Below are 144,179 nucleotides of genomic sequence, written 5' to 3' on the forward strand. Positions count from 1 at the left end.
GTTGCGCCACTGTGGTCTCCTTAGGTGAACTAAGCATCTGTCTCTGATCCTTTCCAGTACAATCACTGTCTGCCCATTGAGCTCCCTAGAATAGTTTTGAACATAAAGTAGGAATTTACTTGCTTATTTATTTCTTAACCTGTCAAAAACAGTGGTCAGGAAGAGTCTTTCTCTCGCAAGAGCTTTTCACATTGGAACATGTCTGTGCATTTTTTGCAAGACACGGAGAATCTGCACTCAGAAAGTGATGGGAGTGGAAAGTGAACTAGCCATTGCTCTGGAGATGCTGATGATTTGTTTGGGTTTTTTAAATAGCTAGTTTTAATATGATGTCTTTTATGCCTCTCTCCACTGAAGTAACACTGAGATTTTCACTACAGTCTGAGAGTAACAGGAATAAGAGTAAAGCAATAGTGCAGAATAGATGGGAAATAACTTGAATGGATTTTGCATATTGAGCAAAGATAGTGATAGAGATGCACAAAGTTGCATTGTTCTTATCCTCAGTCATCCTACTGTGTTTCTTGAGAATTGTTTTGTAACATAAAATCTCTTCTCTTTGAATATGAATCTCTATAGCAGGGACCCTGTAAGGGTTGTAAAAAGACCTTATAAGAAATCAGGCATTGGATTTTAAAAGAATTCATTTCAGGATTTGTTGTTTCCTTAACCTGGGCTATAAACAAATTAATTATGCTAAATTCACATAAATGCATTTTTTAATCAGAAATGTTAATTTTAAAATAATTTCATTGCATTAGTGATGCTTGCTTAATTATCTTGAAGGAATCTCATTTGAGACTAAGCCTTTGCCAACATTTTAAATGTACTGTTACCAAACATTTATATACACTCCTTTTTATTTAATTTTTTTTCTACAGTAGAATTTTCCTACAGTAGAATCTGTAATCACAAGATGTCATTTCTTTCCTAATCTATGCATTTATTTGAAGTACAACACAGCTGAAGGGTTAATTCTTCAATGGAGCATCTTTGCATATTTTTGCATTTCTCTGTCTTGAGTTCGATAAAAATTATGTCTTATGGTTGCACATGGAGACCTGACCAAGTCTAATATTTCATAGTCTTGATTCTGAGTGCTTGCTTAAGGACAATAGTTTTAAGTAACTTAGTCACATAATGAGTAGAAGAAAAGAAGCTGTGTTATCTGCTCTTTGCTTGGGGAAGCACTGAGAAGTTATGTGATCTATACAGAAGATTACAGGCAATGCATGAAGCTGGAATCATTATTTCAGGGGCTATTTTCTTAATGGAATGTAAGTTATTTGTCTTCATCTGCATTTTTTTGTGTAGTCTGTTATTGCAGTTACCTCTCAGCAATAGGTAGTTCACCTGGATTTCACATCATCTGTGCCATGACCAGAAATATTTCTGATACAACTCCATGCAGAATCAATTATCAGCTATGTAGTCTGTCTGCATTTAAACCCAGGCACAGTGCTATACAGATAAGGTCTTTTTAGAGGGGATTAGCAGAGATCTAAACCTATGCAAAGTCAGGCTGACCCAGCCAATTCTGTGTTACTCTTATTGGGAATGTAGTAGCGCTCTCACTCTGGAGCTTGAGGAAAACATGTTTAACTGGACCAAGGCTGGCTTCTGCAGAGGCATGTGAATATCTTTGCATCATACTTCAGATATAAGCAGGACCCTGATGTTTGGTGTTGTGGCAAGTAAGCTTCCACTAACCTGGCAGGAGTGATACAAAGATGTCCAGACAGCACAACAGAGGTGCACACACTTCTATTAGCTCTACCTGTGTCTTGGCCATGCCATTCATGGACAGGCTATGAGTGGAGATACACAGCAGTCTCTGTACACAAGTCTTCATTTTATTGAATAAACACAGGGGAGGAGAACAATATAACCCCAACTTCCTGTTGAAGATGATGGAAAATTAATTCCATTGTGATAAATGCTTTATATGCTTTTATGGCAGCTGCCAATTTTTGCACTTTTTAAATGTAGAACTTTTTATGTATGATGGATAAAAAGGTAAACTGCATGGAATGAATATGTGAAACAAGTTCAGGAGAATGAACAGTAGCAAATCACCAGGACCACATCAAGTTAATCTAAGGGTCCTCACTTCTCTGTCTTTTCTGAATAAATGAAGTAAAAGAAAAAAAAATTATGTGCCATGTTAAAAAAAAAAAAACCTGAAGGAGCTGATTCTTCACAGAGTAAGGTAGTCAGCCAGTGGAACTTCCTGCTTCAAGGGAAAATTTGACAACTTCATGGAAGAGAAATCTCTTGAGAGTTAATAAATACATAAAAACTATTATGAAGAAGGTCTGGGAATTTATTAAAGGATGTATCATGAATGCCTCCTGTTTTCTTGTACTCTTCCCAGACACCATATTTTGGCATCTGTTTGACCAAAAAATCCATCCTCCTGTCACTGGCCCAGTATAGCTGCCTTGTATATAATGCAATAAAGTATTGGCTTTTTCAGCTATTGAAATTTGGAAGCTCAAATATTCTGTTTGAAAGCCTGTATTTTTCTAATCATATTTAATTCATAGTCTGCTCTAAACCAAATGTCCACAGCCTTTGTCCTCTACTTCATTAACTGCTTTATTCTACTGCTCCACCAAAAATTTCAGGCTTGCAAAATGTACAGTTCCAGATGATAAAAAGGGCTTTAAGTTAAAATGTTGCTATTTATTCGTGTCTTTCCTTGAAACTCAGAGTCTCTTCCATGACTGGAGGTGCCTGGGTTTATTGATACCTATTGAAACTGTCTTTTGTGAAATCCAATGGGATTTCTCATCGGACTAAATTCTGTCTTCCAGTAAAGTTAATAGAAATCCCTGATTGGTTGTAATAAGTGCATGGTTAGAGCTTAAATTTCAGAGGTTTAAAATGAGGGAGGGGTTAACTTTTCTATGTTTTCTAATAGGTGGTCCTACTTTTGTATTTTACCTGCTGTTGTCAAATTCTATTGCCAGGATGTCATAAAATGTTATTTTGGGGTGGAGTGGATTGTTTTTTTTTTTGCTCACATTCATTTTCACTGAAAGAGGTGAGTGCACCACATTGGCTTGGTGGTCAGTACCAAACTATATACAAGATTATCAGGTTTTTTCAGTCCTCTGCTTGACATGACCAAAGGGACCTAAATTGCTGCCTGTTTTTCAGTACAGCCTGGCTAAACTTTATTAACTAGGAAGAATGTGAATCCAGTTACTGTTTCAGAGCCAAAGCTGCCCGGTAAACAGAAAACCTTAGTGAACAAGATTAGACAATGTCAAGTAAAGCTTCTTCTGCATGCTATTTTTAGTACAGAGTTAGACATCAGAATCCTTGTAAACTCCATAAAACATTAAGCTATACCTGTGACAAGAAAACATGTTCATCTTTATATTTTTCTGGGTCAAGAACCTTAGTATTAAACACCATGTGGAATTTGTTGGTCAGAATTTCTTGTGCCATGGAAAAGGTGAGGAAACTGTGTGTCAGGAATGAATGATGCATATGGTATACAAAACTGTTCATCCTGCAATAAATGTTTAGGTTTTTTTGGTTTTTGTTTTTTTTCAGCAGGACATAAGCAGAGGAATGGCAGATGGATGGTAGTCATCTGTGTGCTCAAATTTATGGTGCTAAAATGACTTCAGTAACTAAGAGCAGCTACTGCAGCAGTCTTGTAGAGTTTTGTGTTCCAGTCAATACCAGCTTCTCTAGTGTCACTTTGTTTCCTATCTTTGATGCAAAGAAAGCTGTACTTCATGATTTTATGCTAGCTGACAATTTCATGCATTTTGCTGCTGGTATGATGTATACAGTATAAGAATTTTTGGTATCAATAGCCTTTTTTCTTATTGCTTCATCTGTTTAAGCTATCTCTACCCAATAATAATGAAGTTTGTGGTTAAGCTGTTAAAAATTACAGTTAGTGTTCCCTGAGACCACTTATAGTAGTTCATTAGTTGAATAGTATTTTTTCCTTAAAACCATCTGACGGTTTATTTATTCTAGGAAGCCACTGAAACAGGCCATCATAGCACTCTTCAGGGAAAAATAAATGGACCTGCCTTTGCAGCAGTACAGTCTGGGGACTGACTGGCTGTAGAGCAAAGGACCTGGAGTCTTGTTAGACAGCAAGCTGAACATGAGCCAGCAGTGTGTCCCGGTAGAAAACAAGGACAACAACTTCCTGGGCTGTATTAACAGGAGCACAGATAACACACCCAGGGAAGCAAGTATCTCCCTTTATTCAGCACTCATTGGACTGTATTTGTTACCTACATCCAGACTGGGGATCTCCAGTACAGGAAGACATTGATAAACTAGAGTGAGTTCAGCAGAGGCCCCACTGAGATAGCAGGTGGCTTGAGTACATACCCCATGAGAAGAAGCTGCAGGAACTGGACTTGTCCAGCCTGGAGGAGAGATGACTTCAGAGGAAGCTAATAGCTTTCCAGTACCTATGCTGAGGTTATGAGGCAGATAGAGCCAGGCTCTTAATGTGATGCATGGCAAGAGGATAAGACACAACGGGCAATCGAAACATGAAAGGTTCAGACTGGACATGAGGGAAACTTTTCACCGTGAGGACAGACAGGCATTGGAAAAGGTTGCCCAGAGAGGTTGTGCAGTCTCCATCCTTGGGGAATTCAAGACCAAACTGAGTAACCTGATCAGACATCGTAACTGGCCCTGCTTTGATTAGTTCCTTCCAACTTGAATTATCCTCTGATCCTATAAATCCTCTCCAAAAGAAAAGTTATCGATCTGTTCAAAGTACAGATGCAACCTCTTTGCTTGCTGTAATACCAGCATGCTTAAAAGATCTATTGTGTGGTCAAGTACTTAATTGAGCAGGTATGACCTGTGTGACATACTTATTTGTCGTGGCATTAGCTTTATAAACTTCAGCCAGTTTATAAATGTTACCACATTGTTGTAGACATACAAATTCAGTCACTATTAGAAACTGTGACATCATCAAGCTACGAAGGGCTGTATTATTGAAAGATCCCAAAAGGTATAATTGTTTGTAAAGTGTTTTTCCTGGTGTGATATCCTGACAGTGCACAAGAATGATGATTTACATCAGTACGTACTGATAGATCTTTGTTGCAACACGTTGCATGGCTCTTCTCACATTGGTTCCCACGTGGCTTTTCTCATTGTTTGCTTAAATCTTGTCCCCACTTCCTGCAGGAGAATGTAGGAGAAATGGAAGAAAACTACTGGCCATTACTGCAGTGCTCCCAATTATCTGAAAGCTTTTGAAAGCCCACATGTTATGTGGAGTTGTAAACAGATAAATTATGTGTGTGTGCAGATCAATGCTGTATCACAGGCTCAGTGAAAGAGTTATTGTACTGTCCTTAAGATGGAGTTGTTCTTCAAGGGCAAGTGTTGTGTTTTTTCCTAGGTGTTTGGATTTCCAGGAAACCATTTTCCAAGGAAAATATAGGAGAAGCTGTGTCCCATTGGCTTTTTAAATGGGCAATGGAATTTGACTATGGAATGTTTGGGAACGCTGTGAACAAATAATGGCTCTGTGGTAGCTTGGGGTCTGTGAACCCACACCATGGAGTATCACTGCCTTCCCATTCCTGGAATGGCAAAAAGCAGTTCCCCATGCTATAGTTACTGTGACTTTGTAATTTTTAAAGAACATGGAAAAGGTTATATAAAATTATGTCCAGCATCTGGCCCTGCTATAACTTTCTTCAAAGTATCTTCAGATCCATTAAGAATACTTTTATACATGTCTCCATCTCCTCTTAACATAAATTGGGGGGTTTTCCCACATCACTAGATATGATTGTCTTTTCTCATTCATCACATACTTCCTTAACTTCCTTTGAACTTTCCATGCCTCAGTATTGTAATTCTTCCTAGTGTTCCTATGCCATTTGAGAAAATGAAATCTAGCTGCTGTAGCATCAGTTATAGAAGATGATGTATGGGTTCTTTAGCCTAAAACTTTCAGTCTTCATATTTATTTTTTTCTAGAACTATATAAAAAATTATTTTTCCTTTTTTTCTCTTTTGCTGTTTGTTCATTGTTTTTATCTGCTTCCCTGGATTCTTATCTACTATGATGTATACAGATTCCACAGTAGAAGAGTATAGAATGTGTTTCATGATCTGTCCTAGGACTATACGTATATTCCCCACACCACCTGCCAGAAGCACAAAGCGTGGAAGAAGGGTTAGGATTAAGGAAGTTACCAACACCTAAAGCAGAAAAACCTTCTCAATTCAAAGGTTGAAAGAAGGGGATATGTAAGATCTGCAGATGATGGCGAGAGAGGAGTTTTGCTGGGATAGAATAATTCCTTTTTTAGACAATGTTTTGAACCCACTGAGCAGAAGAGGCTTAGTCGGGATCCCTGAGGTACCACGCAAGCCTGGAGTTGTATTGAAGCTCTGGCCATAGGTTTACTATTCAAAGTCACAGTTGAAACTAAAGAAAGAGAACAATGCCTTCAAAGCTGTTTTTCTGTGTTTTTTTAATCCAGCTAGTATAACTTTTTGAGGCTAAACTGTTGTCAGCTGCATATGCCCACTTCATGCTTAATCACCTGGTGTCTCTGTAGACTGGCTCTGTACCCATCCCTGTCATTGTCTAGTAGAGTAGCTCCTAGCTTACCTAATGTCCAAATGCACAACCTCACCCTGTTTAGGTCCCATTTTGTAAATAAAACAGATGTTCTTGGAAGAGCACATATTTCCTTCTTTCCTCTTCACCTTCCCCTACCTGTCTACAGACTATACGTACAAATGGGGGGATGAGAGACTGCAGAGCAGTCCCACAGAAAGAAATCGGGGGGTTTGGGTTGATGGCAAGTTGAATACCAACAGTGTCCTGGGGTGCATAGCTAGCTGGTCGAGGGAGGTGATTGTCCCACTCTACACTGCACTGGTGCGGCCCCACCTCGAGTACTGTGTGCAGTTTTGGGCACCTCAATATAAGGACATCAAACTATTAGACTGTGTCCAGAGGACAGCAACCAAGATGGTGAAAGGCTTTGAGGGCAAGACTTACAAGGAGTAGCTGAGGTCACTTGGTTTATTCAGCTTGAAGAAGAGAGGGCTGAGGGGTGACCTCATCACAATCTACAATTTTATCAAGGGGGGCAGCGAAGGTGGAGGTCCTGGTCTCGTCTCTCTGGTGACCAGCGGTAGGACACAAGGAGATGGAATGAAGCTGCATCACGGGAAGCTCAGACTGGACATTAGGAAAAGGTTCTTTATGGAGAGGGTGGACAGTCACGGGAACAGACTCCCCAGGGGAGTGGTTACAGCACTAAGCCTCTCAGAGTTCAAGGAGCATCTGGATGATGCTCTCTGTCATATGGTTTAGTGTTAGGTCGTCCTGCAAGTTGGACCCAATGATCCTTATGGGTCCCTTCTAACTTCAGATGTTCTATGATTCTATTCTTGGGTCTGCTCAAAAATTAAGGTAGCTGCAGAATATCACTTTCTTCAAATTTGTTTAAGATTTATTGAAATGAATGAAATATTATTTTATATATTATACATACAATATATTGTACATAAAATGTTAATGTAAATGATTCAGTAAGTGAACCAAGAGAGTGTCTTTTTTTTTATAAACATTAATATGACACTTATAAATTCAGAACATACAGTTGTTTTGAGTAGTTACCTATGATGAGTTGCATCTATGTGTAGTGGTAGAAGGTCTTTATTACCAGTTTAAATTAATAATGTAATAAATAAGACTGACCCTTACTTATGTTGCAGAAGCTTATTTTAGCTTATTCCAGACTGACATAATAGTGATATTCCACAAGCCTCAATTCTATTAATTGTACCGGTGTTTCTAAAATTATTTTTTAGGAACAGTTAGAAAGTGAGAGCATGAAGTTGAAGCAACTTGAGGACAAAAACAATCAAAAGGAAAGGAAGCTTATATCTATTATTTCCAACCAAGAAGATAAAATAAGAACTCTGAAAAGCAAATTGAAAGAATTAAATGAAGCACAAAAGGGTATACAGATGCCAACGTATAAAAAGGAGGTAAGATAAGCATCAAGTAGAGATAAAATGAAAAAAACAAACATTTGTAAATTATTACTTCTTTCAAAGATGTTTATACTAATTATTCTAAGAAACTGATTTTAAATTTCAGCATTATATAATTACTAGGAAATCGTTGAAGTACATAAAGCACATAGAGAACACCGAACTATTAAATACATACTGGTTAGTTTGTGTGTTAATTATTTCATGTTTTGTTGTTAAAATTGCAGTATTTGTGCAAACTCCAGATTAGCATTTCTTTTTTATAATTTTCAGTTGGAAGTTTTCACCAAGATTTAGTTGATTTTTTTCACTTTTATGCTACCCTATTTTTGTTATAGAGTAGCATCCAGAGTGCTGTTCTGTCATTGTGGGATAGCTAGAGTGCAGTCATCGATGTGAATCTAACCACGTAAACATATTTTAGCTATCTAATTTAAAGTGAATGTAGGTAAGGGTAGGAGCACAGCAACACATAACTTGTTGCTATTAGACTTCCCAAGAACTGCTTAATTTACTGTGGCAAGCATTTGTAAGCCATGTTGCTAGGTATAAGGCGTCTCAAATGCATCTACAGGAGCTGCAATTGCACTTTAGTGTAAGATAAGACAAACCTGTAGGCTATGGGTGTGTGATTATAAACAATGTATCATTGAAATCAGCTGATTTGGCAGACATATGATCAAGTTCTGTGTCTGATTTGGAGCACATATGAACTACCCAGGCCATCTGGTAATGTACATCTAGTGGAACTGCAGCTTAATGACTGATTATTATGAAAACTTCCCTTAATGCTTGGCAGATTTAAAACTATGTAATACTAAAGTGAACCACAAGGTGGTAGTCAAAGTTAATAACTTATTTAAAAACCTGCTAGAACTCCTGACATACTAGCTTGTGATGTGTTCATTGAAAATTTTAGTGAATAAATTGATTTTTAAGAGCTAAAATAGCTGGCTACCTCATTAACAAGCTTATACATGATACATAATCTTACCTTATACATAACTGAAACAGAACTACAGTCAAGTAGTATTCTTAGAACCAGTTTCCTTTCAAGGGAATATGAGCAAAGGAATGCCATATTGAGTTGCTAAGTTAAACTAAAAACAGGAATTCACACAAACAGTAAAAAACTGCTTTTGTCATTTTGTGAATGTTTTGAGAGCTTCCAGAAGGATCAGGTGAAGGTTCCCATGACCTTTTTATTCATATCAGGGTAAAGAGCAAAATTAATATGCTAACCTGTGATAAATATTTTCATATTTTACTTCAAGGTGAAAAGTAAGAAAGTTATTCCAGATAAGCCTGAATTATCTCTAGGGATCTCTGGTATTTCTCCTATGCCTGAAAGGTAAATACTTTTGCAGCTTTATTAAAATTGCTTTTAATTGTCTTTTCTGCTACTCAATAAGACCAGCTATTTCCCTTTTTTCTACACAGTACCTTAAAAAGTGGATGGGGGGTGGAGCAGCAGAGGTCAAAGAGCTGGTATAAGAAGGTAATAAAGCCAGCAACTATCTGGAATCATAGCTGGGGCTTTGCAAGTATGTAGGGATAAGTTGGGAAGAAGAAAAATAGCCACTTGATTCAGCAGGAGGTTAAACTCTGTGGGAAACTGCAGTGGATGTTAATGCTGGGTTTTGGGTAAGCATTAACTCCCTAGCATTAACTCTCTTCAGAACAGGAATGTACAACCATAATGGATTAACTGATGGCAGCACAGCAGAGGAGCCTGCTGCGCTGCCAGGAGGAGGTCTGATAGTCAGCATGAAGAAATAATTCTTGGCCTGATCCATCCTAAATGAGAGAGTTTGAAAGCAAGTTTATCTGTAAGCTGAAGCCAGACAGCCCTTGCATTAACCAAGGGACTAAAAGCAGTATATTTCCTAAGAAAGTATTCCCTCTTCTGCCAGTGTTTTGAGAAAAATATTGACCAAAGTCTTAGGTTTGCATTTTTCACAGGATAGGCAGTAATATCACTTTTAACAATTTTGCTGAGGTCAAGTAAAAGATTCTCTAAGGTGAAGCTAGGAGAGTATTAGGGAAAATCATAATATCATAAATTCTTGCTGTCTTATACTCTTGCCTAGGCATCTGCTTTTGACCACTCTCAGGCATAGGCTAGGTAAACTACATGGATCTTTAGTCTGACTCACTACTGCTTTATGACAAGAAAGAGAGGAAATAAGACTGTGCTGTGATAAAGACTTGTTTGTCTTTACTGATTTATCTCAAAGAAATTAAAAACCTTTACCTGTCTTCTGTCTCCCTCCTTTCAAATAGCTCCCTTACTTTACTGTTTTCTTGGAAAGAGGTATGTGACTGGTAAGATTACTGGTAATCTTACACTAGTAAGATTATAGTATCACAAATGTCTAGCAAGTTAAGATTACTCATCTAATCATATGTATATTTTAAAGGTCCAATTAGAAACTTGTCTTAAGAGTCATTTTTAATTTCTTCTTTTTCAAAACACCTGAAAAATGGTCAGAATGTGTTAACAGTAGCAACTTCACCTCCTTCTGCAGGGTTTTTTTTTTCAAATGAGATACAAATAGACATTTCTGTCGTCAAAAAGAGAAGCACAACCAAAGTAGGAACACAGCTCGTGACACTCCTGATTGCTATATGAATAAGCAGTGAAAAGGAAAATAATTCACTGGGTTGAAGAAAAATCCCTTTTGAGCTGTCTTGATACAAAAATGCAAAAGAGAACACAAATCCAGTTTGTAACCAACTTCACTTTTTCATTCTTGAAGTTCATTTTATAAAATCCATGATACTGTGCTTAGAAATATAAATTAATCAGCAAGTTCATCAAAATTTCACAGTGGAATTTTATGGATGCATCACCAACTGAATAACATAGTGCTTTTGGGCAAATAAAACTTACACCATCACAAAGAAATATTTTTACAATTCTTGGTGCAGATCACTAAATATCAGATGTCCACTCTAGAAAAGATATAATTTTTAAAAATCCCTCAAAATAAAATGAAGAGTCATGTGATATTGGATAAAACAGAGAAAGAATGAGTTCATGAGCCCCTCCCCAAAACATCAGGTAGACAGAGGAGGAAGGAGCAGTAACGAATGCTTATGCTGCAAAGTCTGAAGCATACAGAAAACAATGGAAAACAATTAGTGTTCACAGCGGCAGCATCTTATTTTCCCTAGAATGAGATGGAAACATTACTCTTGTGAAAGATAAGCTGTTCCACAAAATACCTGAAGGAACTGAAAAAAATGTAAAGGCAGGATTGGCGAGGGAGGGTGATGTTATGCAGGGTCAGGCCCTAAGATCTAATGTATGTGTGTATGATAGGACTAAACAGTTCTTTGACAACATTTTCTTTTCTCTTTCTGCTTGCTTTTACTGAGGAGAACAAAAATATGTACGCATATGTGGAGGAACAAGGTATCCAAGAAAAGTAGCTTACACTATTGTTTTTTTCTGGTTTGTGGGTGTGATTCAAGGTCACAACAAGCTGAACTGGTTGACTCTTTAATTTACAATTTTGATCTTCCAGGGAGAATCTGGAGACTATCTTTCAGGACATGAAAGAAGAGTGTCATCGAATATGTATGCTAGCCAGAGAACAAACAGACCAACTGAGTAAATTTAAGATAAAGCCAGAACCTGAAACTGGTAATATCATACTTAAGCTCTTATTGTGATTCAACTGTTTGAAAGCTTTGCTTTCTATTTGAAAATACTGTAAATTACACATACATAGAAGTACTTCCACTGTTTACCATCTGCCTTTTTCAAGTCTGTTCACATGGTGCTCAGTATTTCACCAAGAAAACGCACCGCCAGTTTTGGCATTCTATGACGAATGCTCCAAATCACATGCTATAAAAGACAGTCATCACATCAATGGCTCTTGTAATTGTTTTGTCCCTTGGAGTGAGAGGCAGGCACTTACTACATGTGATATCCCATCATGCTGGGTGAATGACAGCACTTGCGTTTAATTTAGCTGTCAGTTCAAAAGATGTCTGTTATGAATGTCTCTAGCCCCATATCTGTTAGAGGCAAACCGCCGGACTAAGGAGAGTCAGAGGACTTGTTTTCTGGACTTCCTTGTTCAGACTTTTTAATACTGTTTTGTTATGTGGGGACAAGAGCTTAATCCAACACTTCCTGAAAGCAAAAGAAAGGCTTGATTTTTGTTGCAACTGGAAGAGATCCTGAATGCCCAATTCTGCTAATGCTTACATTTAATATAATGTAAGTTTCTCTGGGTATTCCCTACTAGCTTTTCTTAATAGTAGGATCAGACTCTTGAGTGATTTCAAAAAGCACCTGCCAAACTTACTCGGTTGAAGCAAAAGACTGATTTCAGCACTTGCTTCTAATTTAGGTTACACCATTACTGAAGTTTTGTTACATGAATTGGTAAAGTGTAGCTTGTGGCTTCAATTTGCTATGTCTGAACTGTATTGTTATATTCTGATTGTACACTACTAAACTTTATTATTAGGGGGTGGGAATTTTGGGGGATGAGTGCTTGGCAACTTATTTTAGCATGGATTTGTTTTCCTTAAGTAAGTGCCTAACTCAACTCTGTGGAAAGCTATACATGATACAGATTTAATCTGCTTGATTTGTTACTTCTGTGGCCCACGTTACTACAACATCTGAGTAACGTCAGAAGGCTGCTGTACAGTAAATGTGTACTGAAGTTATTTCACCTGATCAGGAGTAACTATGTATGTTATTACTATTTTTGTTATTAAAGTACCAAAAATTAAGGGGAAATTCTCAAAACAAAGGGAAAATATGGTCTCACTTCTGAAGAATTATTCAATTTAAATATCTACTGAATTTAGAAACCAATGCGAGTTTGGTACCTGAATACCTTCTAAAATTGTGCTTATGGTGCCGAGTGTGTTCTTGGCACCATGTGAAATGGGTTTGGTTCCAGCTTCTATTTCTGCCAGAACACTTCAGTAAATATATGCGAGTATGTGTTAAGAGTATGGGACAACATAATTTTAAATAAAATGAAAATGTTTATAGCCATAAATCAGAGAGATACAGACTTATTAGAACAGAATTATTTCCTTTTATTTCTGTTCTGATAGTTTTTGTGTCAGAGCTAATGTTTCTGAAAGAGAACTACACCTCAAACTGATTTCAAAGAGAAAAAATAAAGGTTAAAAAGACAAGAACGAAGATCAAAAACCTCTCAGGAAAAATATCCCAACACCACACCTTTAATAACTATACTTCAGTGGACTATTTAATGTTTTCTTTATTCTTTCTTCACAGAAATACAGTTTTCCATGCCAATACAGTGTACTGATAAAACTGATGAACAAGCAGAAGAGCTTTTTAAGCCTCGGGTTATAAAGGATATAAATAGAGGTGCATCATGCATCACATCTATCACACCAAGAGGAGTGGGCCAAGATGAGGACAACAACTCTGTAGAATCACTTTCTAAATTTAATGTCAAGTTTCCACCTACAGACAATGACTCTGCTTTCTTGCAGAGCACTCAGGAAAATCCAACAGTCCCTTGTACTGATATAGCTGAAAACATGCTTCAAGATCATAATTTTAACCTGGAGCACAGAGACCGTGCTGTTAACCTCTGTAAATTGGAACCTAACTCGTTTGAAGCTCATGGAGTTGATCTCATGACCTCAGCTTTACAAAGCTTAACTACTGTTGACAAAACAAGCCCCCCAAATCATGCAAACATGCTCATAGAAAATACCCGTGACAAAACACGTTTAAAAACAGACACTGGTTTCACATTTGTACCTAAGCACACAAACCAGAGTGTACCTGAAGTAATTTTTTCTTCTTTAGAAGCTGCTGGGACAACCGTCAGAGGTCCTCATCAGGTATCTTTCTATAAATACTGTACATTTCAAAAAACGGTAATGATTCAGACAACCACTTTGCAAAGATCTTTGAGACAGAACGAATATATTCATGAGGCATCTTATCAGTCTTTTTTTTTTTTAAGACAATATTTCTTGTCAGTTCTTCTTCCTTGTACTGAAGTATGTGTGAAAGGGAAGGAATTTAAGCAGATGTAAGCACTGGGTATGCTTGCATAAATTTCAGTTCATTTAGGTATTAATTGCTTCTATATCTATTTCAAAGCTGTTATTAATCATAAGTTGCTCCCTAGATTGCTTGCTTTCTACCCCTGATCTCAGTTGAATAGGGCACATAATTGTTTTAATTGTTTTTAATGTACAGCAGAGAATATGACAAGTGTACTAATTAAAAAGATGAACAGGTAAATACTTCACGTGGAAAAATTATCTACTTTTTATCTCAATGTGAGATGTAAACAGCACCCTATTCGTCCCCGCTAAGAAGACTTAAAATCTTTTATTCGTAGTTTAAGCAGTCAAGAAGGGGAAAGCTTTTTTTTTTTTAAATCAGGGTAGTTCACTAATATATTTTAGGTTTATATAGGTACTTTGGGCTTGAATTTCAGTTATAACTACTTGAAGTCCATGGGAGCTTCTGAAAGCAGGGCCCGGTTGCTGTAATGCAGAAAAACATTTCAGCAGGTTCTGACAATCACATCTCTGAATACTTTGCTGCTTTTGTGTAACATCCTGTCTCAACTGAAATGGCTGGCAAAATTATTATGGACCTTTATAGACTGATTTTATTACATTTCTGTGGGTTTTCTCACACTTTGTGAGAGGACAGCTTTTCAAGAATAAGCGAATAGTAATATTTAGGAATTCTGTGACAGTGGATTTGGCATATTTTTACTGTTTATATTGATGTGGGTTTGTGTTCTTTGCTAATGACAAGGTACGTGCAGCAGAAGAGCTTTACCTTTCAATTTGGCCACTGCATGACATGCAAAACTAGCATTTGGAAAGCATTTGTAGGACATGATAGCTTTGATGTTTTCTTCTCCTAAAACTAAGACTAAAGACTAAGTTTAATTTTCTACTGCAAACCAGTCTTGGATGAAAAGTTTGAAGCATGGAAAGTTTGCTGTTCTTCATTGTATTTTAAACTATAAGCCTGATTTTTCAAAATGTATTTTAAATATCTATTTGTAATGTAGAAGACCTCAATTCTATACCAACTTACTAATCACAGTTTTTATAGTGCTTTATTTTTCATTGGACCCTCAGTTAGAGTTGTGACTGAGTTAAACAAATTAAACCATTTATTTTATCACTGGTAGAATTCCTGTGGAGCTGTGAAGCATTCACTCCATTGCCTGTAACTATCCTCTTTTTCTGTATTCCCTCTCCAGCTTGTTCTTTTACTAGTTAGTCTGTGATTTCATTTTTCAATAGATGGCACCCTGCATTGTATATTACAGCAAGTTAAACAGCTGGTATGTGATTATAAATTGATAGGGGAGTATGCAGCTTAAAAAGTAGAGAAGAATTGCAGATGAACAGCAATAAGCCTTTGGTTTGATCATTGGTATTTCTGCAAAATAAGGAAATTAATTTGGAGCCATCATTTAAAATGTAAATTACCTACTTTGTGGAGAAAATGTAATAATGCTAACATTTGGAGAAAAGAAAGGTAATGGTGGACTCTTTCAGTATTTGTAAGTCATATCTACAATAGCACTGTAGAACATACAGGACATTGATTAAAATGTTATCTCTTATCCAGAAGCTTGTTTGAAACAATCCAGTATTACTTTATAATCCATTAAATACACATCTGTGTATAGCAGTATATTTAAACATCCATCACCTTTATTCAGCTGCCTTCAAAAGAGGTTTTTAAGTATTTTTCCCAGTTAATGGGATTCAGCTGTAGAGTTTTTTTCTGACTATTAATTATGCTAAAGATTTGATTCACAATAATATATATGTTGATTAAAATGTTAATGTTTTTAATAGTTACTTGCGTACGTGCCCTTTCAACTGTGTTAACCTTAGCAAAATTTATGCATAAACTTGTTCTTAGTATTTTTACCACCCTTATAAGGGGTAGTTACACTGCTAATGGCTTCCATCACCACCTACCACTGGTGAAGCTCCAAGAGGGAGGAATTATATACCTGATTTTTTTTCCTAGTGTAGATAAAACTTTCAAGTATTTACTACATATGTTAACTTATAAAATGGAAAACCCCATAAATGCAAGAGATTTGGCAACAGTAGGTTCTTGGAACTGCTCTCAGTTGCTGTAATAAATTTAGCTCATCCCTTCTATGTGGATACTATATGTGAAAACTCAGTACTGTTTTCTTAGGATGTAACTTTTTAAAAAAACATGTGACTGAAAAGAGCAGCAGATTAAAATAAACATGGGTATTAGTGGACCTAGGATTTTACAGACTGCAGTTAACTGACATTTACATATAGATGCATGTGTTTATTGGTATTCACAGTTTGAGGGGGTTGTTTCCACCAAAAATATTTCCAAGAATGTTTATGATTTTAAAATCAAATCGATAGTCTATTGATCTTAATCTGAATATTAATGTTTTTTTAAATGGAACATCTGCTTCAATATAGCCCTATTCTGAAAAGCATCTTCAGCACACGCTTAATACTCAAAGAACGAAATGGAAGTTAAGTGCCTGCCTCAGTGGGTTGCTGGATCAGTACCTCCCCCTGTTGCGCTTCCAAGATTAGAAATCTTACTAGGTCCTTCTTGAGGTTTTTACAATACTGTTTTATCCTTTTTAAAATGGTGTCTTACATCATAAGATACTAGAAACAAGTAATTCTAAACACATTTCTGTAAGGACGTTTAAGTGTGTCAGTGTCTAGATAGATTTAATATGCAATTTACACCAGCAACATACAATAAGTAGACCCTTTGAGATGAAAAAGTGGTGTGATTGCACTTAATTACTAATTAGTCAATTTAATTCTATGGATTGCTGACCATAATGAAAGACAGTAAATCTGCTATTGCTATCTGATAAGCTAAACACTGCTTAAATAGGGAATGGACAGGAAATGGAATCCAAGAAGTTTAGCTGGTTTGAAAACAAGGTTTAACCACTATGAAAGCCAGGTTAGTTGTACAGTGAGTTACCATGGGAGGAATAAACAATAGATTCTGACTCCTTGGCATGATGAAATCTGAATAAGGGCTGAAAATTAAAACTCTTGGGTAAGTATCCATAGCAAGAAATTCAAAACTTCTAAAGAAACTATTTTCTAAAGTATTCTTGCTTGCCTTTCCATGTGTGAGTGAAGCAAGAGAGAAGAAAACTGAGCCAAAAAAACTGTAGGGTGCTTTCCTCTTCTAGGTTCCATCCCCACATAAAGCTCATACTAGCTTGCTGCCATTCTGTCTACTTTGCAGTCACAGCAATACGCATTTAGTTTTCAATTTACGCAAAACCTAATTGTCCTGGCCATATAAAATAACTATGTATTTTATTTTGTTTTGCTAATAATATAGCAATGAAGCTTAATTTTTAACTTTACTTTGAAAACTGATAGAAGACTTTTTGATTCCTAGTTGGTATGACACTAAATAATTAGTGTACACTCTGACTTAAGGTATGTATCAGGCTGAAGTCCCTTGAACTCCAGTGTTGGGTAGACAGACTTGCTGGCTTTAAACTAACTAGCTCAGGGACAAAGAGCAGTACAGCTGCTGAACCAAATTTAGCATAGTTTACAGAACTGCTTGAACACATGGATAGATGTTCGGATGGTCCCATTAAGTTTGATACAGTCATGGCAGAAGGAATCCCAAAACAGATTATTTGAGACACATTTACACTAAAAGGCAGGCAGAGCAAATAAGTAACTTAAGCCATATGATATTGCTCTAGTCATTTTGTAAGTAAACTGAAAACTAGTTTTGTGTCAATAATAATAGAAATAAAATATAACTCATATTAACTCTGTACAGGAAACATTTTATTCTAAGGTTAAAATGTGTTTTCTCAGTTCTGTTAAATGGCTATGATGTACTGTGGCTTCTGCAGTAAAATACTGAAATGCAAAGTTAGAGAAAAGCCTTCATATTTGTCAAACTGATATTACAGACTTTTGCTCATAGGAGTATTTATTGTGAATAGACACCAAGGCATTCGTAAGTGTTTGCAAGGATAATATGTTTATAGAACTTTACAAAAATCAAAGTCCTATTTGGCTTTTCTTAAATGAGAACTCTGTAGTTAATGTATCTGGCCAGGCACATGTAAGGGACACCTGGTTTAAAGAGGCAAGTATTCTTTTTAAATAAATATAAACCACAGCATAATGTAAACCACATTATAAACTATAGCAATAATAATTTTCTGTTTCTTTTAGCTTGTTTGGCAGCCTCAAGACAATGATTTGCTGGCACAGGCTTATACAGACTCTGAACTGAATCAGTGTGGAATATGTGAATTCTGTCGAGAAGTTTTCCCACCATCTATAACGTCTAAGGAAGATTTTCTTCGGCATCTGAATTCCCACTTTAAAGTACAGTCTTAATGTATGAGAATTCAATGGATCACTGTTTTTGCATACCTTTGATTTTTTTTTTATTCAATAGATATGCTAAGAATTAAGACTTCTTGTAACAAGAACTCCTGACTAAAATTGTTTGTCAGGTAAGAACATCTTTAATTGTCCTCTGACAAGGTAAAATGAAACTGTAAGTCACTCAGTACTGTAATGCACATTATTGCTTGTTACACTTCAGTATTACCTTTGAGAGTGATGTTAAACACCCTTTTTTTTTCCTTCCTTTTTTTTTTTTTTTATTTGCCATTAATCATTGGCTGAATAGGCCCAAAGTCATGATTGTGAGTGTAGACTTGCAGGATTAATGCCTTAATCTGGCTCGGGAAATTGGTGTAATGCTAGGATTTTTTTCTCAATATCCTGTGATGTGATTATGTTCTCCTTGAAGTAAACAAGAGGAGAAGTAACCTCTCGTTTTTCATTTCTATGATAAAATTTTCAAATTTAATTTACAATAGTGAATCTCTTAGTTCAGATTCTTGTAAAATCATCAGAGTAACTGAATTCCAGGTGTGCCAAAATTAGGGTAAGCTTCTTCACTAGCAACATAAATGAATGGTTGGCTTTCCCAGATCAATTGTTTACTAGAGAGAGTAATTAAAGCACATAAATGACCCTTTCACCAAAATGTAACAGTAGCAATTTTATGGATATCTGTTACATGTTACAAAAAAAAAAAAAAATTTTGTTCATGTACCTTCCTAGCAATAATTAGTAAAAATACTTTCATGGGAAAAGGTTATATTAGTATGAAGAATAGAGTGAGAAAAGGTTAAACTTTCTCTAAAACTAAGACTACCAAAGATGACTTAACTATCATTCTGGTCTGCTCTGAAGGATTGCTCAAGCCTGTGATAGCTTAGAAAGGAAAGGGGAAAACCTAATTACTCAAATCTCAGTGACTTTATTTTTAACCTGAATATGCTTAGTGGCTTTCTCAATGCAATTTAAATTTGTGTTTAGTTGAAACATTGCATTCTGATAAAGTTTGCACATTTTCTGGATTTATTGGGATCAATTTAAAACGTGGGATTTTTTTTTTACTAAGTAATTTAAATTAAATGATAAAGGGTGACTTGGAGCTTTTTGCATTTGAACTGAATATAGGGTCTAGTCCAGATATTTGATAATTAGCATTAAAGTTTTCATAGCAGCAAAGCGCAACAGTTTGTCTTTTTAAAGATTTGTTTGCAGAGGTAACCAATTTCTGGGAGAATTAATACCTGCGCAGTTTTTCGAAATGGATTTTTCTGCAGTTATTTTCTCTATTTTAAACATCTCATGTTTGTGACTGGCTGTCAACAGAGGGTACTGAGTGTACTGTAATAAACAGCAGTGTACAGTGCATGTCTGCTACATGACCTGGAGAAAGAGTTTGTTACTATTATGAGCTCCAAACCCCCGCCGGGACGCGGCGCTCAAGGAGATGCGTTCATCCCTGGACTCGGCGTGTGAAGTACCTCCCCAGAGAGCAGGGCTGGGGGTGGTTCCTTGGAGAGGCAGAAGTTCCAGGGTTGGGAGGAGAGAAGGGAATTCGCACCTCTCCAACCAGCCCGACACAAAACCGACTTGTCCTCTCAACCGTGAAATTCGAGCTCAGGAGCTCATGTTATTAAGAGCTGAACAAACCGCCATTCACCTTTAAAGAAAATAAAGTCATCTGTGTGTGTGTGTCCCCATGCAGGGACGCGTTTTCCCCGTGAGCGCTTCCGCTGGTGGAGAAGGGAACCCCGCGCGGGGCCGGGGTCGCTGTGGCCGGGGGCAGCCCGGTCCCCCGCTCCGCCTGCTGCCGCCCCCGCAGCCGGGGCGGGGGGGGGCAGGAGAAAGTTTGGGGGCACGCGGTTGTCCAAAGCCTCGTTGACCAGCAGAACCCACCCCGTCTCCCGCTATGAGAGCTCCTGCCTACTGCGGCGTCTTGGGAAGCTGTTTCATTCTGTAGGGTTAAAGATATTGCTGCCTGAGGGAGTCCAGATAGGCTCACCGATCGGACCGCTGCCAGGGGCACCGGCCTGGTTTAAAAATAAATACATAAGTAAATCTCAAGCTAAGCAGTTGTGAGCGACTTGACGTGGGAGGTGAGTGCGGTCCCTGAGTGGGCCCCACTCATACAGCTTTCGTGGAGGAGGCTGCTGCTGCCAGCAGGGACATCTGCTTTATTGCACTCACCAGAGGAGGCTCAGCGTTCATCCCTGCCGCTCCCCCACGCACAAGCTCAACTCAGCAGAGGAGGTTGGATCCCAATGGGAAGCGGGATTTCATTTAAAATAATACTACTAATAATAAATCTGGGGGAAGGAAGTGGAACTTGAGAGGACAGAAAGAGCAGCAGGCTCGTGCCAAGGTGTACTACCGATTCCCTCCACTTCCAGGGCCAGCCGAGTCCCTCCCGGGGTAGCCCCGGGCTGAAGCGGCTTTCCAGGCTCCTGTTCACTTGCCCCGGACTGGCGGTACGCCATGGTGAGCCCCCCATGCCTACGGTCAGGGCTGGCGGGAGCTCCAGCACTGACTGGAAAGCGAGAGAGCAAACCGCTCCCCGTTCCGTTTGGGAGGTGTCGGGGGCTGTGCTGTGGCATTACGGCTGCCTCAGCCTGGTGCGAGGGCTCGGTGGCGGCGGCCGGGTAGAACACATGTAGCTCCTCTGCCTCTCCGGCTAGCTCGACAGCTGCTCGTAGCTCCAGTAATTAGACTGTCAGTGCTCGTTAGAGGAAAGGAAAACGCTCCTATGACAGATTCCACGAGTCCTCTGTTTTTTAAGATCTCACAGAAATCACCAGAGCATTAACTGAGATCTCTTACTACTCTGGAATCAGAGGGGAAGAAGTTCCCTCCGCCATCTCGCACTCCAATCGGAACTCTGTTCCGACTCCCTTGAAACACAGTGAATTCACTCGAATAGGCTCAGGAGAAGTTACCTTCCTGCCTACCCGGGGGTAAGAGAGAGCTTCCTGGCCGTGTGAACTTACTTTTAAAATCCCCTTCTCACATTGCTGAATTTAACTAAACAGGTAACAGAAATGCAGCCTTTTCTCCGTTAACTGAGCGGAGGCGTCGCTCCACACACGATCCTTCCTCACCCGAGATAATGCTAATTCAGAGGATGCTCAGGAGAGGCTGTTCTCCCTTACGAACAAAAGCACTGGAAGATCAAGCCGAGATGCTCCTACCCCCACCCATGGTGCACTCAGCAGGTGAGACTCAGAGAAGGCGATTTCTTTTCCTCCCTACCGTACATTCCCCTTTCCCCTGCAATCATACAAGGTTAACTCAACAGAGGAGACTCAATCCAAATGGCAACCGGGACTGCATTTAAAAAAAAAAAAAAAAAAAAGGAAGGGGGAAAAAAAATCAGAAATAGGGAAAGAAAAGAGAAAAAGCAGCAGGCTGATTACGAGGTGTCAAAACTGCCAGGAGCAAGAAGGTGATAGCAATCAGGGGTGAGAAGAGTGCGCCATTCGTGCGGGGCAGCTAATTATCCGTCTCATTTGAGAAGAGCAGCATTCGAGGCAGCAGCGTTCGCCTGCTGAACGGTGACAGATTGGCGCGGAGGAGAGGGGAGGTGTTAAAACAATGGAGCCGGGCTTGCGAGCGCTGCTGCATGCTAATCAGCCCGGCCTCCTTCCTTCCTTCCTTCCTTCTTTCTTTCTCTCCCTCCCTCTGCCTGCCTGCCTGCCGCGATCCCTCCTTCTCACTGGCCGCATGGCAAGCCCAACACAATCAGGCCCCTCGGCAGCAGACAGCACCGCACCTGCCATAGGTGCTAACCCAGAGAGAGTCCCGCTGGGGCCGCGCGGCGGGGCAGGCAGCACGCGGGGGATCTGGCAGGCTGGTGGATATCAGTGGTAGATTTCAGACCTCACCCTTGGTGCCCAGGCTTCCAGGAGCCCGTCAGTATGCGTCCCCGCAAGGGGCAGAGGCGAGGAGCTCTTCGTACAAGTCCTGTGGGTTCTTTATGCTGGCATCCCGGCTCCCTCTTCCCGCCAGAGGACAGACGATAGCCCCGTAAGAGACAGCCTGCCGCCGAAGCCCCAGACCAGGCCCGCAAAGGTGAGGGAAATGCAGAGCGGTGCCAATTACTGATGGACTCCGGGGGCTCCGTCGCCCTCTTAGCTCTGCACAGTCACTAGAGTCCGGAATGCCAAACATGTTGTAAGCAAGTTGTATGGCCTCTCTTCCGCCGCTGCCTTCTGCTTCTTGGATTGCTTGGCCTCGCAAACCCGAATGACCACACGCACCCAGTTCGCACCCTGTGAGGAGGTACAAAAAGGGCTCCCCCCCCCCGGAGCGGAAACAACCGTTCCCGTTTACAAACGGTGCGGCAGGGTCTGCAGAGAAGGGAGAAGTGCTTGGCGCGGGATCGCTTGGGCCCCAGCTGCCCCAGGAAGGCCAGGCTCTGCGCGGCCGCGGGCAAGCCCCAGCGCGGCGGCGCTAGCAGCGCGGCAGCACTGGCCGCCCGGCTCCAGCGAGCTGCCAGGGAGGAGCAGAGGAATGAGCGTTGGAATGTTTACTCTCCAATATTTCTCAGTTTCCATTCCATCCTGCCCTGAAAGATTTCTGATTACTATACACTTCAAAATAGTATTTATTACAGATTTACATAATCTGTATGTTTTATGTTAAGGGAATAACACATTGATGCTGTACTACTGAAAGGAGTTAATCTAAACTATGTAGTGCCTGCTGTAACAGAGTTCCAACTAAAACAACATATCCTTGTTTCCTGGCACTGACAAGTAACACATATCCAGAAGGACACTGCCCGGCACATTAGGTAAGCTGCCAGGTGAAGCCGTTGCTCGACTCCTGAACCTTCACTGGGTTACGGATCAGCACTCGTCAAAATTAAATGATATGCATCTCTGTGGAACCTCCATTTAATTTAACAAGTGTTATTTCAAATCGCATGTGCCTGTTTTATGACAGGACTTATGCGGGTAAGCAAACATTGAAAGGGATTAAGCTGGTTTAGGCCTGAGGTAAGCAGCGTGATAACTCAGGTTGAATGCTATTTTAAATAGATTTGAGTGCATATATGGCTAGGCGGTAGTAATAGCGTTTAAATTTTGTTATTCCAAGTCTGTCGTTGAGTGTACTTGATGAGATTGTCCATGAGCATACAGATGGTGAGATTTTCATGCTTCTGTGGCATACTGACATCTCGGGCTGTAAAAATAAATTCCCAGATCGCTGCAATACCTAAGAAGTAGAAAAATGCAGTCCACCTTAATGCTCAACTTTTACGTTTTAAGAGATTTTATAACGCTAGATACACAAGTTTGTGCAAATTTGGAATACTCATTTAATGGGTTTACAATATAAAGCAAAATTCAAGATAACCTCCGTGCCCTTTTTTAAGGAGATTTTTTCCCCTGTGCTTCTGAATTTAGAGATGTGGGGGGTGGAGATAAAAAATTGCTATTCTTTGCTATTATCTGTAATATTTTTTTTAAACTGTACATAAGGATGAAAGCAGGAACTGACTTTTCATTAGGTAACGTTTATTTGTCATTAAAAGATTCTTGGCTTGTTTCTTGATTTCACATAATTTTCCACACTAGTAACAAATTATTGTATCTATTTTGATGATTTTGCTTGCACTAAAAAGGTATTTGATTCAAAGCGAATGCTGAGATATCTTCTCGAATATCATAATCACCTTTTTTCCTGCCTAGGAAGCTATAGCATGGACTGATCCGTGCATCAGCCGGTTCAGCCTGGAAACCAACGCTGATATTGCTGATAAATAGCTGGGCTAGGGCACCCCTATTGGTTCATGCCTGGCCGCAGACAGGGTGCTGTGCTCCTCAAGGTCTCTGAGCTGACCGAATTAAAAATTTTAAATAGGTGTATATATAGCGGGGTGATGTGGTGAAAATGAGCTAAAAGAAAAACATTTTGCAGAGACAAGTACATACTTTTAAAAGGTTTAAAATATTCAATTGGTGAAAAAATAACTACTTGTAAAAACGTGTGTATTTTCATTATGCTTAATTTGCCATTCAAAACAAGTTTTTCTTAATAAGCTCTATTGTTTCTATCTGTTTTGTGAAATGTAATACGTGTGAGACAGAAAGCAGACTCGGAATGTGAATGAGTCTTGTTTTCTCTTTCTATCTTTCTTTCTATCGTTTTTTAAATACAACTTTATTCATAATCAGGGACATCTTTAAGTCGAGAAAATGATTAATGGAAGTGGCATGGCATTCCTGAGGTCATGATCTGAAAAGGTGAAACATGAAATCTTATCTGCTAGTCTTTTCCTGTATCTTATTTCTGCGCAATATAAAAGTCTCCATAAGCAAAGCACTCTATGGTTAATAGTTATGTTTTCGCTCTCAGCAGTGACACAAGCTTTGTCAGGTTTTCGCTGTTTGCATAGTTCATTAAAATACTTTAATAAATGGCTCGTTGTTTTAAAAAATCACCACACTATCACCCGCGTAAAAACATCTATATCCTCCCAATCCTGCAGTGTCAAAAAGTACAGTCTCTCAGGGCAAAAGGTTACGGAGCCTTCATAAAGGTTTCCCATCTGTCATCAAGCGCGACATCAAGCCCTCTAGGTGCTGTGAAAATGATTTTCTCCGGAATTCTCCAGCCCAAAGATGCCATCCTCTTAATTACAAGCATTTGAGATCAGGAACGCCACTGAATTCCCTGGAGATTCACAGAAGATATGCAAAAATAATCTCTTCTCTTGCTTGCCTGCCAGAGCTTCTGTACCTGCCCACAATTCAGTCGGCTCATGTGCTAGGTAGTGATGGATGAGCCAAGGCAGCTCGTACAGCTGCACTGCCCCCCCCGGCCCGACATTACTGATGTGCTGCCGCTGAAAGTTTCTTCTTTACAATTGACCGCCAGCAAAGGAGTGACCAACAACTATTTATTTTTTTATTGATTAAGTGCCCTTCTCTTCTTCACCAGGCTCCTGTACACGGGTTACTCACGTGCACGGGATAACGGAACGAAACGAGCCGTTGAGATCACGGACTGGCAGAACGCCTGCTTACAACAGGTGCCCCGAGAAACCGCCTGAACTACCCCGGGGGTCAGCGGCCATGCAAAGAGTGCGCGTACAGAAGGGGCGCGGAGTCGAGCCTTTGTGTGACAAGACCGCGCCCGCACAGCAGAAACCGAGCCTCCGGCCGGGCGAAACTCCTATCTACAAATGTCCATTAGCGCTTTTTCCAGCGGTGACGGCCAGGTGAGAAGCCACCCGACCCGTCAATTTATCAACAGCCGAGCGCTGGAGGTTTCTGTTGGGTCAAAGGGATTACAGTAGTTATAGAGGCAGGTACAGAATGTGAACTGAGCAAGAGAAAAACATCATGGTAGTCTTATGCAAGTTCTCTCCAAGTACAGAACCAGACCAACGGAACTAGCTGGCTTGAGTGATACCGTTCAAAGCGCACATAGACCTGGTGATGGATACGTCTGGAGAGGCTCTGATAGTGTTGTCAATCCGAGCAGTGCAGACTACATTTTTCATATGTGGAAACATGTACATAACTCTGGACATAAGGGTGGGGGCGTAAAAAAGCCACGTCCAAGCTCAATAGGAGCACGGGAGAGAAACCTCGGGCTCCATGCCATCCGAGATGTGAAAGCCCACGGAGGCTCAGCCGCCAAAATCACATACACTGATTTTTTAATAGAGTTCTCATCCATGTGTCCATTTAACCGCAGTTGATACAGATCAAATAAGCTTGTTACTTATAGATTCCCAGTTGCCTCAAGTGATACAAGACAGTAGCAACAGGAATATCCCTAATTAGAACGGATTCATCTGATTTCTTTACTCAGGGAGTTTAGTGTCCCTAAGTATTCAAAGAATTATAAAAGTCTTCCAGCACAAAGCCGCCAGGTTTAGCCCTCCTTCTGCCTAGGCAACAGGAACAGCACGTTTCCTTCTACCATTAAAACTTCCTTTAATTCTTTTGTACCATTTCTGAAACCTCCTTCAGCATACTGCTCCCTGCATTTCTCCAAAGTTTTTATTCCATATAATTTTGTGTATATACGCGCACACATGCATTTCAGGCAAGATAAATCTGAGAAGAATACGTAGCTGGAAAGTAATACGAAATATCCTATCAGTTGGTCATGAAATAGCTTCCTTGTCAAGGTTTTAAGAATCGCCATTTTTAAATTTACTTTGTGTAATGATAACATGGCATTATATGCCGTGATTGCAATTGCAGCTATTGGAAGACACCTGTAGTAATATATGAATCCCCCTTCTAAGAGAACAAAATGCTGTATGCTTTACAATTTCTTTTAAAGTTAGTTTAGTTTTACATGGGGTTTTTTTAGTTATTTAAACGCGTGCGTGTTGCTCCTTTATATATAAGCCTTACCGACCTGCTCACGAAAGGGGCAAGACAAGGGACGCCCGCACAGAGGACCCGATACCGTACACCTTCTGCGCCCCAGGTTTTACGCAAAGCTCTTTCATGGCGGGCGCGTACGGGGATCGACGGCCAAGTGTGAAAAAAGACCAATACAGATGTTATTAGCAGAGAGCCTGTAGCCCTGAATTGAAGCTCACAAGGTCATTAAAACGTAATGGGCGTAACTGCAGTAAGCATTTAAAAGCTAGCCTCGCTTTTTATTTCATGTAGCGTATCAGGCCGGAAGGCATTGCAAACACGGAAAGAAAAGGCAGTCCCTGCAGCCTTTTCCGACCCACCATGCGGCGGAAAATGGATGCAAGACCTGGAACGTGATGCGATTCTCAGAACTGTCAAATCTCTTATGGGCTTCAAGGGAACCGCAAGGCCAACAAATCCAGCTTCACGTTGATTTTAGGCAGTCTATCAAGGAGGGGAGATTACCAGAATGGCAGAACGGCAATTACCTAGCCCCTTGCGTGAGGGTAAGAAGACGATAAGGATGATAAGACTCCCATGGCATTTCAGAATGTCCGTATTTCCCACTGGGCCTAAGTGACTTTTCCATTAAAGGGTGAAGAAAATGGCTATTATAAGAAAATGCCAGTGAAAAAAATGTTACTATATAACAGGCTGGTTGTGTCTTTTGATAAAGAGTTTGTAAGAAATAACACAGAGAGCGGACTTACTGGCTTGCTGTCCTCAAAACCATTCCCTTTCCTTTTGTGATGCTTCCAAGACGAAGCTAAGAAGGCATTAGCTTTCTTTTAAACAAAAAGTTCGTGGCGTGCGTGGGTGTGTTTGTGTTGGGAGGGGAAGTTTATTTCTTTAAAAAGAAAACTGTTCCTTGGACTTCTTTGTTACCAAGGCTAAAGGGACACGTCCCCTTCTTTGTCTTCAGAAGAAATGGCAGAAAGTTCGAATCTTCTTACTTTCTCTTCCCAAAATAAACGCCTTGTTACGATGTGTGGTGCCCTAAAAAAATGAGCAACAGCTTCCAGGTCCAAGCATGCACAAATAAACCAATTCAAAATCTTTTTGAAGAAACAGACTAATCTCAACCTTTATATTTAGAGTCGCAAAGCTGCAGTAAAATACCGTTAAACTGGGTTCTCAAAGTTTTCTTTGGTGGCATTTTCTTAGGTTATCTGTGTTAGCGATGATGAGATGCTGTGAGCAATAAGGCAACTCCCACAGGGGCCCGTGCCTGAGAGCGCGGGTGATTAGCTGAGCTGCCATGTCTACTATATCAGAGACTGGGATGTACACTGGACTGACTTAACCGTCTGATTTAAATGTGATGGTTTTCTCATTTGTTGCATTGTTTGTATTAATACGAATATCTTGTTATGTTTGTTTTGTCTCCTGGGAGCCAATAAAGCTGTGAAGTTTTTCTTTACACCAAATGCAGCTCTACGGGCGATCAATCAATGGGTAGTTTTTGGATAATCTGCGAGAGTGAGAAATCTAATAAAGCAAGCAACTAAAAAAGGAAAACAAAGTCTATTTTTTGTTAGGTTAGCTACGTCAGGAGTCAGGCTTTCCACCATGCCTTTATAAGATACTTCAACAGCTACATTTAACTATCAGGGCAGCACCTCGTTAGATTAATTTGCTGGCATATAAAGGAAAAAGTTTAGGCATCGTGACCTCGGCAGCAATGTGGATGACTTACTCTTACAATTAAATTTACTTTGACACTTGCATTTCTCCCAACTTCCTCCGCAGTGGTGTATGAAAACACACTAAGGCGAAATAGGGACCAATTATGCAGTGAGAGAACAAATAAGCGACATTTTAAAGTTACTATTGCTTTGCTTACCAGGTATAATGTTAAGAAATAGGTACACAACGACGATATAGCTAGCTTCTAGGTCGCAACAAGGTCCATAGGAAATCGTGCCATTTAATTTCAAGGCAGCAGTTCTCTTATCACAACAAAATGAGTTATAAACAGATCAAAATAACAATCTGAATTATCTAGCATTAGTGGCTGAACCGAACAGCCCCAGATTACGTGATGAATTGTTAAATTGCAGTAGCATTGTTTTGGAATTGCTAATTAAAAAATAAGTAAACCCCCATGACTCTGGATATGACAACTGAAAATACCCACAAATTATTTAATAAATGAAGCGTCTAACAACTCTAACACTTCCTGCTCGCCTTGTTAATAAATGTAATTTGAGGTAGATTTAAAAAATCTCCCATCTAAACAGTGAATTCATTACGCGACGTTCAGATCTCCAGATGCCTATGGACTCCTCGGAATTAGGTGTTAAATAGACAAAAGTGAACCAAACTGCCTTTAAAAGCACAGCATGACCATGTAATTCTTTTTCCAGTTTGTGGTAAAAAATGATGAAACTTCTTTCCAAGTAGCTATCACCCAGATTTAGTGTGAAAAGTAGTGTAATTGTAATTCACGCCATCAGGGTCTATCACTGATAGACTATCAGCTGTTCTGTAGTTAGGAAGGCTTTCTTTTCAAATAGGAAAGCTGCCAAGTGCTCTGTGATACCTCCAGCAAGCTTATCGGATGGTAGATCGGAGCCAAAACAGCAGCTGCACACATATGCAAATTGGCAATTAATAGTATAACATTCTGGGGAGGATTTTTTTTTTTAATATGGGAAAGTATAGCGGAGCTACCTTAATATTAACGTTAACAGTGACAGGGAACTTCTTGCCTGAGCGGCCAAAGAATAATTACCCTCTGGAGAGACTTTCACTCTATTACTTTCTTCCTTCACACAAAGATCAAAGCTTTGTTGTCCTGCCGAGTTTGTCTCCATCATGAAAGTTAACTTCGGGCGATAAAAAAAAAAGGGGATACCTTGTAGCTTCATCTCTCGAAAGTAGGGAATCGTGGCAATTCCCGCTTTCCTCCGCCTCCGCCCCCTCCAAATGACAAAAAGAAAAAAAATTGGTCATTTTGTTTTAGTTTAGGATGCTTATCCTGTTCCCTGAAAAAATGTTCCGTGCTACACGTAACTCTTAGGACCGTGCATTTGTTATGGATACTCTAATCAACGACAAAGCAATTGAAAGGATTAGTTTTATATATTTTCCCTAGCCTGCTGCAGCAAACTAGCTTGCTTTATTTAGCCCAGCATGTATGAATACAAGACTCCCAATTAATGCAGTTGGTTGCTTTAGTCAGAACATTGCCTTTCAAAGGATCCTCACATGATCCTTTTCTTGTAATAGCAGGCTGGAGCTGGAAAGGCTTTGCAAGGCTGCTGCATTTCACACCAGCCCGTCCCCAGCGCTTTCCCCAGTGTCTGTCTGTCTCTTACAGGACAGGCGTGGGGTGATTAGCTAATGTTTTCGATAATCTGTGAATTCTAAACAGTCTTATTTTCACGAATAAAGACCTCGGCGTGTTTAGGGTTAGGGAGAAGAAGCGGATTCTCCACGAAGGCAGGCCGGGAAGTTCGCTCCTCTCCAGGGGCAGGTGCCTCAGGAAGGGACTCGCGTGGCGCTGCTGGCGCCGCAGCCGGCCGTTCGCGGGAGCCTGCCTCGGACCACCGCCACTTCTGCCGTCTTTTCCCGATGCCTCTCACACTCCCGTCCTAATCCTTTTCCATTTTATTACTCATCGACTGCATTTTTAGTTGAAGCACCTTGGTGTTCCTAGGCTTCGGTTACGTTTCGGTTACAAACCGGGTCTGTTTTGGGAACGTGACGCAGACGAGTAGCCAGGCGTCGCCGCCAGCCGCCGCTCGCGCCCGCCGGCGGCGCGGAGCCGCGCAGCCTCGCCGCGCAGCCTCGCCCCGCAGCGGCGGGCGCGCCGGGTCGCGAGCCAGCCCGGCGCTCCCCGGCGGCACCGGCTTCGGAGGGACCAGGGGGGTCTCTGCGTTGCTACGCCTTCAGCCGGGCAGCAGCCTCGAACCTGAGTGCCCCCTCCCTTTGCCGCCTGAACAGGCCTTCCCGACCCGGGTCCAGCGGCGGCTTTCCCAACTGCATCCCGTCATTCAGTCAGGCACAGATACCTAGATTCGGAGCATAACTCTTCACCGTTCTGTTCCACCGTCAAATCAATACCGCACACCAGTTAGAGAAAAGTGGGGATATAAACTGATCCATACGTTCTGGTTTTCAGCTGGAACTGGAGTGCGTACACATCGATCTTCACAAACCCTTAAAAAGTCAGCACTTTTAAAGGGACAATTTCTCTTGAACTACTAGGGTCCCGAAGGCAGAATGATACAAATCCTCACCTAAAGTCGACTACAGCAAGAGGAAGGAGAGCTTGACTAAAGTATTAATTCCACCGGACAGACACAGGAGGATCTGTATGTAAGATATTCAACAAGCAGTATTTACAGTCAGAAGAGTTTCCCTTCTCCCTGCTTGTCTGCATTATTATCTGTGATGCCTTTTTCCAGATTGCAAACGCTTCTTCGACACCTTTGTTGATCCACTCTTTTATTTTTTCCAGTGTCTCATAAACACCTAGAACATAACAGTTCTTTAAGAGTGCTGCAGTTTAGGTATGTTTTAAAGTTTTGTATTATTTACCCACATCACTATCCCAATGTTTATTTAAAATATCGTAGGATCTGATAATTTCTCCCATTAAAGAATTTGCTTTTCAAGTTTTAATTTGGACAAAGAATGGCCTTCAAGTCTTCTCGTGAATATATATATATATACACAAAATATTTTGCATTTGCACAACTCCTTTGGTTCTTCTGTTCTAATGATAACATAAATCTGCTTAATCAGCTAAGCTTAAAGAACAGGCTTGGATAATATTTGACATATAATATCCAACAATGTAAGACACAGACTAATAAAAATAATTCTGATGTTTACAGTTTCATGTAAATCACCTGTATACAGGAAATTCAGAACAAAAATTATGGGATTATTTCCATGATTAAGGAGAACAGGGTTTGGGCCTTCATCCTCAGTTCACTTAATTAAAACTGCGTCCTGGAGAACATGTGGTGCTATATAACTGCACGCACTGCTTGGAGAGTTCTGTGACAGCTGAAGTTGTAGAACATAACCTCTGCCTCTCAACTTTGGGTATGGTTTCCATATAATTGCTATCTAGGAACCTTTGATTCAGATATAGGTATGCAAACAATTGTGCAAACAGTATAATTTTTTTTTTTTTTTTCTGAGTACTATGCTACTCAGACAGTTTTAGGTGTTAATTTATCCTGCTTTAGGAGATAATGTGGTGTTGTTTTTTTTAATTCTGGTTTCCAGATAAAATAAGGAAAAAGGGGGGTTTAGGCCTATCTCCTCATAATTTTTAAATCTGTTGGCAAAGTTCAACCAAGTTTGACTGAGAAATATATATTAAGATATCGATTTAAAAAAATTGTTATGAATAAGAATAAGGCTGTCAATAGTATGGAAAAGGTACAAAGCAGCCAACCATTATTTGCTCTATTTGGCAGCAGCTGCTTGACCCAAAAGCCTACATGAGCTCCTGGACCAGTCTCACCATGTGATATCTCTTACCTAGCTGGCAGGCTAGAACTCAAAACTAGAGGTTATGGGAATATTCTGGGGATGTCCCATTAAAGGAACAGAGAATGTCTTGGAGGTTTTAAGATACAGAGGTAATCAAAGGATTACTTGGGATACTGAGGGGGTAGGAGTAGAGACGAGTAAAGTATATAGGGGGATCACAGAATCACAGAATCACTAGGTTGGAAAGGACCTTTAAGATCATCAAGTCTAACCATTAATCCAGTGCCACCATGTCCCCTAAACCATGTCCTGAAGAAATGTGGGAAACAGAACTATAATAAATCAATTTTAATGTTAATTGAACAGCTTTTCATTTGCGTATTCTAGTATTTCATTATTGGACCCTTCTCCATGGTCCTGCGACAACAGATAAGAATGACAAATCACCCACAGTGAATTTCAGAACTTTGTCCACCAATCCAGTACCAATTTTTGTGTTGTAGAAAGCAATCCTTCAACTTTTACAGCAGTACATTGGGGCAGAAGACAATTGGATATAGTTTTACAAGACATTACTAAAAAGAAGCTGTGAACAGCAAATGTTGAAGAAGAAAACAAGTCAGTTAAATGGGATGGTGATAGAAGAGTCATATTGCCAGTAGGCTACCTATGTTGTTTATTTACATTTGATTAATGAGAAAAATGCAAAAGGCTTTGTTTTCTTCCGTTTGTTTTCCTTACAGTATTTAAGCATTTTAGTGATATGGCATCTTGGTCTTCCAACATTAAAAGGTGATGCTATATTGTTGCATTTGAAGGATGTGATCTGAACATTGTAGACCAAACTGCTTATGAAAGTGAAAAATAAATAAAAGGCAGAATACCAGAAAAGAAGAGCCACAAGAAGATTCTCTAGAATATTGCCTCCTTGGAAGACAGAGCTGTTCCTCAGTGAGAGAGAGTCAACTTCAGAATTGGATTTTTCTTGAGAAAGAAAGGAAGAACTATACAGGAAAGTAGCATAAGCTGGGACCGAACCAACATTTCTAGATAATATTTGCAAAACCTTGATAACCATGGCTAATTCATGCCTATTCCAGCAACTTTAGCCATTCCACTCCAAACATTTTTATCAAAAGTGAAAAGATCACAATGGAGATTGATGATGTCCATATTTGAGAGCTGGAGAAAGCAATGTGCCAGTGGATATAAACTACTACAGAGAAAAAAGCCTTGTTCTGAATAGTACACAAATCAGAAAAGATTAAAACATATTAAAATTAAGTCACTTGGTTTAGATAGGCAATTTAAAACGTTATTCACTTATCCAGAATATTTTCAGCAATAATTCTAAGAAAAATTTGAATGGATAATTCAATATATAAACCCACATCATCCATACGTAACTGACAATGAACCATCTCTTGAATAGTAAGAAATGGAAAAGTAGGTAAAAGCATAATAGTGCATACAATATTTAGTAAGTGAAAGGCAGAGACAATATTGTATTAGTTTTAGGACTGCTACTGTATGTCTCTGTCAGATTTAAAGGGACAGTTCCCTAGATGATATGAGAAAAAAAAGTCTTATAAACATTTAATCTCAGGGACACCTGAACTGACCGGGAAACGTCACAACAGGAAAAAACACACTGTTGTATGATCTGCAATACTGGGGCTGGTCAGATGTTCACAATCTATTGCTCACCAAGAAACTGAGCCCAAGAATTATTAAGTTTTTGGTGAATAACTTTGAATAATTAATCCTTCTGAGAAAATCACAATCTGTTCACCAAGAGTTCATGAAAAAAACAAGGTGAATAATTCATTATGAATTATTTGACCGGTTTTAGCAATGAGATTCTAAATCTGTCTTCTTATGGATATTAACCTAATTAATACTATTTAGATACAATGCTTCAAGATAATTAAAACGATGCAATACTGCACATCTAATATGACACAATTTAAGCTACTGAGTTTCTTTTTGTGAATTCTTTGGAAATAAGTCTTTATTTATTAAATTTTTAAAAGGCTCTGTGCATCACTTTAGAAGTACTGATAGTCTTGGAACAATTAATGCAATAACAGAACATTCTTAAGTAAGAAGAAAGCCTTGACAGCACACCAATCTAAATGTTTAAAATCTGCTGGGGTCTACCGCTATTAATACATAGCTGAACAACCAATTTTGTAGTAAGATGCGGCCACTTGTGAGTTTTAGGGAATTTCGGAGTATGTCTAACCCTGCACTGAGAATCGGAAATTCCATGGATGTGAAAGAAATCAGGTTCAGATTCCCATTCTTAAGTATTTACAAAACATTAATTATAATAATTATACAATTACTGTACAATAATTTAATAACTGAATAATATTACAAGACTGATTTCAAACTGCTCCAATGTGCCATCCTAAAACAACACATTTAACCCATTACTACACTATTTCTGTTTAAATATAAACCTGATATTGTTCTAAATTAAAAGCAAACATATTCTGACAATTTCTAAGCAACACATAGCCAACTATCCAATTTCATTAGGCAAAGCTGCAGTTTCATGACACTTTGAACTGCTCTACATCAGAGTTGCTAGTGTGCTTTCTGCCAAGTGTTTCTGCCCACTCCCTTGCATCAGCAGTAGTGTTTGGATGACGCTGTCCCCGCTGCCTTCCCACAGAAGTGAGTTGTTTTATGGCAGAACACTATTCAGGGTGCAGCCTGAACATACAGCTAGGCTGGTCTAAAAACAAGCTCCTATCAAAAGTTATTATCCTGCTTCTTTTTTTATTCCTGAACCTAGCTGCATGCCTCCCTGGCATAGGTATTGATCTGACACCATAGGGAAGCCAAAGAGACAGAAATCCAATCTTATAAAATATACTTCTCTGGGTTAGTAGTAGACCATTGAGCTACAAGAGATTTAGTTTAAAGTCAGATGAATGAAGGTGCCAGTGAAAATGCTGGAGGAGAGCACAGCAAAGAGAGCTCAAGGGAAAGTGGTGGTAACATATGGCCAAAAGTAGGGTTTGCAGCAATCAACATTTAGATTGGCTTCAGCTTCAGTGGAACCACAGCCTTGGATTTACTGTAAATAAGATCTAATTCTGAAGGAACTTCCTCAAAACAAACATAAGGCAAGTCATGCCAACAAGCACATCAATTACAGTGGTAGTAATAGTAAGTTACTTCGTTTAATGTATTTTCAGCCACTTGGCATACCACGTGTGAGTCTATGAGTTGATTATACTTGATGCTGAACTGAGTTTTACTTATGCAAGATTGAATTTGTCTTTTCAAAGAATATTTCAAAAGCATTTAATTGTGACTGTAATGCAATGCATTTTAAAAAGTGTTTTACTGTTTACTGTATGCAAATATACATCACATTACTTTGAAATGTCAGTAAAAGCCTTTTAAAGAAATAGCTCTTGTGGAAGAAATAGTTCTGAAAGTAATCCTCTATTGGGTGCTATGCTGTTGAAATCAATTTATACATTATGAAGCTATTTCCTATATATTGTTTATATATTTTGTGAATATTTTCAGTGCTACTGAAAATCTGAAATTATGTAAAGAGATATAAATTCAAAACAGTTTTCTTCTATGTACTGCATTAAAACATATGCAATATATACATAGTAAACATGAAAGACAATCCACAGTTTGACAGTTAAAAATTATGCTAATAATTATTCCTATTAATAAATAAAACGAAATTGTCATAGCAGTGTGTTGGCAGGAGGCAAAATTATGTACAGGTGGGATTTGGCTACCTGGTTCCTATTCACACCAATTGCACACCAGCTCTAGGAATTTTCTTATTATTACTTTAGTATTAGTTTTTTTAATCTTCGGTGCATTTTAAACTGGAATTAAAGAGTGACTGAGCTCTGCCAATTTCCTTAGCTGGGGCATTCAGAAATACAGTCTTCTCAAAATTTTTTTTTTCTACTCTGTATTAGAGAAGGAATTTATATTAAAAACCAGGGCTGTAGCTTTATATTGGTAATAGCTATACAGCTGTTGTTATTGCTGCAGCTATACTATTTTTACTGGTTAGTCTAATGTTCATTAGACCATAACAATTCTGTAAGAATTCTGTAAGAAAAAATTATGAATCCATAAATCAGAAGATTATGGTTTGGATGGACAAGATTTCATAGAAACACAACATTTTTGAGTAAAATGTAGTAAAAAAGCTACTAGTAGAAAACATGCATATGGGAGAAACATTAGCAATATTCACATTCATCACTTCTTCCTAACTAGTCTTCTCTTAAGGTGTAGGAAAAACACTGAGCAGATCTCTTATAGCTACATCTCTTTGCAGTACTGATGGGTTGCCTGGTGGATCTCTCTTGCTCTGCCCTATCAGAGAAGAAACTTTTTATCTTAAAGCTAGGTAAGTCTTTGAAAGGTAAGTTCTTTTTTGCTGTCAGATGTGTTCCTTGGCCATGAATAGAGAGATCAGAATGAGATGAAAGGTCCATGGAAATAAGCAGCAAGACTAGATGGATGGAAGTCACTCCCAAAACGGGGCATGTCTTGTTGCCTATTAGCATGAAAGCAAGGGTATCTAAATTTCAAAAAAATAACAGACAAGAAACTTGCTAAAACAAGACTATCAACCATTTATTTAGATGAGAGTATGAGATGGGACCTCTCACCAACTACCAACTCATTCTACCACAGCTTTAGTTCACTAAGCTTTCAGCAGTTTGCTAACTCTCATGATTTTACTGAAAATTTCCCAATATTGTGTGATGGATTACACTGAGAATCTCAGCTTCCATTAAATCAAATCAAAACATGATTTTTCACAAAAATAACTTGAAGCTTACCTGTAAAAAATATCAGTGATTTAATAGCACAAATGTGACAGCAGTAAGAAGGAAAATGTACCCCTTTTTAGTGCTTTCTCTAATCTCTCTCTGATATTCTGTAAACTATCTAATGGTGTGGATGAAAATATCTTGGTTTCAGACATACTTAATTATATTAAGCAGTCTGATCTTGATTTTTTTAAAGCTTTGAGGTATCTTTTCAGATCTTGTGGCTGAATTACAGTCTTCTGAGTATTATTGTTCCAAAAGGATCACAATAATTGTAAGGATAACCAATTACTATATTTAGTTTGTTCCAGTTAGTAATTTCAAATGCTCAAAATTTATACATATCAAAATTCACAAGTTCTTTAAGTGCAGGTTAACAGCCTTTTTCACTCTATTTAACCAGACATGTACTAAGAAATAATATGTTATGTAATTTCCATAAAGGGTAGACAGTTCACAACAAAGCCTATGTTTTTTTTTTTTTGAGTCCTGTGCTCCCTCTAGCATATACATTTTTTTAAAAAGGAACAGATAAATACAGGCATTGTGGGCTAAGTAATCGAACTTGCAACTAATAAAAGGCATTTGCAGTTTTTGAGAAAGAAAGATTATGCCTGCATTTTATTATTTTAAATGTTACTTATTTTTTAATTAATTTATAAAGCAGCTATTTTAGTATCTATAATCTGAATTATTTTGCAGTGCTTTAAAATGTCTACTGTGGAACTAAGAACAACATATAGTGTTTAAAGCAGTGAGCTCAGAAATGCTGCTGTTAATACAACATGCTAACTTGATAGCAGAACTGAAAATTAGGACATACTGCTCTCACTCTAGGAGAAGCTATCAGACTAGTTAGATTTTAGAGGGACACTATTCTCCTTCTGAAGATAACAGCCTCCTTTTTGTTCATGCCTCTATTTTGTTCCTTAAAGCCATGGTTTGATCCTACATTCCAGTGTTCTGTTCTCTCAAAATAGCAATATACCTCTTCTTCCAGCAATACTCCTCTTTCTTCTTCTTCTTGGAGAAGGCAGGACAAAATGTCTTCAAATGGCCAGTAAGGAAGACTTATCAACTTCAGATAGCCACAAATATGAGATTTCCATAAAGATTAATGGCAACAGCTGATCTGTAAGCAGCAAAACCAAGTATTCTCCAGATAGAAGCTTTGTTCAGGCACTCTAGCTTTAGTTAAATCATACTATTTCATTAATAAAAAAAAAGAATAGAGACTTGCAGGCATATTTAAATCAAGCAATAGATAACATGGAGAAGTTCTTAGAGATATCTAATTAAATGCATTTCACCTGTTGTATACCCATCAAGTGCTTTACACCTTAAGAGTTTATATTCAAATAGAATACAAATAGATTCTATTAGAATACAAACAGATCCTATTATGATTCAAATACATTCTCCAAATTTAAAGATAGCCACTTTATTATTTTTAATATTATTTTTAATGATTTCTTTAGCGTTTAGGTTAATTTTAAGCAAGATTATTCACTAGATAGTTCAGCAAAGAATTCCATAAATGGTAAAAATGGTGTGATCATTCTTGCCCACCCTTTACTCATGTAAGCAGAACTCCCTGTAATATAGTTTATAATTAATTGTCTAGTTTAAGTATGTCAACTATTAGTGCTTTCATCCACTTTCTTTCAAGTCTGAATACATAGTTTAAAATCAGTGAAACTAGGCCCTACACTTTTAAAACAACTAAACATTTCAGTTTGAAAGGCAGCTACTGTGCAAGCAGCCTGACTTAGAAAAATTCAAGGAAATTCTGGATCCATAATTCACCCTCCACCTTCCGACCCCACCAACCGCCATATTAGTGTGCCCCCACCAAAATACCAGCTTGTGTTTACAGTTTCGTTTCTCCTGATGGTGGATGGGCGCGTGTACACGCACTCGCTCTATGTGCACTCAATAGGATCATGATCTGGAGAGCTGAAAATGTAAACACAAGCTGGTATTGTGGTGTGACTAGCGGTTTGTGGTTTCTTTGTTTGAATATTTCAAAAATGGCACACTGGCCAGAACTAAAGAGGAGAAAAGCAGAGTTGCTACTTATGCAAAAATGTGATGGTTCCAATACTCACATTTCAGGTAGATAAAAAAGGCTATACAATTGGAAGCTATTTTTCAATACTTTATTTTTTACATAGTTGACTACACTTCAGTGCAGGAATTTTGTATTCAGGGGTAGATAAAATATAATTTGCCCTTAGTTTCACACAATGAGGAATACCCTGTTTGTTTAAGTGCCCATCAAGCAATTTTTTACAGATTAGGAATGCTCTACTCATCCAAAGGTGTCTGTAACCATGTGACTAAAGTAGAGAGTATGGTTAAGCATTCACAGGATTAGCTCATTTTAGGTCACTACAGCTCATACTCTTTTCATAAAGAATTTACTGGATCATGGAGCTGGCCATTTTCCTTATTCAAGCTCAAACATGGATTCATATATACGTCAAACATCCCAAGCAGAGCTCCGAAATGGTATATCCATACAGTTACAAGAGCATAAGCTTAAATAGATGTAATTTCAGAAATAACATTTTTATTTTTGCCTCACCGGAAGTAAATGAAGCAGAATGACTGTATGAAAAGACCATGAGTCCAAAACCTCATCTGTTTTTTTTCTAAGTGTATCAGCCAATCTTAATAAAACCTTTTAATATAAGCTTGTTTGGCTACTGTTCTGAACATGGCAGGGAGGAGGGGAGAAGAATGACATTCAGCTTATAAAGTACTGCATTATATCCAGTTATATTATCATATTATACTTTAAAACTTCTTTTTAATAAGCTTATCAAAAGTAGGTATTTGAAGTAAGGTATTTTATTTTTTTCAATAATTTATTTTAATCAGAGCTGAAGACTGGTTCTAACACCTATTACACATACTATACATGCTCATCACTGCAAATTTAAACAACAGCTGAAAGTACAATTTAAGAAAAGATTGAAAAAAGCAGAGCAGTCTTCTCAAAACAGTGAAAAAAGTCCAGAAATTCTATTGGTATTAATGCAACAATCCTTTATTCAAGAGAGAGGGACGCTTCTGCAACTAATATCAGCGTTCCATATAATAACAGCAGTGTTATTCTTATAGTAACTCACAGCTCATGAAAAGAGCATCTGGTTTATAAATACATATCAGTTCCATCTGATTGAAACATACCTGTCACATAAAAAGCTGGAAATTCTTTCTTAAAGTATATAGTATTACCTTAACACAAAATAATACAATAATAATGCTAAATTTTCCTCTTCAAAATCTTTTCATGTGTATTTTAGAAACATTTGATCACTTGACACAAACTGCACAACTGCAATGCCATCATAAGGTAGAACATCTTGTTTCTTTTTAATACATTACTCTATATAAGCACCCTCACGAAGACAGCTTGTGAGCATTTCACAAATTATAATAATGGAACCACCTACATGTATATCAGTGCTGACAGATCTGGATCATCTTATTTTCACCTGCAGTAAGTTCAGACTCAGCTGAAAACTAAATTATACAATGAACAGCTTTGTTGTAGGAATATGTATGGCCTTATTTTCCACCAACATTTGCAGAACAAACACATGCAGCTAGCATAGATATTTAGTATCAATGGTAATAAACACTAATGATCTTGCAATCTAACTTTTTTCATCCAAATCAAAGATAAAGTTCATCACTTTATTTTTTTACATACTGTGCTATAGAGGAATGGTTTTGTCTATACTGAGGCACACCTGTTCAATAGCCATTATCTGCAATAGTTTAATGTATGAAAAGGAAAATGTATCCAAAGAGATTTCTTGCTGTTAGTTGATACTAGTAATAGCATTCCCATTGACTGCAACATCATGAATTAGATGAAGAATTAACTAAAGAATTTAGTATTCAGCTATTACACAAAATACCATAGAATTCTGATGACCATTTGTAGACAGGACCTTTACTATATGCTGTTCTTCAAGGTAGTGGCAGTTCTGGTCTAAAATAAGAGGACTGCTAACTGAGCTGAAAAAGCCACTCTGGAATTTCTGAACTTTAAAGACCAATATTGACCAAATATAGACCAATAAGACCAAATACTAGTCTTACTCCTCTGGCATCATAGAATGGGTTATGCCACGATGGCTTAAGTCATACAGAACATGTCTGTAACTCTTAAAAAGGGAAGACAGCATTATTCACAGTATTTCCTTGTGTTTGAAGATCTATCTTAACCATTTTTTTTCTAAAGAAATATAAATATATACTCCATGCAAACATGAAATAAATTTGTGTGCAATACTACATAATAATACATGCCTTCCCCTCCTACTGACATCAGTCAACATAAAATAAAATAAAACCAGCGTTCTTTAGTAAGCTTTATGAAACAGCATATTTAGCACTCTTAGCTTCTTCTATAAAAAAGCACCTTACTTACTCAACTGGAAGGATGACAAAGACCTCAAGAGGCAATAGATCTGTATGCCCAAATTTAGGCAGAGTAGATTCTTCCTCCTTAAAACACCCACTTCATTCAAATATATAAGGGATAGCTGCTTTCTCTGTCCTAAGTCTTAATATTATTTAAGGTTGTTTTCTATTTGTGCAGTAAAATATAATGCTAGAAGCAACAAGGAACAAAACCTACCTATGTTATAACAGCACCTAATTGTTACAACACGTAAGCAGAGTAAGAAAAACCTCACTCTGCTTCATTCATGATACGAATATAATCCACATCAGTCAAGTATATGTGAAGCCAATTTTAAATTACAAGTATCAAAACTAGCTAGAATTTTACTGGGAAGCAGTGAAGAAAATTGAACAAATGTTCAGGAAATGAAGAAGAGCTGAAAGAAGTAACATGAAGTTAAAAGGCCTACACCATGTTAATACAGTAAATAGTTGACCAACTTTAAGTTTAATGGTTGGTTGAGAACTAACTGCAATATCAAAGGTATTTTCAAATAATTAGAAGCATGACTACTTTTCACACAGCAGGCAGCCTTTTCTTATGCTTCAAGACAGTAAGGGTGGTTTGCATTTACAAAATTCTTTATTACTTAAGTATATGTGTATAACAATATCAGTCACATGAAAGTACGGTTCTAGATTAGACAACGTCCATACTGTCAGCAGGATAAAAAGTTACAATAGCTTCAAATTGTTTTCTCAAAAATTAAAACTAGAAAACATTTCTTTAAAAATTGTGTCCTGTGCAGAGGGTCAGAAGATGTGCTTTAAAAAACCTGGGCTCTATACCCATTTTTTATGATTATTTGAATAAATTATTTGTTAGTCTGCATGTGGTGATCATTACTGGGGATCATTTTTCTCTTTCTTACTTAAGAAAGAAAAACATAAAAGATTGTATGGAGAAAATCTGAATGAACTGATCTTGGAAGTTTTTCAGCGGGATGGAGATCCTTAAGGTTATTGCTGATGTATACCATTAAGAATACATTTTGCTGTCTTCCACTACAAAAGAACAGAGCTAGTTTACCTACTACTTGTTTAAAGAATATTAACTATCTGTGTATTACTAATATTAGAAAATCTTAGATCTATTACCAAGAACAAAGTCAATAGGTAAAGCAGAGCACAAAATTTGACCTTTAAAAACATTTGTAAAATCTTCCTGTTTTTTAGAGAGACAGACACATTTTGCTGAGTGCTTAATGAATTCAGATGGTGACTGTTTGACCTGGGTTTTTGAAAGTAATTAGCAGCTCCAGTTACCTGAAAGATGGAGCTAAGATGAGCAGGCAGTTTTAAATCAGCGCATTTCTAATTAAAAATGATGTTATTTACAGTCACTCAATAGAAGTTGTAAGCATCTGTGCTCATAAAGAAATATGAAACAAAGGATTGATGATTTTTTAGAGGCTACCCACAGTTGCTGAAAACAGGAAGTAAAGGATGCAGAATACAAAAGGTAATTGTTAGTTAGATGAGATTATGACTTTTGCTTAAATTTATTTTTCAGGTAATTTGGAAATATGTCATTTAATTAATTTATATATCCAAGTTTTGTGGAGAAGGAAAACTTCTTCCCAATACTGAGCATAAACCTAAGCTGAAAGGAGAAAATAATTATATTAACTTGTTGGACAAATGCTGAGAATGGTACCACAGAAAGGCCAATGCAGTGGGAGTTTTAAATATACAAACACTAGTCAAAAACACCAGGCTCCTAAAATACACAAAAATACTATTATAAGGCTCTGAGGCCATGAGGAAGTTTCTAGGGAGTATAATTACTGTAAGAAAAAGATTCTTGAGACTAACAATTCTATTTATTGCACACATGCCATATGAATCATCAAACTATATTTCACATATTTTAAACATTGTAATTTCATGACCTATATATGAAAACTACTCAAAGACTCCAAAGCATTTTTAAAGCACTGACATTAACCTTGTGATCTGCAGACTATGGAAAAAAGTGTCTGTGGACTAATTCTTAGTTCTCAAACTGTGCTTCTAAAGCAATCTGTGAAAAGCAATTAAGAACAACAAGTTTATATATGTCAGTATAATCAAAATGTACGACGTATCTAAAGGATTCCACTGAAATTTTTTATGACTTCACAATTCAAAAGAGATTGAAGACTATTGCCCTATACTGACATAAAAGTTTGCTGAAATAAAACAAGAGACAAAGCAAACTTTAAGGTTTGGGCTAATATCAACCAGTTACATTGGTTTAATCAGGTAGATAGATAGAAAAATCTGTGGTCTCAACACAAGTTAAGATGTTTCTCTACTATATTAATACATTTCCATTATCTTAAAAAGGCTCCAAAACACAATTATAGATTGTGTATTGTATTACATTGTAACAATGCAGCAACTTAGATACCAGCAATACAATCATTTAAAAAACTTAATTAATATCAATTTTTCATTACCCAGTTTTAATATTTTTACTTAGTTACTTTTATAATTATTTTTGCCTCAAACATGCTACTTATCTGTGTGATATTCTGCTTATGTGGATTTACACTAATTTTTATCAGTGAAACAAAATATAATCATTTAGACAGCGCTGTGATGACTGAGACTTTAACAGCAAGAATAAACAAGGAAGTCCTATTTACTCTTTTTAGCTGAGTAACTAAATCTGAAATAAAATCATAAAATAACATTTACATTTAAGTAAAATTAATTAAATTTAAATTAAAATTAACATAAACTATTTACAGAACAGATCAATGATGCCCTAAGTACCTGATACTGAAAGTTTGTTTCATCAGTTCTCAGGAACTCAAAAGACAAATATGCAAATATTTTCATAAAAAATAGTATGTGCAAGTGTAATATTTGCATCTACCTTCTCTGCAAGGGATAAAAATGTCTTAGTGTTTGATCATCTTAGCAAAAAATATCTGAAATTGATCACATTTTCCACATCCTACCTTAGCAGAGAAAAGCCTTAGGTTCAATTAGTGCTTGGACTGAACTCTGGACCTGGAATAAGACAGAAAAAATAAAAGTGTTTAGTACTTCAAGCTAAAAGAATCAGGACTCCCTAAATTAAGAAAAAAATCTGGAGGCATGTGAATTAAAAAAAAAAAGGCTGAAATTAGAAATCTGGGCGGTATGAGGAGTGTCTTCAGATCATTTCTACAAGAGAGATTCAAACTGCTACCACATGGTCCCAAATATTTAGGTCTCCAAATACCAACTGTTACAACATATAATTAAAGTCAGTTTATAGCCTTTAATCAACTGAATCAAGATAGCTAATGACATGAGATAAATTGCTACTGTACTTACTTATGGCACATAGCCAATATAACTAAAATAAGGATCTTGCCTTACCTCAATAGTTTATTGCCAGCTGCAAGTACTCTGCCTATCCAAATTACATTTCTATCCATGTTTGTAAGGAGCTTGCCTATTTAGCAGAATAAAATCCTGAAAAAATTTATTTCTGACAATTCAGGTACTACAAGAAAGAAACAAATCTTTTCTATGTACTTCTATATTTTTACTGTGATCAACACAGAGAACAAGACATGATCACAACTGTACAAATTGTACATAGTCAATTATGCTACATTTTATTCTCCTTTTCCTTCTAACAGTGCTTCATATTACAAAAAGCTGAACTGACTGAAGTATGATGTATATGCTTAATCAATAGCTATTTTCTAAACCAACTGAGAAGGAGAAATACCTAAGTTTATCAGCTAGCTGTTTATAATTTGTATTATTTCAGAAAATTTCCAAACACAATAAAGATCCATCATGCTTTAATGTTTATAAGCACAGCAGAGAACTGAAACCATCCTAAAGAGAAGAGTCAACATGATCTGATCAATATCTTGCATAACACTAAAGAGAAAGACTATGTAGAAGTCACAAATTTCATGTGTAAGTTAGATACGTTATTTTGTATTTAGCCCAGTTTCTATTCAAATAGAATATACAGGTTCTTCTACTTCCTAAGGAACAGCGATGAACGGAACGTTGTTCTGTAGAGGCACCAAGACTGCAAATACCTTATTCTTTGCTGCATCACTATGATCATTAGAATAATTTAATCTCTACAGATTTATTTCATTTATGGAAAGCACTGTAGAATGAAGGTATGTAGCAATTCTTCATTACTTTTGTGTCATCAGAGGATTTCCAAAATCTACAAATTGCATCCCTGTTTGTGAAGCAATTTCAAAGGAAAAGTTCTAGCTGACCACAAAATCTGTTTTTATAGAATATGATCATCCCTACCATCCCTTTAATAAGTCATTATAATTACTTTCATTGTTGTCACCATCATTATGTCCTCCAGCAGCATAGTCGTGGATAGCTTTTCTTTAGCGTATCTTTACAATTTGAGTTGAAAGCAATCTATTTTCTGCAAAATGGCTGCTTTCACTGTATACAGGACACTGAACCTCTTGTGCAGGACCTTTTCACCATGTTGTGATTAATTTTACATCTATTGAAAACAAGTCTGGTCTCTGCCATTTGTTTACCCTTGTATTCTCTCTTTATGCTTTGGTATGCATTTTTAATTAGATACACTCCAGTTCTTTCACCACTAGCTAACACTTTTATTTGGGAAGCAGTCTTTACTAGCCCTGCAAATATCCGCCGTTCTTTGCAATGTCAAGTCCTTTTCTCACCTTGCTTTGACTTGGTTATCACTTATATCACAAGTAATTCATCCATCTGTTAACTGCTCCAATTCACATTACTTGGCTTTATTTTAAAGATCTTAACAATGGTCAATGGTCTCATCTGGCAGCTGGTTTCTTGCAAAAAATGTGCCTTTCCCAAGTGACATTCTTGTGAGGATCAAAATATTCATTGAATCGGTTTTATCTAGCAGTTTACAGGGCCCTCAGGCTCTGCGTAGAACATATTGTATATACCCAGTGCTTTGGGCATGCCATGTGTAGCAATGTGGAGGACTTCACCTTCTTCAATTTTATTTCACTCTTCTCCAGCTTTCTGCCATGTTTTCTTTCCATACTGCGGCTTAATTCTTGCCACAAAAAAAAAAGAAAAAAGAAAAAAAAAAGATGACACATATGCATCTATATGAATGTTTAAGTTTGGATCCGGTGTGCCTTTAAAGCAAAACTCTCTGTTCTGGTGCACTTTGGTGCTTTGGTTTGTCCTGTGAAGCTGTTGGGGAGCCCTAGAAGTAGATTCTTTCATACGAAAAACTGCAGACCAGGAACACGCTTAATACACTTTGGTTGCAAATGGGCATTCACTCTATGGGACTGAATTAGAGCTATCCAAAGTAAAAAATGCTGAAAGAGATATAGTGTGGTTGCCTGTTTGGCCCTACAGATTTTTTTCTACTAGTCTGTACTACTTCCTAACACAGACATAGTCTTGATGAAAAGCATTATACCAGTTACACAGCACTTTTGTAAATGAATGTTTCAGTGCAATAACATAAATATCTCAAGTACCCAAGGAAGTGTAATATTTAGTTTTATTGTGTCACAAATAAGGGGAAAAACTCCCACTGAATAAAGAAACAAGTAAGAATTGGGTGGAACATTGTTCCATCCCACAGTAATCCAGAAAAAACCCACAGTATGTCCACTTTACATACCACCTTTCTGTTAATTTACAGTCTTCAATTTACAATCTTCTACACAGTTATTTAAATAATCTGTCTCTCACGGAGTAGCACCTTTGCAATTGCCAGGGACACAAACCCACTTCTGTTTCCTCATAAAAATTTTCCATAGACACCCCCAACACAAGCATTTCCAGCAAGACTGATTTTTTTCTTGGCCTTATCTTCTCCAGATGGTTTGTAGATAGTTCTCACAACTCAGCCATCACTTTAAATAGACATAAAAAGACAAAGTCCAGTTTTGTTCAGGACTGTATATGAAACTTGTATTGGCTGGTGAATACTGAAACTTTCAATATAAACAAGATCTTTTGGCACCAGCTGGGGGGGGTGTGTATTATTATGGCTCACTGTAGGGAATGTTTGCTTTCTTAATATTCTCTTCCTTCTAAACTGGGATGGATTATATCCAAATACACTGTTACCATTCTTCTCACCCAAATTAATCTTGGTTTATACTTGTCATACTCTAATGGGCAGGTCTATGTTCTGGAAGAGATGAAAATAGGTTTTTTTGCAGGTTTTCAATAATCATATGCTTCATGATTAATGAAGCCTCTTTCAAACCTCTAACAGCCTTCTGCAGCTTATTGTAGAATTGTTGAGAAGACTAAAAAAAGTAATCTCACTCTTATATGCTATATTTAACTAATCTTGTAAAATTTTATTCATTATCTCTGACAAGACCTGTTATTGGTCTGTATGCAGCAAAGAGTTGATCAGGCATTTTACAAGCTGCTGGGGATGTCACAGAGGTCATCGTCAGCACTTCAAACTGTTTTGAGTGCTTGCCAAGTACAACAGAAGAAACCATTTTCCCATATACAGGTCTGCCAAGACAGAGCTCCAGTCCATTTCCAGGGTAAAAGGCTGCAGTTTAAGAAGCCACTATTCCTCTATTACTTTTTCAGTGTTTGACTACCAAACATGGTTCTAAGCAAAAAAAAAAAAAAAAAAAAGTGCTTCTTTTGACTCTATTATCCCCTCACAAGGATGTCGTCAGCTCTTGTATTCCCCAATGTGTATTCATTCCCTATGCTCTGTTCTACATGCTTAAGCATAGAAAAGATAACTGTCCACAACTCTAATGGCTTGTCCAAACCACAGTGCATCATGTATTCTAATCCCAGGCTTTCTAAAACTGTACCTTCTGTTGTTTTTTGTGGGGTTTTTTTCATATTATAACAAAGTCCTGGAGACTTTCTCCTGTCCTAGCATAAACAGTATTCTGTTTGTCTATATAGATTTACGAGAAAATTGTGACCAATCTCTCAGTGTATTTCTCGTGTTCTACATACAACTCTTCAATTTTGTCATTCAACTCTGTAAAACTAAACTCACTAATTACAGAGCTGCAGGAATATTGCTGGTTTAACACAATCACAAACAGACTTGATGGAAAATCATACACCAGAGAAGCCAGGAGTTAGGAAAAAATGGTGTGATCTCTTAGCAAGTTTGATCCCTGTTGAACGCTTACTACAAGCAAGGCTAGGTCAGTACAGGGAAAACCGGTATAAGGGTCCAATCAAAAGTCATTTTTATCACTTATGACAGCCATCCAAATAATAAAAAAGGGAACAAATCTTGAACATTTTCATTCAGCACTGCATTACATCAAAACAATAAATAAAAATCTTCTATGGATTAGCGCTGGTTAGACCAAAACAATGAGGGATTCAGTAGCATGCAAGAGAGTGCCCTTCAGATTAAATGACAATTTGGAAGTGTTTAACAACATATGGTCTCTTTTCTTTGACATATACGATTAAGACTATATCTTTTTTATATCAAAATATAAAATACCATCTGTCATAAGTACCAACTATGATACTGCCTCTATATATCCAATTAATTCGCTATACTTTCTAATGTAAATATTTCTCCGATTTTCTCCTTTTTTCTTCTTCTGTAACTGTATTTATTTATAAATTTTCAATGAATGTATATATTAAAAAAGTCAATACTATGACTTGAAATGTAATTAGGAATAACAATTAAAGTCTGTTTCACTTTGTATTTCAAGGGAGAAGGGCCAAATCTTCACATGGTTTGAAATGACATAGCTCATTTAAGTCAGTGGGTATAGGTAAATTACAAAGATCTAACTTTGTTGCTTTTCCTTATTATACACATTAACCCAGAGGAATGCTCACTTTTCATAAATATTTTTGTTTCTTTCTTTCTTCAGAGGTGCAGAGTTCCTTAAGGACACATGGCTGCAGAGTGAGAATCAAAATACAATGAGTATTTCTCATTAAGGTGTCAGGATTCTAGTGAACATGGAGGAATAAAAGGCTCTCAAAAACACAGTACAAATCTGGAAAATATATAACGTATTTCAGTTCACCGAATTAATACTTTACCTCATTAATGTAATCTCAAAAAACCCCCCAAACCTTTGACCACACAATTATTTTAATGACTTTTGAGATCATTAAAATATACAAAAGTCTCAAAATACACTCTCAAGACTGTAGGAGCTAGTTTTGCCAGGTTAAAACAGGAAAGAACGTAACAGCTTGCTTGAAGCAGGGTGCAAATTTTCTTTTGTATGAGACAAACATAGATAAACATACACACACAGACAAACACACATATCTTCACCAGTTTTTCTGAGTAATTTGGCTGTGGGTGCAGCAAAAAACTGCACTAATAGGTTTTGCATTAGTAACATGAAAAAGAAATGACTGGCCCACAGTATAAATTACATTTTAAGCCTTTAGCTTTTTAAGAATCTTTTGGAAATTTTAACTCATCCTGTGATTCCCTCAACCTAATAAAGATCTGAAAAGGGATGGAAGAGACAATTACAGGAATACTGTTTTTCAAAAAGATTGTCCCTCTTAAAAAGCAAAATAGCAGGTATCATGGTAATTTGCTTTCTCTTTCTTTTGATACATTTTACACATCACAGTATAAAAATCTAAGACTTCTGAGTCTGCTAAAGTGTCATGGAAGGGGTGCTATATCTGTTGGCGGTTATTTCAGTATAATTTATAACATAGTACCTTTTCACCTGCTTCCATGTAGTTGTCTGTGAGCAGAAAATGCTGACCATCTTCTAATATTACATTCTCAGTCCTTAAAGGAGCTTTCAAAAACAAACCATAATGCTCTTCTTGGTCTTTCATGGTGGAAACTTTATACACAGTCCTAATAAATTGCTTTTATAGGTTCTTAAGTTGTCCAATACTTTCTAAAATATTTGTAGTATTTCAGTAACTAGGTATAAATGAACTCCTAAAAAATTGTATTGTTTTAGCCATAGTAAAATCCTGAGGCACTGAGTTCCACAACATGTTCACATATTGCCTGAAAAAGTATTTCCTTGGCCTTGTGTTTTCCTCTTTTAATTTACAAGAGTTTTTGCTCCTGTGTTAACATCAGGATAATAGAAATTCCAGTTTGCTTCTCTGCATCATTCATCAGCATGCATGCTTTTATCTGATTATCCCCTATATGTCTTTTTTGTATGGCAAAAATTCTCTTTTCCATTTCTGCTTATGCCATTTTTATACATGACCATTCTTATTACTCTTCTGTAAATCCTCTTATTTCCTGTAATACTGTTTTTGAGAGAAGTACATGTGGTTCCTATTACAGTAATCATTCTTTTAGTGATTTGACGACACATTTGTTGGTGCTTCTGCCATCCTATCGTCTAGTTACGTAAGCACAGGTGCCATTCAGCTGCAATTTGATTCTGAGATACAAAGTTAACCTACAGCACTGTACAGCAAAGGAGTTCAAGCGTTTCAGTTCAGCATGTGCCTGTTTCCACTCAGTGTCAGAGACCACATCCCTCTGAAAGTCTTTGCTCCCACAATCTCCAAGTAACTGTGACAGCTATGGATTTCTAAGCGCACAATCCAGCGAGCACGATGGACAATGCGGGTGTGACCGTGGCATCCCGCTGCCTCAGGGGCTTCTCGGGCCCCTTCTCACTACTCTCGCCAGGCTCTCAGTGGCCTGAGGCCCACGCCGGCCACAACTCGCCCGCTAGTCTCGCCGTCCCTGGGGATGGCCTGCACGCGAGTGCCGGTCACCGCCGCGGCCTACGCGCCCCCCTGACACTCCGGGAGAGGCCTCACATTCCGCTCCGCCTCCCACAAGAAAGCCGACGGCTGCAGCAGCGGCCGCCCACGGCAGAGGCAGGGGCAGGGGCAGAGGACGGTTTAACGGCCGGGGCAGGGAACGGTTTAACGGCTGCAGCTGTTCCCGGGCGCGAGCGCCAAGCGCGGGCCCGCCGGCGGCACGCGCCGTTGCCAGGCGGGCCGCGTTGCCATGGCTCACAGCACCCCTCCCCCCACTCCCTTCCCGGGCTGCGGTACCGGAAGCCTCTGCCGCGTGCCCTTTGAACCGGGAAGTCCTCGCAGAGGCCTGGGCGGACTCGGTTTGAATGAAATCCGGCTGATTCACGGCGGCCCGGGCCAAGGCGGCGCAGTTGGGGAGGGCTCCGCGAGGAGGTGAGGGCCCGGCGGGACGGGTGCTCTCGACATAGGGATACCGCGGGGGCCTGGCGCGGCCTGTGGGGGCCTCGCCGCGGCGTGGGCGGTCTCTGCGTGGCGGCGGCGGGAGTTGGGCCCGCAGGGAGTGGGCCTGAGCGCCGCGCAGGGAGATGGGTGGCGGTGCCGGCGCCGTCCACTCCCCGGGAGGGGGGACGGGGCAGGTCTGGTAGCCCCGTGGGGCACCGGTCCGGGCGGGGAGCTCGCTGGGCCCCGTGGGGTCGGCGGTGGCTGTCCGCGTTTGTGCTGGTTGCACCCGAAGAAGGTTGGGGCGCTTTCGGGTAGCGGCGTGGCTGTAAACGGGCGGGGCGAGGCGACTGAGCGCTGGGGAGCGGCGCGGGCGGGTGCCCGCCGCCGGAGCGGGCCACCTGGGCCTCAGCGCCGTACGGCCCCGGGGCGGCCCTGCCTCCCTCCCGGCCGCGAGCCGCCGTGTTTTGCTCGGCAGCGCCCGGGCTGCAGCTGGCGGCGTCGGGGCGCCAAGTGTCGCAGGCGGCGCCTCCGAGGGCGAGTTCATTCCGCGGGCAGCAGCGGCCCGTGTCCCGTCAGAGGGGCTTCGGGCGCCGAAGCGCTGCCGCTTCTGGCCCCCAGCAGCGCGCGGCTCGAGGTTTGGAGGGAGGGGGAAGCGAGGGCAAAGCGCTGGCTGGGATAGGTGGAGGAGAAGGAAGTTTTTAATTCGTGCCAGGAAAGATGAAGCAGAATTAAGTAGGAAAGGAGCTATAATCAAAATTAACAGTGTTGTTGATCGTATGCAGCAGACTTATGTATCGTTTTCAGAACAAATCTATGTGGTGTAGTTGGATACTTGTAAACAGTTGACAAATCTGAATGTGTGCTGATGTCATCTCTTAAAGTTGTACGTGTTTCCGGTGTGCTGTAGCAAACCAGGAAAACAGAAGGGTTGAGGTTGACTTTTTGAAGTTTTATGCGAATGTATTTGGAAGCTGAAAAGGTTCTAGGCAAGCTGCAAAGTCTGACAGGTTTGTATTCGTCTTGAAGCTTTCACTCCCTGCGAGTCCACGGTGTACTGTATGCTTTGGATATAGGGAGTACACCTGGAAGAAGATTCAGCTGAGAAGAGCACTGTTCGTGAGCTTGTGTTATGGAAACAAGGAAAAGAACTGTGTTTGTGAAGAAATCCGGAAATTGGCTTGCAAATGAGTTGCTTCTGAATCACTTAGTGTGACTTTGAGCCAACTAGATTTTGCCCATAGCTTAATGGGGAATTTGTGTTCCATTAGCTGTTATAACATGCCGTATCAGGGATATTCGTTTGATGTCTATGGTTAAGAAAATTAGAAGTTAGAGCATACTTAAAATAACATTAAATAATACCAAAATAGGAAATAGTTTGTAAACTTTTTTGGAAGTGACAATTATTATGGAGTGTATGCTAATAGTAGCTACAATTATCTACTAACATTTAGGATGATGGGAAACAACAGGTAGCTAGGATACCTTGGATAATAGAAAACTTGTGTAAGGAGTAGTTGCTGGAGTTGGTGGGGAGGGGCAATTCCACAATGATTATGTGTCTACCTCCTCTCTTCTGCTGATTTCAGAGAAGCTTGTTATTTATATATAGTATAAAATTAAAATTAATTTTGTGGGGTTCTGTGGTGATGTGATTTATTAATGAATCTTCCCTTATCTATAAGTTTGTGGATATACTTAAGTAGCTTTAGAGTGGTCTGCTTGGGTCTGGGTTACTTCAGTAACTCCAGCTCAACAATGAATGCCATAGAACTAGGTTTGCTGTGCTTCTGGAAATCAGAGTCTGAGAAACTAACCTGCTTACCTTCTAGTCCAGCTCAGGTCTGTTGAGATTCAGGTCTATACAGTCCAGAAACAACTGGTTTACAGAGCTGAGCACATTCAGGAAGCAAAATAGTCGTGTAGCTCTGGACTTGCACTACTGAGACTGCATTAATGCATGGCATGGTTAATCTTTAGCTTTAATTAACAGATTACAGAGAATTGATGGTAGTTGGGTTGGGTTTTTTTGTTTGTTGTTTTTCTCTTTTCATACAAAATATATAGGAAGATAGACTTTCCAGCCCCCATTGTCACATGTGAAGTCTCTGTTCTGGTTCAAGTTTCTTTCGCTCAGTGTTTGGTGGCTTTACCTGAAATGAGTTTTTTGTTGTTTTCTCAGTGAAATGATGTTTCTCTGCAAGATGCAGTTCCTCAGCTAATTTACCTTTGTAGCAGTTTATCATCCCTAGTGAAGTTGAAATTGTTACAGTTGCAGTAAAAACCCTAAGCCACTTTTTCAGTTGCTGTTAATAAAATTGTTAATCTGTCTGCTATGTAGAGCTTCTCAACAGGAGATCTGTAAGTGATTATACGAAGCTTAGTATGTAGTCTTGGGTGGAAAAACTGAAAGGTAAAATGATTTGCATGAAGTTGCCTGGTGTACAGATTGCAAAGTGTGAGTAAATTGTTGTCACCTGAGTCTAGCCTGGTATTTCTCTATGGATAGGGAGGTTTAGTAGCCAGTGTTTTCTCTTCCATGTATGTTAAAGCTAATTTTGATCTTTTTCACTAATTCAAAAGTTGTCAGCCCAGGAGAACTAACCCTCTTTTGTTGAGGGATCGCATCAGACTGTTAATGCTAGATAAAAATAGTGCGCTTAGTGTGAAACTCATGTGTCTCATGCAAAGAGAAACAATAATTTAAGACTGTGTTTCAAGTTGATTTCAAAACACATGCTGAAACATGCCAGGTATAAGCACAGTAACTGTTGGTTTATACCTGCATGCATATATACATTTGTGCATAATGCATTTATGTAATTTCATCCTCATGTTACCTAAAGAAAAACACTTTAATTATTAAAAGTCAGCATTTAAGTGACTTGAAAGTTGTAACCACCAACTGAATAGTGAACCAGAGCTCTCCAGATGGACAGCTCTTACCAATTATTCCAGTTATCTAACAGTAGTACTATGAACAAATATAAGAAATAGGTTTTAAAATTTTTCTATTTTCAGCTGCTCTGTGTATACTTCAAGTGCATTATTAATAACCACAGACCTTTCCCTTTTGAGGCCAGGACAATTAAAAAAAATTGCAGTGATGGAGTGTTGTTTTTTTTAAATACCATCCTATGACCAAGATCTTTTAGCTGAGGTGTTTCAATCATGGACATAGACAAGCAGAGAAGCTGCTTAACTTAATCAGCGACCACATTGATCTCGGTCATGAGTGCCTGTCATCCAAATCCTGCAGTGCACCAAAATGCAAGTTTATTATTATTATAACTGGCCTTCTGCAATTTTCTGATATGGAACCATTTGATATGTGTACTCATTCCTTAAAGCTTCACTTTAAACAGAGACTCTTAACTCTTCCTTGCAGACAGAAGGAAATATTGGCAAAATACTTTTTGCTGACTTTGGAAGGAAAGGAGTTGAGATTTACTCTGAACTGTTTACTTTTCTGTGTTTTTTTTATAATATATATATATCTGTACATATATGTGTGTGTGTGTATATGTAAAAAACCCAACAGGTAAGTGTGTAATCAGAACAATCCTTTTGCACTTTACAGCAGAGAGGGGGAAAATTCTGAACTGTAGGTTACCATGTTGTGTATCTGCCCCAGGGAACAGGTCAAGCACACAGAGATCTGTTTAATATCCTTGTGGGAAGTGGGGAAAGGAGAAGGGAATGCAAGACCCCTGGGTGGCCATCTGGTTAAAAGTGAATTGGGTTGTAACTCTGAAGCCTGCTTGTGAACTGGTTGCAGTCTGTGCTAGTACAACTGCTGGCTGTTGTGGTCCAGTCTAAGCTGATCTCTCCTGTATCATTTCCTTGTGTGAAGCTGGCAGACACATAGCAACTTTTCTTTTGACTTGTTAGTGGAATTCCACCCCAGCCTGTCAGCACTGAGAAACTCTGACTTGTTCTTTCTCTTCCAACTTTCCAGGAAGATTAGCACACGTTCCTTTGCACTTGTACTTCTTTGAGATGATGTTCAAAACTGTCTGTTAAATGACCTCAATTACTGAGGGGCAAAAAACCCCACCCAAACCCCAAAGACATTCTTTGGGCGTCTTTAGCTTAGAGAATGATTTGACATAAATTTCTTCTGGAATCTGGATTAGCTTTAGAAGCAATCAGCTCTTCCAAGACCTCTTTTTCTGTTATGCCAAGACAACTTTTTCTGGGATGCAGAAGTGAACAGTGGTTAAACCCAACATTTTTGTTAACCTATCAGTTTACTGCAAGGCTGCACAAATGGCTGTCCTGGCAGTACTGAGAAAGCAGCATCAAGTTGGTAAGCAGCAGCAGCAGCTTCCCCACTGCTCCGTATGTTAAAATTGACATTGAAAAAAAACTGGCTATCAAATCATGGCCACAGATAATTTCACAGATCTGTTTTAAAATGCTGCACCACAAATGATTGAGTGGATGCAATTAGTGGGCAGTGTCCTCTGGGAGGAGGATAACATGACTTTTAACTCCTAAACTGAATGTGAAGCAGCCGTTCTGAACTTGAATTCAGGCAAACCTAAAGACCTCTGTGTCTTTCTCAGTCACACCAACTGCTCTTGCAGAAAGAAACAGGAAGACTCTCCATACCTGCAGACTGCTTTTAACCTTTGTGCTTAGGTCATCTTAGCTATGGCAGAAGTCTCCTAAAATAGTAATAAAGGACCATAGTTTTGGTTACTAACAGCATTTTAAATTATTGGTTAGCTTTAAATTGCTTAAATGGGTTATTGAAATACTTTACTCTTCCACTTAATTTTGAGAAACTTGGAGACTTGTAGGTCATCAAAGTAACATTTCTTTTTACATGTGCTACTGTTTCTAATTTTACTGGTTTTCTGCCCTTCCCCATCTTTTTATTTCCTGCTATAGGAAAGAGACCTACTGGCATCATCTTCATAGACAAAAAGTGGGAGCTGCTGCTGAGTTTGTTCTAAGATCACCTCTTGCTGAGCACCAGGTTAGAAATTTGATTTATTTGTAAATCCTGAAGTTATCTTAATTAAGGTCTAAAAATTTTGCTCAAGCTGTTTTAAGGTTTACAAAATCATTATTTCATAAACAGAATTTATGGCTGAAATAATATTTGGGCACAGTGGATTAAGAAAAATGAAAATTGTTTTTAATTTAAATCACTAACCTAAATTCTTCAGATGTTTTTACTGAGTAAACAAATACGTTTAGGTCTAAATATACTATAACCTACTAAAACAACTTCAGTTACAGATAAGGAAGTAAAGTATTAGTTGCCAAAACTCTAACCAAAGTCAGGCCACGGAGCTAGTGAAATAATTTGCAGTGCATCTTGGACTGGTTTGTGGAGATTTTCTTCTGTGCTGCTGTCTTGAGAATCTGAACATCTTCAGTTCAGTGGCTAGTCTGTGATAGTTAGATGGGAAATTTTACATACGTCCAGTTATATAAGATAATGAGGTTTTGTTGTTCCAAAATCTGGAAAGATATGCTGAGAACTACTCAGTTTGTGTAACTAATTAGTCTAATCCAAGTTTAATACAGCAAAATATGCTTCTATAAATGATGTACTATTCTATTGGGTTAGAAACTGGAATAAATTATGTAAATATATTAATGAACTGAAAATAACTATTGCTTCTCACTAGCTAAAATGAAATGTAAATAGTGTAAGATCTGTTATTCAATGTTATTTCTTAATGTATGTAGGTAATACACCTCACCAGCTTACGGAAGTTGCTGTTATTGTAGGAAAGGCCAGTTTTATGGTTACCAGTTGTAGAGACCAAGGGTTTCTTACAATAAATGTACAACCATGATTGGTTAAAATCATTATTTTAAGTAGCCTAAATCTACTTCTTAACTACTCTTCAACTCTTGTTAGTGTCATGAGAGATGAATCATAGTGGGTTTCAATGGAGGAGTATCTACCCCAGAGGGGTAAAACGAAATGTAGTTGGTGTTAATTTGTACTTGTGACTGTTTTATTGAAGCGATTTACCATGTGCTTACATAATAGCTTTAAACAGCAACTTAACCTTTCTATGGAAATCCTACAACTTGATTTGGAATTTATGGTCGTTCAGGATAGAAAAGTATGTATACTTTCTGTGCAGCTTTTGCCTGTAATAAAGAAGCTTAGTTTCGATGACTGTCTGAAAAAAGAAGCATAGTCATTGACCCTTTAAACTCCTTTTTAATTCATATAGTGCCAAGGGTAGCTTGAAGTAAGTACTTATTGTTAGATGAGGCTGCAATTGTTGGGTTTGCATGTGTTAGAAACATGTTCTACAAAATCAGGAGAGTGAATCAAATGAAGCTAATAGCTTGCCTAGTGCATTAAACTAGGAAAGGGAAATTAGCAAGCAGAGCAAGTGTTACTGATTCATGTGTCTTCGTGTTTTTTGAAATTGGTGAAATTCCATACATGATTAAAGTAAGAGTTAGATAATCTTGCTTAGTGGTAAATTCAAATGCTGCCTCTGTGTGTGCTAACAAGAAGCTTAAAATACTTGTTTTAAACTGAAATAAAGCCTTTTAGTATCTAGCCAGTAAAAATATTACCAAATTTCAGAAGGAGTAATGAGATGACATTCACCTTCAACATAAAGACTTTTTTATTTTTAATATACAAAGCAGATATATTTTTCATTATAAGGTCAAGGTTCTTTTGCATAATTAATTTTAAAAGGAAGTTCTTGAATTAGTATTGTTGGCACAGTCTGTTGAAATGATGTATATAATTCTCTTATGTGTAATGTGACATACATTTGGAGGATAAATGGAAATACCTTTACTTGCTGTTTTTAGTTTTTCTTACATCACCTGAACAGGCTTTGTTGTGTTGTATTAAAACTTGTGCAATTAAGATCATAGTTTCTGATGCTTTACTATTATCTTGTATTTCACAAATCCAATAAGGCAGTAAAATTTATTAACTTCTGTAAGCCTTGGAAATGGCTTGATTTGCTGAAAGCAGCTGTTTAAAAAGTAATATTCAGTAGCTCTTGTTTATTTTATCACTGAGTTTTACTGAATAAAGCTAAGAAGTTGAAAAAGCCAAGTAAGCAAGTTAAAGGTCTATTACAGCTGGGAGAGTACCCTTACTTAGATATCAATAATTAAATCAATTAAATAGTAGATTATTTTTCAACAATAAAAAGTGAATAAACTGCAGAGAAATAAACATCAGTTTAATTTTTTTAATTGGGCACCTTAACAATTCTTATTCTTAGAGATAATCCTTTCGAAAGTTGCAAGATGGAAAAGCGGTTTTGGGTTTTTTTTTTAGGTAATGAGTTAGTAGCATTGATTGGAATAATCTTGCACTAAAGCAATGCAAACTGGAAATGTATTAAATGACTGTACTGTCACTACTGTTCTAACTATATACACATTAAATGTTTACTTTACAGTATTTCTTCTAGTATAATGAGTTCATTAAAAAAAAGCTTTTGATGCTAATTCAGAGATCCCTAATCTGCTCAGTGTCTTTCACATGTAGTTTTGATGATAACTGACAAGCTGTAAGTTAATTAGCACAGAACTTACTAATGAGGATGCTAAAATTCTTACTTTTGCATTTTTATTGATGCTTTCTGAACAAATTTGAGTAAACTTGATTGTATATCTAATAAGTTTTAGGCACTTTCTGTACGTAGGTGCTGTTCTTAAGCAACAAAAAGCCCCCAATTAATTGAAAGATAGGAAAGTTTTGGAAAGTTTGACAAGAGTGCTCATCTTCAGAAATGGGGATAACCCCAAACCAAAGCAATAAAACAAGGTCTGTTAATTAGCATGGAAGACAGCTTCTTGAATTAATATGTGGTGTTAATTAACAGGAAGTCTGATGTTGTGTTGTAATTACCAGCAATATTTTTGACATACTGAGTGACTGAAGGTGAATTATATAGATAGCAATTTAGTAAACACTTCAGAACTTGGGAACATTTTTCCTTTGTTTCTGTTTTTCTAGAGATATGGATAGACTTCTGCGACTTGGCGGAGGTATGCCTGGGCTGGGACAGGTTAGTATATAGCTTGTCTATATCTTCTCTTTAATATTAATCAGTTTTGGAGTATTCCTTTTATTATATTTTAAAACATTATTGGAAAAAAACACAGAGTTCATAGTAATAATCTCTGACTCTAGAGATGCTATGTAAGTGTATGTAAATCATTGTTATAGCCCGATTGGGGTTTTTTTGCCAGTATGAACACTTGTGTTAGCACTGGGTTTATGGAATGTTTATAAGGCTTTCATTTGTTGTTTGAACATTTTAAAGTTTGGACTAAAAAGCATTGGAAACACTGAATAAAACTAAAAAATCAATTCCCAGCAATATGTATTTTCAAACATGAAGACTGTTCTAAATATCTGAGCATACCCTCTTGTTCCTTCATAAATGATATATTTCAGTCCTTAGATCCCATTGTGATGGACATTAAAAAATACTGAAGTATATCTAAATTTCAGGAGGTAATCTGAGTTGATTTTGTCACTTGCAGGTAGTTGTAGCCACCTATATGTGTCTTTTATTGTGTCTTCTCTTGTTCACAGTTGTCCTCACTTCTGTAACTACTCACAGCAAAAAGGCCTCCCTGGCAGCTGTCCTGTTCCAGCGGGAGACCTACACACATTGTGTGGCTCCTCCTACCACTAGAGCAAGTCCTAGTGCTTTTTTCCTTGTCCAAGTGATGTAGGTCAGCAGTCTTCAAAAATAAACCCAAGCTGATCATATTACATTGTGCTGACTACCATTGATACAGGGTAAAAATTAGGAGCTTCTTTGAGGCTTGTAGGAAGAATTATTTCCTTAAGGAAAGGATTCCAGTGTGATTTCCTTCATAGTTGTCTGGCTGCAGTAGCTGGCCTTTCTCTTGCTTTCCTCATCTGCCTCTGGGGCGCTGTTCTAAATCGAGAAGCCAGACTTGTACTTCTGGAGGAATCAGTTCTGTTTGTCTTAGGCGTCATGATCTGTGTGTTATTTTGCTTCTGGGATGATTGGAATTGCTAAACCCACAGCTTCTTTTGGTTGTCTGTAGTGTGTTTGTGTCCAGTATAACTAGAAAAAGGAGTGGTTTAATACTAAAGCATTTGGTGAAATGTTGTAAGCTGATTTACAGCCTTTAGGTGTTTTGCCAAATAAGCTGTAACTTTTGGTGCATAATTTTTTTCCCTTTTTATAGCTAAAATTCTATTCACGCTGTCTTAGTGAATCTTCAAGCAGCCCTCAGTTATTTTTAGTTTCACTTTCTTAAGCAGTTATTTCTCTTGTTCCTCTGAGCTGCCAGCCTGCTTCATGACTCTTCATTTTTTTTTAACATCTGCGCAGTCTAATCACTCAAGCTTTCACTCTTTAGTCCTCTCTGAACTTGACGTATATCAAAGCTGTTTTTCCAAATTTACAGTTAACTCTCTGCTGTTTTCTGAATTTCTCAGCTTTAAGTTAAAGCTTGCTAGAAAATTGTGGCAGACACTAGAACATAACATTCAGAACAAGCCTGCTGAACTCCTCTGGCAGCTTTGGCCTGCAAAGCTGCTCTGTGTTTGTTTAAATATGGAATTGTCTCTTAAATGAATTGATGAGTATGTGTTGGATTAAAAAAAAGGCAGAAAACAGAATTGCTCTATATGCAAGTTGCTGCTTGTACTGGATATCTTGACTACTTTTGTAATCTTTCGGTTTATTGAATCAGCAGGAAGGCTTTTCAAAAAGAATAATTTTACATCGCTAAAATACAGTGTGTTTCAGTGGACCTTCAAAGGTCACTTCTGTTTTGAATATTGATTGATTGATAATACAGATCAAGAGATAATCCAGAGTGAAACAGATGGCTTTGAGGTGGAAGAGAGAAGTGGGCATTTCGGGACATACTTTGTCCCGCTAGAAAGTAAATGAAGTTATTACCATTTGTTTGCACTAGAGTGTTTTAAACAACTGTACAAAGCTTTTTGTTTTTCTTATTGCTGTGTCACAGTTGCTCTGTCTTTGGAGGTTTTGCTTTTAAGGTTGGACATAGCAAGAATGACTCACTCAATGGATGTTTTCACTAACATAAGAATCATCTGTATAGTCTCGTAGAAAGAGAAGCATTTTCAAAATAATTTTATAACACAATTAGGGGATTTTTTTTTTTATTCTAGCTAGGGGTTTGCTTAGCAAGAGGACTGTATCACATAAGGTCTGCTAACGGTCTGATTTGCTCTGTAACTAATGTTCAAGTAACAGCAAATGCTTGGTCATCACAGTTCCTATTTGGTCTCTGCTAAGGCATTCTTTCTCATTGACTTGCCTTAGCTTCTTCAACAGCAGTTACTCGGCTCTTTCCCCTTGGTAAAACCACCTCTTCTGATTCTTACCTTGTTTGAGTTTTTTATTTGGGTTTTTTTCTTCATTTACAAACTCAAATGTGTTGTCCCAAGTGCTCTTCGGATTCATGTTTTTACAACTTTCTTATCAAGTCTTTTGCTGTCTTGTATTCTACTTGAAAACTGCTTTCAGTGACTTCATGGTTCTTCTCTCTTCTTTCTACTTGCTCCTTCAGAATGCTATTGAGTGTCTGATTGGCCTTCAATGTTGAATTGTCCAGAGGTAGTTGGTACTAAATTCCATCAACTGTAAGCCTGTCTTCGTACAGCTAATAAGCAAATCTTTAAGAAAGTGATCTTAGAGTGATATTTTAACAATGAACATTCCCTCCAGTGTCTTGTGGCTTAGAAATTTTGAGCCATTTACTCTCTTAGTCTTAGACAGAGGACTGTCTTCATGGGGCTGCAGGTGGACAAGAGAGGAAGGAAGAGAATCTGATAGCTTTTGGCTTCATATAAATCATCCACAGTGTTTTCTGGCAGTGAACTTGGTCATTACATCTGTGTCTTTGTACGGGAAGGTACCTGTGTTTAGTTTTGAATAGTATACCATAAATAAGACCTTATTTACAACACTACTTCATGCAGAATTTGTTTGTCTTACATGCCTTATATTGTAGGCATTTGAATTTCTGCTCACATGATATATGCATAATAAGAATGAGTGATGAGGCTTTTTAAAAAAGATGGGGGGAGTGGTTAAAGTTTGAAAGTGTTGTGATGTCCCAAACAAAATGCTTACTGCTTTAATTTCCCTTCTGTAGTTCATGGGAGTTCAGATTTTAGCAATGCCCTGTTTTCCTTCTTTTGTATGGTCTCTTCTCTTCTTCCTCCGGTCCCTTGTCATGTTGGGTTTTTTAGTTATTATCTTCCCTTCCCTCATTCATTCTTTTCTGTCTGTCCCTGTTCATCCGTCTGGAATACTGCCTACCACAGTTTCACTAGCGATTTCATACTTCACTTTGCATTGTACGTTTGCTGCAAGACAAGTTAACAGGCTTTGTGGGGTACATAAAAGCATTCTACTTATGTAGCAGGCAGGAATTTAGAGCAACACTCCTCTTCATTTTGTACGCTCAACTATTGTTTGCTAGTGAAATCAGTTCCACATATGCCTCTATTAGGTAACCCTACTGGATGCCATCTTAAGAGTGTGAGCAAATTAAATACATTTTTATCAGAGCTCTCTCTCCGCAACACTTTCAGATACACAAGTTCTTGTCCGTGCTAACACATCCTGTCTGTTTTTCTGAATCCAGATGTGTTAGGAAGCAGTGAAATAATAAATGACACTTTTTAAAAAATGCTGTTGAAATAATTTTTCTTTACTTGATCGATTTTTGAAAATGTTAATTTACATTGCTCTCTTGGTGCAGACAACTGTTCTGGTGCAGTAAGTGGAAAATAAAACTGATTCTGTATTTCTAAGTAACATATTTGATGACAGAGGGGAAGGGAAAAAATCCAAATGGGAAGGGAGGGAGAGACAGAGAAGTGACCTGTCTCTTATAAGGAGTGTTTACACCTTGACTTGGAATATAGAAAATAGAAATGCAGATAGCTGCTTTATTTGAATAATGGACTTGCCAATTAGCCATCAAGTGCTTCCATCTGTGAAATAGTTGATCAGATGGGTTAGCTGGGATGTTTCCAGATTAGGGCATTGTAAATGGCACTTGAAAACTGTCACTTTGATTATGAGGTTTCAAGCATTGCACTGCTTGATGCTGTGGAACCTTTCTCCCTCATAATATCATGTTTTTTTAGAACATGCTGATCCCATTTAGTAAATGTATGGCACCGTGGGAACTTGGGAGACCTGCCACTGATCTAAAGTTCTGTTTCATCTGCTGATCTAGCCAGGGTGGTTATTAGAGAAGAGTACTACTGGCTCAGTATTCTGCAGGGCTTCAGAACAAGAGTTAGTGATCTGGCAGGCAGAGGAGGGTCAGACTCAGTGTAGATCATTCCCAATTAACAATTAAATGCATGTTTCCTTGAGTTACTTCATTAAGCTGATGTGTCTCTTGAAAACCACCTTAGGTATAGTAAACTGTGCTGGTTTACTTTCATTGACTGGGATGAGTATTTTACTGCACTGGTTGGTGTAACACAGGGCTGTGCAGCTGAAAGCTTCATGTCAAATTTAGGGTACTGGTGTGACCTGGGTCTGCTTACAGTGGAGATGACAGCTCTGTGGGTAGCACAGGCTTATTTGAAAGTTGTTGGGGATTGCTAAAGGTATGGTTTTCCTAAATTTGAAACACAATTGAGTGATTGTAACATGATTTATATCTAAAAGTGCTAATGGGAGAGGGAGGGAGAAATGTGCTAGAATTAGTTTAGGAACAGTTGTGTGATTGTATTTACAACACAGTGTGTACTTTGTGTTATAAAAGCTGCCTTAAAGTGTGATAAGCTGCACTACAGTTGTACCTTACATATTAATCATAAACAAACATAAAACTAAAATTAACAAAGCTAGTGGGTTTTGCCTGAGCATTGTCAGTTTCCTCTGATCTACTGTTTTCCTATGAACTCTGGAGAACATTTTTAGCTGCTGCCTCTTGGCCTCAGATCTTAAACTTCCTGATTTCTAACAATTAGGCAATTAGCTTCTCTTTCCTCAATTTAATTGTCAGTGTAGTCCAGCCGACTTTCCCCACAAGAGACAAAGGAGCTTGGACAAGGAATGAGTACAGCCATAATGAGAAAGGACAGGAAAAAAAGACTAAACAAGAGCAGACATCTTTGTGCCTTTTGCACTACACCTGTTCACTTAAAATGTTCCTTCCTCTAAGTAGGAAACAGCCTTTTTACAGTGACTGATTTAATTTATTTCTCTTAAAAATTGTTTCTTCTATCTGAAAGCCTGTGCTATTGAGTATTAAGTTGCTTCTGTTTTCTACCTGTAGTGTAGAAGAGTCCTTCAGTTTTTCCTGGAAGTTTGAAGTATTCTTCTTACATTAACAGCGGTGTGTTTTTGGCTTTTGTTTTTAAAAAGTGTTGCAAAAAACTAATTGTCTAAGACTAAAAGTCTTCCTACCTATTGCCACTGAGTCTCCCAGTTCACCTGCTTGAGTTCAGAGAACCAGGTCCTCACAACAGAGAGCCTGTAGGTGTGTAGAACCCAGTGCATTCTTCTACATACTGAGTAAATCCCTTTTCACTGCTCTGCTGCACAAAGTGTAGGGTCACCACAGACAGCACCTGCTGAGGACTACCTTGCTTTCTTGGTAGAACTGTGTCTAGAATAAGGTAATTAAAAATCGGCATTGGAGCAAGACTTCTGGAGGCACACAAAATCTACAAATGCTGACTTTTTCTGCCTTCAGGCTCTCATTTCTGAATCCCAATACTGTTGGTAATGGTGATAGGGGTAGATAAGAAGTTAGTCCTGGTTTTATTCTGGAGTGAAACTGACCTTTGTATTTTCTGGATTTTCTCTTTTCCCCGTGGCTTGAGGTTGTGAAAAATAGTAGTTTTTTTCAAAAACGTATACAACATCACTGAGGATTTGTCTTTCGTCCCTGATCTTATGGCTTTTCGCTAACCATAGCATTGTTATAGAATTGGTTTTGGAAGGGACCTTCAAAGGTCGTCTAGTCCAAATTGTCCTTATGCTTGACAATAAGGAATATTAACTGCAGTGATGCAGCATACCTTCCCTTGCTTTTTTGTGTGTCTCAATGAATTTGTAGATTGTATGGAGTAAAGAGAGAGGAAACACTAGAACCAGGGAAGATTACACTTAAGTGGCCATTTCATGCAACAGTTGTCGGGAGCACTGCAGAAAGTCTGACTACTGCAAATTGCATCAAGGTGTTATAGGTAAATAACTTTATATCATGAATATATGTTCATATTGGGTAATAGGTATTTTTTCTAATAAAAATTACACTACACTAAGTTGAATAACTTTCTGTAAAGTATATTGTTGTAAAATTAACCATATCTGACCTCAAAATAAATTCAACTAGCATAATTTGATGCCAAATTCTGGTAAATACAGGTTTTTTTCTTAGTAACCTTTAAGCCTGAGTCTTCAAGAATGTTTTCAATGCGAGTATTGGAAAACAGGAGTGATGTTTTTTGTCAAAATTTTAAAAGGTCTTTTACAATTCTGGGCATTTAGATGATCAAAACACATGACATTCTACAGGTATATGGGAAATCCTGCGTGTGCCCACGTTGGTGGTTTACTGTACCTCTTCTGTGAAACTGTTAGTGCAAGAGAGATTACTGATAGATGGATAGGATAGAAACATAAGCCAAACTTCGGCTTCTGTTCTTTTTTCTTTCTTTAACTAAAATTCTGGCCAGGTTCTCTGCGGAGTGTCCCAATGAGCTAGAGATTATTTTTGTTTGAATTTGTGCTTAATGTAAAAAACAAAAAAAAAAAAAAAAACAAAAAAACCCTCAAACAGAAAAGGTAAGTAGTAAAGTTTTGGCTCTGCTCTGAAGAGATGTTTGCAAACTGGTGATAACAACCCATTGAACCAACTGCTCAAAGCTATACGAAGTTCTGTGTTCTGTATTTTCAGCTTTTGAAGAGGAGGGGACATGGGAAATGTTATATATTTCAAGTCTGTCTATATTGCAGTTTGTGGAGTTCTGTTGTAAATGTGAACCTGGATAAACTTTATTTAGGAGATGGGATTTTGTAAAACATACTGAGGCAGTTTTTTTATCTAGCTTGTTAAGGTGGTTTTTTCCCCCAGATATTTTTAATTTAAAGTAGCAACTGATGCCATAATATTTTCCTAGTATAACTAGTCCATTTTGGAGTCTATGAGACTAAACATTTTACTACAATTTTTATTTCATCTGACATATGGTGTAACAAGACAATGTGATCCTTTCAGGAATCTAGGCTGTTTGTTGAGACTTATGGTATTTTGTGGTCTGTTATGTATGCTTGATTATAATTGGTATAAAAATGGGCCTAAACATACAAACTGTTTAGACATAATGCTAGCTTTAAAATATAATCCTGTCGATGTGGAACTAACTGAAAAATTGTGTGTGTACTAGCTTGAAAACAACAATAAAATTTCAAATTGCTACTAATTAGTGTGTGATTCTCAGTGCAAAGTAATATATTTTTCCCTTTTTATGAACTATCATTTTTTATGAACCGGTTCATTTTCTCTGTCATGACAGATCATGTTAACTTTCTGTACTGTGGAAAATGCAATACATAGCTTCTGGTGCTTGTCATGACGGTGTTGCTAGAACCATTGAGATCAGGGAATATGGCTTACTCCCTTTGCCACTTCCACTGATGGAATACGAGTTGATATTTTCTGTGAGTGTATTGTCTCAGTACAGGAAAAATTGCTCCCCAGTCACAATTTTATTTAGACTTTTAGGCTTATCAATGTGTAAAAAGCACATGCTGATCTAAGAAATCTTTTATTCTTTATGTCAGTATATCATCAGGTTATATTGCTTACAGACAAAGGATGAGTAGAGAAGAGCAGTGGTACTCTGAACTTTTAAGTTCTTTTTATTATTACTAATACCTCTGCCTCTTCTGCACTCTTACTTGAATTTGTGTCCTCTCTGCAGGTGTTATTCTGTAATGTTTTTTTTTTCCCCCCTCATACCAAGCTGTACGCCCACCACTGGATTTACCTCCACAGAACGGTGGTTTTAAGCTCACTTTTAGTGCCTGATCTTTCCACACATCCTTTAATATGATAAATTATTATTTTACAATGGTTGTCATTGCATTTATATCCCACTTGCCTTCCCCCGCCCCGCTACATAATAAATGTTGTGATTACCTGAAACTATTGCTTTGGAGGAGGTAGAGAAGGAAAGGGAAGAAAAAGGTGAATGGGTAAATACTTTTTAAAATTCAAAAGTAATGCAAGTTTTTTCAGTCTTGCTTTTTTTGTTAATCTTTCTCAATTGTCTTTAGGTATAACAGCTGAAAATATGTACCTAAAGGGTTAAGTCGGCATGAAAGAATTCATTTCCACTTTAATGACCTAGCCTTGCTGGGTTAGGACGATGGGGAACATGCTTCTGACTTGTACTCCTATTGCCAATTAACACCTCCTATAACAGGTTGCCTCAGCTAGTCATTGAAGCAGAGGCAGTAGAAATAGTTTACATGCAGCTTGTTTTTCACGCTAGTTGTTTAATACTCACAAAATTAAACTATTAAAAGATTCTTTTTTACCTTACTGGGAAAGAAATAAACACTATAGTGGTCAGCGTTCGCTTGTGTCCTATGTTCACGTTTAAATTGTTCCAATTGCAAAAAAAAAAAGTAGTAATGATTGTAGCAGTTATATTTTAAACAGAAATATGTTGTTTGGTGCAATAAAGCTGAGATTTCCTCTATAACACTTTAGTTCACTACATTTCTTTATTACAGTTGCCCTTGCAAAACTGAATTTCTTTGAAACAGCTATGATGTATTTCAAAATCATCTTTTGCGCTATTAGCGTGACACCAGAGCAATGTTTAAGATCCATTTAAACAACAGAAGGTATCTCCATTTGTGGAATATTTCTCAGCTGCTCATGTAATTAACTGAGTCCACTTTCTATACTTATTTGAGTAAATGTAAAATATTACAAATAAAGAGCAGTGCTCTAAAATGACACTTTAGTTCACATTTAATCAGCAAGTATTTTAATAACATAATAAAATTGGCTAAATAATTGATACCAGTTCACACTAAGAGAAAGGTGGAGTAATATACCTAAAAGTGTTAACAAATTTGCTAAAAGGCCTGAGTAGCTAACACTTCGCAGCGTTAGTTTTTATCCTGTTAGAATGGCAAATGCCTTTAACACTTAGTCAACAAGGGCTGCCCAAGTAAAGGGCTGCTTTTTATATTGGATCATCTCTCTAACTGTTTGAAACAAAAATAGTATCATGCATAATTTAATATTACAATGTAATCTTCTGTTTATAACTAGAATGTGATTTTTTTTCTTCCCCCATTACAGGTCTTACTGAAAAAATTAAGCAAAAATAAAATGTATTTTAGTAGTGGTAACTTAATTTTATCAGTTGTTATTGAAATTGCGATTCAGCCATTCTAAACCAAAACAAAATCAGAGTTTGGTTAGGTTTTAAGAGATGGCTGGCCATCAGGCGTCTCACTTCATTGACTGACAGCATGTGTAGTTGATTCGGAAGAAACTTCAATTTTCAGTAAGTAGCACAATAATGGTGTGTTTTTAGAACAGTTTTTGAGTTTTAATAATTACTGCGTCCAGCTTATACAGGAATGCTTGAGAAAAAATGTTCAATGTTCCTTGCAGTTTCAAAATCCCATTTGTCTCCAGCTCCCCAAGAAATTATCTGATAAAGCTGTGGGCAGGCAGGATGAAGGCAGTATTCGCTGTTTTGCAGCGAGATGGGCAGTCTTACAAAACTATGCAGCAGGACAACTGTCTGACCACCTTTGAATACCATAATGCAACCAAAAATACCAGTGTATCTTTTGCATTGCAGATACAAATGCTTTCTTTTTTGGTTTTCTGACATCAGTTAATTTAATTTAGTACCCTGGATGGTGCTCCTTTGTTAAAGTTGGCAGGCAGTGAAGTTTATGAACAGTGATAATAGCACATGCTGTGGAGGGTCAGTGTAAAATACCTTGCCTCCATGTAGAGATTAGCTAATAAAGTCTTTCTTCCTCTTTGCTTCATGAAAGAAATGCATAAACTTCTGTGGAAAACTAGCAGGAACAGGCCAAAGAAGTCTCAAAACATGTAACCTGTGGCTAGCTCCCTCGTACTATGTAACTAGCACGCAGAAGCTGCAGCTGTCACTCCAAGGCTGTGTTGGATCGTGAGCCATTTAGGAAAAGGAAGCAGGCAGAGATGGAAGTAAATTGGTTCCAGTTTCCAAATGCCTGATTTGTGCTGGTTTTTTCTATTTTTTTTTTTTCCAAATGACATCATCTAAAGCCAAGTACCCTACTTGGAAGACCCAAGATCTATTCTGTTGGTTTTATCCATTAAATCTTAAAGTTTTTAGGTTAAGAATTTGAACTTTGGGCTTATAGCTTTCTGTAGAAAGACAAGTGTGTGCCTGTAGTATTTTATGTGCCAATTGATCTTTGGTAGAAAAATAATATGAAACTAAATTTGTTGCAAAGGTAGACTCTGGGCAGGTTTTGACATATGGATCCTTTCCTCCTCAAAATTCCTGAATTGCTACATCAGAATCATTTCAGAACTCTTTTGAGCAGTTCATTCTAATCTAGATTCAAAACAAAGGAAGGAATATTAACATGAACATTAATACACGTAATTGGTACAGTGCAATGAGTTACTTCCTTTTCTCATCATTTAGCTAGTAATTATAATCTGTAAGGAGAACAGAGCAGACTGAAAGGAGATAGTGAGGTCTTCACAAAAGAAGCATTTGTGACCGAGGAAATACTTAGTATGTGCTGTATTTTATAAGACTGAGAATTAATAAACCTACATTATATTTGCATTGTATACTACCATTACCTCATTTTTAAGAGTTCAGGTAAATTGTTGAACTACGTGATAAGAGTGGAACCTAATATTTTTACTGTCTCGGGCATGTGCTTAAAGCAAAACAGTGAAGTTTACAGTTAATAGCTCCTAACGCTTAGTGTAGTCATTTTTATATATATTTAAACTCAGATTTAGTGTGCCAAGTCATTCACAGTGAATACTGTGGTTTAAAAAAAAAAAAGACAAAATATGCTGTGCAAGTTGATTTACAGAGTAAAGCATTGCTTTATGAATTAACAATATTTCCTATGCTGAAAATGAACTGTTGGCTATGGGTGCTGGCAGAAGAACTTTTAACGTAAGTTTTGAAAATGGAAACTACTTGATATTATAGAATGCTTAAAGGATTGAGAAAGTATAATATTAAATATCCCTTCTTCTGGACCATCACCAAGGTGAAGAAGCATCTGAAAGCTCCAAGGAGTATAGAAATAATAAAAAAAAGATTAGGAATGAATACAGCAGGGTAACACCTGCTTTAGTTCCTACCTTTGCTTGAATAAAGGTAATTTAGTTGCCTTGTTACAGAAACAAAATGTAATAATGTTTGTCTCCTCCCTATAAGTGGTGAATCTACTGACTGATTTTAAATAGATTTTAAAGTGGGAAAAGTTATGAAGAATAATTAAACTCTTACAAGTTGTGAACACAGGTGTCTATATAGGAGACAGAGACATGATTAATGCCACAGCTGCAGGAAGCGTGTTGGTGTGATCTGCCATCTTAACTGATGTTAGAGATTCCATATAGGAGAGCTTATTCAAGAGCCATAGTCTGTGGAAAAAAACCCTCAGTTCAAGCTCCTGATTTTTGAGAAGCTTGTCTCAATCAGACATCAACATTAGCCTTCCAGAAGTCATAGAACTACTTATGCTAGTTTGTGGGAGATTTTTTAATGCTATTCTTTATTTTAAAAAAATACTGAATAGTGTAATGGGATGGTTGCTTATTGTGAAGTGTTAAACAATATCTGGGACAAATGTAAAATATGTATGGTGATCACAGCATGGATGTTATGGTTCTTCCTAAAGCAGAAGGTTACCCTGATTGTACTTTTACCCTCACTTCAGACTCTGTCTGGTCTAGAACCGCGAGAAAATTGGAAGAGTTTTATGTATGAAGGAAGGAGTTGTTATCAAACTACTAAGTTTTTTTTAATTAAAACCCAACTCATCTGTACTTTATTCTTAGCAGTGATTAAGTGAAAATATGAGTCTTTGTGCTTTCCAGAATATTAAGACTTCTAAGTGAAAAGAAGATCACTTACAACAGACTTAAAGCAGGAAAGATACAGTTCAGAAAGTAAACTTACATGTTTATGGAGGAAAAAAAATGTGTAACAGTATCAGAAAATGATCGGGCATTTGAAGTTTCGCCAGTCAAACAATTTAGTTGTAGTATATCTGGAATAAATGGTTCAGGTGCCCTGTGTATCTGGTTCTGTGAAATGTTCTGAAGAACTGCTCTGTGTTTTTCATCATCTAAGTGTTCCTTAGAGGAACACTACTCCATTGGAGCATCTCACTGTTGGGCTATGGATAGTCAGGGAAATACTTGATGAAGAGGTGGAATTGACTAAAAATGGACCTTTGGTGAGGATAGTATAGAAGGTGAAAAGTTACACCTCATGGAAGATTGCTGATGGAAAGGCCAAATTGGCAGAAGAATTAGCAATGAGTGGTAAGAAGTGAGGGAGAGCAAATATCAAGAGGTGATGGTCAGCAGTATCAAAGTTGGAAACAAAGGTTTGAAGGTGTAGGAAGCAGTTGTGGCTGACACAGATCCATGCATCTATGAGTTTCAAAATCTAAAGATTGGATCCAAAAATCTAAAGGTTGGATCTGGAGCTAATAGAGAAGGTATTCATTGACATTGGGGGAAAATAAAAACCCCACCACCTGAATTTTCTTACTGTCTTTCAAATGTTCTGAAGACTAGAGGATGTCTTTTTTGTGTTTATAAAAGTGTAAGTGTGCAGAAAGGACAGTTGCTATATAAATTTAATATGATGATTACTTAAGTTCCTGGATTTATCTTCAGCAGGTGATGGCTGGTTGATCGCTATGTCTTCTGTTTGATGTCATGTGGGCGCATGTTGTACTGAATTCTTCCACTTTAAGTGAAAAATCAAGAATTTACTAAAAAAATTTTTTGCCCAATTTTGCTTGTAACTATGGAATCAAAGTTGTAAATCTCTAAAATGTTTCTGTAAAGGCACCATTTTTCTCCTCCTTTAGGTTAATGTGGAGTATCTCTTTTACCGTACTCCATAGTTGCTTTGTTGCCCTTCTAAGTTTACATTCCTTAGTGCAGAAGTAACCTTTTGTTTCCAGTGGAAATCTGTTGTACACAAGTGGGTAATAAAGTAATGAATGTTAATTTGCTATAATGAGGTACACTGATACGGTATTCTGTATAGAAGAGCAATATGTCTCTTGCTTCTCGAGAAAGGGACATTTAAAGTGCTGCCTCCTGTGTTTTTCATTTTCAACAGTACACGGAACCTGTTTCAACCAATCATTCACACCTGGGACAGTTGTGCTAATTTTTGAATAACTACTCATAAGGCAAAGAGCAAAGTATTTTGTTCACAGCTTTTCCGCCTAGGGATCCGAGGTCCGTTTTTTCTCTCACTGTACCGGTGTATCTGCAAAGTACTCCCATAGCCTTTATCTGCAAGTCCTCTTTAGCTGAAAGCTGATGAAGCAAAGGGAAATTGCTGTTTGTGTTGGTGCCAGTTAATCATGCTAGCCCAGCAGCATTTACATTCACACCACTGTAAGAAACACATAGTTAATTGGAGAACTGGCCGTATTTTACAGCTGATGAAGGTTAGCATTGCAGCAAAGCTGACTAATGGAAACTTAGCTGACTCTTAGCCTGTATGTCTTGTAACAGGTCTGTAGCCAGTGCAATACTTGCCAGTTTTTCGTTTTGACTGATTCTACTGATCGCTCTTTAGACTGGTATTGTTTTGGGGTGGCGGGAGACAGGGGATGATGGCTATGTGACTTGTATTACAAAATAGGTTAGCGGAGGAAGGTGCTGTAAAGAAGTGTTTGGCTGTGCTGGTTTTGTTTGGTTTAGTTTTGTTTGTAAAAAACACAACCAATGTGCGAAGTCACAATTTTAGATGCATTTTTGGGTAAGTTTTGCAATACAGAAAACAAAAGAAAATGTTTAGAAACTGCAGGATAACAATGGTGGAGAAAATAGTTATTTATTCTTTTCACAGGGGCCACCAACAGATGCTCCTGCGGTCGATACAGCGGAACAGGTTTATATCTCTTCCCTTGCACTGCTGAAAGTAAGTGTTCTGTGTGTACTGCACCTGTGTATAGTGCTGGAGATAGAGCACCTTGCACCTATCCAAAGTTTATGGACTTGTGCTCCCTAGGTGCTGGTCAGACTAATTTTTAAAACAAATCTAATACTGTTTGGAATACTTGGACTAAGAAACTTATTTTAATTATTTCTCGTTTGTTGGCTTCACTTCTACTATTTTATAGTTCCTTACGGTTCCCAAAAGTGCTACAAGTTGCAAATTATCTATAGATCAAAAAAGGCTGAAAGAACTATCCCAAGTCAAACTTGAACTTCTGTTAAACATACAGTGTCATTTGATCTTAATTCCAGATGTTGAAGCACGGTCGTGCGGGTGTCCCTATGGAAGTTATGGGTCTGATGCTTGGGGAATTTGTTGATGATTACACTGTGAGAGTGATTGATGTTTTTGCAATGCCACAGTCGGGAACGGTGAGTTCTTTGCAACTAGACCTTGATAATTTTGTTTGCTTTTTTTTTTCCTTATTGTATATATTTTATAAAAGCTTTTCCTGCTTTGCCTCATTTATGCCATCTTAAGGTATAACCCACTAGATAAATTTGTTAGACATGTTCGAATTATAAGTGCTGCAGAAAAAAAAATTAGATAAAACATGAGTTTTTTTGAGCAAAGACTAATATGTAAGTGTGTATATCAGTATATGGAGATGTTTATATGTATGTATAAATATATTGGTATAACATCACTTATAAGATTTATAAATTGATAACTGTAAGAACTCATACACTGTAAGCCAGGGGAAGGATTAAACATGTAAAAGGTTTGATTAGAAGTGTATCATGCCCTTAATTGTGGTGGTGCTATAGATGCACTTCAAACTTGCACTCTTGGACAGATCTTAGTGGCATATCTCTTAAATGATACTTTTGTGATATGAAAAAAATGATGTGTATTCATTTTGAGTAAGAATATTCATGTTATGAAGAGGTATTTAAAAGAGATGATGAGCCAATGAGTATAGTTGGAATTTATGATGCTTTTTTGTATAACTTGAATGCAATATTGTTCTTAAAAGAAGCACAGATCCCTTTGTAACTCAGAGCTGCACATAAATGAAATTTTTGAATTCTTTTGTCCCGGGTTTATTCTATGCATGTGTGTCGTGGTCATAATATAAGTAGAATCTGCAAAAAGCCAGTATGTGATATTTAGCTATAGAGTGGAACTTGTGAGAAACAACAGGCCAGAGTTTGCAGAACAAAAAGAGGAGGAAAAGGGGAATTCCTGTGCCTACTGTTTACTCATAGTAGAGATGACTTAAATAGCAATTCAAAACCTTCTTTCAGCATTTTAAAAATCACATTGAAATACATTAATAAAAATCGTATTTTCCATTTAAGGGTGTTCTGTCAAGTAGTTCTAAAGTAGTCGGGTTGCTCTTTTAAACGGATGCCTATAAGTGGTGTTTAAATTTTCATTTGTGGAAAGTAACAAGTTAAAAAACATTGCTTTATGTACAAGTGCTATGATTTTTGCCTTGTCTTCTGCATCAGGGTGTCAGTGTGGAAGCAGTGGATCCCGTATTTCAAGCAAAAATGCTGGATATGCTGAAACAGACAGGAAGGTAAGTCACCCTGAAGAGCGCTGATGGTAACAAGTAGTCCCTGCATGTTGTTTAGAAGAAACAGCTGGCTTTCTGCAAAACTAGTGATCTAGGGTCTACTAATAATGTTTAAAAAGAAATAATTGGCGCAGAAATCAGGTGGGTAGCATAGAATGTAATTCAGTCCACCTCATGATTGTCAGGAGATTGTCAGTCATGTTAAACCTCCAACTTTGATTATTGCACAGAAAGATTAGAATGCTGCTCAATTTCGTATAGGCAGTTCCTAGACAGTACTTGCTTAAGATTGTAGTTTTTTATCTTAATTAAAAAAAAAAATCAAAGTTTTAGCTTATTTATGAGCAATTTTAATGAGAAGAAAGGGAAAAAAATTTTGTAAAAGATCCTAGTATTTAAACAAATTTTTATTTCAGTCTTACCTCTCAACAGTTGTCGTCTGCTTGCTCAAATTCTTTTACTGTGGGAAAAACTTCAAAATTAGTGTTAGCAAAAGGCTCAGCAGCTGAACAGAACAGTGCAAATTGCTTTTTGACCGAGTTCCTAGTTCTACTGCTGGTTTAATTGATATTTAATCCTTTCCCACCGTTGGTTCCCCTTGTCCATGTCTGAAATGGACTTTCTGCCGTGAAAATTCAACCCTCAACGCCAAGGAGTTAAAGAGTAGATATTTACTCAAGTGCTGAAAGGGTAGAAACTGGTTCAGGGAAGGTGTGGTAACAGGGTGAAAAACTGAAAGCATGATCTACCACTGTTAATGTGCATCCCCTAATCGTAGCCCTCTTGTCACATTTATTCAAATCCGTGTTTTCACCATACTATAGTGAGTAATTTAAATATTTCTAATGGTGTTTTTTTCACAGCTCATCCTAAGTTATGCCCTGATACATTACTATTTCTTTTTGTGTTATGTGTTTCTATTTTTAAGAATCTCAATGTCCTCTTTGTTTCAGACCTGAGATGGTAGTTGGTTGGTATCATAGTCATCCTGGCTTTGGCTGTTGGTTGTCTGGTGTAGATATCAATACTCAGCAGAGCTTTGAAGCCTTATCAGAAAGAGCTGTTGCTGTGGTGGTGGATCCCATTCAGAGTGTAAAAGGAAAGGTATAGTAGGCTTGCTTTTTCTTTTTTAAGGTACTTCGGTAAGATTTAATACAGAAGTGCTGCAAATATGTGTAAGTTCTGGATTTTTTTTTTTGGAGGCCCATTCTGCATTAAAAAATAAAAATAAAAAATATTTCTCATTGTAAACAAAAAGATCATTTTTAGTTTATTCTGCATCTTACATCAGTAGTACTTAAACCGGTTGGAAGTCTTTGATATTGCTGGTACACATAACCAATCATAATCCTCCTGTAATATTTTACTATTCAGGTCTCACTGAATGTGTTTGCAAGTAATAATCCAAGTATATGTTTCAGATATTAACATTTTAGCCACAAAACCTAAGATCAGTTACGAACAGGTTGGAATAGGTTCAGCCTCTTAATGTGGATACTAACTAAGACGACATCGATTTATAGTGTTGCATATGATGGCTTTTATTATCATTTCTATTCCAAATATTTTGGGCAATAAAACTTTATAGAAGACTTGGTATCAAGCATTTGAGTTTTTGAGAAGTGTGCAGATAAATGATTAAGTATGTTAAATGATTATGAAAAGAGATTAACTTGCAAAGCATATTGGGTTATAGTTGTCCTTTGTTGAAATCTCTTTTGTTCTTGTTTAGTTCTCTTTTTATTTCTTTCTAGCCCCATATGCCATTTTCCTATTTCCTGCCTCATGACAGCAGGGAGCAGCTCTATTATCACCTTCACAGAGCTGTCTGCAAATGTGAGAGGCAATTCGATTTTGCTCAACCACAGGGAGAGTGGATTAGAAAAACCACAGAACGTACAGAAATTGGCTAGGTGGTTTACTGCTTTAAAATACTGCTGAGGTGTTTTGTTTGAGCATGCACTCCCATTGTATGGTAGAATAATTATTGAAATGCGTCATGGTATATATGGATGATATTAATGTGAATTTATAAATATTTAAAAAGTAAATATTCATCTTCTGTAAAGCTGTAGCATCATATTTCCTGTGAGACAGATCATATTAAAGGTACCAAACAATTCCACTAAGGGTTTCCTTAATTTCATAGCAGAATATTCTGAAGCTACAGTTGCATTTTCAGTTGGCATTTGTTTAATTCTGATTTTTATAGAAATTTGTTTATGTAACAGACAATTGAAAAATTAATAGCTTCTGGTTGTTTGGAAGCTATTAGACATCTGAATCAATTTTGCTCCTTTTTAAATTGCATGAAGAGTAGAAGAAAATTTAGTTAGCTTTTGTGAAAGGAAAAAAAAAAGATGCAGTAGAACATTTAATTACTCCTGACTTATTTTTTCTAGAACTCTTTCCTTTTGCTTTTTTATTTTCCCACTCCAATAGAAATGTTGAAATAGGACTCTCTTTATTTTGTCAAAATGTATTTTTTGGGGCTATGCTAGCAATTAATTTAGAATGCACTAGATATTAAATTTGTTAAGGAGAAAAGCCTCCCAGTAAGCCACGCTACTGTTATACCACACTTGCTCACTAAGTGCTTTTTTTAATTATTTTTTGCCACTGTTGTTTGACACAGATGTCATGTTTGAGGGTCTTTGTTCTCTTCAAGAAAATAATCTTTGGCATACTTATTTTGAATGTGAATAAATTTTTGTCCATCTAAACATTTCTCAATTACAGCTCTTCTGACGGTGTTACTTGAGATCTGGAAGTCTTGTAATGTTTGTTTTTCATACATGTCTAGCTGCTACAGTCAGATTAAATTACATTCTCAGGTTTCACATTAAAAAAAAAGTTTACATCTGTCATGTTTCTGGCAAGTGCATCCTTAAAAGCTTAGAACAAGAAAGAATCCTCCAAATTATGAATACCACTTCTAATTGATTTCTTGGTTTTTGGGGATGAGATTTGGCTATGGAATGTGTATGACTTTTATGATCCTGGTTGGCAAGATCACTTATATAAAAATGTATTTTGATTTTAGATGAACTGAGAGAAGAAGATGTATTAGAGGGAGCTTTCTTAGGTCAGGTTTGACTGCTTCATGTGCATGGCTGCCTTAGTATGGCATCCAGTGCCTCTTCATGTGTTCCACAACTTGAGCTAAGCTTATTTCAGGGAAGTATCTGCTTTTTCTCAGCACCAGCAAAAGAACTTCTTGCAGAGGTAATTCTGCTGGCGTAGTAGCCACTACGCTGGTGGACTTTTGCTCGTGTATGTAGCTATGCGAATCCCAAGATCATTACTCATTATACCTTTTGCTAACATAACTGTCTGGCAAAAAATTACAGTGAACATGTGGCATGGAAGATTTTAATATGGTGTGTTTTGACTGAGATTAGATGTATTTAAAAACAAAGTCCAAAATAACACATTAGCTAATTTTAAACCTGCCTCAGGGCAGGTCCATGCCCATATAAATTGCTATGGCTTATAGTCAGTGAAGCAGTTATGGTTGTGCTAGTGAAGAATAACCAGGGCAGAGGTTATTTTCATGTGTCAGGCAGTTGAAATGAATTCTGATGAGGAGCTTCAGGTTCACCTTGGCTAGCTAAAGCACTAAAAAGCAGTTTGCCCTGTCACTGGTAGGAAGCGAAAACTTGTTAACTTCTTTGTTAGCTGTCCTCATCTGGATACATGTGTTCCAAACACGTAGTAGGACAGGGGTGTATGATTGCAATTTAAAGGTAAGAATACATATAATCCTCATTGGTTTAAAAAAAAAAAAAAAAAAAAAAACCAAAGTAATTTTATGTCTTCTTAAAGCCAATGAGCAAAAATAAGTCGTATAAAATCCTTATATAAAAATAGAACCTTCATATAGTTCTGTGGATTAAAAGCCAACTGCTTTAATGACCATTTTAGGACTAGGATGTTACTACATGAATATAGTAGGACACATGACGCACAAGTAATTCTAAATACTGATCTTACTACTTTACTGTGTGTGCAAGAATATGTATGTATACTTTTTCATGGCTGTACCATATACTGCAGTTTTTAAGCTAATAATGTTCTAGCTGTCTGTAAAATAAACTTGCAACAGATCAGTGAATTTTAACTGAAAGTCGGCTTATCAGAATGCAGAGAGAAAAAGCTTTATGTTTTGGCTTTTTTTTTTTAATTCATTTCTATGAATAAGTCAAAGTAAACGTGCTAAAATATGGCCAGTGGGGCATCCTGGCTAGCTGTTGCTTCATCTTGTACGTACTAATAAACCTTTCTTTTACCCTCTCCAGTTTTCCAGTCTGTGCAATAGAAGTTGTAATACATATTTAGAATATTCCACAGAAGCAGTAATTTCATTAAAGATCTGGAATAAAGCTAAATATTGACACTTCATATTTATTTCCAACATACATTTTGAAATGCCTGTACAGAGAACTATATACTTTTGCCAAATGTTAAATATTTTTTGGACCTTAACTTAGCAGCTGTTCCTTACCTCTGAAGGAAAATATAACCACTAAACCCACTGTAGCATAGTATCTTTAACTCCACAAGCACTAGCTTACTGAGTGTGCTCATATTTGTTAAATAAAGAAAAACGTGGTATTTCTTTTTTGAACTGTTTTAAACTTTAAATCTTTATTATTAAAAAAAAGTCACCATGTAAAATGGTTAGTTTTTCTGAGGCAGTTCATTGGTTTCCTGTGATTAATAATTGTTGGCAAAGGGATTGGTAAAATCTCAAAAATTTTCAGAAGTCCATAGGAATATCTGTTGGTTTATGGCAAAAATCTTTTCTTTAATTGTTTGCTGAGGAAAAGACTTGTCTTTGCGATAGCTTTTAATGAATTCTACTTTGCATGTTAATCACCTCCTGACAGATAAAACCAAATATGCTATGCATCTTAATCTTGTGCTTAAACCATATCCTGCCACTTTCATAAAAGGGGTTTTTGCTCTGCTATCTTATCCTAATCTGAATCTCATTCAAAGGATAAACAATGACAAAAAACTGTGTGTTTGGGTAGCCAGGTAAATCAAAAAAGTTCCCATGGTAAATGATCTCAGGAGATCATCTAGTCTGACTTTGTGCAGAGCACAGTGTCAACGCAGAGTTCAGATCAGCTTGCTTAGAGTTTTGTCCGCTCGAGTCTTGAGATGCAACAGCCTCATGGGAATAACTGTTCCAATACTTTATTATTCTTGCGGTTGTTTATTTTTCCCCTTGTGTACAGTCAGCAGCTCCCCATTTCAGTTTATTACTACTGTTTCCTGCCACACACATCAGTGAAGAACCTTGTTCTGTGGTATGAGTAACCTCTTGTGCCATTGGAAGGTTTGATACTTCAAAGGGTAGCCAGAGTGTGGGCTGTAGTCTAAAACCATTTTGTTCAAGCAGCTTCTTTTCAGTGGAAGTCGTAAATTGCTTTCTTTTGTTCAATTTATGAGATCTTTCGAATTTTATTCTAAAAGGAGGAACAAATGTGATTAACTTTAAAAATGAGTAAAAGAACAAATGATAAAGTGTGAAAAAAATTTATTCCTATCATGCTCTTAGAAATCCCAAAGAGAGACAGTTATACTGTATGTTTAAAAAAAAAAGTATTATTTGTCCTAACAGCCATTATCTAGAGAGAGAAGGAGAGATGCTGGTTTATCCTCCTTGTACAAATGAAGAGCTGAGGAGAAGAGAGCTTAGCTGAGTTGCTGCTGGAGGTTCATAGCAAAGTTGTGTCTGTCCAAAGCCAAGGTCATCTTGAGCAAGGTGAAGGTCTCAAAGTCCTTTTGAGCTGTTAACAAAGAAAAATAATATCTTTAAATATTCAGATTTCTATTTAGAATGACAAAGCATTCTGTGCCTATTGTAAAATTGTGATGGCTCAAATACTGTACTTCGAAATTTTGTAGTATTACAGCATGTTTTAAATTCTTATTGTGCTAATGAGATTTTGTCTGGTTTTCAACATGGACAAAAACTTATGTGGGCATAGGATAAAATGACACTGTGAAACCGATAGATCATATGGCTGATCATTTGTTCTTCATTTGCTGGATGACTGTTAGGGTGACCTCTTCCATAAAACACTCCTCTTCCTCTTTTTTTGCCCATTGGTATTTCTAAATCTAGGTGACAACCTGTGTGTAACTACTTGTGTATGAGACATATGGTTTTATTAATATCGGATTTCAGTTTTTAACTCTTCAGAGTAATAGGTGGTCATTTTGAGCACTGACCATAAGAATAGTAATTTGCAAATAGTTTTGATCTCTTCTAAGCTGGAATGTAAAAATAGCAGATTAAATTTTCTATACAGTACACTATCAGCTTGGTGGCATATGTGGGGAAAGGCAGCTGAACTCCTTTTCTGAGACAGTTTCTGTGCTGCAAATCCTCCCAATTTATCAAGACAAATATGAATGAACGAAAAGAGTGAAACCAAAAGCAGATAGAGATTTAATAATTACTTTCTGAATGTTGGAAATACCTTCTATCCTCAGGAGTTTTCTTCAGCTGAACGTAAGTCTAACACTAGTTTTCTGAAAGACTGCATGTTTTCAGACCTCCAGTCGTTTATCAGAGTGCCGTTATTTTTCCTTTGAACCTGTCCTTTTCCCTTGTTTGTTTGAATTAACCACAGGATTGGGGGAGATGGTGACTGTTTTCTAAGGCAGCAGAAAAATGCAATTCTTAAGATGACATGTGTGGAGAGATGAGTATAATGCCTGAAATTTTAAATAGCCCATTTAAGAATTAAGTTTGTGAGAACTTTTAAGTAGACTGGAGCCACCTAACAAGATTTTCTTTATATACCAAGCTCCCTGTCCCCACTTCATGCATTTGTCTTAATAACCTTTACTTTAATAAATATTCCCCAGACACAAGTGAATTCAACAGTCATTAGGGAACAGCTTGAAAGTATTAATTAAAAACAAATAAACAAAACAGTAAATTAACTATATTGTCGCTACTGCTTTGGAGACATGTTTGCTTATTGTGAATTATTATGCAGATAATATTTTACCAGAAAATATATTTTAAATATTTTATTGATACCTACAATTTTATGTCAGAATCTTTTATGCCTGGAACGACTTTCATTATTAGAACTGGACTTGCTAACACCTTTCTATTGTAAAGGGAAAAATTCTAAAATAGAGAAAATAACTTTACAATGTGTAATTTTGGTTGAAATGTCAAGGGTACACTTCTGTATGTTTTGTACAATACCTAATACATTTAGATATTCTTATAGTACTGTGGTATTTCTTAACATTGACTGAATGGAGCATTTGGTGCAGTAACCTGTATATTGGAGATGGAAACATCCTACTTTGATCTAGGCAAGAACTGAGTTTGGATAGAGCCTGATTTGGAGAAAAAGGCAGTAAATATGTTTGTGCTGGGTTTAATTACTGTTGATTTGATGAAGACTGTTCTTTCCTAAAGAATCACATTAGTAAGAGATGAATTGCATCTGTACTACAGTGTAGGCCACTCAGTGTTATCCAGCCCAGGATGTGTTTTTCTAAACCTAGGCGTAAACTACAAAGTATTGAATTGTTTTATTACTGCCACTATACCACTGGTTTGTGTTTTTTGAAAACCAGCATTTTTTATAGTAGTTGCACATACTCAGAATAACATTCTGCCTGTTTTCCTTCCTTATTTTTTTAATGAGGTGCCAAAACTGTTAATATCAATGCTAAAATTTGTTATGCAATGTCCTTTGGGCTTGCTGTGATTTAACTAAGCAATGTATGTTTACATGCTAAACCACTTACATAGGTTACTTCAGTTCATGCCTTCCCTTAAAACAAAAAAAGTTCCAAGAAGACTTTTTGTTGGAAAGTATTAAATGTTTAATTTCCTTTTGCCATGGTGGATGTAGAATAGTCCATTTATCTTCATTAAGGCATATAGCTTTAAAACTTGTAGCTTTGCTACTTGGGAGTAATGGATGCATGCCCTCACTTGTCAAGATAAATGTATTATACTGTAGTTCTCTCCCCTCCCAGTATGGATATTCAAGTTGTACTGCGGATTTGACCACAAGTAAGCAATTCTCTAAGGGTAGAGAAGGAAAATGCACGTACTCCTAGGAATATATTTTCCAGAGCTAAAATTGACATTTTATAAATAATTTCCATGTTGCAAACTTCAAACTCACAATCACAGCAATTCAGTGATATGTACTTGGCATGAGTCAGTTTCAGTTCTTAGTGCTTTTCATTGGAAATGGCATAAAAAGTAAAATTTCTTTGAATTTTTTATGTTGTGGGCTTACAGGGGACAGAAGATGTTCTTTACTTGTAGTTGTCTAACAGTGCATGGCAGCATAAATAACGAAATGGTCATAAACCCAAGCTGCACTTCTTGGGTCACATGTTCCATTTCATTTTTAAAGAATCTAGAAGGAAACTAAGCAGTTGTTAACAGGTCAGTTGCAGGTGATAAAAGAGATTTTAGATGGGACATTACTTCTTTTTCCGCACCTGGCATAACCACATTACATCCTTCCCAGAGTTGTCTTTAAGCACTGGTATGTTTGTTCATAAACATATGGCATAAACCATGCATTGCTATTTGAATTCCAAGGATACAATAAATTTTTTAAAGATAGTCACCGTATGTCATAGATTCTTCACTGGAAAAAATATTGATGTTAGAAATGTTTTTAATTTAAACAAAAAAGGCTAACTTATTTCTAACTGATGTTTACAACTAAAATATAGTAGGTCTTGCAAAACAAGCCTGTTTCTTTCAATATTGTTTGTAAATTTTGTATTGGAGGGATTTAACACAAACAAGAATGAGTGTAAAGTACTCTCGAAATTAGCCTTTTTTTTTTTTTTTGGTAAAAAATACCCCACAAGGTTATGAAGACTGTTTTAGAAGTGGTAATATATATGGATGGCATTCACACTCTCAGAAGCTAAAATAAGTTTTGCTATTAAGCATCCTAAATTTTAATTAAGCCATTATTTTTAATAATTATGTGCAGACTATAGAAAGCCAGATTTTTATCTAGTTAGCAATTGAGTCCAGCGCTTGTCTTAGCTTGTGAATAACTATGAATCATATTAATTATAGCTATCCTCAAATTTATTAAGTACAGTGAAGATAATTGTAAATTGTTTCGAAAGATACATTATGCGGGCTCTACTGTGGGTTGTTGACCCAGGGGAAATGCTTAAAAAATGCCATATATTTATTGTTTTCTAGATTATTATGCTTTTTGAGGCTAAGACAGATGTACAAAAAGATGCAGTTTTTATTTTGTATTGGCAGCTTCCAAATATTTAGTATCTATTTCCAAGAGCTGCAATTAGTAAAGCATCCATGGTACTGAAATCCACACATCCCACAAGCTAATTATATTTGCAAGGTCAGATTGAATACATATTTTCAGAAAAATAAAGGGTTATATAAATGTGTCTTCTACTTGGCTGTTATATCACAGTTTGTTGATCTGGAGTATAATGTGTACAATTCACAAATTTGTCTGATAACAGAAAGTGGTGTGTGATTGTGTTTATTTTACTAACCAGTATATTCACAGCAATCACTTCCAAATATCTCTCCAGTAAAGATGTGTTAATTACAAAACAGACAAGGTCTTCTATTATATTAAAGCTACTAACAAGAAGACAGCAGGAATCACACATGTAAATAGCATCATCAACCCCTATTTTAGTCCTCTGTTTTGATCTGTGAGTTGCGCATAGACCAAAGGTGCTATTAAAGACTCAGTATATGAAATAGGCAGCATTATATGAACAAAATTTATTCAACAAGAAAACAGACCTTTAACATGAATTTAACAAGCCTGAGAAATTATAAACTCTCATATGCTGCAGATTCATGCAGTGATAATAAACAAAAAAAGGAAAGTAAGAGGTTTCCTTAAGCTAGCCAAACTGCTAATGGTTTTGTTATAAGCTGTCTGCTGTTGAAATGACCTCTGAAAAGTCTGAAGACACTTGTACTAGGAAAAATTAAATGGTCAGAGTGGTGAAAGAGTTATACTATGGAAGTGCATTTAAAAAAAAATCTACCTTCATATTTCTGGAAAATATCCCAGTGGCATAGACTTTGGTTTAACTTTTATGTCTTTTCAAAAAGGAAATTTAGCGTGAAGCTTGGAAACTGTGGTTTTTACTAAAACCGTGCACGCTGCATTAGATAATACAAGTACAACGAAAGCTTAACATTTTTGGATGAGAAATACTGACTTCTTGCAACAAAAATCTAAGTAACCGAGTGGTTTTTTGTGCTGCTTTTAATTAATCCTTAGAGGTTCTTTGTTTAAAATACTGTGTCTAAAGTTTCCATCATAGAATACGGGGTGACCATGTTGCTGTCATCTGGTTGCGTCATGCTGTACTTCAAAATACACAAATGTAGAGAGGAGACTTCAGCTTGTGCACACCTCCAAGTGCTCACTAGGGCTTTTTTCTTGAATCTTACTGTGGCATAATTAACACCTACTTCACCCATTGCTCATTAGCACACTGGACATTAATGAGTCTATTTATTTTCATATAATCCTCTAACGTAGGGACTGATTTTTGCTTGCTGTGGGGGAAAAAAAAAAAGCAATTACATTTCATGGAAATTAATATGTAGGATTTATTGTTGTATTTATGTTTTTATTGCGTATTAGGTCTAAATTTAGCCTCTAGGTTGTTGAGCATGTTAGTTTCTTTAAGATGGTTGCTATAGTGATAGCAGCAAATTCCTTTAATCTTAGTGTAGTTAAAGTATTTAGTTACCATTGGTTATCACAGTGCAACTGAGACGAGAAATACTCACATGTATACTTTTTGTACCCTGACATTGTAGAAATTGCAATATTATCCATGTTTAAAGCTTGTATTTTTTATTTTAATATTACATACTACTTTCTGTTAGAATGATATTTGTTCTACTTATGCAATATTCGCATTTCATTCCTTCAGGAGAACAGACAGAGCAGGCAGTCCTTTTCCCATGGAGGTAGTACATGAAACATAACAAAAATTACTTCTGGTCAGAATTAAGATGCTAGAGTAGTATTCAGTATTGCTTAGAAATATTTTAGCAGCTACTTCTCATATTTTAATCTAAAATTTTTCAAACATAACCTTGAGAACACAAACTGAAATGTTAATTATCAAAAACAAGTTTAATTAGTTTTTTATTTTGGTTGGTTATTTTACTTTACATGACCCAAGTCCCAAAACAAATCCATGCTGGACAGTACCATTTGCTCTTGGATAAGCTCAACTTTTTCTGGTGAAGTTCTCAGATAAACTCAAATCTAGAAGCACGGCTGTTAGTAAGTTATAAAACAGCTCCTTGTGATTATAGTATACTGCCAAGTTCATGTTTCTTGCTCCTCAGGGTAAATTTTTACTTGCTTGGTTTTTTTACCCCCTTATCTAGCTAGTCTCTGGAGAACCTGTGGTGTGGAATTTTTTTGCTTTGCTTGACTTTTTAATTTATACTGTCTGTTTGTTGTGGTTGGGCATTTCCAGGTGTTCATAAATGAGAGCATCTGGTTAAAATGGAACACAGACAGACACGTACAAAAGCTTGTCACAAGTGTTTTGAGATAGAGAAAAAATCCGGTAAGGATGAAAAAGGAAAAAATACAATTATTTTGTATGTTACCACAAAGAATGTATAGATATATAGACACCGTTTCAGATCTTTTTAAGAATTAAGTTATTTGAAATGTAATTCCTTTTTTTTAGCATTAGTGTCAGATGGCATGCTTCTGCATATTAAATCTGAATTGTGTTTTGGTTTTATTACTGTTCAGAAAAAATTGTCACTGTTAACTCACTTTAATTGGGTCATAACATTTTAATAAAGAAGATTTTTTTTTTTTTACACTTTCTGCATGTGGTTTTAAGACACGACATATACAGATGGATCTGGCCAGTCAGGTGAGAGTCCAGGCAATAGCCCTTAGTGGCACTGAGTCACTCAACATGACTGCAAGAGTTTGGTCTCAAAAGTAAATACAACAGGTGACAGGTTATTAGGCTTTTTCTGTTTACACTTCTATAATTTTTTGTTGTAAATACTTACCAATTAATTTTATTTCCACGTGAATTACCTCAATCTTTATATTTTACTCCTAATAAATTGCATCTGTATTTAGTTGTTACTATTTGTGTAAATGGAGAGGAAGATGCTAGAACAAGGTGGGAGACTCGGGTTGCTTTCTCTGTGGACTTTCAGTGACAGTCGTTGATTTCTTGCTTGTTCAACACAAAAGGTTTGGTTTGGGTCGAATTCCTCAAAATACTAAACCAGACATGTGAATGCATCTGTTGTTGTCCAACTCATAGTATGTAGAGGAAGAGAAAAAAAATGATTGTAGAAAAGCTGTTAAAAGGAGATTTAAACATTAGTTTAATAAACTAGAATAACAAGATGCCTGCAAAGTATGCCTGGTACTATTTCTGTGGACGTACAAGGCTGTACGTGTACTGGTCCATTAAAAGATTGGGGCCTAAATGAGAAATGTTGTCTTGCAATTACGGATCTGAAATGGTAGTACCCAGGAAGAGTGGGTTTGAGTGTGGTGTTGGTATGTTCTCAGTTCTGTTTCACCTCACGTAGGTGTTGGATAGGGATGTGGGTTTTATTGTATGGGGCCATGAAATTCTATTTGCACAGATTTTTTCATAGACAAATTCAGCACAGGACAGAATAAAAATCAGTGATGGTTTTACTTTATTTGCTATGAAATGACACTGAATACTACCTACCACGTACCTTTAAATCATAAATGACCTTGGTTTTCTTTTAATCTATTTTTTACCCCTGAGCGTGACACTGACAAGGACTTTTTAATCCATCAGACAGTTTATAGACCCTTTCGTAGTCACAAGAAGCAAAAAGCATCTGACTAGAAGGGAATACATGGGGCAAGTTCCTCGCTGGCTATAATTTTGTTGTCATTTCAAGTATTGTGGTAGTATAATTGATGTGACAGGACTGGGCTTTAGACTCGGTCCCTTAGCTTGTGCTCACTTTCAGTTTTAGTCTCTTTCTGTCATTCATTTTGATTGGGTAAGATTTAGGTGACAAACATATGCATACCTTTGAAGCTTAGAGTAAGCGTACATAAAAATTCAATGTTATATGATGGTATCATGTATATAAAACTTACAGCTCCATGGAAAAGGTAATAATTGGTGTCACCTTACAATACAAGGTAGTGTAGTGTGCTGATAGCATAGCCAGCAGGAGGCTCTTTTTTATTAATATTATAATTAAATGATTTTCTGGATAAAGGCCAAAACCAGATGAGAGTTGATTGTGCCTTGTCCACTGTTGCTTGGCACTATTAGTTGCATTTTCTAAGAAGAATTGACTTGACATCTTGTTTTTACAGGTTGTTATTGATGCCTTCAGATTGATCAATGCTAATATGATGGTCTTGGGACATGAACCAAGACAAACAACTTCAAATCTGGGTCACTTAAACAAGCCATCTATCCAGGTAAACCCACTGTTGCTAGTCCTGTAAATTGCAAGATTTATTCAGCAATTTTGGGGGAAGGTACCTAAAAACAGTAAGCTACAAATTGTTTATTGTTCTCTTTAGAATTTTTCTGCATGTATTTATAATTGATGTGATTCATCAATGGGGTTATATATGTGAAGGGTTTAAAATTGAGCCCTAAATTAGCTACCTAAGTGTGAATACATGTGTAAGTATATACTGGAAAGGTTAAAGTACAGATTTATGGAAATACAAACTTTTAAAAGTGACAATTGATGTCATACCATGTGATGCAAGATAGGTACTGTTTTCAGTACTTATTTTAAAATTTAAAAACTGCTGCTCATTAACATCTTAGCTTTTCTAAAGATAAATTATTCTGAACCAAATTATGGAAAAAGTTCCCTCTTCATTAATAATTTTTTTGTTCTACTGTATGCTTATATAGGTTCTTGTTTAATATGTAATGTAGGTTTAACGTATGGTGTCTTACATAATCTCTGATTTTTATATAATAATTTGCTGAAAAAAGTGGAGTAAGAGATTCAATGGCTAAATAAGGTGTTTGGCTTCAACTGTAACGTTTCTTTTGAGTATGTTGTCTAATATTTCTTTGCAAGTGTTTGTGAAACTTAAATATTCAAAGTTTGGTTTCTGAAGTTGACTTTCACTAGTAAGACAAAAATGTTGATCTTCAATGAAGCAGACTTTAATCCTGAGAAACAGTTTCTGTCCTGAAACAAGTATCCCTGGAGTGATTAATGCTTTTACCTACGTAATTCTTCTGCATCGATGTTTTTTCCTCTTTTTTCTTTCCAGAAATTTTCTTCCCATACTGTACATTTTGTAGTTATCTGTGAGGCAAATGTGTATTTGCAACTACAAAGCCTAATTCCTGCTCTTTTGATCTGTTACTTGAACAATAAAAGTTATATTTGCTAGATGAACATGCAAGAAAAAGACCATACACTGGTCATAGTAGAATTGGAATAAGGGCAAAACTTCTGCTGTAAGAGAGCCATCCTTTGGGAGTTACAAGATCACCATACCCCTATCTTCCAAAAGATCAGTTGTTATTTATTACTAATGCATTGAAACCCTTTACTGTTTATAAAAATGCTAACCAAAACCCCCAGATAATTAAAGAGCTTCTGCTTCAGGAGATTGTTGTGTTTTTACTTTTGATTTTTGAATCGGTAAAAACTGTGAACTATAATGAGTATGAAATAAGCAGCTAATACTCTTGATTGGATATAGGCAAGCCCATGCATGTTTCAGGGCTCTTCTAACTGGGCTTTTCTGGACCATGTGTAATGATCTCCCTTGCAAACCCCTGTAGTATTTTTCAACTTCATTATTCTAAGATCACTGTCACTACAACATGCCATATTTTGGCCATGGGAGCTTTGGGTTTCTGTTGTTAGAGAGGATTTTTTTTTTTTGCAAGTTGGCAGTGAGCTGTTGCAAATGTCATTACTAAGCTAAAAATCATAGTTTAAAATGATACTCTGATCTTAAAACTGCAAGGACTCTTGCAGTGTTGTTTTGCTTTTTTGGTGAATAAAATTCTGACCCCCTTGAGGTCAGCAGGAAACTTAATATTGATTTCAGCTGGGCTAGAAGCAGGGATTTTAAGACATTCCTTAAAATCTCAGGAAAAAGAATAGTATGTGGCTTGACTTAATTCCTTTTTTTGTGGTATTTCTTGTGTTCACTTATCAACAGCTTTCTTTTACTTGCTCTTTGTGCATCTAATTTGTAAGGCTTGTTGGAACAATGGTTTCCATTTGTAACAGAACATGTGAAGAACAAGCTTTGCTTTGAAGTGTTTTATGGGTTTTAATTTAACCTGTTGCAGTGGCTAAACTACAGCTAGTGCTCAGGTTTGAAGTGGAACAGTTGTTTACCTTTTCGATTTGTCCACTCTTTAAAAAAAGAGTGATTTTTTGGAAGGGGAGAGGAAAGAGAGGATAGTGGGGGAAGGCAAAGATGTCTGTCAAATGTTAGGAGCTTTAGAAAACTCCCTAAATATATACAACAGAGTTTAAACACAAACCCTAAAACCTCATATGGAATCATTTTGAATGGAATAAGAAAATGGCAGTGGAAGTTACTTATTGCTAATAGTTTCAATCATAAATTACTTTATGGATGATAAAAACCTGCATTTTACAGTTTTGGTTATAATAAATGGTACAAGTAGTGACTATCTGTCACTGCAGGTTCTCACAAATGTAACCATTCAAGTAGTTTTCTATCTTTGTATATGTGTTTGCAAAAGAAATACATTTAAAATGTACATATGAGAACCTTTTCAGCTTTCATGTAGATAATTTTGGAATGATGAAATATTAAGTACCATAAGATGCAAATACACATTCATTCTGTATAGCTCTAAAGGATATATTGAAACATAAATAGGTGGAATGGTTGAAACATAAGAAATATTTACCACTAGTTCTCCATATTTTATGTATGAATTATCATATCTAATTTCTAACTATATATTTAATGTGTAAAATTTTATTTGAAAAATAGACAATTTTAGTTGTGATGAGGATTTATTGTAGAATTTAACCCCCTACACCCCCAAATATTAATTCAACTCGCCCTTAAGTCATAAATGTCAAAAAAAAACATTACATATGAGCAAAACAGAAGATACGTGCATATAGGTGTCACTTAACCTAATCTCAGTCGATCAGATTGTGATGTACAAGTTTAAGGAAAAATGTGCAAAGGGCATAATTATGAGAGGCTTTTTTTCCCCGTTTAAATCTTAAAAAGAAAATCAGCTTTACTATCCAAGATTAATTTGATGCACATAGTCTAACCAATACCTGATGTGTTTAATCACTGCTTCAGCTACTCTCTGTTTGTATTGTACCTTAGAGAATGTACTTGGGAATGTTGGCAGTGGTTGTAAATAAATAGATAGCCAACATTCTTTTCTTTGTAACAGAAAGAGCGTTATATTTTAATAGAAGTGATAACTGAATTTATTGAGACAGGAAGGATTTGAGAGAAATATGTTTGTACATATGTATCGGTCAAATGTTTGCAGGCAGTTACCACTTTTTCCTATGATAGTTGTTACTGTGTGAAAAAATCCGTGGCTTAGAAATAGAAGGTATAAGTGTCAAGTTTAATGAACACTGAAATAGAAATAGGAACAGGTATATTTAGTTGATACCTATTTACAGTCTCTGTGTATTTGTTTGTGATTTTTTTCTTATTTAAGTGATGTTTCGAAGATAGCTTTATTTAAATGAACTTTTTCCTTCTAATATTTCTTTATTTCCATGGTGGGTAATTTTTATGCAAACTCTTCCCTGAATTTTACAGGCACTAATTCATGGACTAAACAGACATTATTATTCCATCACCATCAACTACAGGAAGAATGAACTAGAACAGAAGGTAATGGTTTTAGCTTTTAGTCAGAGGACAAAGAACACTATACAAACTATTCAAGATTTCTGGCAATATTCTGATTTCAACTGATGGATATCCATTCTTTCCTGGAGTAGATGGCTTCTCTTCCAGCAAGCACTTAATATGTAGTCATGATGATAAAACCTTCAAAAACCACATTCTAACACACATATAAATAGTTTGATAATGTTTTTGTCCACGTGTTTCATAGAAAGTCCTCCTGCTGTTCTCTGCACAGGTTTGTGCAAAGTTTTGAGTTTTCAGTGATGAAGCTGAACGACATACTAGCTGCCTTAGGTTTTCACAGCCTGGAATTCCTGAAGCTAGAAGACCATATGATCAAGGAATCTCAGGTTTTTATTGGCTATAATCACTTTAACAGCAGGTGCTTCCACTTGGTATGAATGGAGCTCCCCAAGACTTCACTGAATATCAGAAAGTAGTGATGTCCTGCATTTACAGAAGTATTGTTCAGTTACTGACAACAAATATTGTCAGCTACTTTTGTGTCAGACTTCCTCAGTTACAAGTAAAGTCTAGCTTGACAGTCTCAGCCAGGAAAACAAACAGGAAAAAAGAAAAAAGCTTATTTATCATCTACAGAAGTTAATTCTTGAAAGAACAGATGCTATCCTCGTTTATGCCTATGTATATTCATGGCCTTGTTAGGGTTATAAATTGATCTCGGAGTTAGAGTTTACGATGAAATGGTCAGAATAGTTCGCTCACTGAAATTTTACTTTCAGAGGGCTAGAAGTAATTTAAAAACCCCATTTTGAATAATGGAAGAATATGCATGCAAATAAGGGAGTTTAAAAGAGTTTGTGAAGTGCATAACCCTTTTTAGGATTCTATCAGACTTTCAAGACCTCACTGTTACTGGAAAAAAGTAACTGATTCAACAAAACCAGCTTTTTTGGGAAATGTCTGTGAAGCTTCCAGAGGTTATTGGTTTTGTTCAAATACAACAGTGTGGCCAATCCAGTCTTTCTGAAGTTCCAAGTGTGTATTTTCCTTAATGGCTTTACATATGTAAGTTATTCTCCTACTTGCAAAGGTAGTAATCTTGACCGAATTAGGGAAGCTTTAATCTGTGAGGCAGCAACAATCTCCACACATCTTTCATAAGGCAGGTTCATACATATCTCACACCCCTCTCATGGCAGGGGTGATCTGTTATCTCCATCTGTAGTAAGAAGACTACATGCTTCATGTATTAGGAGCCCATCACACCAAACCATAATTTAAAATCCAAATAGCCTAGCTAAACTGTCCATATGCAGTTTGCCTACAACTCCTTATGTTAGTAACTAAGATCTTGCTAATACAAATTATGACACAAACTTTCAGCTCAGTTCGTGTGTTTCAAAAACAGGTTTCTTTGGAAGCCATACATAGGATGAAACAGGCACTTCGATTCAGGTGATAGCAATTACAGGCCTTATGGGTTCTCAAAGATGTCTGTAGTGAATGTTCGCAAGCTGAAACTATTTGCTGAAAGGACCCTCCCTACAGTCCTCGAGTGTGCAGAAGATCCACAAAATATGCTTTCTTTATTCATGAAAATCAGGAAATTGCCGTTGTAGCTATTCTTTCACTCTTTCAAGAATTACATCAGAGTGTCAAGTAAAACATGTCAGATACTTCTAATAGTCCCCATGTTTATCACCATCAAAACTCTGCATCACTTTATCATGTTGGCTTTAGGGCTGTTTACTTTGTAGAAGGACAAACACACATGTCATGCTTTGGTTGCTTTTGAAGTTTACTTCATCACAACCACAGCAGCTGCTTCCATACAGTTCAGGGTAATTGGTGAAGCCTAAATAACTACATGATACATTTAATCCAAACATTAAAATATTTTTCAACTTTGTCAGAGGCCAGAAGCTTCAACCATTCCTTATTTGGCAGCTAAAATATTCAGCTTTCTGTTACCTCTCCCACAATGCGATTGTGCATTCTCAACCCACAGCAAAAATTAAAAATTACAAAAGAAAAAACTAAGTATTCCTGTCAAAGTAACTGTGACCTTGGTTTCCATGCCTCATTTTCATGTTTAGGGTTCAGGAAGTTTGATTTTTAAGAATTTAGGCAAAGTCTATCATCTGCTCTGGCAGAATAGCTGATTGTTTTATTTCCTGCATTTAAATGTTTTAAGTTCAGTAATTTTTTTATTACATGCTGTGATGGGTTGACCCTGGCTGGATGCCAGGTTCCCACCAAGCTGCTCTGTCACTCCCCTCCTCAGCTGGACAGGGGAGAGAAAATATAACAAAAAGGTTGTGGACCAAGATAAGGGCAGGAGGAGATCACTCACCAATCACCGTCATGTGCAAAACAGACTAATTTATCACCAATCAAATCAGAGTAGGGTAATGAGAACTAAAACCAAATCTTAAAATGCCTTCCCCTCACCCCTCCCCTCTTCCCAGGCTCCACTTCGCTCCCAGTTTCTCTACCTCCGCCCTCCCAGCGGCACAGGGGGATGGGGAATGTGGGTTGTGGTCAGTTCATCACACATTCTCTGCCGCTCCTTCCTTCTCAAGGGGAGGACTCCTCACACTCTGCCCTGCTCCAGCGTGGGGTCCTTCCCATGGGGTATGGTCCTCCATGAACTTCTCCAACATGAGTCCTTCCCACGGGCTGCAGTTCTTCACGAACTGCTCCAGCCTGGGTCCCTTCCACAGGGTGCGGTCCTTCAGGAACAGGCTGCATGGGTCCCCAACGGGGTCACAAGTCCTGCCAGCAACCCTGCTCCAGTGTGGGCTTCTCTCTTCACAGGTCCACAGGTCCTGCCAGGAGCCTGCTCCATCCTGGGTTCCCCACAGGATCACAGCCTCCTTTAGGCATCGACCTGCCTAGGCATGGGGTCCTCTGCGGGCTGCAGGTGCATATCTGCTCCTCTGTGGAGCTCCATGGGCTGCAGGGAGACAGCCTGCCTCACCATGGTCTTCATCCCGAGCTGCTGGGCAATCTCTGCTCCAGTGCCCGGACCACTTCCTCCCGCTCCTGCTTCACTGACCTTGGTGTCTGCAGAGTTGTTTCTCTTCATTCCTCCCTTTGGCTGCAGTTGTGCAGGTTTTCGGGTTTTTTTTCCCTCCTCTTAACTATATTATCCCAGAGGTGCTACCACCATCACTGACTGGCTCAGCCTTGGCCAGCAGTGGGTCTGTTGGACATGGGGAAGCTTCTAGCAGCTTCTCACAGAAGCCACCCCTGTAGCCACCACCACCCCTCCCCCCCACTATCAAAGCCTTGCCGCACAAACCCAGTACACATGCCTAGTGTTATAAATTGTTTTTCTGTCAGAAATCTTCATAGTATTAGGAATGTATTTTACAATGAATGCTCTAAAGAGGTTTTCTTTTGCAGATGTTGCTAAATTTGCATAAGAAGAGTTGGATGGAAGGTTTGACGCTTCAGGACTACAGTGAACATTGCAAACTCAATGAAACAGTAGTGAAGGAGATGTTAGAATTAGCTAAGAATTATAACAAGGTATTAGTATCCCATAATGATAGTGTAACTAGCTGTGTGTATGAAGAAGAAATTTGCTACTTAATTTCGGAAGTAAGAAGTTGATCATCACAAGCTTTATTCAGTATGACTTGTAAAGGACTAGACTGTTAGAACAAAACAATTGTTGCAGGAACTCATTTGGACCTTGGTGGTTATTTGATTTGTATAATCTGTTTTCAACAAAGAGTTTCTTGGGATTTGGTTAAATTAGGCACAAGTATGGCTTTAATGGCCTTCCGGAGACTGTGTTTCTTGTTAATCAGCTATGCATCATTTCTATGTGAAGTTGCCTTTAGCTCTTCAGACTTTGACACATGACTTTTTGCCCTAAACTAGCAAAGCATTTAATTACATGTGTTGCTTTGAAATGTGAGTAATCACATAAACTTTGTGTTTTTACTTAATGAGGAGAATATAAGATTCCTGTAGATTAAAGTAAGCAGTTGACTGTATTCTTCATTCCTTCAGTCAAAGACTACTTGACCAGTATAGCAGAATAAGGGTTAGTTATCTAGTAAATATAGTAAATATTACTAAATATTTCTAAATATAGTAAATATTTAGAACACATTCTATAGTCCAGTTCAATGTTCTTTTTAAATAAATTATTATTGGTGTTGTAGGAAAGAGGTATCACAGTTATTTGTACTGTTTTAATACTGGCACTTACACTTATAAGAGTGCTTGTTGATATTTATAAAAAATACTTCTGAGTACTAAGCATGCCAGTCATTCTTGAGGAGTGCTATTTTTTTAACTTCTAAGTCCTTAAAACCAATATTCAGTATTTCATTCACTAGTTAGGTTAATGGTCCTTTCTAAAGACACTGTGTTTGAAGGCAACAGACTATTATAAAAATTTATTAAAATAAGTGACCTTGAACAGTACAAAAATCTATTGAGATCAAACCTCCAGCAGTTGAAACTATGTAGGCAACATTATTTTTCATTCTGCTTTACTAGTTTAACTATTTTCAACTATCTTTAACTATTGATACTGCTCACTTAAGATTTTTGCTTAAAAACAGTTTTGTGAATATCCGACAATAAAACCATTCATGAGTATTTGCCTTGATCCTTTGCACTAACACTTAGTAATTAAAATCATGTCTGCTGAAAAGCTGAAGTACCTTTCCTTTTGACTTTCTGAAATGTGTTGCTGTTTGATTTTTCCCTTTCTCAAAAAAAAAAGAAAAAAGAAAAAAAGAATTATATTTTGAGAATCTTGTGGTTTGGGGAAAAAGTAAATGAAATCTGAAACACTGACCTTTTCTGTGTTTCTTTCACAGGCTGTTGAAGAAGAAGATAAGATGACACCTGAACAGCTGGCAATAAAAAATGTTGGCAAGCAGGTGAGGTGTGATGAATTAGAGTGAGGTGGAATGATAGGCTTCGTTCATTCTAAATACTAATTTTTTTTATGTGTGCGTAGGTGATTTTAGTTCTACGTGCAAGATATTCTCAATGCTCCAAATAATGAATTTATTTTTGTTGAAGGTTGTTGTGTAAGGAACAAGGCTTTTGACTAATTGACAGAATATCTGCAAGCCGTGTTATATGTGCATTTGTTACGTGCTGAGGAGCAGTGTTGAGATTTGGTAGTTTTTTGCTGTGGGTGGGTTTTTCCTTTTTTTAACTTCTTTCTAAGAAGAGACGTAAAGATAGCCAAGTCTGTGTCACAGAGGCCAAAACTGTGGAGACTTTTAAAAAATAGTAATAATTGAAAAAAATGTGGAAGTGTTGTTTATACATTATCATGGCTAAAGAGTGCTTAGCTCAAATACACATGTATGCAAGTAAGCTGCATTGCTTTGTGTTGCTGCTGAAGGAAAACAGTTTAGGACCATAGCTGAAACTGAAAACACCCACTCAGTTCTGTCCCTGTGCAATGTCAGGATATAATGTCTTTATGGAAGACTTGACAGAAAACGCTTTCTATATTTGATTTCAACATAAAGGTTGAGGAAACGTGCTTTGGTGAGGGAGAGGAGAACAAAACAAGTTTATAAGATGTGTTGAAATTCAAGAAGGGCAATGGAAACAAGAAATAGCTTTAAAAATATCCAGTATGTCTTAAAAGAACCACTATTTATTGTATTGCTAGTAGCAGCAGAAGAATTTAAAGGATTCTGGATTGCTCTTATATGTCAACTTTGAGCAGCTATGTCATAACACATCTGCACTATTGTTCAGTCACTTGTGTATTTCTGTGGCATTCAGAACAATAGAGTTTACGCACACCTACACATACATAAATATATATAAAATAAAACATGTAGAAGGGGTTATATTTTAAGGGTTATGATGTCATCTCAAACAGAACTTGAGCTTTGCTAGTTGTTTGTCATTACACATTTGTGGGGAAAAAAACCTATTCTGATACAGTTCTTTACAAAGAAATTTTTTCCTGATAAAATTAACTTTTCTTTAAATTGCAAAATGGTTAAGTAATTTCCATGTGTTTTTTTTAATGTAACTGTTGTTATGCAATTATTTTGACAATAACTCTTTTTAAAAAAAGATTAAAATTCCCACACATTATTGTCTTCCATATTTTAATTTTTTTTACACACAAGAATGCTACAGTAATACTACAGTAAAGTTTAGAGAGGTTTTTTTAAATGTGCCTGATAGTTTTGCAGTATTTGGAGATGAATTACTTAATCTCAATTCAGAAACTGAAGAAGTGCATGAGTGTGGTTTTCAGCCAGAAATAATCTTATTGTTCTGTGCAGATGCCCACAAATGCCCACATCAATTGAGTAATACTGTGTGGGGATGTGTATTTTCAGAACGCTGCTCAGGACTAACGTTCAATTTTTCAGAACACTTGAACATAGCTTTGTGCATTTTTTTCATTTTTTTAATGGCTGTAAATATGCTAATTTTCTTGCAGTCAACTATTCAAAGACTGTGTTAGATCATGCTTGAGTCTTTACAGGATTAGAACACACATTTGTACAAAGATCTGAAAACAAATTGCAATGTACCAGAACTAAGATTAAAATATTGGCCTTAGTGAGATGCATAGTAAATTCCACATATTGTGTGTTGTCCTTAAAACTCAACAGCTGTCATGGTTACTCTTCAGATGCTGGATAGAAATTTACTTCCTAAGCCTGTCCTCAACTTATCTGAGTGATAGTATGGACTAATAAAATCTTATTCACATAATTCAGTCATTTGCTAGGTGGTCTTAGAGTGGGAAGTTGAGGAGCATTACTGGCCTGTGTTCCTTAACTCAAAACCCTCTTCAATAGACCCGAAGTAAATGAAATCTGTCTGAGATGTGTTTTCAGTAGTTTCTCTCATGGCACCCTTTGTATTTCAGGACCCCAAACGTCATTTAGAAGAGCATGTGGATGTGCTGATGACCTCAAACATTGTCCAGTGTTTAGCTGCTATGTTGGATACAGTTGTATTTAAATAACCAATTTACTGTTTGTGATGCTTTCTTTGTATATTTGTTTATTGTTTCTAATACTCACAAAACAGAGACTGTTGAGGCTATATTTGATTGAACGGAGACATCTGACTTCATTTGCAATGTAAGTGCAGCACTATAACACCTTTCAGTCTCTAATTGTGCAGTTGCTTCAGTTTCTTTATGTCAGGGTCTTTACAGATTCCAAAGCATTCAAGAACACAATGTGTGCAAAAAGTATTACATTTTCATTTAATATTTGGGGGGAAAAAAATCCGTAGTACATATATATTTTGATTGTTGCAACATAATAAAAATACATTTACAAACCTGTCTTAAGTTCTGGAAGGCCTTTTTTGAGAAAGGATGGTGGGAATTAACAGTGTAGGAAAAGGGTCGGTAAAGGTTTATTTCTACCCATTGTAAAAGTACTGAGATATCAATTGGTAGAACAGCAACAATTCTCTAATGAAATTTGGCTCCCATTGATTACCAGATACTCTTTTTTTTTTTTTAAACCTCAATGAAAACTGTAGTAGCACTGAATTCGGAGGATGTACAAAACGCAAAACGCTGAAATTTCCCTGCCAGCTCCCTTTCAATATTATTCAAACCCTAATATCCACAGAAGACGATTGACCTTAAGAAAATGAATTCAGTTATGCTGGTAACTGAATTGCACAACTCTCACAAGTGGTGTCATAAATTGCAGTATTCTGAGAAATAAACATTGAAGTGATAGAGGCTGTTCTAGGTTATATGAACCCTCCCTCCTGCAAAAGAAAACATAAATGAGATGTCCATATACGTAAATATATGGAAAGAGTCCCAACTGCAATATGACACGTAAAACACTTTCCAGTGACTAGGGAGGGAAACACGCACAGGAAGGCAGGTGGGTTGGCTGGTTTTAAGCAGGCAAAGCCGAAGAACTGGGTTTGGGGAGTGACTGGGGGTGTTGGGCAGTGGGCTGGTTGGGGGTTTTTTAAGTATCGGATGGTACTTAGGCTGATCTGATTCTTTTGTCTGGGCAGAAGTGTTCTCTTTCTATCTCAATTTTTTTTTTACTTTTTTTTAAATGGCAACAATTATGGCAGGCAAATATTTTAAAACTAGATACATCTTTTTGTGTTGAAGATTATTTTTAAAATTTAGCTGAATTCTTACTTGTATAGTAAAGAAATAGCCCATAAAATTGTCTTATTTTCTACTTTGTGCACAGTGATTTTTCTATTTACTTATTAATTACCATTCAGAGGTTTTTCTCTTGTTTGGAATTTCTTGTTTACACCTTTTAATTTACTATTTTAGAATAACTGTGTCTCAACGTATATTTGGCATGCACTTCAGAGGGAAACATGCCGATTTTTGCAGCTGCCCTCCTTATGGCCTTCCCGCTGCCCCCACAGTAGGCAATAGACTATCAGACCGGGAAAACGGAGACATACCAAACCACATTTGCCTGTATATAGTTAAATGGAAGTGCTTTCTGGCGATACGCACTAAAAACCTGCGTATCATCGAGGGAGGCTGTATTTGGGCATTGCTGTTGTCCGATGTGCACCCCAGGGCAAGGTGGGGCAGGAGCTGATCGGGGGCTTGTCTGCCAGCGAGGCTCTGCATCCCCCCCATCTGCTCCCACGCGTAACGCCACGAGGGAGACATAGTTTGGCAGGTCGTGGGCAACGTGGCACTGCAGAACAGGAGAGGAGCTATTGTGGTGCTACAGTGTACATGTGTGAAAGGCCGGTGTAAGCAGGAGACAAACCAGTGAGTCTTGCATATTCTAAATTAATTTTGACAAATTTACATCTTGCAGAGGGTAGCTGAAGGGAGGCTGCTGGAGATGCAGGTCTCCCATAGTATGAGCTTGTGCTGTGGTACCCTGCTTTCTTTCCACTCTCCAGTTTGACTTGGAGGCACAATTTTCCATTTGCCGAGATGTTTCATGAATTATCAGAAGGCTGTTTCTGGGGGCATCTTTCCTCACTTTGTCCAGTTCTTTAGGAGCTATGCAGAGGATTTGGAAGAATATGAGCATGCAGTAACCTGAAAAGCAGCAGCCTATGTACTGTCTTGGAGGAAGAAAGAAAGAGGTTTCAAGCAGCCACCTTCTGAGCCTGCAGCTGCAATGGAGCAGACCTTCATTAGCAGCTTGACCCCTTGTCACCTGTCAGCATGAAGGATGAGCATATTGTATTAGCAAACCTCTCTCCTCCTTTCCATGACGATTCTAGAACACCACCTGCCATTGCATATCCCCCTATTATACCAGTTTAGGAGTTGTGCGCTGAAGATTTTTGGCATATATTAGCACTTCCATGTGATTGGCAGTGTACCACTGAATTCATTGCAGCTCCGCATCTATATGGGTGTAGCTCCATAATTCAGGGCAGCATTTCCCAGGGTTTATCTGTGGTTTTGACCCATCTCCTGCCTATCTAAACCTTTTTGGGGGTTTCAAGCAGGGAAAGGGAAGGGCAAGCACGATGCTGAAACAACCCTCGGAAACATTAGATAGAACTGATATTAATAAAACTCTTTTCTTAGCACAGGGAGGAAAAGGTGTAGCGTGGAAAGTTGTGTGTGTGGTGCTGCCTGATGGCGAGTAAAACAGTGAACTGTTTGCTTTTTTGCTTCCTAAATTATTTTATTTGAATAATTTCTTTGCAGAGAGTGTGTGTGTGTGTATATGCCAGCTTCTGTGAAACACCAAACCACCCCATCAGCACATAGTTAAGCAACAGAAAAATAAAGGCCGTGGGATTTGAGAGCATTGAAACGCACATTCTGACAAGTCATCCTCGTTTGAGTCTTTCCTGGATTTGAGTTTGCAAAGTTTCAGCCCCGCTTCAGCCGATTATCCGCTGGTCTTGGTTTCGTTGTGCCGTGGTCCAGGCCGTGTTACCTCCCAGTGGAATCTGAAGCCGGCTGCTGATGTCACCTGGAGAGAGACACGGTCTGTAAAATACCTTAAGTCCAAACCGCTAAGGGGAAAACACTAAGAAAAACGGGCCAGCTCCTCCCTGGGCAGAAAAACGGTGCTTTTAAAAACGCACACGCTCGCCTAGGAGGGGAAATTGGGGCTGGCGCTCGGCAGCGGCGGGGGTGGAAAGCCCGAACTCTTCGGGCGCCTCTTCTCGCCCTGGGGGGTCCCGCTTCCAGTTCCCCCGAGGCTCGCGCGGCGGGCCCCTCCGGCCGGGCCCCCCCGCAAAAGGGGCCGCTCTCCGCCGGAGATGGGGCCGGGGCTCGTCGGGGCCCGCCGCTCTGGCCCAGCCGCCCCCGGGCGGAGGGTGCCGGCGGTTCCCGCTGCAGCACCCCGGCGGTTTGGGCTTCGCTGCCCCCGGTCGAGGCCGGGCGGGGGGGGGGCGCCTGCCGCAACGGCGCTGCCGCCCCGCTGCGGCACGGGCAGCACCGGGCGGAGCGCAGCCGGCAGCCGGACGGGGCGGCGCGTGCCTTCGCGCTGCCCGCCCGCAGTACGGCTCCCGGATAAAATATTTATTCACTGAAGAACCCGCGAACACGGCGGCAAATACATTAGGAGCACTCGGGCTGCGCGGCTTATGATTATTTCAGGACTTAAAAGAGATGATACGCGGCCGCTGCCAGCGAGGAGCGAGCGTGTATTTTTCCCCCGCGAAGCAGGCACGGGTGGGAAGGGGTGGGGGCGTTGCGCCGCGGGGAGGGGGTGTCGCTCACGGGAGCTGGGGGAGAGGGGCTGCGCGCCCCGAAAGCGGAGGCAAATTGGTGAGCCCGGCCCTCCCCTCGCAGCCGGTCCCCGAATCCCCCAGCACCCTCCCCGACACACAAAGGTGAGGGACACGCGCGTGATATTTGGGGAATCGCAGGGGTTTTGATGTATTTTCCTTTTTTTTTTTGTAGTCAAATTTTAAAAACCCCAATGCTGGAAAGGTCACATAATAATGAGCTCTTACAGCGAACACACTCTTCCCTTCCCCCTTCCTTCTATCTCACAATAAAATCATCTCCTTCAATTTGCCATGATCGTCGCGACCAGGAGCCAGGTGATTATCCTAATTAATGTCTATCTAATTAAATTACTGTCAGCGGTTAACCAATGGCAGAAGCCGTTTCATCCTCTCCGCAAGCAGCAAGATCAAAAGTGAGTCTTTCCTGATTGCTGCATGGTGTCAATTGGCCAATCTCTCCTCCCAGGGAAGGGAAGGGGGAAAAAAAAAAAAAAAAGTAAATCAAACGTTTGGGAAGCATTTGGTGGATGAAGTGCTTTCTGTCTAGTGAGGGTCCCAGGATGTCTAGCTTCTGATACTAAGGAGCCCTTTCAGATCCAGGGACTGAAGGGTTATTACTGTGGTGCTAGAGCTATGCAGCTGGAGCATTGTCTTTCTCCCTCTATCATGCTCTCCAAGAAATTTCTCAATGTGAGCAGCAGTTACCCACATGCAGGCGGATCTGAGCTTGCCTTGCATGATCATCCCATTATCTCGACCACTGACAACCTGGAGAGAAGTTCACCTTTGAAAAAAATTACCAGGGGGATGACGAATCAGTCAGATACAGACAATTTTCCTGACTCCAAGGACACACCAGGGGACGTCCAGAGAAATAAACTCTCTCCCGTCTTGGACGGGGTCTCTGAGCTTCGTCACAGTTTCGATGGATCTGCTGCAGATCGCTATCTGCTCTCTCAGTCCAGCCAGCCCCAGTCTGCTGCCTCTGCTCCTAGTACCATGTTCCCTTACCCCAGCCAGCATGGACCTGCTCACCCAGCTTTCTCCATCGCCAGCCCCAGCCGCTACATGGCTCACCATCCTGTGATCACCAACGGAGCTTACAACAGCCTCCTGTCCAACTCTTCTCCACAAGGCTACCCCGCGACGGGCTACCCCTACCCCCAGCAGTATGGCCATTCCTACCAAGGGGCACCTTTCTACCAGTTCTCCTCCACCCAGCCGGGGCTGGTTCCCGGCAAGGCTCAGGTTTACCTGTGCAACAGGCCACTCTGGCTGAAATTTCACCGGCACCAGACGGAGATGATCATCACGAAGCAGGGGAGGTAAGCCGCCGCGCGGACCCTCGCCGGGTGTCGGGGCCGAGCCGCCGGGGCAGCCGCCCGCAGCCTCCGCCGCCCTGGGGGAGCCGCCCGCCGCCGGGGCCCCTGCGCTGGGCGCCGGAGCCCGCCGTGCCTGTGCCGCCGGTGCCGGTCCCCGGCGGGCAGCCCTGCCCGCCCGCCTGCCGGCGGGTCCCCGCGCCCGCCGCCCCCCACCCTTCCCCGCGGAAAGCTCGACGTTTCGGGGAGGGAGTTTCTTCTGATTTTTATTTCCCGGTCGCTCCCGGGAGCCGTGAGGATAAAGCGCAACGGGCGGGTTCCTCCGCGTGTGCCTGTCGCTGCCGGTGGCTTGCTTTCCCTCCTTCTTTTTTTTGGTTTTGTTTTCCTTTCCTTTTTTATAGGCGCATGTTCCCTTTCCTAAGTTTTAATATTTCTGGTCTCGACCCCACGGCTCACTACAATATTTTTGTGGATGTAATTTTGGCGGATCCCAACCACTGGAGATTTCAGGGAGGCAAATGGGTTCCTTGCGGCAAGGCGGACACCAATGTACAAGGCAAGTTCCTCCAATTAACACTTTTCCCGACACATATGTAGGTGAGAATGATTAATTAAAGCCTTTGTGGACTGGCTCTGGCTGGCGACTTCTTGAACAAGAATGGGCCATTGAGGCTTTTTTTTTTTAAAAAAAAAAGGGGGTGGAGGAGAAAGTAGAAGGTGTTCGGAGAATGCTGTTTTAATCTTTGTCCGTTAAAATGAAGGGAATTTCGGCAGTTCAATACCGCTCAGTTTACCGGGGTCCTTCGACCCCGTGTGCTGCTGCAGTGGCGGAACCGGTGTATACGCGAGAACTGTGACGAGGTTGTGTTTTTTGTTGTTTTGCTTAGGAAACCGGGTGTACATGCACCCCGACTCCCCCAACACGGGAGCCCACTGGATGCGCCAGGAAATCTCCTTTGGGAAACTAAAACTTACAAACAATAAAGGAGCATCGAACAATAACGGGCAGGTCAGTGGGGGAAGCGCAGCCGCTCTGCCAGGTTTATTTTTATTGCTTTAGGCAGAATCCTGCCGTTCCCGCAAGGACGTGTATATATATATATAAATTTTTTTTTTTAGACCCTGTCGTCAGGTGAAAATAAAAGGGGTGTAGTGGGGAAAAGCCCTCCCGTTCATTTCGCCACGGCCCTCGTCGATGCCGAGCGCGTTGCCAGGGCTGACACCGCTGCCCGGTGCAGCGGGGGAGCCCGCAGCCGTCCCGGTGCGGCGGGGTCCCGGGAAGGCGGCACGGCGCCTCGCCGCTCGCGGGCACCGCTCTCCCCGTCCTTCTCGCTCTGATTTCCTTCTCTTCCCGCGTCCCCCTCCCTCCTTTTCCTCTGCCTGACAGATGGTGGTTTTGCAGTCCCTTCACAAGTACCAGCCCCGCTTGCATGTGGTGGAGGTGAACGAAGACGGGACGGAGGACACCAACCAGCCGGGCAGAGTGCAGACCTTCACCTTCCCCGAGACCCAGTTCATAGCCGTCACCGCCTACCAAAACACCGATGTAAAGAGCTCCCCGGTTTATCCCGCTCGCCGTCGCCCGCGCTCCCTTGCAGGGCAGCCCCGCCGAGCCCGGCCCGGCCCGGCCTCTGCGCTCCCGCCCCCGGCTCTCCGGCACCAGGAGATGGCGATCCCTGTCCCCCCGCCTTGTGCCACCCTGCCCTGGCCGAGGCCAGCGAGCCCCAAGCGCGCCCCGCTCCGCCTTTGCCCCGGGAGCCCCGCCGGGGCGGGCGGGAACCCCCCGGCGGCGCTGGGCGTTAGCCTTCCAGTCGGAAAGGGCTCAGCGAGCCGTTAAGCTGTTGGCTTCAGCTTCCAGTCTGCAAAGATCAATTAACCATCTCGTTGATTGCGCCGGGGGTGATGGAGCAACTTCCTCAAATTAAAAGCTCGCTAATGCCCGGCGGCGTTTCGGAGTGGTCTGGCATTGCCACAGACCCCTGCCCCCTCGTTCAAATGGCGCCGGTTCGGTCCACGTTCTCGCTTCATTTTGCTCGATGCAAATGTAAACTCTCAGCCACCGCTCTGCGGTAGGTTTTGTCTCGTTTCTGGGTTAAAATATATTCGCACCCATGCGGTAGGAATACTGACAGGTCCCAAAACATGCGCTTAAATATTAAATTTTATCGTACTTTTTTGCAATAAAGTAAATCTTAGAATTAGGCTGTGGTATCTGTAAGGATGCCAAAGCTTTACTTTTCATGTTTTCAAGGCAATTCGATCGACTAGTGTAAAGCTCCATCCTTCTACAAATGCGTTGGCTGCAGTCGGGTCTGTTTTTCATGCTTTCTCTAATCCTTTCTTCCCCTAGATCACACAGCTGAAAATCGACCACAACCCTTTCGCAAAAGGCTTCCGAGACAATTACGACACGTAAGTATACGGATTTTTATTACCCTTCTGCCGGCTGCACACACGTGTCAAAGGGGGGAAGCTTTAGGACGCAGGTTGCTTCGTTTCACCCCGAAATGCGGCATCTCTGTTTTTTCCAGAGCCCTCCGTGGGGGAGGCACTAGCAGGCTCCCGCGGCGGCGCCGCGGCCGCGGAGGGACTATCCCCGCGGCTGGGCTCCACGCAACACTGCGCAGCCTGCGGCCACCTCCGCGCCCGCGGGCCGCGCCGCCCGCACCTCAGCCCGCATCTAGCTTTGGGACTTACAGCGGTTTGTGCGGACGGTTTTTCCCGCCGCGTATCTGTGCGCCCCGCTCCAAGCCCGCGCTTCATTTGCGCGCAAGAGGCCCCGCAAGCAGCACCCGGGCTCAGTCCCCGAGCAGCCCGCTGGGTTTGAGCAACCCCGGGTTGCGCAGAGCCGGTGCCCCGTGGAAAATGCCTTCCTCCCGTTTTGTTCTTCTCTGGGGCTGGATTTTTTTTTTTCCTTCCTTTTGGGTGGAGCTAAAGCCTCCGAACTTTTAATCACGGTTTCTCCCCGTCCTGCCTCCGCCCGGCCGTGCCCCAAGTGTGGCTCCCGGGGGGCAGCAGTCCCCGACCCCGCCGCCCGCCCCGGCAGCCCCTCCCCAGCCCGTGCCGGACCAGCGGGTCTGGGGGCACAGGGCGGCCCCACACGCCCCTCCCGGGGCGGGATGGTCTTTGGAGCTCAGCCGCCCCGCTGCAAGCGCCGAGGGTGCGGGACGGGGCTCCGTCTCGGAGAGGGGGAACCCCCTTTCCCTCCCTAACCTGCGGCGGGGAGCGGCCTCCCGAGCAGCGCCTCAGCCCGCGCCTGTCTCCGGCGCCTGGTCCAGCCCCCCCCCGAAGCGGGACTGCGGCCCAAGGACGCCGAGGCCCGAACTCGCGGGGAGAGGGGCCCGAGGCCCTGCTCCCCCCACGGGCGCGGGGAGCCGGGCTCCCGCCGGGAGGAGAGCGGCGGCCCTGGTGCCACTGAGGGCGGCAGCCGTGCCCGGCCGTTAGGAAGGCTGCGTGGCCTTTGCCCCCAGCCACAAGTGCCTTCCCTCTTTTTAACAGGAAAAAACTTTACAGGGCGTCACTTGAAAGGAGACGGGAGGGGGGAGGGGAGGAAGCTTCGATGTTGTCTAGCACGTTGAATTTGTTTAAGGGCCAAGTTTATTTTGGATAAAGAAATTCTAGGAGGCGTGGAGGGTTAATTAAAGCACAGTTTTAGCCTGAATTAAATACAGATAGTAGTTATTCATCCATTAAAGTTTTTATAATCGCAAATTGCAGCCCAGCATGGGAGAATTATATATAGGCCACGGAGGGAACACTGGATGCGTTTTACATTTCCTACAGTAGGTGTTTAAAGATTAGCTTAATTTAAACGCTGTAAAATGTTGATGGTTCGTCTGTGACTCCCAATAATAAGTGTTAAACAGCCGATATCATCCCGTGGTCTGCCATTCAAGCTGTTCGCGGAAAATGCCCGGCTCGCCTGTTGCACATATGGCGGAACCGGTCACTGTGTCACTGCGCGGGAGTTCACGCCGTTGGGTTGCCGGGCTCGGCCCGGAGCAAGAGATCTCGGCCCTGTCAGTCAACGGCCGAAGGATCCGACGGATCCGCTCTCCCGGCCTCCCGCCGGCCTCTCCCTCCCTCGTGTTAAGGCCCTCGGCGCTCCTAGCGCCGGCGGCCGAGCGCGGAGAGGGGACGCAGGACCGCGGGCCGGGCAGGAGCTCGCTGGGGCGGCCCCGGGTCCGTCCCGCCGCTCCGCCGAGGGGTCCGGCCGGGTGCGGCGCCGAGGAGGGCGCCGGACTTGCGGCGGACACCCAGCTCTCTCCCCTTCTCTTGGGCAGGATCTACACGGGCTGCGACATGGACCGGCTGACGCCCTCCCCCAACGACTCGCCCCGCTCACAGATCGTGCCCGGGGCCCGCTACGCCATGGCCGGCTCCTTCCTCCAGGACCAGTTCGTGAGTAACTACGCCAAGTCCCGCTTCCACCCCGGGGCAGGAGCCGGCCCGGGGCCCGGCGCCGACCGCAGCGTGCCCCACACCAACGGGCTGCTCTCCCCACAGCAAGCCGAGGACCCGGGGGCCCCCTCGCCGCAGCGCTGGTTCGTCGCCCCCGCCAACAACCGCCTCGACTTCGCCGCCTCCGCCTACGACACGGCCACCGACTTCGCCGGCAACGCGGCCACGCTGCTCTCCTACGCGGCCGCCGGCGTCAAGGCACTGCCGCTGCAGGCAGCGGGCTGCGCCGGGCGGCCGCTGGGCTACTACGCCGACCCCTCGGGCTGGGGGGCCCGCAGCCCTCCGCAGTACTGCAGCAAGTCGGGCTCCGTGCTCTCCTGCTGGCCCAACAGCGCGGCGGCGGCGCGCATGGCTGCCGGGAACCCCTACCTGGGGGAGGAGGCGGAGAGCCTGGCCCCCGAGCGGTCCCCCTTGCCGGGCGCCGAGGACTCCAAGCCCAAAGATTTGTCCGACTCCAGCTGGATCGAGACGCCGTCGTCCATTAAGTCCATCGACTCCACCGATTCTGGGATTTACGAGCAGGCCAAAAGGAGGCGGATCTCTCCCTCGGACACCCCGGTGTCCGAGAGCTCCTCGCCCCTCAAGAGCGAGGTGCTCACCCAGCGGGACTGCGAAAAGACCTGCGCCAAGGACATCGGCTACTACGGCTTCTACTCGCACAGCTAGGCGCGGCTCGCCCGGCCCCGCCGCCCTTTTGCACAATAACTCCTCCGAGCTAGCGCACTGACCCCCGCCCCTAGCTGCCCCCTCCGCACCCCGGCCCGGCAGGCAGGCAGAGCCGCGGCTGCCGCCGCCCCCCCGCCCCGCTCCCCGCTCGGCCCGGCGGCGCCCCGGGGCGCGGGGGGCACCGCCGCTGCCAAACCCACCGATAAGTAGGATGCTTAGACTCTCCGAAACCGTACAGCGCTTCCTTCCTTTTACCACGGATGGATACTGGGGGATAACAGTCGTAGTGGGGAAAAAAGAGCCTGTGAAATGCCTGTACATAGTATTTAATTTATCGTAACCGATTACTTTTCTTTGGTTCTGTTTCTTTCTTACTTGTTTGGATTTTTTTTTTGTTTTGTTTCCATTGTTAAGTCACAAAACTTAGATCCTGTTTAAATTTCTTTACACCACTCCCTTTGCTCCATCTTCCCTCTGCCCCTCCCCAGGTAAACACTTCCTAAATGCCTCTGGAAGTGCAGAGCGGTCCAGAGCTGTAGCAGCGAGTAATGGGTTTCTCACTTTCTCTGCAATTCCTCGCATGAAATAATTACGCTGTGCCCTGGGCTAACACAGCTAAGGAATAGCGCAGCTTTCCCTTCAAAAGAGCAGAAATAACGTCTGGTAGGAAAGTCGATTAAAGTAGCATGACGCCTTCCAAAAGCAAAATTAACTGCCTCTCTATTTTTCTTTAAAAGGAATAGCTCGACATCAGCAATATTACTATTTTGTGGTATTCTCCCCCGCCCCCAAGTGCCAAATCCATTACTGGTCCCTGCAGGTGCCAAATATGCTGATAAACTCTTTTCAAATTTCTTTGCAGTTTTCCCCTCTTTCTTTATATCGCTGTAAATCTTTGTAATGAATAATCTAAAAAAAAAAAAAAAAGAAAAAAGATATAGACGACTGAATTGTTGGTAACCATAGTGTAGTCCAGTGAAGATGAATTGTGAGTTGTATATTTTACTGCATTTAGTTTTGGAATTGACTTTTTCATAAAGTAGCTAACCGAGGTCTGACTTCGTGGGGAATCAAATGCACACCGAAAGTAAGAGCGATCTTTCCTGTAAGCCTCTTATTATGTTAATGAAGGAGAACTAATATCCCTCCAGGTCTCCCCGCCCCCGGCGAAGCAGAATAGTAAGTCTTCGAATTTTAGTAGCAAATCTATACAATTAATGCATTTTTATATGGAAAAACAAACACAATTACAAACTGAAATATGCATCAGGCTAAATATTCAGTCTAGATTACACTCGATGGGGAAATTTCCTAATAGAAATTCAGGGTCATAAACGTGTGTATATTTTTGACTCTTCTGTAAATCGAATGTTGTGATTTTTATATTTGTTCTGTTACGTCTGTGGAACTGAATAATTTATACCAGTACATGCTCCCTTGAGAAATGTTTCGGTTTTTGCCCGTTTGTATCGTCTGTGTATAACAAGTAAAATAAACCTGGCAAGACGTTAACGCCGTGTCGGAAAGCACTTCTGCAAGCAGGGAACTGGGCAAGGCCACGGTGAGGGCGCACCTCTCCCGGCCTGCCGGGCTGGCCCCCTCGCCCAGCCGCTGTCTGGTTTTTGCGGAGTGGGGGATCGTGGGGGAGAGGGAGTGCCCGCGTGGCCAGGCGTGGAGGTTTGCAGTCGGAGAACGAGGGCGATGAAACCCCGTCGGGTTTTGAGCGGTTTATAATTATCCCCGTCCTTGACGCTGAAAAACCCTGCCGGCATTTCGCAGGCGGGAGCGGTGCCCGGCGGGGAGGGGAGGGCTGCCTTTGCGGGCGGAGCAGAGGCGAGGGACGCCGCGCTGCCCGCCCGCCGCCTCCCCGGGGCGGGGGTCGCACTGGAGGTGCCCCGCGCGGCGCCCGGCCGGGCCGGGTGCCCTTGCGGAGGAGCAGCCTTCCCCGGGAGCGGAGGAGCGGCCGACCAACCCCCCCCCGGCACCACCTCTTCCTCTGCCCACTCTCTGGTGATGCTGCCCCCTCCCTCCTTAAAAACTACCTCCCCGGAGGCTTTAGGAAAGGCGCCATCCCCCGGCACCTGGCAGGGTCGGGGCGCGCGGGTGTGCGTGGGGTAAAAGGCCAGTTCTAGCCTCGATTCTTCGGCGGCGGATGCGCGGGTGCGGAGCCGCCGTGGTGGTTTTGTCCGGTCGCGGTGCCGACAAGGGGCAGCCCGGCTGCGCTCCCCTCCCCCCGCCCCGGGCGCAGGGCTCCACCTGAGCAGGGCCTCGCGCCCCCAGTGCTTCCGCCGCCTGCAGCGGCACGCGCCGCGCGAGGGGAGCGCGGGCCGCGGTCCTGTGGCGGCGCCCGCCCCGCGGTTGCCGTCGGGCTCACGGTGCTGTCCAGGGGCGGTGGCGGCGGTGGTGGGGGCTGCGCGGCCCTCGGGGCGCCCTCGTCCGCGGTGCGGCGGGTCCCCCTCCGCCCGGAGAGGGGCCGTGGGGGGCAGTGCCCCGCCCCGGGAGGGGAGGGCGGCCTGGGCCGCCAGGCGGGAGGGGGCCCTTCGGGGAAGCGCGGGCGGCCGGGGCGGCGGGGGGAGCGCAGCCTTGCTGGCCGCCTCGTACCGAGCGGCGGAGGCAGCGGTGCCGCCCGCGTTCCCCTGCGCATCGCCCGCGCCTCTCTGCCCCGCCGCGGGCCCCCGGCTGCCCCCTTCAGCGGCGCGCTCAGGGGCTGTCCCGGTGCTTCCCGTACCCGGCGGAGCAAGGCTCTGGAAAATGAAGTGTTTTGGGCCTTCCTTCCGCGCTCTCGGTCAGCAATAGCTGCCCTTGCCGCCCCTCCTGCCGCTGCCTGTCCCGCTGCGTTGCCCCCCGAGAGGGCGAAGCGACGGGAGCGGGACAGAGCGGCGCTCCCCGGCGGGCAGCGGCGAGGGGAGCCCGGCGCCGCGGCGGGGCAGGGGCTCCGCCGGCACGCGGCACCTCGGGCAGAGCGCTGGTCGGGAGTGGTTTTGCTAGGCGGTGTTCGGGGGGGTTATCCAGCGGGTCTGCAGTAAATACGTAACGTGTGACAGGTCTGAACAAAATCCTTTCCTGAGCCTGAGTGGTTAATGTTATTCCATAACTATTTCGGCAGGGTGTTATAATTCCATAACTATTTCTGCGAGAGGTTGGAAGAGATAAGGGCTGCAGAAGTAAAAAAGGCTATTTCTCGTCGGTAGGTCACTTTGTTGCTATTATAATTTTTTTAGATTATTATTATTATTAGAGGAGCGCCTGTGTATCTGCTAAACACATGTTTACTGACAGATTAAAATGTTTGCGTTCACCTAGGATCGAACATGCAGGTTTTGACCCGGTGTATGTAAACGGTAATATACTTGCAGTGCGCTCAGCTTAGTCGAGGAAAAACCCCGTGTATGAATTAGTTAGACCAGCAGCTAATTGCATGAATTTTACATTAAGTATAATTTGTATTATTATTCTAGGCGTGCTGAACAGACTTTTAATTTATTTATTGTGTAGAATAATCTATTCAGTTGCCCTTTCTTTGCTTTATTGGATATAACACAAAATCAAGCTCCGAAAGAGACAATCCTTAGAAAGTAATTCAAATTTATTATTGGTAATACTTTCCACGATGTTTCACATTAATACTATATAAAATGTAATACAGAGATTTACGCTTTGCAGATTCTGCACGAGTATGCTCTGCATATTTGATGACACATTGCATATTTTAACAAGGTTTTTAATGACTGATTGAAATGTTTGCTAAGATATTTTTTAAGAGCTGGAGGAGAAATGGTTGTGGAAAATGTGTGTAATAGAATAGTGATAAGGATGGGAGTGTTTTGATTGACAGTATGAGGAAGCAGATGGATGACTAGGTAGGTCAGAGGTAAAGATGCCTTTGACAGCTTTTTAAGTTCCTTTGGCCATTTTGGTCCAATGAATCATGCAAAACATGTGTACATTACCAAACTGATGTCTCTGCATCGTTTACTGTTGGAATCCTCATCTTTTCAAACCCACCCTAACCTTCTTTCATCACCATTTGACGTGCTATGTCTAAACTAGATTGCAAGATCCTAAGAAGGCAAGAATCTGTCTTGTATTACTTGTCAGAAAAAAAAATTTCTCATGTAAACCTATGGAGCTAGAAGAACAACCGCAACAGATTGGCAGAATAGGCGTAAGGTGGGACACGTTCTTCTTAATTTTCGCTGTCTGGTCATCACTCCCCTCCCCTAGGTAGTGCTCAAGGGAGATGTGGTGAACAATGATTTTTATAAAACTCCCCCCCCAACTGGCATAAATCTGAATTTTCGTAAGTCTGATAAGAGACCTTATTGCATAATTTTCCTTATAACATTATGCAGTGAGTGCTGTTGCTATAGTTAAAATGGTTTTATTTGCAGTCTGTGTTTTCAGGTGCTTTGCATGTCCCTAGCAAATTACTTTGTCAGCTGGAAATGTTCTGGTTTATCCCTGTAAAAGTTCACTGTTTTTTGAAATCTTATTTAAATTACATAGGACAATTTTAAAATTGCTGTGATACAAAAAAAGAATGTCTGTGTATTGGGAAAAGCAGAAAAAAGGATTTTGCATGAAAGTATGCTTTCCAGGTACTGCTTCTGTGCAGAATGGACACAAGTTTTTATTTTAAGTATTCAAACTTGTCATGAATCATAGAATCATAGACTCATGACTGTGGTCTCCAGTGGGGAGTATGTCACTTGCTAAGATACGGGGGCAAAGTCAAAGAAAAAAATTAAAATAGCAGAGTGATAAGTAGACGGAAGGCAGCAAACTGCATTCAGTACCCCGTTCTTTCCAGCTAAATAGATGTAATATATTTGTGGTAGGTCTAGAGAGCCGCACAGCTTAGTGAGAACATTTCATGCATTTATCTGAATGCATATTAATCTGGGAATGCACAAACAAAAGCACTGTTGTTTCAGAGTCTGATCACTTGAAAGCTGCCCATTTGTTCAAATATGTATATCTGAAAAGAATATGTATTGGTTGAAGTGTGTTTGTGTATATGTATATATAAAAACTCTCCTTAATTTTTGAGCATACCTAGTATTTTCCTTCTTACAGGTGTAGAAATCATTAATTCATAAAGATCCAAGGCTGCCATTGCTGATTAGATGTAACTTTTGGCCTTATAAAATATATTACACAATAAAATCTGTGATGTTTTATTCATGCTACCATTGCAATTTCTCACAGTTGCAGTGTTTCCGACACTGAGAGGCTGATAAGAGTATGAATGATCGTGCTGATCTTAAGTTGACTTTTTAGGTAAATTGTAATTTTTTTTTCTTTTAAAAACTGAAGGCAGAATGGGTAAAAACTTCAGGTACATTACTTCTGTGTAAAACTATACTATTACACTGATATTAACAAGCATTTATTTCTTAAGTTTAAATAAGAAACAGCTGGTAATGACTTTGAATCTGTTTTAAGAGACATTTTAGGTAAAAAGTTGATAGCTTGTAAATGTGTATTCCTGCCTTAGTCTCTGATCGTGCATGCGAGTTCATATGTGTGAACAACGTAAAGTAAAAGGTCAGTCCTACAAAGACTATTCACTTGTCTAAAAATTCACAGACATAAATGTTTTCAGGATCAAGGCCTTTTTCAATAATTGTGATAGTCGTGTACCTTGAAGTGACTGACTGATTTAGAATACACTTAATAGTTTGTTTTTTTAATATAGTAGAAACACTGCATTGATGAGTTACCAAAGTGCATCATCCAAGCTCCCACTTCAATCATTTGTAATATTTTTTCTTTGGCTTGTTTGGGTAATTTTTTTTTTAAGTGATGGCACTGACATATAATTTAAACTTTCTGTAAGTCACATCTTAATTTCTATGGGCCATGCTATGGAATTAATTTTTGTAAATAGGCTTCTTCCTTGATTTGTATATTTAGTTACACATTGTCTGCTTCTGTTTATCCAAGAAGCAGATAATACTGGTCGGGGACTTAAGGGTGAGAGAGCAACACCAATATTTTTGAGTTGAGAGAAATTTTAGGTTGCTGAAAGGTGTCCTAGTTTAGATGGAGACACCCACCCACAGAGAATTAAACTGAAATCATAAATCTAAACTAAGCAATGCTTTTGGTGATTGATTAATACCCTGGTTACAGCTTATTTACCTTTGTGGAAATGTTTGCTGAAGGGGAGGCATTATTTATCAGGAGTCGACTACAACTAGACTGTCACATCTCTGTCTTCCATAGACCTCCTGCTGGAGACACTGAGGAAATATGGTGGTTGCTCTCTGCCCCTGGGGAAGTTGGGGCTCACCCCGTATCACCCGGGAATCCCACCCGAGGGCCTGGCAGCAGCACCTCTCGTCTCGCCTGTTGCTCTACGGTCAGTGCCTACATCTTACTACTTTAGATCTGCGGTGCAGTAACACAAAGAAGTAACTGTTCCCAATGCTACATGCCCCTTCAGTAAACCTTTAAAGCATTTCCCCCCTCCCCGCGTTGCCACCACCTTACCACTGTGCTTCTAAAGGACGATGATTTTGTACGTACCTATTAGTCTAAGCTTGGTGTAAGCTCTCTTCTGGTAGCTTAGTTTACTCTTGCATTAGGAGAAGGGACCATTTCACTTGAATATAGATGCAAAGTATTGAATAAGAGCTAAAAGGTTTTGCTTTCTATTGTCAGTTCCTGAATTCCCTATTGAAACCCCAGGTGAGGAGGGGTAGGAGCATTTTTCCAAAGTCCCTGAGTGGTTTAGTAGCCTGTGTTCACAAATGATGAAAATCTCACTGAAAAATCTCCAGTGCTTGTGGTTCTAAATGATTTCCACACTTATTACAATTTTATTCTTGGGCGCATTGTCGAGCAGTTGTTTCAGGTACTCATTGAGGACTGGTATTTGTTGCAGAATTGGGGTCAGAATAGCGTGGATTAAATCCTCAACTGGTGTACAATTATGGCATTCATTGGCTTCAGTGGTTCAATACTGATTTGTATCACATGATTGTTTCCTCTTGTGGTTTAGATACTATCCAAAGCAGGTGCTGTTTGATGGAATGAATAGGGCCAAGTATTAATTCGATATGCATATTTGTTTCTCCTGTGTTAAAATAATTATAAAAACATCAACTGATTTCTTACTGTACTTACATTTTTATTTCTCTCTGTTTAGATTATAGGAATAATTGAAGCTTCATTTCTGCTTATTGTCAAGGCTGATTTTGATGCTTTAATTGTCTTCATGAGTAAATGAAACCCAGTTTGATCGGTGTGTGTTATCCAAGAATTTGTCCCTTTTTAGGAGCAATACTTAGGCCAACTGTATTCCTTTAATATAAAAAAAAAAGTTCAGAAGTTGAATGGAAGGAAATTAATTGGGTATTTTCAGTTCTTCTTATATGTGTCTGGAATTTTGTAATGTCCAAATCTTTTTCAGTCTTATCTAGTGTAGGTATTTTTCCTTTGTGTTAAATACAATAAAACATCTCTGATGTTAACATTCAGTATTGTATTTTTACACATTTCAGTGTTTCAGTTGTTGTGTTTACATATATTGTTCACTTATAACTTCTCTCTGGTCATTGATACAAATGATATTTTTTTAAAATGTTTTTAAAAATTTAAATTACATAGGGAAGACTGATTCATTTGTATAAGTAGCTGTAAACTAATGTAATGTGAAGTGTAACGACAGAAATGAAAAATGGGCCTTTAAAAATTAACACAAAAATTTAGTGTAACAACGTGTGGATGTTACATTCAGGAATGTATTTCCCCGTATGCCATTTAAACAGATGTAACCTAAAAGGCCAAACCCCACAGTAGTCCATTAGCAGTATATTTTTATCTTCCAAATACATTATAGCTGCCCTGTGACAGCGTAAAGTTTAGCATGTATGTGCACATCAGTCTTTGCAGGATCAGGGCCTAAGTCTGTTTTGCTTTAACAGTGTTATCTGTTGTGGGGTTTGGGGTGGTTTTTCTTTTTCCCTTGGTAATTAAAATGCAGCTCTGTCACTGTGGTCACATTTCCCAGCTATAGAGGGACAAGGGCAGTGCCTGTGCTAAAGACACGCTGTGCTAAACAGTAATTATATTTAATTTAGACTTTATTTTGTTATCTACAGCTGCCTCAGGATAAGGATCTAGGAGATTTCAAGTGTAGTTCTGTGTACGCAGCCCTTTTCACAAGGGTTGGCTTGCTGTCAGTTCAGCTCTCGGAAGTCACTTGGGTGGTGATGGTGATGGTGCTATAGCATGGGAAAAGCTGCCAGGCTGGTGGGTGCAAGGGCAGGACTGCAGGAAGCTGGCGATCCCTTTCACAGGCAGGTAAGTGTGAGATGGGCTTATCTATAACCCGAAACCTGCCCTCGGAGAGTTGTTCTGGGTAATGCATGCATTGCTGTATTTGTGGGTGATGAAGCAGCAGAGCTCCAAGCTGATGCAAATACACCAGTAGTCCCCAAGTAGCCTCTGGTCTCCTTCCCCTGGTAGATCTTCAAAGCTTGCCATGAGCTCCAGCCTCTGTCTTGCTCTCCTCCATCCTTTTCCTTACTGGGGAGGCACTTCACTGGCTCCTCCGTGGCTTGTTCTGTTTAGAGCTTGAGCATGCAGACAAATGCTCTCTCCTTTAACTCCTTCTGTGGAGGATGCTTAAACAAGGAAAGTCTTGCTCAGGATTAGTGAAGAGGATGAGATTCATGGAAGGCTGCTCTCTTTTGTACCCAAACTTTTAAATTTATGTTTACATACAGGTTCTTGTGATTGTAAAGGGTTTAACTCATACAAAACATTTAACATGACACATTTTATAAGAATCTACAATGTAAATATTTTTAGCATTTGTAGTTGCATAACCAGGATGTCTGTTCCTGAGTTTTTTTTTCTGGAGTAGCATGTAACAGATGAACTCCTAGTTTTATGGATGTTGCAGTATAATTTATGTGGCCTCTGTTGATCTAAGCTTTATTCTTTATAGCGTTTATTTTTTTTTTCCTCCAATGTTAACACCATTTTCCAAAAGATTCCTGGCCAGAGGATATCTTAAAATAACCTGTTTAAAATGAATTCTTTTATAAAAATATTTAAACTTGTAACAAATTCTAGTCTATTGTGTGATTGTGAGAATAAGTATGTCATGGCTAGGATTAAATGTTGTCTCAAATAATGTTATTTCTGACTAATAAGAGAATATTCTAGAACCAATATGCATTTTTTCCTAGTTTACACAAACTCTCAGTTTTGCCTGAGAAATCTTGAGTTTTATGCATTTTAGGGTGTTTTTTGGTTTTGTTTTTTGCAGAAAAGTAGACACTATAATGCAGCTTTAGTCCTTCTGTATTTTTCCACATCTTGGTGTCCTATTTTTCATCAGAGATTTAGGAGCAACTCAACTAGTGCTTTTATTCTATGCCATTACACTTTTCTTCCATTTTTTGGTGTATTCTTATTCTGTTTGCAATATCCTTTGCAATGTTTCATCTTGTATTACAGTGCCTGCAGTGACAAACCACGGCTTGTCTGAGACTGGGAAGATTTTTCTTGAGTGTCTCCACAATCAGATTATGGTGTGTGTATGTCAGTTTTACTGAAAGCTTGCATAGGGTATCAGCTGTCATTGAATCTTGTCTAGATTTATATTCTAGCCGTAAACCACACAACTGTGTGAAGACTAGCCTCTGCAGTCTAGGAGATGCATCTTCTAAATTCTTCCTCACGGCTGTTACTAGTGGCTTTGTTTCTGACAGTTTCTAATTTTCTGTACGTAATAAAATCAATTATTTTGCATGTATATGCTAAAGCTAGAGGCTGTTTTTTGACTGTGCATGCTACAATTAGTTATGTAAATAGCAGCATATGCTACAAGTTTCCAGTGCTCACCCTGCCTTTATAGAAGTGTTGGCTCAGGCTCTGCTTCGAAGTTAGTTGGCAGAGGTGTTGGTGCTCCATGGCTCAGTCTCTGAAGACAATGCTTTCTTCATCAGTTCCCTCCCGTGTTTAGTGTTTTGGTCTATAGTACATGTTTGTACACCAAAGCCAATACATGACTTGAATGCATCAGGGATTTTGGTAGTCAGACTTTTAAGCTTTCCCCCATTTTTCTTGATTCATATGTGGAGGTATACTGGTAATTGTAGGTGTGCTGTTGGACACCTCCTGTCTGCATACATCGGTCAGTCTTCCCCCCAGCCCACTTAGGTTATTTCTTTAAGTTTAACTTGTGCTTCTGCCTAATGATTTCTAAACCATCCCTTTCCAGACATTTCAGGGGTATATAATTAAGTTACGTTATTATTTATTACCGTATGAAAACCTTACTATTGCAATCTTTTCAACAGCATCAAATATTTCTGTGTTTTTTTGTGAAATACTTCAGCTGCAGAGTGTAATCCAAAAAGTAGGTTGATAAAGCAGCAAATTCCAAGTGGTGTTTTAAAAGTGCTCACATGCAAATTGGTTTGGTTTTCATCTTTTTGTAGAAGATCCTGATGGAGCCCTGATTGAGCACTCACTGTGGAGCAGCTTTTGGCACTTGGTTTTTCAGCAGGACTTCTGAATCTTAAACTGCAAGCCTCCAGAGTCTGAGTTGGAGAAACCAGACAGGTTTGTTAAAGCTTATTATCTATTACTTTTGTGCTAGCTCTCTGTATAGGGGGTACATTCTTTAAAGACAATTTTGGTTAGGAGTTTTTTACGTTGTGGCACCTAGTAATGCAGGATATTTGTTGGATATGCAAGCTCCTCCAGAATTCACTAATAAAGTTAACTTATCTCTTAAGTTAACTCTGTGCTATTGCTTTTGAGAATCATGTAGTATTTGTATCTATGTGATAACACCTTACTGCCGACGGCATATGATAGTAAAGCCACAGTGTAAGGGTAAACGCGAGCTTAATGGCTGGCATGAGATTGAATTTAGATGCTCTGGAAAGCCTCCGAAAAAAAAAATTCGACAAAACTTTGGTGAGAATCCAAGACCCTATTGTGGATTGACCAAAAAAGTCCTTGGGTATTTTCAAGACTAGTTGATATACTGATTTCTAAGGAGTAATTAATTCAGAGTCTGCTGGGTGCATAAAACTAAAAATAAAATATGTTGAGTGAATATATCCTCACAGATGAGGAAAGTTCCTAAATCTAAGACAGCAAAATAATGAAGTTCTTTTCTAGAAGAAGGAGCTGGCATAGTCTGAAAGGTGGGAAAGAAAATTCTATAGCGCAGTGTAATTGATGTGCAGGGTTGGTAGAAACAGAACTGCAAAAGGAGAGACCAATCATAGGTAGTACAAGCAACAGCCTTCCATCAAAACCCTTCATCTATTGTCTTCCACCAGGATCATTAACAAGTGATTACATGTATGGGACCTTTTTATTTTAGAGAGGGACAAGGGTTACTCTTTGAGCTGGAAGATTTTAATTCCTGCATATTGCTAAATAGCGTGTGCATTAGGCTCTTCTTTGGATACAGGGTTTGTTAGCACACACCTTCTATTTTGTCACACATAAAGTATTCACATCTTCCTATTTCTGAATGTGTGTGGTGGCTCATGAAAGAGTAAATTCCAATGGCAAAGTGACTTGTTGGTCTAATAGCATGTACTTTACCTAAGATGCTGGTAACTATTTCTTATTCTTAAATTCTTAAAGTTACTTTTTTAGCACTTTGTTCAAGTTAAATTTATCTTTTAAAACACATTCTGTTAAACATGTGTAATGTCTATGCATAGGCAAATACTTTAAAACAAAATTATGCTAATCATATTATTGATAAGGTAAATGATAAATGTAGAAGCAAGTCATTTAATTTGGCCCGATCAATGGCTTAAAACAATACTTTTGTAAGTAATTTTTTTTTCTTTGAAAGTAAACCTATTCTCCGAATGTATTTAAAATGTTAATAAACTATTAAATGAACAAGTAACACTATATTCAACATTTTTACACCATTCCTACAGTGGGTAAAATTGTAGTATAAAGTTGGTGTATACTCGATAACAATTTACATGTTTATTTTACCATCTGGTAAATGTGTAAACGATATTTTGAGAAGCACATTTCAAATTCACTTTAACAACTTATCCCCGACAATATGTATCCTATCTCATGTACTGACTGGAAGGATTTTGAAAACCTCTCAGAGAGAAATGCAGTAACAAAACATTATTTTTTTAGTGATGCTTAAGATCAAGCTTAGCATCAAGTTGGAGGTCTTTCACTGTTTGGGAAGGATTTTGGTATGTTAGTGGTGTCAAAGAGAGATTTCAGACTATTTTACACACCACAGTATAAAGATATCATATCATCTTCCCTAAAGAAACCGTAGGGTGCATAGGTAGTAATAACAAAACAAATGCAGTTTGCTATGTTGTTGTATAACTGTATTGTATCCTTTCCAGGGGGTTTGAATTTGCTATCTCTTGTGTCTAAATATGGGAAGCTCATTATTAGAAGTGTTACAATGAACCCCAAGTGGATTGCTTTTCTCATGTACTTTAACAGCACTTTGACACTTCAGCCTTCTGCCTTTTTATTTTAGTCTTCTGTTTATTGGTCTCTCTGGATTAAATTGCAAGCACTTTCTTAAATATAACAAACTAGAGAATATTCGGTTGTAGCTCAGCTTTTATTCACCCTTTCCTAGCTGTTACTAATCTTAACTGGGGGGGGAACAAACAACAAAACACTTCCTTTTCTCCTCCTCCGATCCCAATAAAATTTAAAAAACCCTGCCCTGAAAGCAAGTCTGCCCAAAGAACACCTCCACACTAATTACCATCTGGCCAATCTGCAAATGAGGTTTGAGAGCAGATTTCAAATGTAGGCTTCAGCTAGTCTGTGCCTTGTCTTAGTCCATTAGTATTTATTAAGAGATTTGAAAGCATTTAGGCAACTAAAGAGCTGAGAGGTACCTTAACTTTTGGAAATCCCATCAGGCATCTGTCTGCTTCTTCTAGGGTCTAAATACCTTCAACCTGGTACCTGACCAGCAATGCTGCTTTAGAGTTTGTGGCAGCCAGTTTTGCTTAAGTATATTCTTTATAACGGGCAATGGTCTTAAAACACCTTTTAAAATGCATTGGTGAAAAAACTGTATAAAATTATTTGTACAAATTCTAGTTAACTCCTGTATCAAAGTCAATGAATTACAACATTCATTAATTTTTATTCATGTGCTATTTCAGCATGTGGGGAGAAAACCTTGCTTTGTACAAGGTCAAATCCAGTACTGATCTTGAGTAATCGGAGAAACTTGTGAGCTGCTCTGATTTTGTGTGTGTCTGAAAACAGATTTTAGCCCAGTAATAATAATAAAACCAGTTTGTCATTAAACAGCAACTTTAAACTTAAAAAATATTTGTATTTTTGCAAGTTAACTAAGCATACTACATTTAACATTACTGTTTTATTTCATTTAAATATTAAATGCATTTCACTAATGAATTTCAGGTTTAGCAGCTATTTTCTCTTCTTCCCTTACGAAGATCAGACAGGACCTTTCTGTTTGTAAATCAGCACAATCAAAGATTTGTAGCAGACTGTTAAAGAAATAATTTTGTTTTTCACCTGTCTTCCCTTTGCTGGCTTCTCATTTTGTCTCAGCTCTGTGAAAAGTGCTGTCAACCTTATGTAAACAATAATTTATTATTTTGGTTTTAATGATAAAAAAGCCCAAACCGAGAAACTCTTTCAGCAAAAGAGCAATGGTTCCCTAGGACACCTGCTGTTATAAAAAGATCTCCCTATAGGAGCTAGTTAGTTCATAGGTAAAGCCCCAACTGAGAGCACCTGGGAACATGCAGAACTGAATCTGAGTGTTGTAGTACCAATAACAGTTCTTAATATGTACTGAAAGTGTATTTCTCTTTAGATTGGCTCCTGGTATCTATATTGCAGAAGCAGATGTTCAAGAAATTACCGAGGCCTGAAATGGTGCTTTATTGGATTCACCTGGAAAAAATGGGCAACACTTGGAAAATCCGCTTGATAGAGATCTGGGGAAGCTTCCTGAGATGATACAGGTTTGAAGGTAGGTAGTTAATAGACTAGGCCTTGAATGCTGGATAGTGTTGCTTTTATTCTTTTATATTAGAATTTTAATATAGCAATTTTTTGATGGAAAGTAGTTTTGTTATGTAGCTATTTACTGTCAAACATGGTGCTTGCCGTCAGGAAGGAACCTACCCCTTAGCCCATGATCACACTTATGGTGGATTCAAAGAAGGTCTCTTGGCTTGCAAAATGTAAGTTGTTTCCCTTTAAGTGAAGAATATCCAAGCCCATTTAAGAAGGATTAATAAAAAATGACCTTTCAAAAAAATAGTTAAAATGATATATTTAGTTCTCGTATTGTTAATAACTGGTGCTCAGTGGCCTCAGAAGCTTCCCCGCTCCTCATACTTTTCTGTATGTGTACTTATTTCCAGAAATTGTGAATATCAAACTATGTATTCAGTGTTCTAACTTTTAAAATAAAATTTTAAAATTAAATGTGACATTTTAATAGATTTTGATATTGACTAAAATGGGCCTTTTAAAGTGACATAAATACATAAATGGAGATTGATAAATTTATTTCAGACTACCATATGGGAAGGCTGATTACAAGGGCAAGTGGAGCAAGCCAATTAAAGATATTCTTCCTTCTTACTGTGGACCATTGCTGCCTTCCCCATATTCCCGGGAAGCTAAACTGAATAGCATTGATGAAAAATATTAAGCTAAGGGTACAATCGTAAACTCTCTTTATGTAGTCCTGTTCTCTATTGACAGTCAGATTTGCATCAAAGAACATGACACCAGTGACTTGCTGGCAGCTTAAGTAATTGGGGAAAAAAGTGGTTATTCATACGGAAACAGGAGTTGGCTCATTACAGCCAATCACCTGAATAGCAAATGGTGTGGCTGCCAATAGATGGAGAAAAAGGCAAGTCTAGTGGAAAATAGGAGCATTTAAAGGCCAAGAAAAGACATATGGTCTGTCTATGCTTGCCTTATATGCCTGGAAATTATAAATTAAGCTACAGTATAGTCCACCACCTTAATGTGAAAATTCTCCATTTTTTCCTCTCTTAATCTTGAGAAATTTAACAGATTAGGCTAGTAATATTGACTTTGGCTTTTGTGTCAACATTTAAGTTCTATATGAACATAATGGCTGAATTGATTGTTGTCTAATATTTGTTTCTGTTATGGCCATAAAGGATGTACTTTTGAAATAAACTGTCTTTCATAGCAACTGTAGATGAGGATCCGTTCTGTCCTTTACAGATGTCCATGTTTTCATGAGGGTAGGCAAGAGAAGAAAGCAAATCATTCTTGGCAGCTACTTTTTTATAAGATAATCGTGTGATAATGATATGAAATTATTCGTGTTTTTGAGAACAGTAAATACTTCAATGGGTATCTCATTTACTGGGAGTTGTAGTAATAATTTTAATTATTGTGCTAATGCTCTCCTTTACTCTTTAAGGTGTATTGTATTATTCCTGTAATGAAATAAGAATCCAGATCGGTCTGTAAGTTTCAAAAATATTTGGCTTATTGAGGTGACTACCTGACTACCTTTCTGGTAAAGCAGTAGTAAAAGTTGAGAGTACAGAGTCTTTTAAAATGTGCTTGTATAGACACATCTCACTGGAGAGACCAAGTTCTTGAACGTTTGAGGGCAGTTTGAGTTTTAAAAAGATTTTTATGTGGCCTCAAAACTGTGAAGGCTTATAGCCTTATAGCTGTGTTCTTCATGAGCTTTTTTTGTTGTTGTGTGTTTTCTTTTTTAATAGATTCCTTATTCTAAACCATCCCATGATATATAGTCATGTGGGGAACAGATGCTGAATTCTGCCCTTTTTTAATGCCACGCTCTGAAACTCTGATGGTTTCTCCTTTTCAGTTAGAAATACTGATAAAATAACCAACGTGGGACACTGACATAAGCTTCCTGGCCCTTACTTCTCCATTTTATGCACCTGAAAGAGTTACTAAAACTATTATTTCTGGTTTGCATTCATGGGCTCTGAAAATACAATGTATTTTACATATTTTGAAATTTTTCTGATTGCGGCTAAAAAAATACAAATCTCTTTTTAGTCTGTAAATCATTTCTGACTTCATTGTACTGCTATAGGAACAGTGAAGCTTAAAATTTTGTTTGGAAGCAAACTTTGAATTTAATGGAGGAACAATGGAGGCAAAATGGTATATTATAACTAACATGCATTTAAAAATTGACATGTGGTAGATGTTGTGAAAATGATGGAATCTGAAGCTGCATTAAAATGTATGAATGCTTATCTGAACTAATTACATTACAGAGTTTCTAATTGGGTCCAGTGACATAGTACACTTGCAGTTCTTCCCCTACCCCTGCTAACACTGGATCTTTTCACAAGTACGTCTGTTCTCCTCTTTCCTACTGTTTCTTTGCGGGTGAGTGACCTGATGGCTTTATTTCCTTGTCTCATTTCGGCACAGGCACAATCAAATCATCCCAACTGGTGACCCTTCTGACAAGGAACTGCAGAAATGAAGGTACTTTCTTTGAATCTGACACGTGTCCCACAGGGTTATTTCGGGATTTCTGAGGTGCAGGGCAGAGAGAAGTAAATGTTTGCACAATTCTGAAAAAATGCTGCTAAGAAAAGTTCTTACGAAAATACTGCTTTATTCTGGGATCATCCTGCATTTAAAGTAATACGAACTTTTATTTCAAGAAGTTGCATCTTGGTGACCTTTCTCATTCAGATCCGAAAATCACCCCATAACTCTTCCAATAAACCCTTACCAGGTAAGACCAGTCTAGGTAACGAGAGCCTTTCCCCACCAGTATACACTTACATCACTCATTTACTGTAGCTCAAACTAATGGTAGTAGAAGTTACACTTGTAAATTCCCCCATGCAGTAATGAGCGAACAGACTCCCCCTCCCCCCCCTTTAGTTAACCATCTTCCAGTTACCTGGCACTTTCCCCATCCCTTGTGAGATCTCAAATATTTAATTAAAGCTTTTCCTTTTTTTTTCTTCCCCCCCGCCCCCCTCCTTCATTCAGTTTGTTGAGTTGTAATTCTTGTTGGCCTGATGCCTTGGCAACATTCATCGCTTCTAATTGCCTGTATAGTCTGGCCTAGTCGTGGAGCCTTTTAACTTTCATTCAGGCTTCCAGCAATATCAGCCTCACTGGTCACAAGCTTCCCACTCAGGTTCCGTTCACAGCCCTTTTGCTGATTACTTGTTATGTATTTAAAGAGCTCCATACTGTTTATTTCATTTCCTATTTGAGATAGTCTGTTTGCTTAATTTTTTTCTATGCTAATTTAATTCTAAACATATAGGGCTGTCTTCCTGGTCAAACAAGCCAGAATTTTGCATCCATATGTTACATTAAATAATAATAATACAACAAATAATAGTCAATGCTTTCTACTTCTATAATGTCTACCATTCAACGCTCTCAAAGCATTCTTATTTTACAAGTGGTAAAATGGTGTCAAGAGACATGAACTAATTGTTAAACATTATGTATGACATCTGTTACAGAGCCAGACATAGGATTGAGTAGTTTAATTTTCACTAATAGCAGTTAGTTTAATAATTGCAATATGCTATAGGAATTATTAGGTTAAAATATGCTTTGACTGAATGGGCTGTACCCTTATAGAGATATGTATTGTAGAGACTTTTGTTCTCAGAATATACCCTTTATTGGTATGTAAGACACAGAACGGACTGTGGAAGCCAATGAATATTGGACCCTGTAAAGGTTAGTAACCCCTGTAATTATAATTCATGTTGGGTTTAGAGTTGTTACTGTTAATCAGGAATAGACTGTCTTTAGAGTCGTCATTATTAATGACAAATAGCCAGGTGCATTTTTGTCTCATTTTGTTTTCTGTGTGCAGGCCTAGCTTTCCTACTTCCCTAGATTTCAGCAAACCTCTGGCTTACTATGGCTACAATAACTCGTTTATGTCTCTGCAGAGATAATATGCTAATGTTATGACCTAAGCTAATATAATCTGAATGTGTCCTCTTTCAATGCTAAACAGCACGGAGAGGTCGATTGAAAATGGTGACTACAATTTTTCTTTTTTAAGGCTGCCTGTGCCCAGCAGCTAATCATGGCTCCTATGCTGCAAGGGCTACCAGGACCTCATCCATGACCAAGGTCATACTGCTTTGTATGATCACTCTGGAGGAGTCAATAGCTTATCTTTAATGCCTGCACTTGGTTTTTAGGCTGTGAATGCTTATATTTGTTGTTACTACATACTTAAAGGAAAATACTACATACGTGTGTTCTTCTTCCCAAGGTCAGGCAGCAGAACACAAGGGCAAACAAGAACCAGCGCCATTGTATTGGTAGCATATGTGAACAGGTAAGCAAGTGAAAAGAAGGAGAATTCACTGCCGGCTGGGGAAGGTTCCTTAACATGGTGGTAGGCGTTGTGAAATGATCTTTCATAGCTTTCAGGAGTGAAGTTAGCTTAATCCCTGTGGTGATACAAGGGTTACTAGGGACTGCACAGGAATAACAAGGCAGACTGGAAAGCTAACAGCTGAGGTATGTGGAAGTAAAAAGTTATACAATATCCTTGAAAGAAAAATCTTAAAATGGAATCTGGTTGTTTTCTTAAGACAAGAACAACTCAAACTGTGATCACGTCTGAAAAGCAACGATACAAAAACCAGTTTGCAACAAATACAGGATTTCATTTGTAAAATAAATGTATGTCAGATTATTTTTATATTTTCCTTTGTTTGACCAGTGTGTATTCTGAGCTCAGTGTTACGCATAACTTGGTGCCCATGGATGCATTTGGGCTTCTCTTGGCTAAGAACTGCGTGGGCTTTTGAACAGTAGTCTGCCAAGCAATGTATCATGAATCCTAATTGTTTTAGAAAACAGTTGTTCTTTTTCTTCAGCAAATACTGTTGTATCTGCATTATTAACATAGATATGTATAGTCGTTTTGAAAATCATTCTCAGTTTGAAGAATTCTAATGCTTCATACAGTGATTATGCAAAAGTCTCATGTATAAGCAATCCCGCTGTTACTGGAAGCGCCTCATACAGAGTCCAAATATAGCAGATCAAATCAAAACTGTGCTACATCTTAAGCAAGTGTTGACCCATTTCCATATCAAATTGGTTTCTGTCATAGAAGACTTCGCTTTTTCTTTGAGATATTTACTTGTGCTGTGCTAGCTCAAGTACAGTAACAGCACATTTTATTCTAAGGTCATTTAATAATTGGTCAATTTGTTTTTAACTTTGTTGATTAACAACTTTCTATTTAAGAGACTGTCACAATGAAAGGTTTGTTCCTGCTCTGTAATACGTGAACGTACCACTGGCTCCTGTAAAAACAGTCGCCATGATTCAGCACATGCAGAGAGCCGGTGCTATGCCATGTGCAGGATGCCTACCAGTTGGCTTGATAAGCTCAGTCCTAAATATCTAACTTAAATAAACTGTGGGGAGGAAATTCTATTTTAAAGATTTCACTTTGTCCCTTGTTTATCCTACTTCTTTTTTTTTGGGGGGGGGGACAGACGGACACACACAGCAGAATTAATAGACTGTGGTATATCAGTAAAATTTCAGAGATTGCTATAAATACCTAGAGTAGGAAGAAGGTGAGTTGTTAGCGGTGTGACTTGTTTGTGTCACTTTGTTAGAACATTAGCTGTATCTTAATATAGATTTCTTTTTTGGCTTCTAATGATACATTCATTTCGCTGGGGAAGGGATGGGGAAAATGTGCTACTGCTGTTTTTCTGGCATGAACTGCCGTGCTGTTCCCTTCCGCGGCTTCTGAAGCCTCCTCGGGCGGCGGTGGGTCCCTAGGGGGGCTGGCCACCCAGCCCTGCTCCGGCTGCGACCGTGTGTGGTAGCGGTGTGCCATTGTGCGTGCACATTGGTGCAGGCGATATTGCCGAATAGTAAATCTCAGACCCATGTAATATTTTAAAGCAGGATTTATTTCTTGCATGAAAAGTGTATAGCCCAGGCTGCAGGCACCAGGCCAGCTGGGACCACAGCAGGCCTGCCAGTGCCTGTGCTCTAAATATATGTTGTATACTATCAAGCCATGCCTACAGAATTAATTGCATAATATCAACCATATTTGAACATTTTGGCTTCAAAATTTCAAATGAATTTGCTTTTTTACAATGGTTGGTATTTGTTTTTCTTTTTGTGTGTGCTGTGGTCTAAAATATAAGCATAATTTGCAGTACAGGTGTTATAGAAAATAGTATTATTTGAAGAATAAATGTAATAGATTGTTTAGGTGATTTTGATACCTTAGCAGTTTTGATACACAGCAGTTCTGTGCTGAGGTCATACTTTTTTTGCCATCAGTGACTAGACAGGTGATTCAAACATATAGGAATACAATTTTTACACTTAGTATATTTGTACTTTTGCAATCTTTCCTTGGAAAAGTGGGTTCTAGTCACTTGGGAGAGCAGTGCTGTTAACATCAGAATTTTCACTAAAACCTATACTTCTTTTCTGAGGACATGGTTTTACATGCCATATTTCTGATCTCTGTTAGCAGAAGCTACTGTTTCCTCCCCAAACTCAAGACTGGTATGTCAAATATAGAAACAACAAACATGTGTGGTTTTACGTCTCATGTCAAGGATGATGCCTTCAGAAAGCACAGCCGTTTCCATTACGATGCCAGGGCAGGGTGCAATATTAGCTGACAGGCATGGGGATCTTCTGTTTTACAGGGTGTGTCCTAGCGGCAGAACTGGCCTAGTTCACACCCTGCAAGCAGGCAGGTTGCAGCTGCCCTGGAACTCCTGGTCCTCAGTGGTGCTGAGCCCTGTGTCCTGCACTTCTGTGTGTAGGACCTCCAGGAGCACGGGGCTGTTCAGGGACTGGTGACCCATACGACAAGCTGCCGGTCCTGAAAATAACCTGTAATGGAACTTTTTCACATCAGAGAATGCAGATTTTTTGAAAATGGCATTTTTAATGGAGATTGCTTGAAGAAGCAAGAAAAGTCAAGAAACTTAGCTGATTCCCACAGGGTTTCTTGCCAGCCTGGTATTGCAGCTTCTACCTTTTTGGTAACTTGTGTATCAGGTCGATCTCACAACTGCACAGTTTCAGATCCTCTCTGTCTTAGTGACAGTCTTTTGAGGCTGAAGGACTCAAATTTCTTGTTGACTTGCTCCTGTCAGAAGCCCAAGAAGCCTGACAGAAACTCAAAAACTGTGAGGCTTTGACGTTACTGTGTAAGCCAGGGCTTACCACTGCCTGGTTTTTGAGAGTAAGTGGCCTATTATAATTCCCTCCACCACTGATTATCAGGCCTGTTTTAACTGTGAATGGCTGTGATTAATAAAATTATTGTAACTGTAGTTTTACAATGCCAAAGAAGCAAAAACTGCCTTTGTAATAGTGTTTTAGGTTGTCTCTGGCTGCAGACTGTGAATGTGCTAGATGTATTTGAGAACTTTATGGCAAATAACTGACTAAGGGAAGCCTGAATCTAGGCTTTGTTACCCAGCCTTTCGTGTCTGTGCATTCCAAATCTACCTGAAAGGAGAGAAAGCAAAACAAACCCTTTCTTAAATCTAAGTGGTATTCTCCAGCTGGAATCCTGTTATACGTCATCAGATACAAATATTGTTTTTAGTGAGCTCTTCAAATTGATGGCTTTTCTGAGATCTTCCTCTGCACTTGGCAAAATGAGAATAAAAGCCATGTAATGGAAAATTTTTTGGAATAAATAAAACATAGCTGCTATTAGCATTTAGCTTTGTATATGATACAGACTACTTGTGTTAGGTTTGGTGATGATGCAACTTTGAGTCATTCTTAAATCAGAGACATGGGTCTGAATCACAGCTAAACAAGTCACATGTTTGTTTTTTTTTTTTCTTCAGGGATCTTCAGCCTGGCTTTGTTCAATGAAACTGAACATGCCATATTAGAGCTCAAGCAGATGATTACCAACAATGTTTATTGATGCTACCACTAAGAGAAAATGGCAGACTGATATAAAATAAAGAGACTTAGCAGATGGGATATTGGCATTTGAATTGGTTAAAATAGATTGCTGATTTTACCCCAAACCTGCCCTTTTATGAACACTACAGTATTGTCACTTGTTGAAAAACTGTAAATCATATTCATCCTTATAAAATTATTTCCTGTTGCAGACCCAGACTATTTATTATTACATATGCAAAGAATATTTTATTACCAGGGAAATCTAAAGCAGTGGTTCCTTGTTAGAGCTCCTGTCTAGACATAAGCTGCTAGCATAGAAAGTTAGATTAAAAGAAACATGTATTGTTTCTAGGCATTCCCTCTTCATATAAAACCAGCAAAAACAGATCTGCAAACATAATTAGACACATGGCTCTAATTGAAATCATTGGGAATTAGAAGCAATATCAAATAGCCTGCCTTTCACTGTGCCTGAGCAGTGCCGAGAACCATGTGAGCCTGAAGAGGGATTCAGAAAGCCCAACTCAGTGGTAGAGCTGTGACCTGCCTTGAGTCTGCTAAAAACAAAATGCAGAGGTAGCATAGGCCTAGGATAAGTGTAAGAACTTAGTGGAGTTTAGGCTATCTGATTCTGGCTCCAGGTGCCTAAATAAGGTGGTACAGTCTGGGTCATGGTAACTCTCACAGACTTCAGACTAGCGTGAGGAGGCATGCAATTATTAATCAGTTCTTTGGTTTTAACATTTAGCATTTTGTGCTATGAGTATCCAGCAAGCTGTGCGGGGGCCATCTTCATTATTGGTAACCCTTAATCGTGGGTCAAGGTATGTTCTTTACATGTGGGTCATCAAAACAGTCCTGACTCACCAATATTTGCTCTGGTGGCTTTTTGCACTGGATACAGTTCTTGATGCATTTGAATTAACAGTGACCCTTAGTATCCAGGATGATTCATCACAATTGCCAATGCATATTTATAGCAGCAAAAATTCATTCAGTGCTAGTCAAGGAAATCATGTGTGAATTTAAGTCCAGTTGGCAAGGTAGTACAGTATCTGAAATGTTGGCTGTGCAGCAGCTGTCATTCTATGCCAATCTATTCTATCATACAGTAAGCAGGTGGCTCACACATATTGTTTTTACTACATATCATTTTAATTTTGCAATGTCTCACTGAAATAGGAAATGTGTGCTACTGATTTCAATAAGAGTTTCTTTATTGAAGCCAGGAGAGCATGTTAATAGCATGCAGCAATTTACAGTGTAGTTGGAGTAATACAGCAGCTGGTGAACCTGTTTATTCCCTATGGCTGTAGTTGTGTATCAGCCTTAAGTGTAGCTAATTAACTTCTATTCATTAGGGATTTTACATAAATTCAAGCAGGAAAGAGAATACAAGCCCTAAACAGTTTGTGTTCCTTCAGCACCCTTTTGTGATGCCATACTGCAGAACCTGTCTCTGGTAGACATGCGTTGTCCTCAGGCCAGTCGAGGGGGACTCTGCACTCTTCTGTATTTCTGAGATTGGTGATTTTTTGAGAACTTCCTCAAAATACCTTTATTGTAGTGTTGCATGCTGGTTATTGTGTGTGATAATGATATCTTGATGCATTGTAAGTAACAGTTTTCACAGTACAGCTCTTTGATGTTTCTCCGTTCATCAGAATTAGTGTTTGTGTAGGTCAGGTGAGGCTGGCAGGACCAGCAGTGACAGTGTCCAGCTACGACAGTCTTAGCATCCCCGCGCAAAATGTGGTCTCTGTTTCTGGTATTTTATGATTTTATTGGCTTGCTTGATTCTCAGTATATTTCTTAGCTTCATCTTATTCTGGCTGGGCAAATAATATTTTCTTTCAGAATAAGCAGTATCTCCCAACTCAATTTTTGTTTCCATGTATGTTTTTTAATTTTCTGATGTTTATTGGCCTGGGAAGATATCTTGCATGGTCTGATTGCAACTCCCATGCATATTACAGAAAGCTCTCATAAGATATTTCTATGTGGGAATTACTGTTGATAGAACTGATAACATACTCTCTTTTTTCCCCTCTGTGAGTTGTTTGTTTGCCTTTCACTTACAAAGGATGTTGATAGCAGAACCCTTATTTTGGCAAGGCGTTTCAAAAGTGTGTTCTCTGAGGGAGTTTTTAGGTTGAAACAAAAAACCCCACCCAAAAATGACAAAAATAATTAATGGGAATCAGGAAAGAGAAAGAGGGAGAATAAAGGAGTATAGATTATGGGATTGCTTCTCATCCCTTAGGCTGTAATGTCTCTGCATTCAACATTTGCATTTCGGTGAAGATGAGTTTTTTTTCTCAAATGTGCCAAAAGACAGTGATAACCTGCTTGACTTTTCCTAATAGCTTGTGCCTCTTCCCTTGTCCCATTCTCTTTGTGTTCACTTTGTCCTTCTCTTACTTGCGTGTATTTGCTGAACATCTCTCTTTGCTCCCTATGACTTTGTCTTGTCTCCTGTGCCCTGTAAACTTCTTTCACTTCTTTCTTTCTTCTCTGCTGTTGATTTCTTTACTTCTTATGGCCGTGACAGTTTACTAGTTCATGTATTGTTTTATGTTGCATGTCCAGTTCCGCTGAAAACCCCACTGTGACTTTTATGCTTTTCCAAAACAGAATTATTTAGGCTGAAGATGAGATCAAATGAAGGATCAGCATTATGCTCTCTTCTAAAATTCAGCTATTTTCTACGAATTAATAAAGTATTGTTCCACTGCATATCACTTTACCGGGTGCTCCGGTACAGCAGCTTCCTGCAGTTGTGTCATTTGAACACTGAGTGGCACTAAAGCCCACGTCACTGACAACACCAAGTACTCCAAAACAGGGTCTTTAACTCAGGAGGATGCAAACTACTAGATAACATAGGAGAGGGTTTTTTGTATGGCTGGGAAGAGAGGTTTTATAGATGCAAACCTGTAACAGGCATTACGTATCTCGGATATGTTGCATCTCCAGTTATTTTTGAGGAGGAATTTATCTGAAGTTTTGCTAGTATCATTCTGAAACCGTTGAAGAATTCTTCTGACAATGATACTGACTTTTTGTTTTTAAAATTGACTTTAATTCTTAGCCAAGCAGGTTCAATATATTAAAAGCAAGCCATTCTTCTGGAAGTCCTGTGTCAATGTGAACTTCAGAAAAATTTCTCCATTTGTTTAGCTCAGAGAAGCTATAGAGAAATGTCTAGTGCTGTAAGTGCTATTGAACATCCCTGATGTAATTTCTAAAAATTGTTTGTGGGCAATAATTTGTATTTTGTAATACCCCATTGTTCTGGTGAAATTTTGTACAAAATTTCTAAGTTAGTTTTGAGACCCATTTCCTACTTACTCAAAAGGTACAGTTGGATCAAAGGGTTTTAATCTTCCTTTGAAAAAAAAGGCTCAGTCACATCTGCTTTTATTGTAGGATTGCTGTTTTTGCTACTAGTTCATCATATGTTACATGCAGTTTTCTTAAGAGTTTAAGATCATCTGTGCTTTACTTGAACAAAATACTTGGGACTTGACAGCTGCACTTTGTGTTTAACAATTTTTACTGGAGCTCAAGTCTGGGCCATATTTGGTACATTGCCCTCGTTCATCATGCTGAGGACAAAGACTGTACGTACTCCCAGCTCTGACCTGAAATGCTAGAGGTGTAGTTGTAGTATGTGCTTAAAAGTGGGATTTGGGAAAACCACAGATTTCAGGCATAGTATAGGGGTCCTGTTTCAAAGTGTGACTTAGATGCAGCAAACAATACCAGGCGAATGAAGCTAACTATAAAAATGACTTCCACTCCTCCCTTACTTGTTTTCCATCTTTTTCTATGACACTGCAGCCATTGGAACTTATTTAATCTTGATGCACTAAATTGATTTCTTAGTTTCCCATAGAATCTGCTTTGGCTTTTAAATCCTTTCTGGAGGGTGACTGGACACATGGTAATATCAGCATCTTACTGTTTTTCTTACTTGATCAAATTTATCTCAATGATTGTGTATACAAGCATAATGTCCTATTTATTCAGTATGAGTGCACTAATCAGATTGTGCATTACTATTCGGAGTAGTACCTTATTTCTCTTCACAGCTGGCAGATGGTTGTTAGGTACAGAAGGATTCTAAGTGGGTGGGGGAAGTTTAGTAGCACGCGTTACTTTTTGCCACCTTTCCTCTGCACACTGTGACACTGACTCTCTTCTTCACACCACTTTGATGCAGGTAAGAACTTCTTCCAGTTAAGTGAAACTGAGCCAGCTGGACAAGGTCCGGCGTCACCTGGAAAAGTTAACAGTTTCCATAACGATCTACCTACAGATAGAGGGAGAAAAACCGTGTCCAAGCACAGTGTAAGGTGGAATTGTAACTATAAAAGGTTTCTGTGTCCTGAGCTGATTTTTATCAGAGAAGGGTAAATCAACTTTGATCTACCGCAGGGTCTTTCACTTCTGTGGTTTGCATTAACTTTCTTACTGGCTCTGTATTTGAGATATGGGGAGATGAGACTTCAAAATTTTGATAAGGCATATGCTCGTTTCCCATATCTGAACCTTGTTCAGCAGTATGGAATGGGCCTTCTGCACGTTGGCCACCTCTTGCAGTGTCTGGCCACTAGCTAGCAAGTATCATAAGCACAATTGGTGACCAATATATTTTCTGTTGAAAACATCCCATAATAGTGCTGTGGAAGAAGAACAGTTAATAACTTGATGCCTTGCTTCATACACCACAAAGTTGTATGTTTTTGTTGCATTTTGCTGTGGTGAAAGAGACGGGGGGGTGGGGCGTTGGGAAATAATCTTGGCTGTATGGTCCCTGTTAAAAGGGCGTCTGGATCTTAGAGGAATGCCAGAGAAGGTTCCTTTCCTATTAATGTTACTCTCTAGATAAAGTTTCAGGACCAGTTGTATGTGGTGGAAAAACTCATTTCCATGTTCGTATGGCATGACAGTTACTGAGTTCCTGTTCAAAATGGGGAATATTTTTGATATTTGCTGCTTCTGCAGTGGCAGATGAGAGTTACTGCAAGGAGCCTTATGTCAAGTGTTCTGATGAACTAGTCAGGCCTCCATCTGTGGTTACACGACTAACATATTCTTGTAGCTCTGTGTGTCATGCTTCGGATAATTCACCAGTATATGGAGTTTCAGACAAATGTGGAATTGCCTTTTCACATAACTGTAAGACTCTATGCTCTAAGGCTTCTGGCTTTGCACAGTTACCAAGAGCTGAGCAAAATATGTTTTGCAAATTTGGACAAGCTGTACTTGTGATGTGATCACAATTGCTTTTAATGACCATAGATGGTGGCAGTGTCCCTTGTGTCTCAGAGGTTCTTCATGCCCTTTCCACAGAAGAAATTTGGATACTGAATTCTTTGTTTCCTGACAGCAAATTCTGCAAATTCATTAGTAGTTGGAGAATCTTCTTTGCATTCCTTCTCTTTAATATCCCCAAAAAGGTATTTACTGTTCCACAGTGTGAATGGTTTTCTCATATTTAAGCCAGTCTGGTGATATATTGTCATTCCTGAATAGTTCTGCCTGGAAGATGGGTAATTTATTATAGACTTTCTACAAGGAAAAGAAAAATGCCTTCCATTAAATTGTTTTTTACTACCTCTAGGCATTAAATTATATTATTTTCTGATTGATGGTAGCCTTGTGATTTGGACAAACAGCAGCAATCAGCTAAGGTGAAAATGTACTCCTCTCTCCTGAGGGTTTGTTCATGAGCTAAAAAGAAATGGCAGAACTTGTGACAATAGTACTCACAAAGGTATCTTGGGCTAGATTTCCCTTTGAGATATAGGCTTTTTCCAATTTCGTTACTAGAAAATCTGTTTAAATTTTATTATCAAAATTTAGCATTAAATACAATATTAATAATATTGTATAAATAGTGATAGGATGAGAGGAAATGGCCTCAAGTCGCGCCAGGGGAGGTTTAGACTAGGTATTAGGAAAAATTTCTTTATTGAGAGAGTGGTCAAGCATTGGAACAGGCTGCCCAGGGAGGTGGTGGAGTCACCATCACTGGGAGGTTCAAAAACCATGTAGACCTGGCACTTGAGGACATGGTTTAGTGGGCTTGGTGGTGTTGGATTGATGGTTGGACTTGATGATCTTAAAGGTCTTTTCCAACCTTAATGATTGTGTGATTCTGTAATCACATATAATCACATCCTATCGTTCTCATCATGTGGAAATGGCAAAGTTTCCATGCTGAATTTGTTAAACCCCTTTCAGTAATTTTTGAAGTTTTTGAAGCTGACCTACAGAATCATGTGGAAATGCATTGGTGTGATCTTCATTTTGTTTGCTCCTTTTGAATGATCTCAAAACATAAAGCATCCTGAAAGAACTTACAGGGAGGTGCTCCTCAGTTATGCACAGCATATCTTACATCTGTTAGGGTGTCACAGTTGTAATTAGGCAAATGCGAGTTAGACTTCCAAAACTACTAGTTCCTCCAGAGGAGGACAGCTATTAGACAAACTTGCAGCGTACTTTGTGCTACCACAGTTCCACTGCCAGCATTATCATAGCTTAGTAATTTCGGCATGACTCAGATATCAACGTGTGTGCTGCAACGATAGAAATACAGTTATATTCTCTGAAATAACACCAAGAAATATAATGAAATGTAAATTATCTCCTGCTAGGAGCACTGACATTCAAAAAATTGCTCTAATCCCCTATTCCCCTGAATACAATTCAAGTGACTTAACATATTCCAGTTGTGCAGCTGTAGCTTGACCTGAGGATGTGAGAGAAACCAAAGTCTGTGTGGAGAGAAAACACCTCTCTGTGTGGTGGGTAAAAATGGATATACTTCTGAACTTGTCATCTTTTCACTAGATCTAGCAAAAGGCAGCAAAATTCAAACAAAATGCAGGTTTTACAAAAGTGATCCAGGTATGATGCCAGGCATTTGAGATGTGAATTTCTTGTAGCTGAGACCTGTAGCATTATCCTGATGACCACTGGTTCTTGGGGTAGGGCAGGGCGATTGGTTCTTGTGAGAAGGCTCTGTCCTCTATGCACTTTCCAGTCTCTCTGTTTTCAGTACTCATGGGGTACCTGGGACAAGCCCTGCACTCTTGGTGTCCCACTTGTCTTGGCTGCAGCACACTACAGCTTCCCCACGTCATGGTTTCTTCTTTGTGGGAAGCAGGGCGCTGGAGGAGAAATGGTACAACGGGCTTGTGTTCATATGAATATGTCAAGAGTGAGAACTGCAGGAGATAGAAGCAGTCTGTGGTCCTTTAGACAGTTTAGACGTCAGTGTCTCACGGTCTTAAGTTGTTCAAGATGTTGAGCACAGTTTATGATGTAATTTTGGTCAAGGTTTTAATCAGTCCACCACTGTTTTAAAGACATGCAACCTGACATCAATGTCAAATTATGCAGCAGTGCCCCAAGGCATGTTTCCAGCAGTGCAGTTCAGTCAGTGTGCTATTCATGTTTGATTATTCAGGTGATCCTTATAACCTCACACTTTCACTCTAGTGGGTTTTCATGCGTGCAGGGAGAGTATTAGAGGAATTCTGGAAGCTTTGGCAGCTTCTGGTCCTGCTGGCAGGTGGTAACATATTTTACCTGTGTCAATGTTGGCTGTGTTTTTTAGGAACAGGCAATGATTCCTCAGACTAGAGCATTACATACTAGAGTACAGGCATTGCTGGGCATAATTCAGTGGCTAGGGAGTGGATTTACATCTGTGTCCTTACACTTATAAATCTACAAGTAATGTGGTATTTGCAGAAATGGCAAAGAGATTACATGTACTAAATGGCTTGTGTGTCTCTTTTTTAATCTCTTAATGGGCTTAAAGACCCTATAAATAGATGAGATACAGAAACCCCATACTCACTGTCTTACAGATCCACAGACACGCAGATAACGATTGTTTGAGAACTTTTATTACAGTTCTCTACTGCTCTGGTAAGAGTTTGTATAAATCATCTTATCTATGCATTTAACGCTACAAAAATAATTCCTGTAGTATTGGCATATTAGTACTTCTCAGTTTTCTTCATGTATCTGGAATTTTAATCTTATATTTTTTCATCTCGAGGAGGAAAGTACAATTGTATTTGAGCTTAATTTTTGCTTCTTTTCCCAAGCAAAAGTTTTCAGCTCAGTTCTGTGGCTGGTTTGTTTAATTTTGGTCAAAACTGGATAAAAAGTGGGATTCAGACTGTATGCTGATATTTACTCTGTAAATGATCTCTCTTTTTTTCATGTGTAATGCAAGACACCTTGGGGTATTACTCTGATAGTGTCAGATGTGTCAAATGTGGCTATTGGTATCCGAGCAATTTGCATGAAATCCTTTTGAAGTCATTGGAGAGGAACAGGTACTCCTAAGTCATGATTCACCTTAAATGTTTACCTTAAGGTGAGATGAATTATAGCTGAAAAATGCCTTTTTCTCTATATAAATTATAAAATTAGGCTAGATTGCTCATAGAAATGCTGTAAGTATGTAATTTGAACATACTTCAGTTTGTTATCTTCCTCTGTGTACTGGGGGCCCAAAACTGGAGCCTTTTTATTTCAGATGTGGCTTTGTGAGTGCTGAGTAGAGGGGAATAATCACATCCTTGCACGTGCTGGCTGTGACCTTGCTAATTCAGCCCATAGAATTGACCCATCCCAGGCACAGGACTCTACACTTCTTGTTAAACTTAAAGTTTCTGTCAGCCCACTCCCATTTTTTTTGAGATCATCTTGAATGGCTGCTCCAGTGTATCAACAACTTGCCCCAGCTGGTGCCCCTCCATGGGCTTCAGGAGGGCTCATTCTGTCCCGTCATTGGGGTCATTGATGCTAAACACTTGAGGCATTAGACAAAATCAGCCCCAAAATTGACTGACTGGAGATGGGCACCACTTGCAGTTAGCTGCAGTTAGATTTTGAACCATTGACCACTAGCCTTCGGGCCAAAAGGTCCATCCAACTTCTCATTGACGTTGTGGTTCACCGATCCAGTTCATACCTCCCCGGTTTCTCTGCAAGGATACTATGAGGGATTGCATTGAAAGCCTTGCCCATGTCCAGGTAGATGACAGTGCTTGCCCTCCCCTTGCCCACAAATACAGCCGTTGAATTATGGAAAGCAATCAGGATGGTTAGGCCCAACATGTTTGGTTTAGTTCTGAGCTTTAGGACAAATGCTTTGAAATATGGTTGCAGTTTACAGAATATATGTCACTAACAGCTGTGTATTGGGATCCCCAATATATTTTTATACTGTAGTCACTGTTATCAGACATAATGAAACGGGGCCCTGCCACATACTGTGTAGTCTTCCTTAGGGAAATCTAATGTGGTGAAATTCTTACAAAACCAAGGTATTGTTATCGTTGACTTCAATGAGGCCAGTAGTTCAGTAAAGATCTCACTTTCTATGTCCTAATTACCTGCCTTTTGGGAAACATAGATGAATTTCTTTCTTTTTGGAGCACTGTGTATGAAAGAAAGCAGTTGCAATTCAGTGGAAATTCTTTCCAAATCCCTGTTTTTGATTGGAGTTGGCTACTTCAGTAAGGAACACACTTTTATCTGACATAGCCCATTTAACTGTATTTGAGCTGTGCTAGTTTATACCATGCTGCTGGTCTTGTGAAATCGCAAACCAGTCAGGATCCTTGATTCTGGATTTTAGGTAAGATATTTTTTCCGGAAATGTAGCATGTGGGGAAAAAAAAAAGGGGGGGCATGTACTTCTGTTTCACTAGTAGGTCAATATTACTATTTTGCAAGCAAGAAAATTGAGTCCCAGCAAATGTTTTTCCTGTATGTAGTGGTTAGAGCAGCAAAACTGACAAAGGTGGTATTTTGAAACTTAGGAAGCACTTCTAAAGCCAACGCTGTCATCTTTGTCAATAATGTGTTATATGTGGATATAGTCTTTGTGAAAAGCCAGTAGAGATGTAGAAATTAGGAAACTAGTAAAACATGCTTACAATGAACACTTCTTATGTTACACAATTCCGAAAGTATTTGTTATAAAAATCTTGTGTTTGGCAAGAGGGCTGCTCAGGCTGGAGGGAACGTGTGATTAGAAAATACAGTAAGAGTTAGTGTTCATTCATTTTTATTTGATATCTCAGAGTATGATCCCAGAGGAGGAGAAAATAATCTCATCTGCTAAAAGAACTCTGTGATACTAGGGACAGGTTCCTACCAAAGGTGCTGGGTAGAGAGGGAGCTAGATTGCCAGCTCTGTAAATTACCTGTAGCACTGGTTTGAGTACTGAGGAACTTCAGTGTTATGTACAATTAGAGTGGGAATGTTATTGGAATATTTGTAACTTTAGTAGCTTTGTTTTCAAAATTTTAATTAAGAAATTACTTTATGTGCTGTTCTCCCCCCCCCCCCCTTTAGATTTGACCTGTGTTGAATGAACTTTGTATTCTGAAAACTTGAGGAGGTGGGTGCTTTTTGTGCCAGGAGTAACTGATTTAGCCAAAGTGGTGTTGCAAACAAACCCCTGGGTTGCCTGCAAATCAAGACAAGGTTGAGAATCCCAGAAGTTGGGATAATGCTTCTTACCCAAGCTGTAATGAGAAAAATGGATTTTTTTGTTTGTCCAACAATATTTTCCCCCCTCTGGTGGGGACTGTTCAGTGCCTGACAAGGGGAATGTATTGGAAAGTTACTTAATGTTTGCGGAAATACTGTATTAGTACATGAGGTTCTAAGCTCATTAGTGGCATAATCAGAAATAAAATGCAAGTTTCCTGAGTTTCTCTAATCTTGTACACCTGGGTGAAAAAGTACCTTCATTAATACATGGCCAGGCTACAAAAGCTTCATGCCAGTGGCCCTTTGATTAAACGTTGAGTTTAGTTGGTTCTGGTTCATCAACACTACAAGGAAACAAAAAATTATTCAGGCTTTACTTGTTTTCTGTACCAAAGTACATATCATACTGTATTTTTTAAAATATAGCAGGAAAAATGTAATTGGTACAAACTTAGAATGAAGTGAGATCTTACTGCCACAGAAGTTGATAGAATTTCCATGGACTCCATAGAGTCAAGACTACATCTCTTGGTTGGTATTTTTAGGCTTGCCTGGGTTTACAGCAACTTAAGTACATTTTACAGAAATATTTTCTTTCATTGTTTTCTTGTTCCTGAAGCTTAGTAATTAATACAGTTTTACTTGAAATACAAGTACCAGTAAAAGATTGCAAATAAACCACCTTATAAAGAGAAACCTTTAATAAACGAATATTTTTCTGATAAATTTGCACTAATCCCAGTCCTCTCATTGTCTGGTTTTGAATATTGTGTGAAATCGTTCACTCTGCTGCTAAAATCTGCTGGCAACCTTGTGAGTGCATTTTGTTTTTTGAATTATTAAGGTAGTGAGAGCATCAGAGAGACATAAAGGGCTGAATTAGGGAGACTTCAAACATTTCTACCATGGGGACACTTTAAAATGTGTAGGCAGTTCTTTTGTTTAGTTTTGTAACTAAGAAGACTTAGCTCTGAATATCTGATGAATTTTTGAGAATTTGATCTCAACCACAAGAGTCGATTCAGGTACCTTTTTTCCCTGAAATTGTGGAAATCTAGAGTTTACTTTTGTGTACAGAAACTATTAAGTGTGCTTTTGGTGTGAATCTCATTGTTAATTCCATGCTAATCTGATTTTGGAGCAAATAGTGGAGACCCTGGCCTGGGACCATGCTAAGTTAAAGGAAGCAGGTCATCCTAGGTATATGTGTTAGGAAGGGTGAGAAGAGCCCATACTTGAGACTCCATAGGGGGTGATGACTGTGATACCACATAAACTAAGTACTGTTCTGGTATTCCTTTCATATGCAATCTTAACCTTCTAGCTGTCTGAGACAAAGCCAAATATCTGTGTAAATTCCCTGTCCAAATCTAACAGCTTGGGCATGGCACCGTGCAAACTCTGCACTGCTTCAAGGACCCATGTGTCTTGGGTGCAGATGACTCGTTCTCACGGCTTAGTGCTTCTGTTTCTGGGGTTAACACAGATAGCTTTGATGTTGTAGATCTATGTGCAAAATATTACTGTTCATAAATTATACACATATTTCAAGGCACAGTTCTTTTTATAGTTACATGAGTACCTATGGAATAGCTATTGGCTGAAGTTTTGTGCCTTTTGCTTGATCACAGTAAGGCCACGTGATCATTGTGGTCTGTTATAGAGGCTGGTAGACCTCCTGCTGAAGTGCTTGTAGTCTAAGGAAAGTGACAGACAAAGGATATCATTAGGATTTAAAAGGTGAAAGCAGGTACATGCACTTCGTAATATTTACTTTAGTATATATTTACAAATTTGAAATATTGCAAACAAATAAAACCACAGCCAGCCTCATGCATCTTTCCCAATAACCACCCTGTAGATGCCCTTGTTAGGAACTCTTCATGTGGTGCATCGCATAAGGGAACGATCATAGAATCACAGAACCATTAAGGTTGGAAAGGACCTCTAAGATCTTCAAGTCCAACTGTTAACCCAACACCACCATGCCCACTAAACCATGTCCTCAAGTGCCACGCCTACAGATTTTCTGAACACCTCCAGTGATGGTGACTCTGCCACTTCCCTGGGCAGCCTGTTCCAATGCCTGACCACTCTTTCAGTACAGAAATT

At 39.2% G+C, this 144,179-nt stretch overlaps 3 protein-coding genes across 3 annotated transcripts in view; all 3 read left to right on the plus strand.

Annotated features, from left to right (window-relative positions):
- TANK (TRAF family member associated NFKB activator) overlaps positions 1 to 19,474 on the plus strand; it is a gene marked incomplete at its 5' end in the record, with an annotated part of 23,975 nt that extends 4,501 nt beyond the window's left edge. The window contains 5 exons of the mRNA XM_082001730.1: positions 7,849 to 8,028; positions 9,309 to 9,385; positions 11,565 to 11,683; positions 13,313 to 13,893; positions 18,280 to 19,474. Of these exons, the coding sequence (XP_081857856.1) occupies positions 7,849 to 8,028; positions 9,309 to 9,385; positions 11,565 to 11,683; positions 13,313 to 13,893; positions 18,280 to 18,447 (1,125 nt within the window). The 3' untranslated portion in view covers positions 18,448 to 19,474. The remainder of the gene's footprint in view (positions 1 to 7,848; positions 8,029 to 9,308; positions 9,386 to 11,564; positions 11,684 to 13,312; positions 13,894 to 18,279) is intronic.
- A 40,235-nt stretch (positions 19,475 to 59,709) lies between these two features.
- On the plus strand, positions 59,710 to 99,426 carry PSMD14 (proteasome 26S subunit, non-ATPase 14; the record flags this gene model as incomplete). Its single annotated transcript, XM_082001456.1, has 10 exons — positions 59,710 to 59,757; positions 73,857 to 73,928; positions 74,258 to 74,377; positions 75,461 to 75,531; positions 76,482 to 76,632; positions 88,929 to 89,036; positions 92,385 to 92,459; positions 95,850 to 95,975; positions 97,286 to 97,348; positions 99,328 to 99,426. The coding sequence occupies 10 exons, from the start codon at positions 59,710 to 59,712 to the stop codon at positions 99,424 to 99,426; spliced, it is 933 nt and encodes a 310-aa protein (XP_081857582.1).
- Positions 99,427 to 102,130: 2,704 nt separating this feature from the next.
- On the plus strand, positions 102,131 to 110,865 carry TBR1 (T-box brain transcription factor 1). The gene is made up of 6 exons (XM_082001813.1): positions 102,131 to 104,455; positions 104,851 to 105,005; positions 105,337 to 105,458; positions 105,837 to 105,995; positions 106,800 to 106,861; positions 108,733 to 110,865. Exons 1-6 carry the CDS (start codon positions 103,764 to 103,766, stop codon positions 109,574 to 109,576), a joined length of 2,034 nt encoding a protein of 677 aa, XP_081857939.1. The 5' UTR covers positions 102,131 to 103,763; the 3' UTR covers positions 109,577 to 110,865.
- The last annotated feature ends 33,314 nt before the right edge of the window (positions 110,866 to 144,179 follow it).

The sequence above is a fragment of the Phaethon aethereus genome, assembly GCF_964289735.1.
Source record: "Phaethon aethereus genome assembly, chromosome: 6".
In the NCBI taxonomy this organism is placed as follows: domain Eukaryota; kingdom Metazoa; phylum Chordata; class Aves; order Phaethontiformes; family Phaethontidae; genus Phaethon; species Phaethon aethereus.

Excerpts from the sequence above, each read along its gene's own strand:
- TBR1 (XM_082001813.1), top strand. The coding sequence starts at position 103,764 with ATGCAGCTGGAGCATTGTCTTTCTCCCTCTATCATGCTCTCCAAGAAA. Across the intron at positions 105,006-105,336 it reads GGCGGACACCAATGTACAAG|GAAACCGGGTGTACATGCAC; the intron begins GCAAGTTCCTCC and ends TGTTTTGCTTAG. Across the intron at positions 106,862-108,732 it reads TTCCGAGACAATTACGACAC|GATCTACACGGGCTGCGACA; the intron begins GTAAGTATACGG and ends TCTCTTGGGCAG.